Source organism: Elgaria multicarinata, chromosome 11 (assembly GCF_023053635.1).
Source record: "Elgaria multicarinata webbii isolate HBS135686 ecotype San Diego chromosome 11, rElgMul1.1.pri, whole genome shotgun sequence".
Lineage (NCBI taxonomy): Eukaryota > Metazoa > Chordata > Lepidosauria > Squamata > Anguidae > Elgaria > Elgaria multicarinata.
The window spans coordinates 31,087,548-31,209,443 of NC_086181.1; the positions used below are offsets into that span (position 1 = coordinate 31,087,548).

At 45.7% G+C, this 121,896-nt stretch overlaps 3 protein-coding genes across 3 annotated transcripts; 2 read left to right on the forward strand and 1 right to left on the reverse strand.

Annotated features, from left to right (window-relative positions):
* Positions 1 to 15,314: 15,314 nt before the first annotated feature.
* CACNG6 (calcium voltage-gated channel auxiliary subunit gamma 6) lies at positions 15,315 to 42,364 on the forward strand. Its single transcript, XM_063137655.1, has 4 exons — positions 15,315 to 15,809; positions 39,312 to 39,386; positions 41,577 to 41,714; positions 42,062 to 42,364. Exons 1-4 carry the CDS (start codon positions 15,485 to 15,487, stop codon positions 42,295 to 42,297), a joined length of 774 nt encoding a protein of 257 aa, XP_062993725.1. The 5' UTR covers positions 15,315 to 15,484; the 3' UTR covers positions 42,298 to 42,364.
* An 11,246-nt stretch (positions 42,365 to 53,610) lies between these two features.
* On the reverse strand, positions 53,611 to 108,263 carry PRKCG (protein kinase C gamma). The gene is made up of 18 exons (XM_063138410.1): positions 107,598 to 108,263; positions 92,252 to 92,283; positions 83,051 to 83,133; positions 79,051 to 79,162; positions 76,507 to 76,638; positions 72,098 to 72,254; positions 71,838 to 71,972; positions 71,366 to 71,453; positions 71,024 to 71,053; positions 68,425 to 68,562; positions 65,540 to 65,713; positions 64,857 to 64,948; positions 62,805 to 62,867; positions 62,224 to 62,362; positions 60,583 to 60,663; positions 58,976 to 59,083; positions 58,466 to 58,606; positions 53,611 to 57,948 (listed from the first exon to the last, which is right to left on the reverse strand). The coding sequence occupies exons 1-18, from the start codon at positions 107,762 to 107,764 to the stop codon at positions 57,592 to 57,594; spliced, it is 2,229 nt and encodes a 742-aa protein (XP_062994480.1). The 5' UTR covers positions 107,765 to 108,263; the 3' UTR covers positions 53,611 to 57,591.
* A 595-nt stretch (positions 108,264 to 108,858) lies between these two features.
* LOC134406817 (beta-2-glycoprotein 1-like) lies at positions 108,859 to 121,633 on the forward strand. The gene is made up of 8 exons (XM_063138411.1): positions 108,859 to 109,342; positions 114,608 to 114,763; positions 116,447 to 116,632; positions 117,145 to 117,256; positions 117,910 to 117,986; positions 118,431 to 118,610; positions 118,773 to 118,970; positions 119,564 to 121,633. The coding sequence occupies exons 1-8, from the start codon at positions 109,267 to 109,269 to the stop codon at positions 119,626 to 119,628; spliced, it is 1,050 nt and encodes a 349-aa protein (XP_062994481.1). The 5' UTR covers positions 108,859 to 109,266; the 3' UTR covers positions 119,629 to 121,633.
* The last annotated feature ends 263 nt before the right edge of the window (positions 121,634 to 121,896 follow it).

Consider the following 121,896-nt stretch of genomic DNA (forward strand, 5'->3'; position numbering starts at 1 on the left):
TGGCACGATTTACTTGGAGCTAGAGTAGAACCGGAGTAAAAGCTTCACGTAGATATCCCCCCTGGGAAGTACTTGAATTATGGGACAAAATGTAAGAGGAGCTGAAGTAACATCCACAAGCCCATGCCTGAATCCCTTCCCCGTTTTAACCAAATCATGCTCACTTGTAGCCTTAAAAAAAACAAATTGGGAAGAGGGGGGAAGCCACAAGTGGAGTGGGGGCAGAGAGGAAGAAGAAGGAAAAGGAAGAACGTATCACAAAACATATCCATACACAATAATAATTTAAATCACTCTTAATAAAATAAAAAAAGAAAGAGAAGGATTTGAGACTTCTATTCCATATTTAAAACTGCCATGTATGGAAGTCCGCATATATAAATAAGCACCCATACGAGATTAATGTCTGCAAGTGATATGTTCAAATGTGGCAAAAACTGTAAGATCTTCATTCCATTGAATGATATGTGGTGGACGTTTATCCTTCCAAGCTTGAAGTTTAAGTCTCTTTGCAACTGCAAGGGCTCTCAGCATCCACTTTTGTTGACCATCAGTTAATCCCCAAACCACAGAGATGTAATCTAAAAGTGCTATTATCACAGAGTTTTCGAGAACGAAGTTCATACAAGCAATACTTTCAACTGAAAAGCAGCTGCTACAGGCCATGCCCATGTCATATGCTACAATGAGGCACAGTCCTCATCGCCAGCACTTGGAAGAGGTAGCCAGCGTCTTCTTAACAAGTCTCTGTGGTGTCCAAGATATACAAAGCACCATATATATTTTTGCTGAATCAGCCTCAATTTCAAATTTATAGAATTAGTATATATGAAAGCTAAGGCAACTTTCCACTGATTAGACCGTATAGAACATTTCAACTCTATATTCCATTCCTCTCTGTCATTCTGAACATCTACTTTACTACATTCCAAAAGACTCTTATAAACAGCTATTGTAGGTTTAGCATTCTGTAAAGAACCAGTTAATTCCTCCAATAATGAGGGAGATGCTGAAGCACTCATAGCTAATGGCCTTTATATGGACTCTAGTAAATGTTGTAGTTGAATATACTGCCAACCAGCACTAGATGGTAAATGATAACTAATCTGCAATACTGAAAATGGTAAAAAAGAAAGAAAAAGCCTCATCAACAGATCGTATTAAATTATCTAAAGTATAAATTCCATTATCAGCCCAATTATTCTACATAAAAGGCCGTCTTTCTATCTTCCAGACTGCATTCTCCCATAAAGTTAATTTAGCATGGGAATATGAAGGAAGCTGCAGCTAATCAATTATTGCATGCCAAGTCTCTCTTGCTGTTATTCCTCTCCTTTCTTTTTAAAATACCTGGATCCTAATTCCACAGTTGTTACTGGGCACTCACAGATTTTGGGGGGTCCTATTCACAACAACGTCTGCATCTTGCGCGCCTCCCGGCCCTTCTAGCCTTCTTCGCGTGACAAAAAAAGACCCTGGTAAATCCAAATTGTCTTTGAGACAGAACTTGGCGTTATCTCCTGCTGGGTGCAGAAGCAGCACGCTCAAAACGGCCCACTGAACAGGCCATGTGCACATTGTTTACTTCCTCTTTCGAAAGAGGAAGTAGTGAGGGACAAAAGTGCAGGCGGAGAAGTGACGGTAAGGAAACACGATTTCCCCCCATGTGATGATGCTCATAGATGTGAATAACAGTAGTTAAAGGGGGGGGAGGTATCACAAAAAGTATGGGGATGTTACATAATGTAAACAGAGGCTGCCCCTCTGGTCCCCTGGGAATTTGTGCACTTTTGCTATGCTTCTCAAGCACATCCATCCTGCCACCCCATTCCAGAAGACACAAGAAGGGGCCTGCAGGATTAAAACTAAGGGCCATCAAGTCCAGCATCCACTTCCCACCATAATCAACCAGACCCTCCTGGTTAGCCCAAAAGCAGGTTATGAGGCCAACAGACTTATGGACATGGTGAAGAAAAAGGAGAGGAAGATGATACATCTATGCCACATATTTATACCAGTTCTATTCTGGTGTAACTGTCACCAGGGCTCTTCATCGTGTGGCGAGCCTCTGTGGATACAGGAGGCCCTTCTCTTCACACAGTTGCCTTCTATGAGTTGAGGGCAACGAATGCGACAACAGAGGGGACTGGGGCTGAAGAAAGACTGAATAAGGCTAATGTTAGCCTACTTTCCATTACCTTATACTAGGTAAGACCTTTTGTCCATACAGCCCAAGATGGTCTGACTAGTAGTGGCTTCCCAGGGCCTCAGGCAGACAGAGGTCTTTCCCAATGTTTGTGGTCTGATCCTTTTAACTGGAAATTCCAGGGACTGAACCTGGAAACCTCTCCATACAAAGCATGTCCTCTATTAAACTATGTTCCTGAATCATGACTAGGAACATAAGGTTGGATTCAGTATTAGTCATACATAGATCAGGTCCACTGAAAACAATGGGACTTAAGTTAATCATGACTATCTTAAATCCTATGGATTTCAATGGCTCTACTCTGAGGAAATCTGGCTCTAAACCATCGTTTTCCTGAAGGAAGTACAGCTGCACATTTCCAATTTGTCTACAGCACTGGAATATCCTTTGGAACCTGCATACTCATGGTTTCGTGCTTTGGGATTTACCCAAGCGACAGTTTGCAACCATGGTAAAGAATAGATCTGAAAACTGTGTTTGAGTCAACCACAATTTATGAAAATATTCATTATGGACTTTGACGTGGTTCACAACTAACACTAAACCATGAGCTTCTATGAGCCTATGTGAAGCCTTGGTTCACATGCTCTCTCCCTTCCCCCTCTCTTGCACAAATACCTCCCCCTTTAGAACTAATCATGGTGGTGTGATAATGCCGCATTCACATATAACACTAAGCCACAATTTAGCGCTACATGGATGAGTCTCTGCAAGTCCAAGCAAAGCCTCAGGTTCATGTGCTCCCCCCGCTCCTCTTCTAGCACAATCAGGAAGTTAAGGTTAAGTCCTTCTCCTGGCCACAGGAGAGTAAGAAAGGGGAGTCCTCGAGTCTGAGGGTTTGCTCAGGCTTGCAAATATGAACAGGACCATTAACATCACGCCATAGTTACATCCCAAATGGGCCCCTTGTATGTCAAAGTAATAGTAGACTATCCATATGCATTACCACTTTTAAGCTACAATCCTATATCAATTGATCCAGGAGTAAGCCCCATTGAACTCAATGGGACTTACATCTGAGCAGACATGTATAGGATTACACTGTTAGTGAATTGCCCCTCCTGCACTGCCTACTGAGGCCTTAGCTAGACCTAAGGTTTATCCTGGGATCGTCCCGGGGTCATCCCTGTTCATGTAAATGACACACAGGGGATCCCGGGAGCAGGCAGGGACAACCCCGGGATGATCCTGGGATAAACTTTAGGTCTAGCTAAGGCCTAAGAAACATTCACCATCTCCAGTTTAAAAGCCTACCGACAATGCCTCTCCCCAGGCCTTCACTACAGATTAATTTTTCACGTGTGAAGCATCTTCAAGAAAGGCTGTATACATTTCTGTGACTAGAACTATTGGTAGCAGGCAGTGTGGTGTAGCAGTTAGCATGATGAAACAGGACTGAGAAGACCCTGGTCCGAATCACTGCTCAGCCATGAAGCTTGTTGTGTAATGTTGGGCTAGTCATAATCTCTCAGCCTGGTTGTTGGGAAACTATGTACATTCTCCTGAGCTGCTCGCGATGTGTGGGGTAAAAAGGAAATAAAATAAATACTATATAAATATCATGGGTTCGATCTAAATTTAGTTATAGGAGCGGTTTTCCTCTCATGGGTGGCATCACACAATTTCTGGTGGCCATCTGGGTACAGGAGCTCCCCCTCTTCGTGGTGGAAGGCAAATGCAGGTTGCTTACCTGTAACTGTAGTTCTTCGAGTGGTCATCTATGCATTCACACATATGGGCTTTGCGCCTGCGCAGAGACCAGACCGGAACCTACTATAGCTGAGTGGAACGTTTTTGGCGGGAACCCCTCCCCCCACGCTACCGCGCATGTCTATGGGGTTCCCGCCCTTACCTCAGTTTACAGGAGTCCGACATTGTGCCCCCATAAACATGAGTGTAAATAAAGTAAAGTACATTCCACAAAAAAACTGTGTCATTTATAAGTCTCACACCACCAAGTGGGGATGGTGGGTGGGTTGTGTGAATGCATAGATGACCACTCGAAGAACTACAGTTACAGGTAAGCAACCTGCATTTCTTCTTCGTGGTCTCTATGCATCACACATATGGGCGAGTAGCAAGCTGACATACCTTTGGAGGTGGGTTGGTGCATCATCTGAAGATCTCTGAAAGCACTGTCCTCCCAAATGAGCAGTCCTGCCTCGCACGGGTGTCCAAACTGTAGTGCTTGACAAACGTGGATGGAGTGGACCACGTTGCGGCTCTACAGACGTCTGCCAAGGGAACACCTCTGGTGAAGGCCACCGATGTTGAAACAGCTCTGGTGGAATGAGCCGTCACAGGTTTCACTAACTCTAATTTAGAAATAGAGTAGGCCAATTCTATTGTCTCCACTATCCAGCGTGACAACCGCTGGCAAGAGACAGGGAGTCCCTTAGAAGGCTCACCATAACAAATAAACAATTGCTTTGTTTTCCTTAAAGTCTCTGTTCTGTCTTTGTAAAAAGCAAGAGCCCTTCTTACATCGAGAGTGTGCAAGGAAGACTCAAGAGGTGTAGTTGGATTAGGGAAGAAGGCAGGCAAAGTAATATGCTGGGACAGATGAAAAGTAGACACTACCTTAGGTAGGAAGGCTGGATCTGTGCGTAGCACAACCTTATCCTTATGAAAGATAGTGTATGGGACATCTATCCTAAGAGCTCTAAGCTCACTTGCCCGTCTTGCCGATGTAATGGCTACTAGAAAGACAGTCTTTAAAGTAAGTAGCCTAAGGTCTGTCGACGCCATAGGCTCGAAGGGTTTGCGTGTCAGTGCTTGCAGCACAACTGACAGGCTCCATGGAGGTACAATACTTTTCACAGTTGGTATTGTGTTCTTAAGCCCTCTCAAAAATTTCTTAGTTGTTGGGTGGGTAAAGGGTGTAAACCCATCTATGCCTTGGTGAAAAGATGTAATTGCAGCTAGGTGCACTCTGATGGATGTAAGCTTAAGTCCCTGCTGAAAAAGCATCAGTAAATAATTGAGGATAAAGGCTAAGTGGCAAGATTCTGGTGTTTGATCTTGTTCTGAAGCAAAGTTCCGAAATCTTTGCCACTTTGCTGCATAAGTTTTCCTTGTGGAAGGCTTTAGTGCTGCCAATATAATGTGGTCCACAGTCAAAGTTCTAGTTCCAGAGGAGGAGTGGTTGTTATCCTCCATGCAGTCATCTTGAGGGTCGACAGATCTGCGTGTCGAACCCTGCCCTGGTGTCGAGACAGTAGCTTCGGTGTCGACGGGAGCCTGATATAATCCCCTCTCGATAGCCGAAGGGCGTGAGCGAACCACGTCTGTCGAGGCCACCACGGAGTGATGAGGATGCAATTGGAGTTGTCCATCTGGATCTTGGCTATCACCCTTGTCAATAGTGGGAAGGGAGGAAACATGTACAGGAGATTTCCTCTCCAAGTCCTGGTGAAAGCGTCTCCTAAAGATTGCTCTCCTCTTCCTGCCCTGCTGCAATACTTGGCACAAATTGCGTTGTCTTCGGTAGCGAAGACATCGACAACAGGACGGCCCCAGTACCGAAAAAGGCTCTCCCGCACTTCGACATCGATCTCCCACTCGTGGTCGACATGGAAGGACCTGCTGAGAGAGTCCGCAACGACGTTTTCCTTGCCGGCTACATGGATCGCAGTCAGGTAAGTCCTTCTCTTTATGCACCAGTTCCATATTCTGAGTGCAGAACGGTTCAGGGGGTGTGATCTTGTTCCACCCTGTCTGTTGATGTATGCCACCACTGTAGTATTGTCCGTTGCGATCAAGACATTTCGGCCCTCGATCATCTGTGCAAATGCTTTTACTGCATTTTCTACTGCCAGGAGTTCGAGATGGTTGATGTGATGCTCCCTCTGTGATCGAGGCCAACGACCCTGAGAGGTTAAAGAGCTGCAATGGGCTCCCCATCCTTCTAAAGATGCATCCGTCGTGATCGTTACCGAAGGCGCGTCTTGTTGGAATGGAACGCCTTCGAGAAGAGTCGACATCGAGAACCACCATCTCAGGGATGCCCTCACTTGCTTCGGTATCGAAAGGTAAGTCCGTCGAGCATTGTGCCTGAGATCGAAAGTCCTCAAAAACCAGGCCTGCAATACCCTCATTCTGAGTCTTGCAAATTTTATGACTGCCGTAGTAGCTGCCATCAAACCTAAAAGTCTCTGAACTGTCCATGCCGAAACCTTTCGGCGGCTCTCGGCATCGATGGCTAACTGCCGTAAGGTGATCGCCCTGGTTGACGGTAAGTATGCCCTCCCGTCTCGAGAGGATAGGGTTATCCCTATGAAGTCCAATCTCTGCTGTGGAGTCAAAATGGACTTTTCATGGTTGACCCACAGCCCCAACGAGTCCAACAGGTTGAGGGTGGTTAGTATATCGGACTGGAGCGCCTCGCTGCTGTCCGCTACGAGGAGCCAATCGTCCAGGTACGGATACACGTAAATGCCTTTCTGCCTTAGGTGGCCAATCCGAACGGAAGAACGGTGAACTGGTACTGGGACGCACCGATCGAAAACCGAAGGTAAGCTTGATGCGACTTCCTGATGGAAATGTGGAAGTACGCATCCTTCAGATCCACCACTGCGAACCAAACTCCTTTCTGTAGAAGCTGCAGAATTGAAGTAACCGTTGTCATACGGAACTTCCTCGGGGTGATGAACTTGTTCAGTTGTCTTAAGTCCATGATCGGTCGAAGACCTCCATCTTTCTTCGGGACCGTGAAGTAACGAGAGAAAAATCCCTGATTGAGTTCCTCTGCAGGTACGGGAGAGATGGCTCCCTTCGATAGTAAGGTCTGTACCTCGAGCAGCAGAGGAGGGGATGGAGCCGTTACTTTCACGCCGGAAAAAGGAGGGAGGGCATCGAGCTCGATGGCATAGCCCGAGTTGATGATAGTGAGCACCCAGGAGTCTGTTGTAATTGACTCCCATTGATGGTACTGGGGTGCTAAGCGGTTCGCAAAAGGGAGTGGATCTGGAGCTAAGGAGTCAAACCCGCTGTTTCTTGCTGAAGTCGGGTTGCCTCTTGTCTTGTTGGTATCTGCCCTGGTAAGGCCTCTTCCTCTGCAGCTGTTGTTGTTGCTGCCGAGGTTGAGGCTGGTATTGGGGCCGATGCTGTTGCATCGGAGGTCTCCATTTCCTCGAACGGTATTGAGGCTGAGAGGGAAGAGTAAACCCCATCTTCTTGGCTGTTGTTCTAGCCTTGTAGATGGAGTCCAGCGTCTCATCAGTCTTACTGTTAAATAGACCTTCCCCATCAAAAGGCATATTTTCTATCCTGGACTTAGTCTCATTAGTTAAATTTGAAGATCTGAGCCAGGCGTGTCTTCTTAACGATATGGCCCCCATCATTGATTTTGAATGACAGTCCACCTGATGTCGAGCAGTGGACAATTGTTGTCGAGCGATTCCAGTAGCTTCATTCTGAAGAACTCTTGCTACTTCTCTTTTATCCTCTGGGAGGTGATCACACAAGTTACCTATCTTTTCCCAAAGGAAAAGTTGATAACGGGCCATAGTCGCCTCATATGCTGATGCTCTGATACCTAAGGAGGATGAAGAGTAGACTCTTCTACCAGTAATGTCCAGCTTTCTGCCTTCTCTGTCAACCGGAGCAGAATGTGCTTTCTGGGACTGGCCCTGTGCTGACTCAACTACTATTGAGTTCGGCCTAGGGTGCTGAACTAAAAATTGTGCACCGTCCTCTTGGACTTTATACAGAGTTTCCAGGCGTTTCGATGTTGCCTGGGTCGACGTCGACGTCTTCCAAGTTAACTGCGCTGCCTGCTTTAGCGCGTGCGGGAGAGGGATCGCTATCCTCTGGTTCGTGGTAGTCTGGAACACATCGTAGATACGATCTACTACAGCCTCATTAGCTTCCTGGGTCTCTATCCCCAATGCTCTGGACATTCGCAGGATATGGTCCGAGAACCTAACCATGTCGTCTGAGGGGGAGGAAGGGTCTCTATCTTGGACCTCATCCTCCGGTGACGGAAAAGAAGGAGCGGCCGACACACCCGATTCCGAGTCCGAAGGATAATGTTCCTCGGGTGACGATACGGTGATTAATCGTAAATCATCCGTTGATACCGCAGGAATCGCCACAGTCGACGCCGACGGTTGTTGTCGAGGTGTCGATACCGATGATCTTTGAGGCGCTGGTGATGGAGGCAAAGGAAAACGACACACCCTAGTTGTAGGCGGGGGAAGAGCATAGTAATCCTCCCGCGGATACTGTTGTTCCTGAAAATACCTTTGGGGGCGGTATCCCTCCCATTGGTATTCGTCACCCCTCGCCTGAGGATCAGAGTAGCGAGAGGCTGCCTCCCAATCACGGCGTGGTGTTAGCCTTGGAGATGACAACAATGGAAGTTCTCGCGGTCGAGGGGGCTGGTGAGAAGACGCTGCCGACATCGAATCCCTCAGTTCGCCCTCTGAAAGGCTAGGCGGACGAGTCGGTACTGCTGGTAACGAATGTGGTCTCGATACCGAGGGTGGTCTCGACATCGAGGCGGCAGATACCGAGGGCGGTTTCGATACCGAGGCAGTGGGAGCAGCGGGTGGAGTGGATTGACTCCTAACCGGCTCTACTGGAGGAGGCGATGCTAAGGAGGTTCTCTCCGCATCCCTCTTTCTCTTCTTTTTCTTCTTCTTCTCAGTCTCAGAAGAAGGAATTGGAGTTCTGGCTTTTTTAGAGTCCTTTTTAGCCTTTGAACTCAAGAAAGACCGACCAGGCGTGAGGGGTATCTTAGCCCTATGAGCTCTGGTCTGCACTTCAGTGCTTTGGTCTGATGATTTGACCGGTGCGGTCTTAGTAAGTGCCGTCTTATGAGTCACGGACTTATGAGCCGCAGTCTTCTCCATTGTCGGGGCCTCCGCGGCCTTGAGAGCCTTCTCCCAAAGAACCGAGCGGAGTCGGTCTGCTCGATGTTTCCTGGTCTGTTTTGTAAAGGCCATACAATGATGGCAGGTCTCGACAACGTGCCCTTCACCTAAGCACAATATGCAAAGGGAGTGTCCGTCCGATGGAGGGAGCTTAGCCCCGCACTTTACGCACTTTCTAAACGGTGCTTTTAGTGCCATACAGGCCTCAAGCGACGAAGTCGCTGAGGAAAATCTAAACTACAAAAAACTATTTTTTTTTTTTTATATAGGATAGATAAAGGAAAAGAAACGCCGAAGCGAGAAAAAGAAAACAAGAAAGAAGAGAAAGAATTAGAGTAAAGAAGATATTTTTAAGACACAAACGCTAAGAGGTTGGTTCTATGGTCTATGCACGATGGCGGACGACGAAGAACTGGGGTAAGGGCGGGAACCCCATAGACATGCGCGGTAGCGTGGGGGGAGGGGTTCCCGCCAAAAACGTTCCACTCAGCTATAGTAGGTTCCGGTCTGGTCTCTGCGCAGGCGCAAAGCCCATATGTGTGATGCATAGAGACCACGAAGAAGAACCAATCTCCCGTCGACTTCCACCAGGGACTGCCCCTGATGGAAGTCACACAGCGGAACAGCTGTACTGACTCCACTCTGGTTGAAAAAGTCAGGGTAAGTCCCTGACTTTTTCAATCCACAGCTTCGCAGGAAAGCCCCATGATGGCTGCGAAGCTGCGCCTGCATTGTGCAATTGATGCAGCGCAGATCCGCAGCCACTGCGGGGCTTTCCCCGCATATAGACGGCTCCATAGTTAGAGTAGACCCATTGAAATCAATGGGACTTAACAGTCATGACAAAATTGCGGCCTACTGATTTAAAGTGGGACTACTGATTTCAATAACTGTATGTCTAAATCTGGATCCTGCCCCATGATTATTTCCCAAAATATAAACTCCTGTCATTTCTGTTCTTAGATGGCATCAGCTGCCTCAGTAGTTTTGAGGCACAAAGCGTGTGCCAGTTGGCCTAGCTCGTTGCTAGGGCAACAGATGTGGTATAATTTACAGTAAAGCTTCTGACGGCCCCGCACTACAACCCAATTTGGGGTGTAAATAAAGCGCTGCATACCAAAAAGAAGCACTCAATTCATCCACCTTCCTGGCAGCACCGCACGTATGCTTGGCCTGTGTCTTTCTCCCTTCAGATCCTCAACCATCATTCTCACCCACACCCACCCCATCTAGCAACAGCCGTCCTTTCATGCTAACTCAGTGCTTTTCCTCCTTCAACTTGTGCTGAGCACTCAGCTCCTCCCACAGTGGCACCAGATGCTTCAGCCTGCTCATAACTGCATGGATGAGCATCCTAAAATCTCCACTTTGCCCTCTGCAGATTTTACTTAACACCTTCAGGCCTGAATCCTCTTGTCTCAGACTCTTCCCTTATTCCTTGGTGAAGCTGTGATTTTATGAAGAAATCTGCATTCTGAGGGCCTGCAGAAGCAGACCTTGGGCAATCTGGGGACAAGTGCCCAGCGCTGTTGCTAAGAAACCACAAGCCCTGCAGAAAAACAGGAACAATGCCATCCCTCTCGCCAATGCTGAACTTGGGTGCCCTGTGCCAATCAGTTTGTAGCTGAGTATCCACAAACAAAATGGATGTTCCAACACACCTGGGGGAAACCAGAGGCATGGAAAGGAAAGAAATTAAACACAGTCCTTCCAGATAGGACAAATTCCTGTCCCCAACCCGCCACAAACAAAGGCTTAAAAGCTACTGTGCATGTGATGCTGCTCAGTTACTCTTATCTCCTGTTCTGATCATGGCTTTAGTAACAGGATTTCAAAAGTTATTGCACTGGCTGTGTGTACAGGGGAGAAGAGGCAGCAGGAGAGCGGAAGTCGCGCAGGAGGAAAAACAAGAGACAGGGAGGAAAGGTGAACAAGGAGACTAGAGAGGGGGATAGCAGGGCAATGACAGAGTAGAGGAGGAGGAAGGAGCAAATTGGGGGGGGGGGGGGGAGAAAGAAGGAAAGAAAGAAAAGACGTGACTGAGAAAGAAAACACCAGGAACAGAGATGGCAGGAGGGAAATGAGAGGCAGAAAATGTAGAGTTGTGTGGAACACCCTGGGGACACAGGGCAACATTTTCTTGCAGGCTCCATTTGTGTTCTCAGGTTTTGAACAGCAGCCAGTGTGACAGAACAGACACAACACACACTTGAATGCACAGGTTGACAATGCAGTGAGCCTCATTCCACTTCTAGGAATCCAGAAGTTCAATCGTGCTTGCAGCCCACATAAGCAGTGCCCCGTGCCTTGGTACCCTCCCCTGATGTTACTGCAATGCGTTGTACATGGGTCTGCCTTTGACGACAGTCTGGACACTTCACAAAATATTGGAGCAACAGTACTGACTGGAGTTGGGCCTCATGATTGTATTATGCCAGTATTGTACCATCTTCACTGGCTCCAAGTTTGATTCTGGGCTCAGCTCAAAGTGCTGGTTTTAATCCTATAAAGCTCTTCATGGCTTAGTATCTGAAGGACCACCTCTTCCAACCCATGCTCTGCGGTTGCCATCAAAGGCCCTGCTCTGAGCCCACATACTAAGACACGGTAGATGGCTAGTTGTTGTAAGGCGGCCTTTTCAGTGGTAGCACCGCAATCATGGAGTGCCTTCCCCAGAGAGATCCACCTGGTGTCAAGTGGGGGGGGAAAAACCCTCTTGTTCTCTCAGGCCTTTTAACTTGTTGTACACTTTACTGTTCAGTCATATCTTAAAGTTGTGTCTTTGAGCTGTTTTTATCTTTGTGGATATTTTTCTTTTATTTATTTTTAGCATTTGTGCTTTCTACATTTTAGTCTTTACTATTTAAGATTGTGCTTGTGGTTGCTCTTTGTTTTTGATTGTATTTAACTGGATTGGTTTATATGTTATTTTGTATTTATGTATGCTACCCTGAGAGCATTGGCTATAAAGTCACTCACAAGAATAAACTGATGATGTTGATGATGATGATAGTAGGTAGTAGTGGTAGTAGTAGCAGTAGTGGGATCTGTAGCACAACGTTGCAGTGTATACGTATCCCTACCTTCTAAGATGAGCGCTCATATTCAGGGCTCCAGTCAATTTGGAACAAGAACCTGTCGTAACAGTGCTGTCCAGGCCACAAACCAGCCACAAATCAATGCATTTTGTAGCTTTGTAGCAGGCAAGGGAAGTGGTCTGGTGAGTGGGGAAAAGAAAATGTGTCTTTTCCTCTCTCCTTCCTCCCAAAACATCCCTGTATATTGCAGGAAGAACAGTTCTTAACCTCACAACATGTGTTACCCAATGCTAATCCTGCCCCCTCCAAAATATTCTTCCTTCACACACCTTAAGTTTCCACCTCAACATTCCATAATATCCTGGGAACTTAAAAGTCTTTGTCACTAAAAAAAACCCCGTTCCTTTTAGTTTACAAAGTTACATACTTCTGCTTAGGGAGACCCCAGAGCATGTAGAAAGTACTGTCTTATTATTGGGTGGCTCCATTTCACTTCCAGACTGACAGACATTCAACTACCTGAGTTTGCGATTAGAGCGAAATCATCATCATCATGCAAATACATTTTGAAACTATAAAAGTGCCAAGCAAAAAGGAATATGAGGAGTGAAAAACAGCTGTCAGCCATTGGGAACCGCAATCACTTTTCACAAGGTACATATCCCAGTTTCTTAATTCTACTCCTGTAATAAGTATAATCCTATACATATCTACTCAAAAGTAAACCCCAGTGGGATCAATGGGACTTACTCCCAAGTAAGCATTTATAGGATTGCAGCCTAACTCTCCAGGTTAACAAAGACAGCTCCATGTATGGAGTTTACACACACCCTCGACATGTTTTCTGTGTTGTTTATTTATTTATTTCTGTCTTTAATGTTTATTAATGTGCTGTGTCACACTATCAATGTGTGTGGCATCTCACAAAGTACAGAAGGATAGACGCCTGTCGCAAGAAGCTTCCAATCTAAAATTCAGCACATGAAAAACAAGCCAGGGCTAAATTGGGAATAATGTGAGTTTATTCAGTTACATAGAATGTTCCAAATAAAATGATATATTATGTTAACTACACAATGTGGATCCCCCAAAAGTTTTAGTTTACACAAAAGTTACCATGGCCCCAATCTGGATCAGGGCCACAGTGTATAGAGAAGGGAGGTTTAATCCTTCCCTCCCCAGCTGGGCCCCCCTCCAGAAACCCCCCCAAAAAACATGGTAGAGACAATTAAAAAACAACACCCATTGCAGTCAATGGGTGTTGTTGTTTAATCTTGAACTGCTGCCTGCAGGAAGGCAGATGTTCTGGGGGGGAGGTTTCACAGTTTAGGAGGAAACTATTAAACCTCCTCTTCTTTCATACTGCACTCCCAATCCAGATTGGAAAGGGGCATGCTTACTTTTAAGTAAACAAAAAACAGGGAGCTACACACTAGGTATTAATAGAACATGGAGTTATAGTTGGAGACTAAAGGGGCATTCTTCACTGGCCGAACACATGCTTTGCATGCAGAAGCTACTGGGTTCAATTCCCGTCATCTTCAGGTAGAGCTGGAAAAACAGCCTGAAAATCCTGGAGAGTCGCGGTTGCCAGTCAGTGCAGACAATACTAAGCTAGATTGACCAATGACCTGGCTCAGTATGAGGCAGCATTCAACAGGTTTGGGCCAAAGGCTTCCAGTAAAAGGTGTGTTTTGAAGGAAGGAAGCTAGGTAACATCGCACAGATGTTCTTGGAAGCAGTTTCAGGCATGAGGAGCAGCGAAGGAGAAAGAGAGGAGACATTTGAGAGAGCACAGGAGATCACAGGAAAGCAAAAGGTGGTGGAACTGGGAAAGCAAAGGGATGTATCGGGAGTGGAGAGGTAAGAAGAGGTCGCAGTGCTTAGAGGCAGAATGGGAATTCTAATTGATATGAATAATAATAATATTTAGTAGTATACATACATGGGATAGGGGGGAAATTCAACTGCTTCACATTTTAATGTAAACTTACCTAATTTCGCATTTTTGAATCAATATGTGACTCAGTTATCCTTCAAAATTCGCGCTTCTCCAAATTTTGCAATGCAGTTCTCCAATCAAAAAATGCATAAGAAAAGTTTGTCTTAGGAGAAAAAAATATTCATACTGCATTAAATCCAGAAATTACTTACAAAAATATGTATACTAGGCAACATTACATACAAAAAAATGTATGAATTAGGAGAAATGCAAACAAAATGCATACAAAGTTCATGCATTGATTATTATTCTTAAACTTCAGGAGGAACCGAACTTTAGACTGGAAAAATGAGAAACTGAGAGCAACTGAGACAGAGTCATCCATCCCTATACATGACCTTGATAATCCTCTCAACAACCCTATAAGCTTGGCCAGTGTTGTTAATATCCTCATATTGTTAGGAAGAAGGGAACTGAAGCTAACAGACCTTGGTTTGCCTAAAGCTTATGGTTGTTGGATTGCAACTCCCATCATCCTTCACCAGGGCCACATATCCCCCACCCTTGGCCAAAGGTAAATTAACGGCAGAGTCAAGGTTCATGAATATGAATACATAAAAATGGAGTGTTAGCACGGTTGCTTGGAAATAAGTTAAACTATTGCTTTCTATGGGACTGCTAAATATGTGGGCTTAGCGGTATAAACCACTGGCTTGCCCATTGTGCTGGCTTAGGCAACAGGGTGAGAAGGAAGGGATTTGATGCATGTTCACACCTGACAGTAAGAAGCGCTTCTGTCATACCTGTGCTAGATATAAACGTTGGTTTGTCGGGATGAATCCAGAAGGGGCATCATGTGTACTTTGCAACCAACGCAAGTCCCACAGAGTGAAAAATGGCTTCAGCTCTTCCAGGCCCAGCAGGGGGCGCTGTGGGAAGCCGGGGCAAGAGGGCTCCTCATTGCTGCGATGGTGAGGGGGGGGTTCAGTTTCAGACTCTGCATCTTTAAAAACCATCAGACCCGTGCACACGCACACGCACATCCAAACTGTCTGTGCACCCCGCAGCCTTAAAATAACCCTCATTGCCAAGGCAATGGATGAAGGACAGCAACAGGTGCTCCACACATTTGCCAAGGCCGCTGGGAGGGTGGGGGGTGAGGTAGCTGCTGTTCCATCCCCTGCCTCACCCTGACAAGCCGGGGCGTTGGGTGGAGGAGGCAGGGGTGGGGCGAGAGTGGTCGAGCAACTTTTTCGGCAACGCTCACAGTGTGTTGACCTAGATAAGAACCAGGAGAAGCCGTGCGGAGCTCTCGCAGGAGACCAGGCTTTAAGCTTGGAGTGATACGGATAGGGACCGGGCTCCCTCTTTCGCAGGCAAAATAGATCCCTTCAACAAAAAGTGTGCAGGGAAAGGGGCGATGATGTGGCCTAATTTTTTCCTTCAGGATGAGGAGCAGCGCATGGCAACGCGCACGCGGGCGGTGGGCAAACGGCGCAAGATCCTGACGGACGAGCAAGAGGGCAAGATCAAGCTGGCCTTCTTCGTGGCCATCGTGGGGATGACCCTGACAGTGCTGGCCGTGGGCACAGAATTCTGGGTGGAACTCAACACCTACAAGCAGAATGAGTCCGCCATCTGCGAGGCGGCCCACTATGGCCTGTGGAAATTTTGCTACAAGAAACTCTGGATAAATGATGTGGAGGAAGAGAGGGCCACCTGTGGACCCGCAGAGCTGCCTGGAGGTAAACATATATCTTGAACATCCCTGTTCTCCATTCCCTCCCTCCCTTCTTCTCCCTCTCATAAATCCACAAACACACCCTAATAATACTCCCCCAATTCCTCTACAGGTGGCCCCTTTGACTGGCCTGCTAAGTCTCTTCCATTTCCCTCCTTCCCTTCCGACTCCCGTTGCCATTCTCTCCCCGTATCTTGTGCTTTACTTCCAACTTTGCTGCCTTCCAAGTGTTATATCCAGTGTGGGTGGTAGGTCAAGTACTGGATTCTGGTGGGCATGGCCAGAATGGGCAGTGGGTGTGGCTTGTGCTGGTTGTGGGCGTGATCAGGGCCAGGCGGGGCTCAGGTGGGGCAGTGGGCGGGGCTTGGGCTAGGTGTGGGTGTGGCTAGGGCTGGGTGTGGGTGTAGCCCTATACAGATACACACACTCACAGTGTCTTTCCACCATTCGCACCCGCACACACTCGCACACATAGAGCCTCCCGGGATTCATACAAAGACTCACACATTCACAGGGAGGACTGACACACAAGGAGGGTTAAGCCTTCCCAAGTGCTGTATTCCTCCCCCCCAATCACAACTGCTCATTCTTGTTTGGTGGGCTGACGAGAGCACAATATTCATGGGGAAATAGCATGCAGGAAGGGTCATGAACATTGCAGCTTTTGGCAAGCTGTGGGGAGCATGCATTCATGAGGGGCTGAACTCAAGGCTTCCAAGGGCCGCATGTGCTCCGCGGGCTGTGGGGCTGCCCACACGTGCAATAAAGAGTGATGCCCTGATGCCAGCCGCCATGTTTCCATGTGACACAGCAGCTGCACTGTATCTAATGCAGTTTTCTTATGGAATGGTACGTGTGGGGTGATAAGGAAAGAGGTGGCTAGGACCGATTGGTGTGGGTCCCTCCACTCCAATTTAAAAGAGTAACTGTGATCTCTGAAAACTTCAAGCCCTCCATGACCACCCACTTATGCTTATCACCTTGCGCACACACACACCCAACACATCATTCTCATTGTAGCTGTCTCAGTGGAGGCTGATGGCTGTGGAGTCATTGGGGTGGTGCATCCAGTCCAGGTTTCAGTCAGAACTCTAAAGGAGTTAGTTCTCCAGGGTGCTCTGCACTTTGGACAGCTCCTTTAGTGTTCTTCCTGGTTCTGACTGAAACCCAGACTGGATTCACCGCCCTACTGACTTCACAGCCACTAGCCTCCACTGATCTCTCTCTCTCTCTCTCCTTTCCCTCCCACCCCAACTACATATATCGGGCCTTCATAGGACCCACTGTCTCCACCCTGGCATCTCTTTGCAATGTCAGGCTGAGCTCAAGCACTTAACATGTAGAATTGCTGATTCTACATGTTATTAGATTATCTCCTGCTAATGAAGGTTAATCTCCTTGCCTCTGCTAGCATCTCTCCCAGATTCCTGTTCTACAAAGTATGCTGCACTTGAATACAGAATTGTCCTACAGATTAAAGTAGCGGAGTATAATTATGACTAAAAGTATCATGTTCAGTTTGACATGTGGGTGACAAGTCCTGGACTCAAGAGGCCAAGTAGGAGCCCAGTTAATGAGTCTGCCATATTAGCTCTAACAATTTTTTCGCCCCATGTGTAAACTAGCTGGAATGAAAGGGTGCCTCTGAGCTTATGCCGACTGCCTATTCCTCAGCACTGAGTCACTGCCACCAGTCTCCATCCATTGGCGGTTAAGGGGCAGAGCTTCAGGGAAAGGAATGTGGCCCTATGTGGCAGGGAGAGTCACCATCTCAGGGACATTCTAGGGGCCCCTCCAAATTTTGAGTTTCTATTTGGAAAACAACAACAACAACAACAACAACAACAACGGCCCAAATAGACATGATTTTATTAATGCAATCAGTAACTGTGTGGATGCTTTTTGTAAGTAAATTACAGCCACATGAGGCCTCTGGTTCAGGTCAAAACCATAGCATGGAGAGAAGGGGGCTTTAAGCCTTTGTCCCTACCACAGTGTCAATCTGGTTTGGGCCCCTGCACAGGTGCTGTTTACCAAATAAATAAATAAACAATCTCACAATTATTGTGTGATTCACTTCAGATCCGTTTTTGCCTTAGGTTTCTACTTATTTTACTTGTAGAAATATAAAGGAAAGTATACAGGTAGTATATTAGCCATTCACTCATGAAGAAAGAACACAATAAATAACATGAATATGAAGCTGCCTGTATTTATACTCCAGCAGTTCTGCAACGATTCTCCAACCTTGCAGGCCCCAAACTCCCAGGCTCCAAGTCTGCATGGTTTTCAGGCAGGCGCATGAAATGAGGCATCTCCCATTATAGACATTGGCCCAGTTCGCGCAGAAGAACCACCAGGGTGTTGATGTTTTTAAAAAACTGGGTTGTCACGCATGGTAGCACATGGTACCACCATTCACTTCCACTGCAAGTCCTTGGATTGTTTAGCAGGACGTGCAGACCAGGAACTCTGGCTTGCAGGGGAGTAACAATCCAACGTTGTAAGCCTGGGTTGTTGTGACATGCAAACTGGGACTTATCCCATCAATCCACCCACCCATCTTCCATTTCTCTTGGGGGGGGGTGCCACATCACTTTGCCTTTAACTAATTTTTCTTACGGCCAACTCTGACATAGGGACCTTTCTTACTCCTTTCTATACTGCGCAGTGGATGACATGGTCTAGTTCATGGTCTGGTACTCTTAGGTCATTTTAGACTTGGGACTTAATGGTCTCACTTCCCCCCTCTTTAATTGACAATGGGAACTTCTACTTACTTGAGGGATGCAAAACCTCTTTCAGCCCAAGTGCCAAATTCTCCACCGTAGCAGGCCCAAACTTCTTGGCTACAATTCTGCATAATAATAAGGACAAAACCATACTTTGCAATCGACCAGCCATAACAGTCATAAACAAAAAAGAAAAACACCTACCTCATTGACATAGCAATACCTAATGACAAAAATGTTGTAGAGGAAAAGAGAGAAAAATATACAGCACTGGCTAGGGAAGTTAAAGAACTATGGCAACAGGAAAAAGTTACAATTATTCTGTTAATCACATCAGTCGCCAGCATCATATTAAAAATTTTTTACAGAAAACCTCCAGAAACTAGAACTACCAAGAAGCAGTCATACTTAAAACATGTTCAATAGTTAGGAAATTTCTGAATCAGTAAAAGACAGCATGACTTGGCGAAGCCCGTCACGTTCATCTAGAAAAACCGCCACGAGCGAGAAAAGAGAGATAATAATAACAGCATATTTTAGCTTAATGCTCTTACTGCCAGTTAATGTTCTTACTGCTCTTACTGGGCAGTACTAGTGTGAGGGCAAAGCATATTGCTCATTGACTCCTGCTGTCCGTCCTCCAGAAACTGCATGGAAGTTACTTTCCTTCAATGCAACCCAGGACTTTTGGCCCTTCCTTTCTCAAACCCATCACCGCTGAACAACATTCATTTCTTCACCTCAGGCCTCAAGCCCACTTCCTTCCCTCTTCCCCCACATTTTAAAACCGGACTTTTTCTAGCACTGCTTCTTTTCCTCCTGCTCCGCCAACTCAGAGCATTCGCCACCACCTCCACCTGCCACCACTAGGGTTGATCCGAGAGCGTGTTTGACTCGCAAAGCCCAAGGCCTTCCCTCCATCCCCGCCTTTATGTTTTTCTCCCTGTGCACCTGTGCAGTGCAGAGCTATGTGGAAACTGTAGTTCCCCGACTGCCGCAGGTTCCTGGCCAGGTGCAGAAACAAACTGTTTGGCTATTAAAGCTCGAGCTTTGGATTTTTTTTCAGACTTTAAAAAATGTCTGCACGTCTACACTGCTCAAGCTTCAGTTTAAAACAAAAATGAGGGAAATTGGTCTGGTAGATCTCAAGTAATAAACCTTACACTACCATATACTTATATAAGATGGGAAACCCCCACAAAACTAGGTCACCATCGGTCGGTGGTTGGAGGAAAGGGACACAGTCTTCTGGGGAACTCCCAAAGGATTGTGCAGTAAATCCTGCCCTGACAGCATCACTGTCTAATATGTGTGGGACGCTACTATGCAGGACAAGAAACTGCCTAGGTTTGTTTTCTGATGCTATTAATCCCTCCCTCCCTGCCCATTTTTACTGTTGGTCTGGAAACAATTTCTTTAATTGCTCTTCTTTCTTGCTTGGCTGTGTTTGGGCCACTGTGAGAGGTCATTTGCAGGGCTTGAGGTGAGTGAGGCTCACCGTGGCTTTGCACTGGAGCCTGTGAGCTCAGCCCCTGGTTTAAAAACTCTTTTTTTAAAAAAAAAAAAACTTTTGAGATTTTCAAGAATTTATTCGATATGCACCTGATTCCTCACCAACGCACAAACCCATATGGTTGATCATCCTTCAACACCCACGCCCTGCAATAAGCCACCACAATATATAATTCTAGCAAACATCCCAGTGTTGTTTGCTAATCAACTATTGCTTACTCACACATGTTGTTTCATGTAAAATTAAATCCACAGAGAGGAGTAAGTGGAGCCCACAGAGGAAGTCAAAGTCTCTGTGGGCTGGAAAGGGAACCACTGCTAGGTGGATTAGGCCTGCAGGCCAAAGGTTCTCCATATCTGCTTTAAGGGCTCCCAAAATCTGGCACCCGAAGCAGCTGCCTCACCAAGCTCGTCTTGTTGATGGAGGGTGGAGCAGAATCACAGACCTTCAACAATGGACGTCAATGCATCCATCAGTTCTTCCAGCCATTTACATGTGGCTTAAAGAGTGTGCAGGGGGTGGGAAGCAAGATCACCGTGGGAGGCTCACATGTGTTCACTTGTTCTTCTGAACAGATCCTGGTTGCTTATAAGATGGGAAAAGTGTAGGGACTTCTGCACATAATTAAAAACCCAAATATAGAGTCTCTTCAAAAGCACAAACAAATACATGTTAATAAATCAGAGGTGGAGCTTGCGGCCACGATTGTACTTCCTCACTACTTGGGATGAGAATTTTGAAGGATAGCTGAGTTTTGGTCTGTGCATTTGTTTAAAAATGCGGAATTAGGTGTGTTTACATTAAAATGCAAACAGAATTATTTTCTCCCCCATCCCTGCTTACCGCGTTGTATGTTCATTAACCCTGTACGCCAGCATAAGTCCCAGTCACCTCAAGTGCAGGTCTCTCTCTCTCTCTCTCTCTCTGCTATAGCTGCTGACTCTCAGCAGGGGCTCTCTAGCGTTGCCTTGTTGTTTGCTTTAGCAGTGGGGGCCAACTGCTGTGCTCTGAGCTACCAGAGGAGGCTTCGGGTGTGGGGAGTCAGGAGACCTGCCACTTATGAACTGTAAGGTGTGGGGTGTGGAGAAGAGGAAGAGAATGCAGGAGCAACCAGGCAATTAAGCTGTGGTTGGGAGGAGCCCAAGGGGTCAAGAGCATGGTTGGCCGGCTTCAATGGGGCACTGCGCAACCGCTGGAGGGGAAACGGAATGTGCCGGTGAAAGAACAACATGGATCTGCACTGGGCCATTTTGCAGCATCGAATAGCGCAGAGCGTTCTTTCAGGGTTGAGATGAAGATCCATCCCAATCCAAGGACCAAAAATGAGCCCGTCATAATTTACCTGTCTGGCGACTGAGCAATGAGACCACACCTGGATGGCATGAATGGAGAGGAGAGGCCCAAATATGCCTCTGACCAAGTCGCTTGTCTTGGGGAGGAAGGGAGAAGGCCCTCCCCAGCCCAGAAAACGCCCCAAAGGAGCCCCGGCACGGCACGGCAGCCTTTCCTTGAAAGGGCGCTTCTGCTTGAAAAGCAGTGAAGGCCACAGCTTTATGTCACCTGCAAAGCATGCTAAGTACAGGAAAATGGACTAATGTGTTGGGGCCAGCAGGCACGATGTTACTTCTCCCATTTGGTGGACTGAAAAAGGCTCTTGACAGCAGGGAGATATCCCAGCAACGACAGCTAGCTAAATTTGGTTTCAAATTGTTCATTCTGTCTCACTTGAAACTACCAAACACTTGCCAGGTTTGCCAACGCTCTGCAGCAGCCTTAAGAAGACGAGGCCATTGTTGCTGCCTCGTTTGCCAAACGGCCAGCAAGAGATGCAGAGTTATCATCTTGCCCTCCGCTGCTCTGAGCGATGGGACGTTCCGGGCTAGCTTCCTAGTTTCCTTCTGAGGCGAGGGAGAGCGTGCCAGAGTTACACAGCCTCTGTGTCAAAATCTGTTTATTTACAGCTTGAAAAGGAACAGATGGGAAGCAATCAGCATCGCATGCTGTTCTGAGGAGGAATCTCTGGGGGGACTCCTTCCTTACTCCATATAGAAGGGGCCGTAGCCAGTGGGGTGGTGAATCCGTTCCAGGTTTCAGTCAGGATCGGTCACAATTCTGAAAGAGTGATCCAAGGTGCTCCCTGGATAACGCCTTTAGAGTTCTGACTGAAACCCAGAGCAGTTCACCAGACCACTGACACCAGAACCACCAGCCGCCACTGGCTGTAGCTCAGTGGCAGAGCACATGGTTTGCAGGCAGAAGGTCTCAGGTTTGATCCCTGGCATCTCCAGGTAGGGCAGGAAAAACGTGTGCCTGAAACCTCAGAGAGTTGCTGCCAGTCAGTGTTGACAGTACTGGGCTAGACAGACAATGGCCTAACTCAGTATAAAGCAGCTTCCTATGTTACATAAAGCTCGAGGGTACGCATACACATAGCACTACCAACTGCAGGTTTTTGAGGGCCCATAGGGTGACCCTATGAAAAGGAGGACAGGGCTCCTGTATCTTTAACGGTTGTATTGAAAAGGAAATTTCAGCAGGTGTCATTTGTATATATGGAGAACATGGTGAAATTCCCTCTTCATCTCAACAGTTAAAGCTGCAGGTGCCCTGCCCTCTTTTAAACCTGGTCGCTCTAGTGTAGCTCCTACAGCTTTAACTGTTCTGATGAAGAGGGAATTTCACCAGGTTCTCCATATATACAAATGACACCTGCTGAAATTCCCTTTTCTATGCAACTGTTAAAGATGCAGGAGCCCTGTCCTCCTTTTCATAGGGTCACCCTGGGCCAGACACTCTCAATGGGCCTCAGCCCTTAGTGAGTCTACCTTCCCACCACCATTGTCACCAAGTGCTATTGCTCCTTTCCCTCTTGCTCATCATTACTACCACTTGCTTGCTTGAGAGCCAGAGAGCAAGTAAGCAGAGAGCCAGAGAGCAAGTAAGCCGTGGCATCTGCTGCTCCACCTGCTCGCCACCACTGCTGTCTGGGCCAGAGCGAGGAGCAGGTGAACAAAAGAGATGCAATCGTGGCTGGGATGTGGGCTCTGGCAGGTGCCTGCCCACACCTACCCTTGACACCAGCCCTGACACACAGTGCAGGCCCAAGTCCTTTTACCTGCCTGAAGCAAAGCCAGTGACGGCCAATACCCTTGCTGCACCATTCCAACACCAATTCCTTCTTTAATCTATGCCTCCTCATGCCACATAAAGTAGGTTGCACAAGAGGGGAGGGAGACAGAGACAGACACACACACACACAGAGAGAGAGAGAGAGAGAGAGAGAGAGAGAGAGAGCGCTTAGGCTGTTCAGCATTTGCTCCAATCACCCAAGACAGCCATCTTCACATAATTTCCAAAGATGCAGGTATACACCTTTTAAAAATCCCTTCATAGTCATTAGAGTGACCAATTGCAAGGGAAGGAAAGGCTCCTATCCTTTTAATTCAGGGGTAGTGGGATGTTTTGAGCAGAGAGCCACATTTCCTCTTGGGGCTGCATGCCAGAGATGGGCTGCTGCCCCATCAAAAGTGGCTGGGGTTAAAACTAAAAGGGAGCACCCGACACTCTTTCATATGTGTATTCATTCTCACACATGACACACACTTCATTCATGCGCACACATAACACCCCCATCTCCCAAAGCCGCCAACCAGAAAAGCATTGTTTTAAAAGCCTCCATGGGCACGGGGAGCAATTTTTCAATGGCCAGGCAGAGGGGTGATTTTTGAAGTGAGGGGGGGTCACAGTGCACAGGAACAATTTCTTGAAACTCCCTCTTCTCCAATAATTCAGCTCTTAAAGACTTAACGGATGTACTCATTCATATATTTATGCATATCATTCCATGGAGAGAACCACTGAACAGCTAATGGCAGAGCATTTGGGTTGAATTCTGAAAAGTCTTATCATTTTAGACTTATCTGTCTTTGATGTCAGCTATTGAATTTGCATAATTTATTCTTTTTGGAGCATTTGGATGTGTGGCTGGCAGAGTGTTGGGAGCAGGGGGTTAAGTATAGTATTTCTTCAGATATTTGTGGATTCTCTGCTGCACAGCGCTGGTGTCTTTAAATGCAACGGCTCATTCTTTAAATGCCTCTTATTTCGAGTATCGTATAATGCAGTGTAGAAAGGAATTTTATGGTGAGAATGAAACCTCTGGCTATGATTGGCTAAAGTCACAGAAGGGCAAAGCAGGGCTCTGATTTGTCACTGACTGACCTAGTCTGAGCCTATATTGGAGGAGAGCAGACAGGAGTATTTATGACAGAAAGAGTGAAAACGCCGCACCTTGGGAAGCAGAGGATGGGCTGTGGACCAGAAGGAGATGGGGTGAAAGAAAGCTAAGAGAAAGAATGGACAAGGGGGAGTGAAATGTGCATGCCATAGCGAGAAGGTAGAGGTGAGGACGTTCAAATATTGATATCACAAAATCATCCTCTAAATGAATCTCTGACTGTAAGCCTCCAACCCAGGAGTGGACAGATTTCAAGCTTGCATGATCTACTTTGGTTTCTTTTTTTACTCAAACCTTGAGGTCCCCCAACCAGTGTAAGGTGCAAAATAGTGGAGTAGGCAAATAGACAAATGATAAGAGCTAAGGTGCCGCTGAGGATATGTTTAGTCCAGGAATTTGTGATTAGTACTCAAGTCCTTTCATGCATAAACCCACTCCTGGTTCTCCCCAAGTACTCTTTTCCAGCAACGTAATTTGGGGCGAGGGGGAGTTTTTTTTAGTTGTTACTATTGTCAGACACTGGGGAGTCAGAAACCCTTGCTGATCTACAGCAAATCAGTCAGAGATCTACCAGAAGATCCCAATCTATCTTCTGTCCCAGCAGCTGCTCAAGCTCTCCCACGGCCTAAAGCGGGAGAACACATGCAGTGCCACTGCCACATCTCCTCCATCCCCCTCTGCCACTGCTGCTGCTACCTATCCTCTGGTTCACCCTGAGGGCCACAGGGCAGGTGGGCCGTGCTAGAGAGCCACGTCAGCCAGAAAAAGAGGCCGGTGTGATTCTTCAGAGAGTCAGTCAAGCCCAAATACCTGGGTTCTTCCCCAGAGCCAGGCCTTCTAGGAAGGTGTCCTGGAAGATTGCCCGTGATACAAGCAGGCACATCGCTCCCATAGTGCCTGCCTCTGACGAAGGATCCCTTCAGAGACAGATACTTGGGCCTGGCCATCTCTCTGAAGAGCTGCACTGATCGCTTTCTCTGACTGAGAACCCAATTGAGACCAACTGCCTATCCTATGTTTTGCTCCAGGGATCCCCTCAGAGCGAGCCAGAGGGTGCGCATAGGGTGGGCGGCTGCTCCAGAGCGGCCCACCAACCATTCTCCCATTGCAGCATTTGCTACAGCAGTAGTGTGGGACTGGTGGAACTCTCCAGGGCATTCATGGTAGTGCTGCTTTGCTGTAGCGAGGTGGTGGATGGAGAACCTCCTGGCAGTGGGATGGCACACAATTCCTCACTCCTCCTGCTCCACCTGACGCAGAGAATTCACCTGGCCACATGGGAGGACCAGCCCAGTTCTACCAAGCCCTTCTCTAGCCCATGTGAAAAGTGGATACTGTGAAATTATCACTGAGCTACCTTTCGTCTAGATGTGGGGGCTATTTTGTTTGGTTATGCAAGCACACGAGCCCAAATACACCTCCAGGCTTGTGCTCGTCACTGGGCAGTGTACCCATCTGACCCAGGCTGGAGGGGCAACAAGCCAACTTGCAGTGAGCCAGGTTGTTCCCAGAAATCTGGCAGGGGGAGGTGCCAGCAGGAAGGACAAGCCAGAGCAAGAGCCAGTGCCAGTTGGAATGTTGTTTTTATTTTTGAGAATTACAATATAGGCAACCATCGGTATCAGGCCTCAGGTAGCCCAGTCCAGACTCAACAGGAGCAGGAACCAGAGAACAAGGTAAAGCAACAGGCCACAGGTACACAGAAGCAGGTGAACAACTGAGATCCATCCAAAGCCAAGTGGACAGCTATTCAACCAAAGCATCCTCCCCCAAGCTGGCACCCTCCATCTGTGTTGGATTACAACTTCATGCAGAATATCCACGTTGTGCAGAGAAGAGTTCCTGCACAACGGTTGTGTTGCGTGTTGTATGGCAGGCTCCGTGGAGTTTTCTGTTGTGTTGAGTTGACTTTTCCCACTGACTACAGACTTCTCCGGCAAGAGCAGCAAAAGGAGGGAGTGTTGCTCTAGGAAAGCCACTGGGATTGACAGCAATGGTTGATGGGATACCATCAGGAGGACCAAGGGAGGAGAGAGGGTGGAGAAACTGTCAATCAAGCATCACGATGGATTTTACTCCTCCACGGTAGCCAACAGTCACACAACGGTAGAGTTAGAACATGAGTGGAGTTTTCACACTGCGTTGACTAACATGTAGTCTAAACTTAGCCATTCTTAAGTCCAAGGCGATATTTCAATACTGCTTAACCTCACCAAACCCCTGAGAACCCACACTGGAGGAAAGTAAGAAATGATGTTAAAAGTCCAAGTTCTCCCAACCCAGGTGAACCAGTCCCTCTTGAAGCAATTATGAAAAAAAAATCCTATTGCTTTCTGCTGCTGCTTGTGACCCACATTTCACGTCTCCAACTCATGACTCCAATTCATCCCGCATCACTTGTATTTCATGACTGAAATACTGTGTTACGATGAAAGCAAAGGACCAACGAAAAGGACGAGCATTACCTAACTGTATTTTCGTCCAGATTCACTGGCCTTACTAAGCCTCTGACAAAGTAGATCTATCACTATACCATCTTGAAAATGTGCTATATTTCCCTATACTGTGAAGAGACCATTATATAACATAAGGATGTGTCCATTTGATCAAATTTGTTGAAGTCATCAATGTCTCACCTTCTGGATCAAAGTCACCCTCTGTCCTACTGTTTGCCCCATGATTTTCATGTGGGGAAAAAAATCCGTCACTGATCAATGACTGAAATCTTTTCAAACGAACACACAAACTGAAACTATGCTTCAAAATTCGCACTTCTCCAAATTTTGCAATGGAGTTCTCTAATCTAAACAATGCATACAAAAATGTATGTATTACCCAAAAATAATATTAAAATGTATTCTATTAGGAAAATGACTTGAAAAAATGTGTACATTAGGCAAAATGTGTACATTAGGCAAAATGCACAGCTTAGGAGAATTGTGCACAAAATGTATTTAAAAATTCACATGAATTTTGTTTTTTAAAAAATCTCACTCTTCCGGATGAACCTAATTTAAACTTTGAAAAATTCTCAAATTTCAGGGCAAACCAAATTTAAGGTTGAAAAAATTAGAAGCTAAGAGAAATCGAATCAGGCTTATACCTCCATTCCTACTTTGATGTGCGGAATTCAGCAGATGAGAACATTTAAACTCCGTGCTGTGAAAAGTTTCACTGCCTTGGGGTTTTTTGCATATAGAGCTACTGTTACAGGCATAAGAGCTGACCAAACCTTTTCATGCCAATCTTACCGTTAGGCCAAGTGAGATGGCTGCCTCAGACAGTTGATTTTGGGTGTCATGAATGGGCAGTTGCCAAATTATTATTTTGTTTATTACTATTGTATGTTTACTGCTAGTGCCAGGGATTTGGAGAGGGGCTTGTGGGATTTTCTGCTTCAGGTGCCAAAGTAACTTGGCTGGGGCAGGGGGAGAGGTTTAGGGGGTAGCATTTGCAGGTGCACTCCAATTAATGTCAGCCCAACTGGCTGATAGTAGCTGAGCAGAGAAGCATTCTTAGTAGAGTGGCCATGTGTCCTCATTTAGAGAGGACAGCCCTGCATTTGAAGGGCTGTCACAAGACCGTCCTCTATTTGAAGCCATCTTCTATTTGAAGAGCTGTCCTGTGCTATTCCAGCTTGTTCTAGTCCATCAACAGTGAATTCCCCGATGGCAGACTGAACAGGTAGCCACGCTGGTCGCCTGGTCACAGTCTTTCATACTATGGTGAGATGTACTGTAGTTCTATTTAAATTATAATTATTTCTAAATGTGCATCTACACATATAATGTAGCCTATGTGCACATCACTGTCAGCTTTTACCCTCTTCTGTGTAACTAATTTCCTCTTTCTCAGCCCAATTCATGAGTGGCCGCTCAAGTTCTTAGCTATGGACCCATCACTCTGGGTTCAAGTTCGCCTCCTGTGGATAGTGGCATCCTCTAAAACCTCATGCCAGCAGATTTAAACAAGGGTGTGCTTAGAAACTGAGGAATATTCTTCCTGCTGCTTCGCCAGGAACAAAGAATTGTTCCTGCACTGTTTTGACACCCCGGAAGGGTTTTACAATCAACCCTACATTATCCTGAAAGGCCTTTCGCCCTTTTCACTCACGCTGAAAAACCTTTCTGCTCCATTGCCTCATTGGCAGAGTTGCTATTAAAACCACTGCTCCACCCCACAGTTATTGCAGACAAATTGGAGGAGGTTTGGAATGCCAGACAAATGAGAAAGACTGACAGACAGATGGAAGGAGCGGGATACGTTTAGCTCGGAGGAAAGAAGATTAAGCGAAGGCGTGATAAATAGGTTTCAGTTGCTTAAAAGGAATGTGTGAAGGAAGAGGGAGGAGAGACAGCTCCCTCGATCCTGTGAAAAGACGTCTTGTGCTTCAGAAGTAGATAGGTCTGGGCAGAGTTTTACTTCCCCTACCCCAATGATCCAGCACCAGCCCAGCCCTAAAATGAGCCAGGCAGTGGCAGAAGCTTCAGAGCCTCATCATTAAAGACCAGAGAACTGTTATTCAGTGTATTACTGTATTTTTACAATATGTTTGTTTATATTATTATTATTACCCTCATCATCAGCATTATCATTTATTTTAGACCTTCAATGTGCATGGTGCTTTACAGAGTATAATAGGACAAGTCTCTGCCTCAGAGGGTTCGATCCAGCATCTGCCTTCCATGAGAGGAAGGGCTCAGCTTGCAGAAGGTCCTGCCCCTACCTGATTTGGGAGGGGGAATACCCCCTTCTCCCCCACCCACGGTGTAGCATTTTCAGAGCTCTGGAGGGGCTTCTTCTGCCCGTGCTTAAATCTGGATCCAACCCACAGAGTTTATAGTCCACCATGATGTGCATTAATTGTTTGTTTCATAATGCACAATGGTTTGGGAAACGGGTTAGATTCAGACTTAATCCTGCTTAGAGGAGGCCCACTGAAATCAATAGGACTTGAGTTAGTTTACTAACTTAAGTCTCATTGATTTGCATCTAAGTTTACTAACTTAAGTCTCATTGATTTGCATCTAAGTGTGACTAAGTTTAGATCCAACCCAACTGCTTTCCTTTTAAATGTCAATTTGATGGAGAGCAGATAGTGTTCCGAGTCATGGCAACAGCAACATGTAGCTCTGTCTGCATTACTGGCATTATGTATTCTTTGACTGATGTTAAACAATATTTACTGTGCCTTTCTACCAACGTAGCCTTTAAAAACAGTGTTACAAAACAGTAATAAAGCCATAGCGGTTATACAATTAATAACAATAAAATTGCAGAATTCCACAAAAATCCAAGGACTAATAAAACAAACAAACCCTCAAACACCTAATCAAATCAACATTAAAATAAAGCAATCAAATCAAACAATCAAATCCATTTATCGTCTATCTATCTATCTATCCATGCATGCAATAAAATTACTAGCTAATGAAAGCTTCAGCAATTACTCCCAAAAGCTTGGGACAGATAAAGATGATCCCATGCAAATACTGTATATCTTTGCAAGGAGTGCAATAATTGGGGTGCCACTACAGAAAAGGCACTGTCTCCAGTAGCCACCTAAGTTCTGAAAGTGTGGAACGGCGCACGTGGGAGAAGGCAGAAGCTCTGGGAAAACCACAAGCACCACTGCCTGCCTGTAGTCGCTTGTCAAGAGGCTGCATGGAAGCCCTCCCAGACAGTTGGGCCCCAGACTCCTGGTTCAGCCCTAACATGCCTCTGATAGCAATCCATACTCCTGTAATCCATGCTCGTGACTTATGCTCTCATAGGACTGCTGTTATACACTGTATGTAGGGCTTGCCTTGAAAACAACTTGAATTACTTCAGAGCGCAGCTACAGAACTTGAATGGTATAGCCAGATGGAATCATGTCACACAGATGCTTAAAGAGTTACATTGGCTGCCTATTTGCTTCTAAGCCCAATTCAAGGAGCTGTTGCTGACCTTTAAAGTCCCAAATGGCCTGCAACCCAAATACCTGAAGGAGCACCTCTCCCTGTACCAACCTGCCCATGCCTGAAGCTCTTCAGGGGAAGCTCTTCGCTGGGTTCTTTTACCAGGGGAAGTTCATTAGGTAGGAAGAAAGGAGAGGGCCTTCTCAGTGGTGGTGTCCCATCTTTGGAATGACTACTCCATAAAAGTTGGACTGATGCTGACATTACTATCATCCTGGCACCAAGTTAAAACTTATTCATTTACTCTGGCAATTTAAAGTTTTAAGGCTGGCTTATGTTTTGTCTGCTCTGCTGCTTTTATGACTTTATTTTTTCATCATCATGATGTTGTTTTGCTGCTGTCTCTACTCTGAATCTACTCCGAATCTTGTCCTCTACTCTCTACTCCGCATCCCGTTCTCCCTAGCTTCTTGATTCCTCTCCACCATCCTCTCCTGGGTGGAGGGCCTCTGGTCCTCCAGATGTTGTTAAACAATGGTCCTTCATCACTGACCATTGGTCACAATGGTGGGAGTTGGGAGTCCAGCAACATCTGTAGGGCCACAGATTCTGCACTCCGGCATTATAACCCTATTGCCAGCTCTGCAAATGTTCAGATTTTCCCCCCAGTCATCATGCCAAATTCATAACCCCCCTGGCCTTTCTGTGCTCTCCAAAGTGCATACAGATCCCCTGCGCTTGCAGTTCCCGACATTCACTTTGATGGTGGCTCTCAGGGCACTACAAAAGGATGCATACGGAGAACTTCCCCTGGCACTGCAATGAAAGGGAAAGCCCATGAGGGCAGGTGGATGGGTGAGATCTGAACCCCTATTTATTTTAAATTATTTCTACTCCTTTTCAATCTGAATTTTCTCAGCAGCTTTACAATAACATACATTAAAAGTAATGCATTCTGAGAACAAAAGCAACCCAGAGACAGGCTGGGTGGTCTGACGTTGTTTAGGGCTTTGTAGGTCAAGACCGGCACTTTGAACTGTGTCCAGAAACAACCTGGAAGCCTGTGAAGTTCTTGAAATACATTTCATCCTTCTCATTCCAGTTGACCACCTTCTGGCTACATTCTGAACCACTTGTAGAGTCTTCAAAGGCAGCCCTGCATAAAGCACTTTACGGTAATCTAGCCTTGAGGATAACGGTGGCCAAGTTGAAAGTAGGCTCTAAAACTGCATAGATCAAGGTGCTTCGTGAGCCAGCTGAGCTGACCCTTTTTTTTCATATCTGAGACACACAATTGTTTAATACGCATAGTGCTGTATGAGTGCAGAAGTATCCCACAACTTGGCTTCTCCCTGAAAATGACACGCAGATTTCTCAGTAATCACATCACTTCGATTCGCAAATGAGCCACCGTCTTGCCACAGCTCAAGAAACACTACCGTGATCCGGTTCCAATACGGTGCTCACTCGGAACTGAATAAATTGTACCAATCCTGACACACAAAAAGCCCAAAAGAGGGAGCCCAGGGAAGATATCTCAGAGCGTTCAGGGAAGCCTTGGAAATGAAAGAGTGGCAGCTATATTTGGACACATTCCAGTTTAGAAACGAGGCACAAGGTTTTGATAACGGGGGCTGGGGGCGATGACTGAGCCAGGCGTTCGTGGCAGGCAGTGGTCTGTCCATCAGACTGAAATTAGATGCCTGTCTAAAAGAGACAGCATATAGAAGGGCTTGTTTTGAATGGCCCTCTTGGCCTTAATCATAGCTCTTCTTAGACACTCCCATTCTGTATTCAATTCTCGGCACAAGCCAAGCACAACCAAACAGGCAGGCTACGCAATTGCCTAGGCTGTCAGTAAAGGGCACCAGCTGGTTTGGGGGAGCATTCTACTTCTGGTTTGTGGGATGGATGCGCCTTCCCCAGCTAGAGAAACATAACATCTTGAGCCAGCATTGTATCTTTGATATGTAGAGGGACAGACAGACATTTCCAGACAGGCTTGGAAGTTGGATGGCATCTCTATTTCTAGAAATTTAGATGTCAGACCAAAGTGTATCACCATAATAAACTACCATATGATCCAGATGTCCACCCCACCAATCCCTAGCGCGTCAGGAATTGAGGTGAAAGAACTGCACTCTGCACCTGCTCAGCCGGACTTTCGTCCTGAGCCCTGACACTGAAAACGGATTTAGCACTAGTCAGCCTGTGCCCGTCTGTGTTGGTATCACATTTACATTTCTGCCTGGCCTATTATTTTCTAATCTTTCTAATAATTTTCTGATTATCATTATGCCTATAATTGTCTTTCCTTTTTCTTACTTTCTACTGGTATCTTTCAGTTATTGCCACTGCACACAACCTGGTCATTGTTTGTAAGGAAATAGTAGTTCTGAACTTAAACCTGAGTAGTTCTTCTGGACAGGCCTGCCCAGGGTGGGCAGGGGGATTGCCCTGGACCCCCACCCCAACAAGCAATTTCTATATGTGGGTGCATGTGACAGCCCCCCCCTCTGAAAATCCCATTGTCCCAGGCCCAGATTCCTCTGAGTGGCCTTGCTTCTGGACTGAGTTAGTTTATCATCTTCCTTCAGTAGCTTGATCTGCCAACTTGCATAATCTAACAATATTTGTTTTGCCAGCACCATTTTTGGCTTGCACCAGCTCCCTCTTTCTTACTGTGGCACACTAGAATCACGTGAACTGTATTGGTTAAGCTGTGGTGATTGGCAGGTGAATAATACTGCTTTGGACAGCATGTGGAGGGTGGTTACTGGTGACTTCATGTTTCCCTTGGCCTCTTGAGTCTCTTTGCACATGATGCAAGAGCATGAAGGAGAATAAAACAGGCCAAAGAACCTTTTACTGTCCTGTGAGCTCTAATGAAATTTGTGATTATGGTCAAGAGGACCATGGAAACCACAACCTGGATGAAGATGAAGAAAAAGAGGAGGGGGAGGATGTGGTGATACAGTTGAAAGAATATACAAAGAGGAAGAATCTAGGAAGGAATCTAGAAAGCCCGTAAGAAAACAGGATATTATCAAAGCACAGACAGAGAGTTATTCTTCCCAAACAGAAGAAGCTTTATTGCAGATCAATGGGGCTTCGTCTTGTCACCACAGAAAGGATTTAATAGAGGTGATGTTAGCTGGGCTTTGGAATTCACATTTGATATTTGGTGAATGTTTGGATGCAAAACAGTATTCCTTTGGATCTTTCTCTTTTGATGTTGGGAGATATGCTTGGATTCATGGCCTTAACCACTGTTAAAAAATTTATTCAGTCGTTTTAATTTCTATTTACCTCACTCCCATTAACTAAGATGTACAAGCCCACTTGTACGTCTCACCAAATCAGGCAGGTCTAGGTACAAATTAATTACATCTGACAGATGTGGTTTTCAACAACTCTTTGATTCTCAAGTTCAGTAAAATCTAGAGATAGAATAACAAAAACCTTGCAGACGTCTGAGAAATAAATGTACTTTGGTGTAATATCTCAGAAACATAATTATTTGGGAAGCTACTGGTGGTAAAGCTAATCTACATAAGATTAGTAAATGGACAGCAGGGGACAAAACTGCAACATAAAGAGCAGCAGTAAAACCATCAAAGGCCATTAAAACCTTAGGAAAACAAAATTGTTTTTACTTAGAAACTAAAAGCCCTTTGATTCATTGTCAGACTAGCAGATAAGTGGAGGGAATTCCATAAATGAAGCTCTCCTATCAAAAAGGCCCTGCCATCCCTAATAACCATCCACCTTACCTTTGAAGGTAGGGCACCCAGAGCTGGGGTTTTGATGACATCTTAACAACCAAGTAGGTTTGCATGGGAACAGGTCATTAAGAATAAGGCACTTCTGTGATGCTCCTACGAAGCAGCCAGCTTTGTAGTTCATGGGTGTTCTTGGGAATAAGGCTGTAGTGATGGCCGTGAATTTGGGCAGCTTTAAAAAGCGATTAGACAAACCCATGGAAGATAAGGGAAGGGGGAAGGGTGCTGATGCACTTGTCTTCGTAGGCATAAATTCCTGGAGGAGAAGACTATCAATAGCTACTAGCCCTGATGGTTATGTGCTACCTCCAGTATCTGAGACAGTAAGCCTGTGTGCACTAGTTGCTGGGGAAGATGGGTGGGAGGGTGCTGTTGCACCATGTCCTGCTTTGTTGGTCCCTGGTCAACATCTGGTTGGCCACTGTGTGAACAGAATGCTGGACCAGATGGACCCTCGGTCTGATCCAGCATGGTACTTCTTAAGTTCTTATCTGGCTGCCTCCTGTAGGAACAGAATGCTGGACTAGATATATCATTGGTCGAATCCGTCATGGCTCTTTGTATGTTTTTAGGTTAACATTAAAGAACTTACTGTGCGTGCACCTTTAATACAGCTGGGTTTGGGCACTTGGTCTGCTGAACACTGACCACATCTATGCAGAGTCTTGTGTAACATTCCGATCTGGAGAGGAAAGGCGGGGAGAAAAAACATTCAATTCACAATACAGCCAACCATTACAAGTTGGGAAAATTCATAAACCAAACCAGGTAATATATGACTTTCAGCTTCATGGCTACAGGAAAATGACTAGCCCACAAAACCTGTTGCTAGCGAATTGGTCCACAAATATTAAGTTTTGTGCCACACAGACAGCCTTAAAAAGTTGGGGGGGGGAGGGGAGAACCCATTCTCATTCAACCCACCACAACAGAGCAAGTGGCTATTTACTGTGTGACTGGGCCACCACAGACCAACACAATAGGTCAATTTTGGTTTCTCCATTTCCCAGTTTTCTATTCTTAAATTTGGTTCATCCCAAAGTTTGAGAATGTTTCCAGTATTAAATTCGGTTTCTCCCCAAATCTGAGATTTTTTTAAAAAAAGTGTTAGCATAAAACTCCTTACCCATTTTTGTGCACATTTCTAATATATGCATTTATTGTACACAATTTTGCCCAATATACACATTTTACAAGTAATTTTCCTAATGTAATGTGCTTCTGAACATTATTTTAACTAATATACACATATTGTGTGCACATTCCCCATATATACATACTTTGTACAGTTTTTTTTTAATTAGAGAACTCTATCGCAAAATTTAAAGCAGTACACATTTAGGTAGGAAATTAGGTCAGTTCGCATTAAAATGCAAACCAAATAAATTTCTCCCTCCCTCTGCCCTCATCCCATCTACACCTGTGATCCTTCCTGAGGGAATTTTTTGAACAAAAAACACAGGAAAACCATTATAATTTATCACCCTCACATCTTTGGCAATGCCCCTGATGCTGCAGCTGACTTGAATTACCCACAACCACCCCATTGGTCCCATTCAGACAACATGCTATACCATGCTGCTTAACCACAAAACGGTTAACGGAATGCATTAACCTTAATGCATTTCATTAACCATGTTGTGGTTAAGCAGCAAGGGTTAGCGTGTTGTCTGAACAGGGCCATTGTCTCAGCCAGAGCAAGAAGCAGGTTGCAATGGAGAAGAGGAGGAACCACTCCAGTGGGCCCCTTGCTGGGGTGTGGGCCCTCGGGAGTTGCCCAACCATGCCCCCCTTGATACCAGCCTTGATAAGAGAGGCCAGAGAAGAAAGACAATTTGACAGGCAAATCATCCAGAAGAGATGAGGCGAGGACCAGCAATGTCCTCAAAAATCCAGAGATTCTTCTGGGTGCTGTGCCCTGCATGATTGTGAAGGTTTGGTTTTGTTCTTGTCTCCTAGCTCTGTCAAGCCACAGCAGAGCCATGGCAGGGCAAGGTAGCTTCTATGGGGAGGAAAATGGGGCTTGAGATGACATAATGGGAAGGCTGAGAGAGCCAGGCACCCTAAATTCAGCTGTCTCCCATGGTTGTGTCCCTGAGATGCTGGTTTCTTTCTTAGTCTGGCAGGGCTGAGTGACTATGCGGTAACTCAATCGTCAGCTTGGGCACAGCCCGGACAAATGGGATTGGAGCCAATTACTTGGCTAATACTCTTGGCTTATCTCCCTGTAACTAGAGCCGTTCTTGCCTTTTGCTGAGCTAGGCCCAACTTCGAGTAACTAACCACTTCTTCTGCAGGCCCCCACTGAAAGACACGTCTGGGAAGTCTGTACACAGTGGTAACGCTCAGGTTTGCTGGCATGTAAGGTATAAAGCAATCTGCAATGGGGTATCCTTCAGCCTACTTCACCTCACAGGGCTGTTATGAGAAGGGTGGACACTTACATATCATCAAAAAAGAGGAAATACACCACCAAAATACACCATCTGGTGAAATCCCCTCTCCATCACAACAGTTAAAGCTGCAGGAGCCCTGCCCTCTTTTGTATCTGGTCAAGAGGGCAGGGCTTCTGCAGCTTTATGTGTTGTGATGAAGAGGGAATTTCACCAGGGGCTGCAGGCATACAAATGACACCTGCTGCAATTCCTTTTTCTATACAACTGTTAAAGATACAGGAGCCCTGTCCTCCTTTCCATATGGTCACCCTAACTAAAAACATTTTTTAAAAAAAACCCAAAGTAAATCTCACTAGCCAGAAGCCTGACCATCCATACGGTACCTGTATCTTCATGGTTGTGTAAAAGTCTGAATTTTAGCAACTTTTGTCACCCCTGCTGCATGAAAAGGGACACCTGCCAAAACTTGCTTTTAAACTCATTGGAGTCCTGACCTTTATCACACCTTGTAGGGTGGCCATGTGCCTTACTTTGCAGAGAAGCGTCCTGTTTGAAGGCATTTTCTCTTTGAAGGGCTGCTCTGTCCATGTCTGGTTTAAAAATAAAGAACCCTAAGAAGGGAGAGTAGCAGGGGCTCTGAATTTGTCCATCAACAGCATTCAGGCAGCAGACCAAGGAGGACACAGGTCATACGGTCACTCTTCAATACTATGATTAGATGTCTGGTATTTCTATTTAAACGCTAGCAATTAGTCCTAAATTTGCATCTCTCTCTATAAATTAGCATATGCAATTTTTATGCAAATGTGTCTCCTCCCTTTGCCCTCTTTTTCGGTGATGCACAAGCAGCCAGCCAGCCTGGAAAGGTAGCGCATAGACTTGGCTGGGTCTCAGAACTATATGCAATGCTCTGTCGGACCATCACAGCCCCATCTTCCCCCACCGCACACATAACTCCCGTGGGCAGGAATATGATGGGGTGGGCAAGTAGTACTGCTTGTGGAGGCAGCTGCCAATGGGGAGAACCAGTAATCATAAATTATAGCATATTTGAGCACAGTCATCTTTCATATAAATATCTCGCATGCTCCCTCTCTCTCTCTTTCTCTCTCTCTCACACACACAGAGCACTTGCTCCCTACACCCCGGGGCTACCTGGATTTTGTCCAGCTGCAAAGGAGGCAGTAATTGCTAACACATCTATCTCCAGGGACACAATTAAATCCACTCCACCGGGCAACGAAGGAACTCAAAAAGGATGAGCTCTGAGGCCTGAGTTGCAAGGAATCTTTTTTTGCCCCTAACCTTCTGCTTCAATTGCCAAGTCCTAGAAATGGCCTCCCTCCCAAAGTTTTGCAATTCAAACTGGTACAGAGAAACAAGGGCTAATTGCAGAACCTTCGTCTCATCTCCTGGGTTTCTCAACGAAATCTCCATATTACACATACCTTTCTATATCAGAATATAGTATGGGAATTTGGAAAGATTATCAAGTCTCTCTTTATAAGTTAAGACAATCTTTAACAAAAAATTGTGTGGCATTCGTGGAAGCCACATGCCTTTCCTTTCTAAGACAGAAAAGAAAAATGTGGGTGAAGGACAAGTTATTAATTCTTAGGGCTGTTTCACACACTGCGAAATTTGCAAGTGCACTGCAGTTATAATGTGTGTATTCTGTAACAAACATTCCTGCAGGGAGTCAGGGTCTATCACAGCATATATATTTGATTTTTCAAGAAGGTGTCCTCCCAAATAGTGTGGAATTCATCTCTCTCTCTCTCTCTCTCTCTCTCTCTCTCTCTCTCTCTCTCTCACACACACACACACACACACACACACACACACACACACGACAAACATTCAGTTTAGTATAATAATATGAAGTTGTAATACACAAAGATATCTTCTGCATTACATAGAAAACATGAAAACCCAAGTCCTGAAAAGATACAGGGGTCTTTTCCATTGGGTAACAAAACAGGAGGCTTTCATTGGACAGTGAAGAAATGTGAGGGGAAATAGATTTTGGACATCTTTGCTTAATACAGCTCTTGGTTTCTACACATGACCTATACTCCATGTTCCCTTAGCCACATCCCAGCTCATATTGTTTTTGTACCAGTTTTATCAACACAGGTACCAGCAAAGAATCCTGGGAACTGCAATTTGCTGAGGATTCTTGGTTAGCGATCCTTAGCTTCCCATTAGAGAACTACACTTCCCAGGCTTCCTTTGGGCCAGGGAACAAATATTACACTGGTTTAAGCCCAAAAGTCAAGATGTGCCTATAGTGTTTCCCTCTCCTGTCTTCTATGAAGAAATGTGATAATGGGTGAAGCAACCTAGAGGGAGAGAAGGCAAATATTGTAGCCTTTAACTTAATTATTCTAGCTGCTCCAAGAAAATTCCTCAGAGCCATGAGCTTGCAGTCCACACATAACACACATCTTGCTCTGTGATGAACAGCAAAAGAATAGAAACCCAAATTCTTGAAAGACAAAACACTGAAAAATTATTATACGGTTAGAATGAAATATGCCAATTAAAGAAATATTTTTGTAACTCAGGGCCGTCCCTACCATTAGGCAAACTGAGGTGAATGCCTCAGGCAGCAGATGCTGGGAGATGGCAGCAAAGTGTTGGAGGATAGAGCGGAGTGCCACGGGACGTGTCCTCTGCCCTATAACTTATACTGTGCCATCATCAATGTTGAAGAAAGTTTCAACTGCCAGTCCAGTTGGGGTTTGGGCATGGAATGGGACAGGAGTGTGTGCTATCTTATTCTTTGCCTAAGGCAGCAAATTGTCTTAGGCTGACCCTGGTCTAACTGGCATAATTTTGTCTATTACGCATCTCTGATCATCTATTTCCTCAAACAACAGCCTCCCCTCTACCCCACCTCCTGTTCTCCTTTATTTTAATGCACTCTCTTCTTGTTGTTTTCAGAAGCTAACTGTTCTTATTTCAAATTCTTCACTACTGGAGAGAATGCACATATCTTCCAGAGGTCAACTAAAAAAGGTGAGACTCAATAGCTCAAAAGCAGGTAGTCAAGTTGGTTGATGACAAAAAAAATCCAACAGGAACAAAAAGAAAAATCCTATTTATTCATTACATGTGTATCCTGCATTTCTTTGAAAGAGCTCATGGTTCTGGTTCTCATCCCCTTGCCCCACTTTATCCTCACAATAACCCGGTTATGCATGGTAATCTCAGGAGGAAGGACCATTCAGAATTTCGTACCTTGGCTTAATAAACTGAGATACTTGCAAGCCTCTTGACTTCAGATCTGCCTTTGCACGCCATCCTTCCTTTTCAGCATGCTGTGAAAAGCCAAGAAGTCTTCAATTAACCATAGTTTTCCATTGTGCCCAAACCAGTAAACTGTGGTTATCAGGTTCAGAAAAAGCTAGGATCTTGGTTTGAGATCTTGGCTTGGTCCGAACCTAGTAACCAATTTCCAAGCGCAGATATAACAGGAAATTATGGTTAACTTAAGGTTTGTGGGGTGAAACACGGCAGGCCGGGAAGCAAATGGGCTATGCATGCAGGCAGGCATAAGGCTCAATCAAATCTCGCCTACTAAAGCTGCTGAAACTTGAAATTAGTCAATTTGAATCTAGTAGATTCATAAGTCTCAGATGTATAATAACCGCTAAGTTCTATCTAACAGACTAATATTTTCATAATTCAAACGGATTGATTATGACTTCATTTATATTTTCTGCACCTGAGCAAACGAAATGTTCAGTATCCAACCACCGGTACACTTTTTTAAAATAATTTTTATTTGAATTTTATTACACATACAATAATCACGTTACATCAACTTATATGCCTCAATAATAAAATTAAAAAACTAATTAAAATAATATAAAACTATCTCGTGCACCCCACCCCCCGGGACCCTTATTCTCCTTTCCAAAATTGTAATGCAATGGTTTACTCCCTTTCCCTTGTACACCTTTCACCTTTTTAACCCTTTAAATCATGCTTCCCATTTATTTATTGATAAGACCCAAGTTTAAAGCTGCAGACCTGCTACTATCAGCTATAGTGTAGACCTAAGATTTGCAACGTATTGTACAAGCTTTAGAACTTCACAGAATTCCTCCAGTAGGCTGTTCTACAAAACAAAATGAAAATTCAGCGAGAAAAGGGTATTTATAGTAGAGCTGTCCCAATTTAAGAAACTATAGGCAATGAATTGCATGAACTTTAGTCAATGGGTCAATTAATCGGTTAAGTTTGCATAAATTCGAATTTTACAAAAAGCAATAGGTCTGAAGCAAACAGCATTCTTCCTTTGTTTTTAGCTAATAACAATCTGTATCCAAAAAAAAAGCATCATCTTAAAAGAGACATTCCCTTCTGGAGGCAGGGGGAAAGGAGGAGGGATGCCTCTTTTAAGATTTTATTGTTACCTACCATTTTATATGTACTTGTATTCAAAATCATTTCTGGTTTTTCTTTTAAAAAAACTTCTGCCCAATTAATCAGGCCACCATTTTGGTTGATCAAATTTAACCAATTGTGCATTGTAGCACTTTTTTTAAAAGCAAAGGGATCTTGTTCTCTTTTCTGCAGCTTTTTAAAGAAACTTAAGATGGTAATCAAGGAAGTCCCTATGCAGACTCTTTAGGTCAGCTTTCCTCAACATGGCACCCACCTGGGGTGTTTTGAACTACAACCCCTATCATCCCCAACCAGCATGACCATGCTAATTGGGGATGGTGGGAGTTATAGTCCAAACATACCAGGAAGAAGGCTGATTTAGTTAAGCCCCACGTTTGGATCAAAAGATCTTAGTTTACCCAGAGGCATGCCAGGACAGAGAAGCAACCGAGCCCGTGTCCCTTTGAAAATATAAAAATCAGCAGTTATCTGAATCTCTCTCTGGCATTTCTCAGTCTGCAGCCCATTGGGTTCGCCAAGCCTGTCTCCACCTGGCCCACTGCATCTCCTCAACGTCCGTTCTCATCACTATTAAGAGTCCTGCTTTTCCCTGAGGCCCACAGTGGTTGCCCACACTCCAGCCGTGGTCACCTCATGTAGTTATGGATGCTGAATATGAGTGTGTGTGTAACTTTCTAGAGGGTAGAACCTTCCCTGCTGAGCCACGCAGGAAGTAGGACAACAGGGGGGTTGCAAGCGTGCCCCTCCTTTCCTCTGCAATGACTGCTTTTTCTCCCCTGCCTGGTGACACTGTAGAACTGAATATCACGGCAGCCGTTGTGTCCCTTGTCAGCATCACCTTGATGGGCATGGGGTCCCTCTGCATCACAATGGCTCTGAGCAAAGGGATCGAATTCCTCCTGAAACCAGCATCCTGCTTCTTTATCATATCAGGTAAGGGAGCCCTGCAAACATCCTTTGCTTGCTTAGGGGCAGCTTTAGCATCCAGTCAGGCCTGCCCCAGTCCTTCTTGCAGTAGGGTAAACATACCTTTGAACCCTGCTTTCCTTAAAACACAGTTAAGCAAGTTAGGCCACAGCTCTACCTACTGAGAGTAAAAAGGAGCCTCGCAATGCACTTTCTTGTGGTCCAATTAACTCTAAGCAAGTGCCCATCCACAAAGCTTTCCACACTCTTAATTCACAAAAAGTTCGAGGAGGAGGAGTCCCCACTGGGCAGGGGCAGGGAGTAGCCCCGAAGCGTAACTTCCAGCACTGTCTTCTCTTTCTCTCTCCCTCCAGGCATGATGGTGCTGGTGTCTTTGGAGGTTTTCCGACAGTCGGTCCGGTGGCTTATCACCTCCGACGAGACCATCCCACTGGAGTACGAGTATTCGTGGTCTGTGGCTTGTGCAGTGGCTGCCGGGGCTGTCTTGATTTTTGGCGGAGGCTGTTTTATCCTTTTGTCCATCCCGAGTTTGCCCAAAAAGCCCTGGGAATGCTGCATCAAAAGCAGAAACAGCAGCAACACTTCCTAAAATCCATTTGGGAGGGAGAACCAAAGTATCTCTTTCTCTCACTCTGCAACACACACACACACACACACAAACATATACCTCCACCCAATTTAAGGGGATGGAAAGAACCGACCTTCCCCCCTCCTTCACCAACGCCCTCTTTCTCCATCCTCTGGACTCAGTTTTCTTCCATTTTACGACTTGTAAATAGAACCTCTAGTGCTTGTCTTGTTTTAGATTGGGAAGGGAGGGGGAGGGACTGTGAGAAAAGAGCTCTGTTTGTGAATGAGGGGACAGCTGTGTTAATGAACTGAGAAATTACGAGGGGAGGGAGGATAAAGGGCTGTATTTGAAACCTGGTTTTTATAAATGGCTATTTTTAGCTCACTGGAGGGGCTCTGTCTTGGACTCTTTTAAACCAAGCCATACAGACAAGCATTATAGAATCAGTTCCTTTGTTGATGAAGTTCTATACTGAACAAAAATCCAGATTCTTCAGCTGGAATACCAAGCTTCTGAAAGTCCAAGAATATAGTACACAAACATGCACACATGTTCTTAGTTTTTCTTCTTCATACAAGTAGTTAAATGTCCTGTCCCTGACCGGGTCCCAAGACTCTTACGGTGAGGGTGAGGGAAATCCAGAAAGGTTATTAGCCTAGAAGTCCCAGGATATTATGAGAGGATATCACGAAACACAGGATAATTCAAATTAGACCATAAATTTAGAGTATTTGTGCTCAACAAGGTTCCCTAAAATATCACATTATCTGCAAAGGTTCTGAATTTTCATATATTTGGGGGGATACACTGTTTAAAAGCCTTACCACAAACGAACCAACAAGGAATAACTGTCGAGCTGTCTGTTCTATTTTGCATCTAGTGAATTTCTCCAAGTGGGGGGATTATTATATATATTTTTCCCTTAGTACACTCTGTGCCCTGAAAAATTCACATGTTGCCAGGGTTGATGGGAAGAGACGACTGTCAAGTTTTAGCATCAGTGAGCCAGGTGATGAGCTGGATGCAAATCTAAGGGCAAGAAAGCAAGCCTTAAGAGTGGAGCAAGAGTAAGTTTCTGCAGTGGAAAGAGGAAGAATCAATGAGGGGGAGAGCAATCAAGCCAGTATCCCATGGCTAGTGGTAGAAATCTAGCATCAAGAATGTGTGAGTGTACCATGCACCTGTACCTATCTACACCATTAGCTTCTGCTTCAAGCAACCAAAGAACAACTACAACACCCAGCACACATACATCAAACAACAGTTTCTAGTCTTCGGTGACACTGCAAGGAAAGTGATATAAATGGCTTGAAAACAAACCATTCTATCCATGATGTTGTGCAGACATCCATAAAACTGTGGGCAACTACAGCGGCTATGAGCGAGTCATTCACAAACATACCTTTTGCTCACAGCTCCAAATATCCTGAAACCCTTTTGCACCCCTTGTCCATTTCTCCCTTTTCTTGCCTTCTGTCCCAGCCTTTCTTCCATTCTTCTTTTCTTAACATGAACCATCCATCTGATTTCCCTATACCTAGGCCCCATTTGTGTTTTAATATACTCCATTCTTCAGGGTATTTTAAAAAGAACGACAACCCTAACCTCAGTTGCCCTATTAATTGGGACAAGCCTGAATTTTTTTGTAAAAGTTAATTAGATATTTGAAAGGGCATTCTGAAACAGGTGGAATGGGGAAAGTTTGAATGGCAGGAGGCCTTCAAAACATTTATATTAATTGAAGTCCCAGGTATTCCCTCCCAGCCAGCCACCTGTACGTGAAGTTGCTAACCTCAAAGCCATACCATTAAACTTAGAAAGCCCTGTGTGCTAATTCTGATAGCTTCAGGAATTTGCTGTGCCTACACTCTGCGTATGCTTAGAAGCACCCAGCTTTCTATAACTTTTGCCCTGCCAGCCACTCTAGTAATCATGAAGTTAGGGTGACCATATGGAAAGGAGGACAGGGCCCCTGTATCTTTAACAGTTGCATAGAAAAGGGAATTTCAGCAGGTGTCCTTTGTATGCATGTCTCACCTGGTGAAATTTCCTCTTCATCACAACAGTTAAAGCTGCAGGAGCTATACTAGAGTGACCAGGTACAAAAGAGGGCAGGGCACCTGCAGCTTTAACTGTTGCGACGAAGAGGAAATTTCACCAGGTTCTCCATATATACAAATGACACCTGCTGAAATTCCCTTTTCAATACAACTGTTAAAGATACAGGAGCCCTGTCCTCCTTTCCATATGGTCACCCTAATGAAGTAGTTTTTTTTTTTAAATGCTGCTGAAATATTTTCACTGCTGCTTTTGGTTAGGGCTATTTTCAGCCCATTGTCACCAAATAACCTGCGACTGCGTGAAGGATGGTCTACATGAGCTAAGGCAGTGATTTACAACCTTCTTTTTTAAGAACTCTGGGCTTCTTCACAAGCTCACCTGGGGTCCTTTGATGAAATTGGTAATGAAAAACAGCACGTCCATCATATTAGCGATGTTCCTGCACAATTTGCAGCTGCAGGAGAGGATCGGCATGTTCTGAGTGGACTCTCCGTTCACATGGAAACAGCAAGGCCAGGGTGGCAGTATGCACTAACAGTAGGGCTGAATCAAACTGAAAAGGACGATTTCTCAGCTATTTTACCCACCTCGGAGCTGGCTGGGTTTTTTTAGTTTTATTTTTAGGGTGAGGCAAAATAAGGGGAGGGGGACTGAGAGATAATTGAGCGGCTGCCATTTTGTTTTCCCCAGAAAGCCCTTTTGGGAAATTCAAAATGGCTGCCTCCTTGCCACTCACTGGGGGCAGTTGCCATTTTAGTGGAAAGCAGTTGAATTTCTATAGAAAAATGCACACCTCAGAGTGGGCAGATGGTTCTACCAGCTGCTCATTTTATTAAAGAGGTGCAATATTAAATATTCTTCCAGAGAAAGGGCAATGATTGAAGCAGACTTGTTAGAAATATAAAGGCACAGTGTGCAGTGCTGTTTTAAACCTAGACAACCAGGGGTATGTGGGGGAAACACATTTGCACTCCTTTTCTTTAAATATGAATGTCTTCCAAAAACACCACCCGAAAGATGCTTTATTTGAAATCAGACTCAAACGTTTAAAAGAATTCTGGTGCCAGGTTTTGTGAGAGCGTGAGGGGAATCGAGATTAACAATGCAATCCTATGTGTGTCTACTCCAAAGTAAGCCCCACTGAGTTCAAGTAAATGTGCTGAAGAATCAACAAATGATTTGGACAAAAGTTGGGAGAGGGGCTATTTCATGGAACTGGTTCTCTTTGAATTACTGCGTCAACTTCAAGATTTTTGGGGTCAAATCACTGTTTCTCCCCAGCCCTGAGAGCACCTCAGGTTCATCAGGACGCTCTGCCACACCCAGAGGTTCCCTAGTAGAGGCATTATAAATTAATGCTGTAACTCTTTCCCCAAGGTACGGTGTTTAGAAACTATTGGCTAAAAGTATTGTCAGGTGTAATAGCACAAGAGAGGTTCAAAAACACCGAACACTGTTAATTCAGGACAGAGAGGGCGATGCAAAAGCCAGAAAAGAACAGTTCCATTATTAATATTAAAAAAAAAACATGCCAAAAACAATGGCATGCTTGAGAATAATATTTTAGGACTGAAACCCTTTCAAATTATATTATTATTAACCCCCATAATGTCCAGAGCCCATACAGAATAGAACAGAATGGCCCAGAACGCCAACTTTCAAGCAAGCCAAACCAACCAAAGTCACCAGTCACACATGACTGTATAGTAGAGATGCAATGAACCACGAAACTTCTACAAAAAACACATTCTGATCCCTAATAGTCTGCATTCTGGAAAACACCCCAGAATGGGAACTTTCAAGTGACCTAAACCAATAAAATCCTCACATAATTGAATGAGAGAAATGCAATGAGTCACAAGTCTTCCACAGAAACCACATTTTGGTACCTGTTCCAGGCAATAGTCCATATTCCAGAAAATGGCCCAAAATGGCATCTCCCAAGAGAGCCAAATGAGAAATTCACCATTCACGCATAACTGGACAAGGGTAATGTAATAAGCCACAAAACGTCCACAGAAACCCATTCCAGACAATAGCCCACATTCTGGGAAAACAGCCCGAAACAAAAACTTCTAAGTGAGCCGAATCAACCAAACTCACCAGTCACACATGACTACGTTGGAATGACGCAGTAAGTCATAAATAAACACTGCCACTCATTATTTATTTACAGTATTTATATACAGCTCCATATCTAAAATAGATTCCGAAGCTGTGAACATACAAAGTAAGGCGATACAAAGATTAAAAGAGCATATTAAAATCATTTAGTTTAAAACAGAATATTAATAAAAATGGTGGCTGGTCAGTTGAGGAATACTTCCTGGAGAAGAGCTGTTTTCAGGAGGCACCAGAAGCAACACAGTGTTAACGCCTGCCTGATTTCCAGGGGCAGGGAGTTCCAAAGAGAAGAAGCCATTGTTATTAGAATTAAAATTCAGTTTAAATGTATATTTCATTATGGGTCAGAATAGTGAGTAGGGGGCATTAACCCTTTGCCTGCAATTTACATTTCAACTCGATGCCTTTTTGGCAATGTAAATTGGAGGCGTCAATAGGGATGTATGGATTTTGTTCAATCCGTTCCATCTTTTGTTCCGTTGTTTGCTCATTGACAGAATTAGATTTTTTGTGGCTTATTGCATCACTCTTGTCCATTTATATGTGACTGGAGAATTTTGTTTATTTGGCTCAATTTGAAGTTGGGTGTTCCAGGCCATTTCATTCTGTTCCAGATGTGTTCTGTGCTTTATGGGGTTAATCATAATATCGAATTGGTTTCAGTCCTAAAATATTGTTCTCAGGTGTCTCTAATACATACATTGGCATTTTTTAAAAAAATAAAAATAAAAGGGCCATTCTGGACTGTTCCGTTCTGGCTTTTAGACCGTCCCAATTTAAAGTAGAATAAACTATCATTTAAAAAGTCAGGTTCTAAAGGCTCAGATTATCTTCTCCTTAACATGAGATTGATGTCCATGTTACAAACACAGGAAATGCCAAACACTTATTTAAGCCTGACATATCTCTTCCACCCCTACCCCCCCCCCAAAAAAACCCCCACCATCCTTAGGGATCTCCTCTATTTCATTCTTCAGGGCCGAAGTCTAGCACTGAATCTGTGGGGGGAACAAGTGTTTCGGGGTTTTGCGAGGTAAGGAGATGCTGAGGTTGCAGAGGTGGAAGCATTTCAGGGCGCAAGCACTGAAAATGTGTGTGAGTTTCTCCGCCAGTGCAGTGCAAGGAGCAAGAGGGCCAGCTTCCATTCCTCCTTGTCAGCATCTCGGCCCAGGGACAGGGCGTCCCCATGGGAAGCAGCAGGGGCTTCTCCAGCAAGGCACACGGCTCTCTCCTCGGTTATTCTGGTCCTGCCTTCGGCCTCTCCAGTTACACCCTGAGACGTAAACAGGGCAAGGGAGCTTTTTTTGGTCTCAGCAGAGTTTTGCGCAGCAAGGAAGAGGCTAGTCAGGAAAATACAAGCCAGGAGTTCTGCTTCCTAGCAACCTTCAGTAGCTCTCGTCCCAGCACACCCTTTAACCTGCACTCCCTCAAGAAGGGACCTGGCACCTTGCATGACATTCAACAAAAGCACTTTTTCTATGCATACAGAAGCAGTGGTGAGAAATGCTTCACCTGTTGAATTTTTCCTCTTAGTCAGGTGTTCAAGGTACAGAAGCCCAGCTGGGATTTTGTTTGTTCGTTCGTTCATATTTAAGCCGCAACCCTATTCCACCCCTTCCTACCTATTCCTCTCAGCAAACTCAGGAGTCCTGGCTCAAAGAAAAATCGGTTGTATGTGTCTTAAATAACAGAAAAAAGGATTGGCAATTCATGGGGGAGGAGGAGAGAGATTTGTTCTTGTGCATTTAACAGCACTTTTGATCTGCAGGAATCTACAAGTGAAGCATATCAGTACTGGAGATCAGTCCCATCACCTGCTGATGTCTTCAGGTCCAGCATTAAAAGCAAAGAAGACCCAGTAAGGGAACTGATAAGAACCCAGACACATGCACCCATTCACTGTTGGAATCTGTTGTATTGCCCACCCATATTTCATATTTCTCACCCATACTGCCAGCCCTCGGGGGGGCTATTTATGCAGGGCTAGCCACCATATTTTAAACTACATCATAATTCCTCACGAGCCCCTATCTCTCTCTAGCCAGATCACCTCACTGACTGGTTGTTATTAAATAGATCTACGTCTCAGCTAAAAAATCCCTGTGCTTCAGGGAAAAAGCCTGTGTGTGCGGGGGATGCCTCTGTCTGATGTTAGCACATTTGCTAATAGATCTTATGAGGTACTTGGGAGTGGGGGAAACATAAATGTTTTTTAAAAAAATACAGAGCTTTTTCACAATGTTACCTTGAATGCATCCAAGAAGAGCCTTCTCGACCTTATTCAATTATGCTCCTTCCCACCACCCCACTTGTCCTTTTCCCCCACTGAAAATAGGAAATGGCTCCCTTCCAGTCCTCTCTCCTGTAAACTAGCTACTCTCTTGCATCTTCAGTTCTTTTGCAGACAGAGAAAAAAGAGGGCAGAGGGATACCCAGCTGTCTCCGTGTTGATCTAGGAGTGACTGGAATGCGAATGCACAACCACTGCGGATAGTGACGTCACAGACACATAAACACTTCTCTGTGTGTGTGTCCCTCTCTCTCTCTCTCTCTCTCACACACACACACATACTCAGCCTGAACACCTGGAGAGACACAGCACACCAACACAGACGGCAGCCAGATCATAGAGAGATGCCGTATGAAGGGGATGACTGCTATATTTCGACACATATTCAGCATAACTGCAGTGAGAGATATCAGACTGCCGACGTGCAGACTGGCGTAAATGCGCACACAAAATGTTATATGAATTTGCTTTAAGCCACAGACAATCTCCCACAGATGATTACCAACAGAGGAGAAAATACAACAATTTCAATTATGCTACCCGCACTTAACTAAGGAGAATGTGGCCTACAAGAATCAGGATCGACTACTATTGTCATCTTAATGAAGTTTGTTTGCCTTTGTAAACTGTAGCATAACTTGGGATGCAGCCAAACCATCGACATCAGTCCAAACACCAAACCAACGCACATAACATGCACATATTAGCTGGAGTATAGCACAGTAGAAAATGCTAAATGCACACAGCATAACCCTCAATATTCTTCATTGGAAATATTATTATTATTATTATTCACAGTGTTTACTTCCAGGAATAGGGTGACCATATGAGGACAGGGCTCCTGTATCTTTAACAGTTGTATAGAAACGGGAATTTCAGCAGGTGTCATTTGTATGCATGCAGCACCTGGTGAAATTCCTTCTTCATCACAACTGTTTAAAGTTGCAGGAGCCTTGCCCTGTAGGCACTCTAGTATAGCTCCTGCAGCTTTAACTGTTGTGATGAGGAGGGAATTTCACCAGGTGCTGCATGCATACAAATGACACCTGCTGAAATTCCCTTTTCTATATAATTGTTAAAGATACAGGAGCCCTGTCTTCCTTTTCATAAAGTAAACCGATCGCTGAGAGATACATTTTAAAATGTGTTTTTAAGTATTTTGCTGAGGAAAGTTAAGCAACAACTGTGAAATGCAGTACTTTGCTTTGATCATTTTGTTTTGTTACTAAATCCAGTAAAATCCCAACAGTATCCATAACAGAAGACACCTGGGGGGAAGGGAATCAAATGAGAAGGTAAGATTCAAAGCAGGTTGTTTTAGAACTTTCCTCTCTCACTCTAAAGCTGGGGGGGGAGGGGAGGGGAGGGGAGGGCACCAGGTGGTTGTGATAAAAGATATGGTGATCAGATTTTTAAGATGGGGGCAAAACCTGGCCGTTCCACTAACCACTGAGAAGAGCAGGGGAAAGGCGCTCTCACCTCACCAATCTTTCCAATTGTAGCTCACTCCCATTGGAGTCTATAAGAACAACACTCATTTCTTGCTTCTCCTCAGCTCTATCCCTGCAGGCTCCTTATCACAATGAGAGCTCCATCAGAGGAGCGTTTTATTGCATGCTTGTTGCTGGGCACTCACGGATTTTCGCGGGTCCCTCTCATGACATCATCTGCCTCCCGTGCGCCTCCCGCTCCTTCTAGCTTTCTTCCCGCAACAAAAAAACAGCCTACAAAGTCTGACTGGTTTTTAAAGACGGAAGTTGCTGCTATCCCCTGCTGAGTGCAGGAGAAGCAGCACAGTCAAAACGGCCCACTGAATGGGCCATGCGCATGTTGTTTACTTCCTCTCTCGAAAGAGGAAGTCATGAGGGACAAATGTGCGGGCGGAGAAGCGATGGTAAGGAAACGCTGTTTTCCCCTGTGTGATGATGCTCAGGGTTTCTAGTGTATATGTACACTCCATATGGTAGGCTGACCATATGAAAAGGAATACAGCGTTCTCCTGTATCTTTAACAGTTGTATAGAAACAGGAATTTCAGCAGGTGTCAGTTGTATGCATGCAGCACCTGGTGAAATTCCTTCTTCCATCACAACAGTTAAAGCTGCAGGAACCCTGTCCATCCTATTTTGTATCTGGTCATTCTAGTATAGCTCCTGCAGCTTTAACTGTTGGAATGAAGAAGGGATTTCACCAGGCGCTGCATGCATACAAATGACACCTGCTGAAATTCCCTTTTCTATGCAACTGTTAACAGAAGCCCTGTCCTCCTTTCCATATGGTCACCTTACATACAGGAAAGGAAGATGAACTGCTCTAGCAATGCCAGTTCTAGGTTTTTGAGGGCTGTTCAGCAAGACACCATCATTAAGACTATTTTTTCTCACCACCATTGTCACCAGCTACTATTGCTCCTTGTGGTGTTTGCTTGAGAGGCAGAGAGCCAATGAGGAAGCAGGCCGTGGCATCCGCTGCTCCTCCCTCTCACCACCACCATTGTCTGGGCCAGAGCAAGAGGCAGTGAACAAGCAGGTTGCAAGGGTGAAGAGGAGGAACAAGTCCGGGGGCTCTTATTAATGGGCCGCTGCCTTGGTGTGGGCCCTCAACAGGTGACTGACCATGCCTAACCTTGACGCCAGCCCAGTGCACTAGGAATCCAAAGTACCCAAGAGATTTGCCAGCAAACGGGTTTATATCCATCCCTACATCTCTATTCTTCAAATCTGTGTCTAGTTTTCCCCACTGCACATGAGACCAGATTGTAGCCCCCCCCTCAAAAAAAAGTATTTTACAGAAGCATATATTTAATGAGAAGAGTTGCCCCCACACCCTGCTCCAGCTATGGTTGTGTCTGGGTTTATTCTGCAACTACAACTGTTCCTGGAACTAGGAGGAAACTTCACCTGCGTAATTTCTGCCTGTCACACAGTTATTATTAAAAGCAGGGGAGCCTTGCTGGGGGGAGGGAGAGAAGGTGGCTTGTTGGAGGGGGTGAGAGAGATGGTTTAAAGAAAACCAACAACCACCAGATAGTCTTGTGGCTCCCTCTGGCGCCCATTGCCTTTAATTACATCTGAAACAAATAGGTTTGAAAGAGATGCATCAAACCCTCAATTGGTTTTCTGAAACCTCAATTGGGGATTTATTTTTATTTGTAGTGGCATTCTGTTTTCCAGTGAAATCGTACTCTTAACAATAGCAGGTTTCTGAAGAAGCTATGGCAAAACAGGAGTAAATCCGGATTCCTGTAACCTTACCTCAGTTTTCCAGTTTCAATTCAGCATTTCATTGCTACAAATATAAGCAACTGGTGCCAAATGTCTCAATTCTGCTTGTAAGCATTGGTGCAACTAGTAATTCTCACTCCTGATTTGTGACTTCCTTGTTGGTTATTTATACTCTGTGCGGTTGTGTGTCTTTCAGCATCTAAGTCAGTTGGTTACTTGCAACTGCTGCCTTTGTTTGTGTTTTCCCAATACTTCCACCTTTTTCCTTACTGCATAAAACCCATTAAGTAAAAGAAAGATGGAATTGTTGCAAAGTACCTTCTGGTTCACAGGGCTGGAGCCATTGACTTTTCTTCAGGGGTGCTTCCAGACAAAGGACTCCTAGCACTAATACTCAAAAGACGTACGTAATAGGAAAACATGGGAGGGTTACAAGTGGAAGATGATGTCTCAGCCTCCCATAAAATTCCATGAATAAGGCAGTGCATTGCCCAGTTAAAGTCTTGTCTGGAATAGGGTGACCAACTGTCAGGATTTCCCTGGATTTGTCCTGGTTTTTGTTCTTTCCATGGTGTCAGGGGGGATTTTCTATAATTTTCAATAATGTCCTGGAATGACACACCTTCCTCTTTAAGGCTGCCATTAGCAGGGCAGGAGGGAATGACATGCTTTCTTGAGGCACGTCATTCCCCCACCCTGAGCTCCAATTGAGGTCTTAAAGGGGAAAGTGGGTCATTCGTGGACATTATAGAAAAGGCCCCAATTGGAGTGGATGGTGGTGGTGCAGAATGAAATCCTTTCCCCTCCTCCACTCCAATCGGGTTCTTTAAGGTGGCGGGGGAATAACGTACTTTCTGCAGGACTCAGAAAGCTGCTTCCCCACACACACACTAGGTGTCCTCTTTTTTGGTTTCCCAAATATGGTCACCCTAGTCTGGAAGCACCCCAGAGAAAGAGATTCAATGGAGCTAGAAAGTATATGTGTCTGCAAGAAGGGAAAAGCCCAGGACTTCAATATCGAAAGTCACTAGATACAACAAAAAACAAACTATTCATGTTTTCCATTTGGCTCTTATTTCTTTATCACGCTCATAGGGCCTTTTGGGGTCTCCCCCATTCCTATTTTCAACCATCCCCCACCTCTGTTCTAATCATCTGGATTCCCCGTGGTCTCCCCAAAACGTCTTGCTCTTAGGCTACTGTCCTCCATCAGACACAGTAGTCCAAGTGAACTCTTGTGTACGAGTTTAAGGCTGCAGTCCTCTACTCACGGGGGCTTACTTCTGAATAGTCATGTATAAGAGATGTGCTGCAAGACCACAAATCTGAGCTTGTTTACCCAGAAGCAGTGGTGCAATCAGCAAAATGAGTTAAAGGTCTCCCAAACGTAGCAGGTCTGGCACAGCACATTTTGAAGAAAGTGAAGTAGTATACATTAGCATCTTAAAGATGGAGTCTCATAAAGGTCTGAAAACTGCCTAATTCTAACACTGTTTGGAAATAAGTCTCTCTGAGTTCCATGGGACCTACTGCTGGCAATGGAACCCCAAATGCCATGATGAGCTACGACACAAAGTCCAGAGCCCTACAAACTTAGTCACAGACAAAAAGACAAGGCACGTTGTGGATTGGATAAATATCTTTTATATTGAAATGCATAGGTGAGTCCATTAGTCTATGGTACTGGCTACAGGGAACCACAAGCCAAAGGGGAGAAGGTGTGAAGGGATGTCTGGTTATTCCCAAGCTGGGGATCTGCGAAAAGATTGAGGCAGGAAACTGGCGGAAGACTGATGTGCTGGAAGGATCAGGAAAACCAGAAGGAAATGAGCTGTGGGAATGTTTGGGACAGGAGAATGTCCTGGCACCCTCCTGGTCTTGCTAACCATCTTGCTCCCCTTTCAGGAGCTCTGGATTCCATCATCTTCTGCTCCAACCAGAGGTTACCTTAGGTAGGTAAAAAGGTGCAGCTTGGAGCCCATGCTTGCTCTAGGCCCCAACTTGGCCTAAGTTGCTGGTGGGCTGCATGGCCCTGGCAGCACTACACACCTAGCATCCATGCCCCTAGCTTTGCAGCCCTAAGTCTGGCCTGTCAAACTCTTTTATTACAGCCTTGCTATGTCACTTCATCAACCCTCAGTATTTACAGCTTATCAGAGAGGGACACACCAAGGCTAAAGAGAGTGTAGCCCGCTGGCATGGCGACATGTAGGCCCTGGCTGAAAGCTTCTCCAAAACTGAATTTGTCTCTCAGTCTGAAAGAAATTCAACAACTCTGGTGTAGAGTGGTAAAGCCATAAAGCCTTTCTACACAAGACTTTTATTGTGCACTCATGATTGTTCACTCACAGTAGTTTGTGGGTCCTTTACACGACATCATCATTCTCCAGGGTCTCTTCCACTCTTTGCAACCATTATCGCGGGTGTGTGTTTTTTCCTAATGGGGAAAGTCTGCTATTTTTTTAGAAAATAAACCCCATGTAATTGCACAACTCCACTAAACCAAAGCGCCATCTAGTGGTTGTATAAAGAAACATACAGAAAAGCAGAGAAAGAAACCCCCGGGGGGGAAAAGGACATGTAAAGGAGCCAATCTTAATTCCACAAAGAATCAGGAAGCAGAAGCCCCCGGGGTAAAGGTGTGGGTTAAAACCCTCATGTAAAAATATCCTTAATCCTGCCTGCAAAAATTTAAAGGTGAGAGGAGACAGGTGAAGAAGAACTGGTACTGACCCAGGCACCCTAGGATCTGGTGTCTTATATGTGAGAGGAGAATGTCATTTAAATTTTTCACTTAGTTTGCCAACATATCCTGCCAGCAGAATAATACTTCCTCTTCTGCCACCTGCCAACCAAGGCCCAGGTTTCATTACTTTTTAGCATAGGAAAGTTGCCCAAGTACATTTTATACATGCCAGTTTGGCATAGTCCAATTGACATTGCATTTTGAGTGTGCCCTATCATGGAAATAGCTAGAATTGTCACATCAGGACAAACTATTAGTTTTCTATAGGTTTCCATCATGTGGTAAATGAACACCAGTCTTTTACTGCATAATGAAATATTCACCACACAAAATGGACAGGGTGCCTTTTCCGCATCAAAAAGTACAATGAAAATCATGTCTTAGCATACAGACCGCAATTGGTTAAGAACAGCTCTGGAGACTTTGGAGATGAGGTGAAGGTGCTGTTTTCAGTTTACTGCACCTGTTTTAAAGCCGGAAAGAGACTGCCAGGTGTAACTTGGGAGAACAGATGCAGCCAGTGAGGTGTCCATTTAGCAGGATGGCAATGTGGGAACAGGTGTATAAATAAATAAATATATGTATACTATTCATATAATAGTCCATGCACCGGAGAGAAGAAAAAGTTTGCATTTGGACATGCTGTGTTATGGAAGAAGGAAAATATTTTCTCCTCAGAGTCTAGCGCCACCTCCGTCGCTGTCATCACTTCCTTCCAAAGTTTGATTTCCAACCGCTCAGTGGGTGATAAGGGCAGCCGTGTTAGAGAAAGCAAGGCAAAGGTGTCAGTGAGGGGGGACTGAGCCAACAGGACTCAAAAGGGCGAGGACTGTACCCCAGAGAGTGAGGCATCATGGGTGGTAGGGGTACGGCTGGTGAGGATTTCACCACTTTTGTGTGGAAGCAGACACCCTCACTAGGCATGAGGTATAAGTAATTAGGGTTTGAGGTTTGGGTAGATATATCAAGTTTAGGATTACATCGTCACACTGTAGCAGATGGGGGTCAGAAAAGCACCGTGGAGGTGAAGTTTAGGGTTAGGGTCTAAGGGTGGGATGAGGAATGGTAAGAGAAAGGGTTTCAGGAAATTATTTGAACAACCAACTAGTGAGTGGAGGGGGAAGGTGTTGTTTCCTGACACTTGCTTAATTTTAAAAAATTACTTCAGGGGAATGCAAACCCAAGATCACTTCACGCTGATAAGTTCTCCCTTAACATTTTAAGCCTGTTAAAAACAAACAAAAGGCTATCTGTTTGTATAATCAAGACAAATAGCAATGAAAGGGTGGATTCCTCTCCCTGCCCCCCACCCCACCCTGCCCCATCTTTCAGGGCAGATCTACTACTGATCACATAACTGTCCTATGGCTGTTTCTCTAAGTCCAGGGCTTTCTGGTTTAATGATGGCCATGGCCTTCCCTCATATCCTTTACAAAAAACGTACACCCCCCCCCCCGTGCCAACTCCAGGTTTCTGAAGGCCCTTGGGCCAGGCAGCCTCAATGGGGCCTCTCCTTCAGTGAGTCTGCATTCACGTCGCCATGGTCACCATCGGCTCTTGCTCCTCATCTTCTTTCTCATCATTGTTACTACTTGCTTTCTTGACAGGCAGAGAGCCAGTGAGCAAGTAGGCCGTGGCATCTGCTGCTGCTCCACCTCAGTTGCGTGGTCCAGAGCAAGACGGAGGTGAACAAGCAGATTGCCATGGTGAAGAGGAGGAGCAAGTCCATGGCATTCTTATCGATGAGCCCGTGCTGTGGTGCGGGCCCTCGGCGGGGCCCCTAACCATCCCTACCTTCGATGCCAGCCCTGCTGTGCCATATTCAAAAGGGATTCAGGGGACGAAATCACATTCGTAGGGGATGAATACAGGTTGAGTTCAGTGGTTCTGTGACTGCTTTGCATTGAGATTTAAATTTCCACCACACAGCTTCATTTTATCGCCTCATTACTCAGCCCAATTTCCAGAGCTTTGGGGCCATGTGGTAAACCTGGAACTAGGGAAGAGGCCAGGGCCTAGGTGGCTCCTAGGCAAATTTCAGCCACGATACTCATCATTTCTCACAAATGTAAACTGCTTAGGGATTTTAATATTTAAGCAGTATGGAAGTCTTGTCAATAAAATTAATAAATAAAGTAAGTACAGCTCTGTCTATTGCCCCTTACCCATTTAAAGTTGTTTGTTTTTTAAGAAGAAAATATGCATGTTATGAAATTAGCCCAAAGAAATCCCCAAATTAAGCTAAATCAGGGTAATTTCTGAACATGTGAAGGTTATCCAGGACACCAGTTATGGGGCAGGAAGAGAGGTGGAGATAAGAGTTCACTAGCCCCTCCCTTTCAAAACCTGAACTCAGCCAAATCATGACCTCCTCCTAGCTTTCTTAATACAGTAGCTAAAGGTACCCCCACAAAAGGTGGAAAGGCCAGGGGGTCCTGGACCCTTGTAATTCGAGTACTGAAGTTATCACTACCCCTGTTTTCACAATTCTTAACAGTAATGCCTGGGGCAGTTTGTGAGAACACAACTTCAGTTAAACTTCAGGATGCTCAAAAAAGTTAACCATGACTTAGGAAGGAGTGCTGTTTCATCAGGGCTTTTTAAAACTCTCTGTCACTATAGATATAGATACAAATATAGTCCATGTCTGTGTGCCTTCATTCTTAACCTCACCACTTTGGTTGTACCTAATAGAGGAAGTAAGAGAGGGAAGCAACACGCCAGAGGAGGCAATTCACAATGTCTTCAGGGATCATATGGTCAGGGTTAGGGCTGGGTTTCGAGCTGGAGTCATGCTCTCAGGAGCGGAGTTCTACGGGCAAGGCTTGACTTAGGGATGTTAGGGTCAAAGGTCATCAGGGTTCATTCTCACACTAAGGAGGTTGGGGAAGGGAGCATCCCAGTTGGGGAAAGGGGCAGGCCGGTTGGGGAGAGGGGCAGCCTGGTTGGGGAGAGGGGCAGCCCGGCTGGGGAGAGAGGCAGCCCGGCTGGGGAGAGAGGCAGCCCGGCTGGGGAGAGGGGCAGCCCGGTTGGGGAGAGGGGCAGCCCGGTTGGGGAAAGGCTTCCCCGTCGCAATGTGGATGGATGCACGAATTCAGGGTTGATGTAGGTGAACCCCTGGAATTCGCTCTGGTCAATGCTTGCCAGGACCAGCTGGTCTGGGGGCGTCAGCGCTGGTGGTGCCCGTGTGAAAAACTTGTCAAAGTTTTCGCCGCTTCGGCCGCACTGGAGTAGGGAGGAGAAGAGAAAAGGAAAAGGGGGAAAGGAGGGAACAAGGAAAATGAAAAGAGAAAGGGGAGGAGAGTTATATCTCGATCTGTTTCTTTAAGGCAACATCCTATCTTTTGTTTGTTATATTTCACTTGGTAAGGCTTCAAACCATTAAGATACAGGATGACATTTCTGAAATTAAAAGCCAAGCTCGAATTTTCAATTTTCAAACTCTTAACTTTTTGAGTTTTGTTTAACGTATCTTTTACTCTCGAGAACAAAAATGGAAGTCAGAAAACTTGAAAAGCTATGAAATTTTAAATTTCAGAAATCCAAATTTAAAATGTTGAAAAGTCTCATTATTTCATTTATACTGTGTGCATGAACTGAATTAAGGGAGTCTGTAATCTCCATACAGAACAGGTATGTATGACAATAGGTGTATGCCTGCCTGCGTGTGCTGGTACATGTGTGCACATCAGGTGGTGTGAGTCTGCATCGTAGGTTCATTCAGAGACCAAAGGCTACTCACTGGCCTGGGGATGAAAGGCGGAGGGATTTCCAGCTGCTCCAGTCTCTCCCATTCCATCCAGCGGAAAAAGCCATGCTCCCGAATGTCCCGTTCCCCTTCTGGCCCTGATCCCAGGCGCTTCAGGGGATGTTTGGTCAAGAACTAGGAGGAGAAAGAGAGTTTTGAGAGGTGCAGACTCCAATCCAAGACTGCCTATGTCAGAGTAAAACAAGACTCGAACTCAAGAAACCTGTGTTCCCAAATAGACATTGGCCAAGGGGTGGTCATGTGGAGGCTGAGGGATGCCCACAAGGGAAGAGAGGGAGAAATCCTCCAGGGCAAATGTTCCCTCCGGCCACGTTTGCCCTAAACTGGGTTTCACAGCAGAGCTTGAAAAAGTCCATTAAGAATTTCAGGGGACAATCAACTCATTCTTCCCTGCAAGGAAGCCCATCCTTCAGCACGGCCTCAGAAAAGGTGATATGGAGCCTTCACCCCTCCAGAAAGCGCCAGTTCCGATCCAAGACTCACCCCCTTGCAGATGGAGACAGCCTCTCGTGAGAGCGATTTAGGATAGGACACCGTGTGCTCCATGATTGACTGGAAGAGTTCGTCTTCGTCCTCTCCATCAAATGGTGGCTGTGGGCCAGGCGAACAGGGAGAATGAGCAAGAGGCATTTCCTTCGTTTCAGAAAGCACATCATGGGTGGAATCATGAGATACAATTTTCACATTTTACAAGCTCAGTGCATGCACAGGACCAGCTCAGCCTTCCCCAATCTGATGACCTCCAGAGCTTTTAGACTACAACTCCCAGCATTGCTGACCATTGGCTGGGGTGGGTGGGAGTTGAATTCCAAAACATCTGGAGGTTGGGGAAGTCTGACCTAGGTACTGTGAACAACTTCACAGAAGAGGTGGAAACAGTGATAAAGTACGGATGAACTGTTTGCTGTTTTCACACCTCCTAGTGTTGTGCAAGGGAGGAGTTGTACACCTTCCAGATAGGTTGCACAACTGTACATGGATGCACAAAGAATATACAAGTAGTCTTGCTCTAACTCACCTACATTTCACATCCTCTTCCAGGCATCACATGAATGACCTTTCTTTCTAATGGGCAATGCAAACCGAATAAAGTGACACTGAATCCAATGGGATTTTCTGCGTAGCATTGACATTTTAGCCTAATCTCTTTCTAATTGAGCTCTGGCATCCACCTCCAACGTAGAACTTCCTCTACCCTGAGATCCACTAGGATCCATCTTCCCTAGAATTCCAGATCCCTCTTATTAGATCCACGAGTCCTGGAATTCAATAAGGTCATCAGGATTTCATCACAGACATGGGGAGCAACCTACTCCCAAGATCCAGCTACCTAAGTGGTCAATTCTGTAGGAAAAGTTCACAGGCGTCACCATACACATATCCACAAAGGCGTGCACACCCCTCTCCAGGATCAACCTATTTCTAAGATCCCTCCTCCAAGGGAATTGTTCTCTGATGAAAATCCTTTCAGGGTAGCTTTCTGTTAAGATGCACAAACATGAGTCTCCCCCTAGGATTTAGCCATCATTGAGATTGATTCCACCAAGATCACTGTTTCCCTGCCTCCCTTCAGGCCCCGCTGCCAGAACCAGGAGCAACTTATTTATTTATTATTTATTTATTTAATTAATTTATATACCGCCCCATAGCCGAAGCTCTCTGGGCGGTTTATAAAAGTTAAAAACAGTGAACATGAAAAAGTATACAAAATTTAAAACCATCAAAAACATAAAAGCAACAGTATAAAAACAACGGTATCCATTTAAAAACAACTACATATGAGGAGAGGTATACTGTAACAGGGTACTATAATATCCTTCTATTTCCAATATATATATATATATATATATATATATATATATATATATATATTCCAGCATCTGTGCAATATGATATGAGAAACTGTTAGCCAATTGCCACACAGCATCTTTGAGAATGACATTTATCCCAATCATTGCAAAGAACAACCTTTTAAGAATGGGATGTGACTGGGATGTGTTCTTAGGATGTTGTTGTAACTTCCTCCCTTACCACCAAGATATACCCTGAACTGGATAGATGGTGAAAAGGCTCCATCCGAGAACACTTACCTGCCCAGCTAACATTTCATACAGAAGGACCCCAAACGACCACCAGTCCACAGATTTCCCATACGGCTGATAGGCAATAATCTAAGGCCAGAAGGAATGGGAGATTAGATCACTTGAGACCTTTTAATCCCACTTTTTTGAGCCAACGAGCTCCAACGAAGCACCTTACAAAAACAAGCCATTAAAAATGTCACAGACAATACAAGTTGCAGTCAATAGAACAAATTCAAACAATAAAAAAATGAGAAGCCTAGCGGAAGCACTAACATAATTTAATTGATTCCAAAAGCCCTCTGAAATAAAATGGTCCTCACCCGATGTCTGGGAGCTGGTAGAATAAGAGCAAGATGAGGCTCTCTGGAGAGCAACTTCCACATCTTCCTCAGTGCTGTAGCCACAAAGATCCTGTTCCATGTTGGCACCCTTCATGCTTCCATCAGAGGGTGACATGGAGGAGAGCCTCAGCTCCTGACCAAAGTGTGTGGTGGGTGTGTGGGTGTGGGGGTGTGGGGGTGTTTAGACAGCCCAAAGTGGATGGGGCCACCCTGACAACTGCTACGCAGCCCCCCGGACATGCTTTCTCAGACCCCATTCTACCCCACCCCCTTCTGAGCCACTTTCACTCCACCCCCTTGCCTTTCTTAACTGGGAGAGCCACTCTCGGCAGTCAAGAGCTAGTGACCCAGTTCGCATGATCTGTGGTTTAACCTATGGGCTGTTGTAGGGTTATTTGAGGGCTGTTTAACTCTCTCACAAGCCACGTTGCCCCGGTTCAGACAATATGATCAGCTGTGCAGTGATTATACAAATTATGCCTGGCATGGCGCTAGTGTGTGCCATCGCTCACAAAAAGCCACAGTGCCTTGTTTAAGCAACAGTGGCTTGTTTCAATCATGTCACCCAGCCTCCTCTTTCTTCTGCAAGGAGGTCAGGGGGGTGGGGAGATTTAAGGAATGGAGAGGGGCCTCACCGGAGGCCTTCATGTGCTGGATGGGGAGGCCTGGCAGGCCAAATTTGTCCTGTGGTCCAGAGGTTCCCCATCCTTGATTTAGGTCTTTTTAACTCAACAGTGGCACCTTGAATTGGGAACCAAAACCTACTGGGAGCGAACACAGTTGTTTTAGAATTGGAGTGCTATGTGCATTGCGACTTGCCCTTGTTAACAGACCTGAAACTGCATTCTGGAACAGTGTGGTGGATTTTTCAACAGCAGCCCCACACAGACAATGGCGCAGCTAGGGCTGGACCCTGGGGCCAAAGCTAGGGTGGCCCTACGGAAAGGAGGACAGGGCTCCTCTATCTTGAATAGTTGCATAAAAAAGGGAATTTCAGCAGGTGCCATTTGTATACATGCAGTGTCTGATGAAATCCCCTCCTCATCACAACAGCTAAAGCTGCAAGAGCCCTGCCCTCTTTTGTATCTGGTCATTCAGGGCAGGGCTTCTGCACACCTAGTTTGGACTGGAGCATAGAGTGTAGGAATTTGAAACCAGCACTCTGGAGTGTTTAGAGGGCAGTAACTTAACTTATAAGATTCAATGGGGGAATTTAGATTACAGCAGAAGGAACTTGATCTTTCTTTGGAAGGAGCCTGTGGTCAATTGTGGGATCAAGGACCTAAGACTTAGGAGGGTTCTGTACCTCTGGAGCAATGTAGTCAGGTGTTCCACAAAAGGTCCGGGTTGTGATGCCAGGAAAAATGTTTTCTTTACACATCCCAAAATCTGTGATCTTAATGTGACCGTCGGCATCCAACATTACGTTATCCAGTTTCAAGTCCCTAGGAAGGAAAGACAAAGCCAGCTGTTGGAAGGCTGTCCTGCCAGCAGAGGGCGCCAGATGACATCTAGGATGACGTGGTTCAAGAGCGCAATCCTGATCTGCCTATTAAATCCTTGATAATCGGAAGTGGGGAAATGTGCTAAAGAGAGGGTTACATGGGGGAGGGGGAGGAGAACGGAGCTGGAGCCCTGCGTACTCGGGGAAAGAGTGGGATTTTGCAGAGCTGTTATCAGGAACCCTGCATTTCCTAATCTGTTTTGGGAGGGTGTATATATGGGACAGCAATCATAGGGCATGTCTACGCCAGCCATTTATCCCGGGATCGTCCCGGGATTATCCCTGTGCATGCAAATGACACACAGGGAATCCCGAGAGCAGGCGGGACGATCCCTCCATTTTCATGGGATAATCCTTAGGTGTAGAAAGGGCCATAGACTCACCTGTAAATAATTCCCTTGTTATGCAAAAAGAACAGGCCGATCGCAATTTCTGCAGCATAAAACCTATCATAGAAAAGATTAGAGAGAAAGGGCGGGGGGGGGCAGGAGGGAGAGAGTATTAGCAAATATCTCATTAGTAGAATCGTCAGAGGAGTCTTGGTGGCACCTCTGATGGCCACTTTTCGTATTACATTCAAAAGCTACAGGCAGGCACATTCTCTAGCCAAGCCATTCTGGTTTTGGGCAGCTACTTCACACATGACTTTTCCCCACGCCAAGAAGAAATTGTAATGTGTGAAATCGTAATGTGTGCACAATAAAGAGAGTGTTTTTTATTCTAGGTACAACTGATAGGAAGCCACCGGGTAGAATGACTTCCTGTTGCATGTACTAGGATTTTAAAAAATCCCACATCTTTCACACATGACCTGGGACATGGGTTGGCTGACAATAATTACTAGTACCCAGGCATCAGTACTCAGGTATTAATAATACACAACAGTTGAAGTATTAATTCTTGTTAATCTAAAGGTTTATTGTTGTTTATATAGCACCATCACTGTGCACAGCATTGACAAGAAGTCAGGTCTCTGTCCCGAAGTAGCTTACAATCTAAAATTTGGCACAAGGGAAGTAATAGGGAAGAAATGAGGAACAGTTTTTCTCCTGAGGGCCAGGTTCCCTTGGGGAGTAATCAGTTACAGCAACTGGACACTTGTTGATTTCACATTGTCACTCAGTAACACAACTTTACTGGAGTATAATAACTTCCTATGAAATTATTATACTTCATTCAGCAGCTGAATGAAGCAATAGAATCCCGAAGTGGTAGATTGGAAAGTACCATTTCGGTCTGCAGTGAGGGAATCACATGTTTGAATGCTCCAGAGTGTAAAACTCCCTGCAAGAAGAAAATAAGTGCATCAGGGAGAAAGGTTTTAGCCCAGCTTGCTCCCTGCTGAACTAGATTCCACTTGCAGGGAGTATTGCTGCTGTTGTTGTTTTTTCATTGGGGCGTATTTAAAAATGTGATCCCACTCCACACACCTCTGCCTGCAATCTGAGCTTGTACAGTGCCGAAGTATAGAAGTCCACTGCCTCAGAACTCAATTACCTCCACTCCACTGCAATTGTGGACTAGTTCTCCATCACATGTCTGACTCTTCTAAAAGGACACTAGGATGGATCTAGGCGCAGGCATCATGCATGTGTATTTCATGCAGAGAGCAAGTGAGTAAAAGATTTAGATTTAGGAAATGACACAGGGGGTGGAAACACTAAGCACCTCCCCACTCCCGTACCATCTCCCTGATCAACCTAGCACCCACCCACCCCCCACACCTCCTACCAGCATTTGGTTTAATAAAAAATAAGTTTGGACACTACCAATTGTTTATAGTGTGGCCCTTAAGCACTGTAAGCTTTGGAAGTCCTCAGGTTAAGCATCCTCAATGGAGCCCCTTAACCCAAAAGAGGTGGGATGTGCAAATTAAGAAATTGTCCAGAACGCCTCTATCTTCTCAGGTGCCCAATTGCAAAGTAAAAACAGTAGTGCTATTTGGAACAGTGGGCCTGTCGTCAGTTTTGGGGTATTATTTATTAGGTGCCTTTCTCTTTAAAAAAAAGACCCAGTGGACTTACAATGAAATTATTAAAACATACAAAATCTAAAAAGGAAAACATCGTAAGACAACTGAAAGTCCAGCATATGCCTCCAAATGTCTCGACCTGGTGCCAAAAAGATGACAAGGTTGGTGCCAGGCGGGCCTCTCTGGGGAGAATGTTCCGCAGTCAGGGGGCCACCAGAGAAAAGGCCCTCTCCCTTGTGCCATCCTCTGAACCTCCTTCAGGGGAGGGACTCTGAGCAAATGGCTGGACCTTACCACCCTCTAGAGCCAGCCCTGATCTTAAGGTTTGTCTTGATAAGGCAAACAGTTCTCAAAAGTGACGATCCTTGGGCTGGAGTGACTATTTCTACAGGCAAAGAGAGAGAGAGAGAGAGAGAGAGAGAGAGAGAGAGAGAGAGGTCCATTTCCAAAGAGACTCACGTACATAGCATGTGGTTCCTTGAATTTCCCAACCTGCTGGATATGATACATCAGGTCTCCTCCGTTGACATACTCCATAACAAAATAGAGCCGATCCTTGAATGAAAAGACCAGGATATACCCATTACCAACCCAGACTGACAAAATAAAGTCTAGATAACGTAGGATGTTTCCTGCCCTCTCCGCTCTGGCATCCTGGGTATGTAGCAGGACTGCACATCTAGTTAATTAACCAGTTAATACATTTTTATTGGCTAAAAACATGACCCAATTAAATGGACAGCAAGTTTTAATTTTACTTAATCATCATTTTGAATAGAACTACTTATGAAACTTGCAGGTAGTAAGCCAAGTTAGAAAAGGGTTTTCCTTCTCTGAATGCCTCTTGTAAAATGATGCTTTACTGTGATGTATGTGGGCATCATTAAAAAACAAAAAAAGTATGTTCCTTGCTCCCTTTAGAGCTATTGTTTTTTCATGTGCACAAATGTAGGTGGACATTTAAATAATCTGCCCACAAAAAAAAAAATGATTGTGTACAATTCAATGCATGTTTAGACAGAAAAAAAGTCCTGCAACTCACAGCATTCCCCAGCCAGAATGTCTAAACATGCTTTGAATTGCACCCTAAATGGCTAAGATTTCTTTAATTGAGTGGCAGCCCCAACAGGGAGCCACAGGGATTACCGCGGTTTGGAAGGTGGAGTGCAGTTGGGTTAGGAAATGTGGACGCTCCCCCATGGCCAAGACCCGCTTTTCTACCATGGTGCATTCAACATCATCATCTTGAATGATCACATCTTTCTTGAGGATCTTGATGGCAAACAGTTCGTCAGTTCCACGGCGCTCTGCCAACATCACCTGTAGGGAGAGAATCCCAAAGTCTTGGTTCTTGTCCGCTCCTACCCCCCAAAAAAACCAAGGACCCTGGCTGCTCTCCCTCCCTGCAATCATTTAGATCAGCTTTACCCAAGCTGAGTCCCTGCAGTTTTCTGGGATGGCAACTCCCACTAGTCTGAGCCAGCCTGGCCAATGGGATGGTGGAAATTGTAGTCCAAAATGTCTGGAGGGACCCAGTTTGGGGAAAGCTGCCTTAGACAAAATTCCATTCCCAGGCAGGAGACAGACAATCATTCTTGAGTGAGATAAAAGATACTGATTCCCTATGGTGTACCCACTCCTCTCTTTTGCCCTATTCTCATCTTTAGCCAAAAGGTTTTTGCAGGTTTTCTGAAAAACAGATGAACAGAGACAAAAGTAGGATCAGCAACTGGCGCAAAATCAAAATACCAGCACCACCACTAGCCACGAAATTAACTGACCTATTTATTGGCAGGCAATGAATTTTGCTGGGGGCCATTCTGAGGATTTTCAGGGAGGAGAATAGTGCCAAAAGGTTCATGAGAGCCAGGGGGTTACCACCACTGGTGACGCCAGGGCTGGCCAAAGACCATTTGTTGCCTGAGATGAAGGACCAGATGGCCACCTGCCCATTCCAGGTACAGAAGCTGGCAGCTGAATCTTACCTCCACACTGGCGATGGGACAGTGTCCCCCAGCATAGCAGAGGGAGGTTAATTTGGGAACAGGGTGGGGGGAAGGGCACAGGACATGTTGTGTGGCATACACACCTCTGTCCTCCAACAGAGAGGAAAGGCTGGGAAGTCCCGGAGGAACAGCTGGGAAGCTGCCATCACTGACCCCCCTCCCAACACGTGCTGTCTGAGTCAGTCACTTCACTCTACCTAATGGTAGAGACGGCCCGTGGTGGGCTGTAGCAGGGAGCTCTCTTTTTTTGTGGGTTTTGCTTGTTTGTTTTTCCTTTAACTTCCTTTATCCATTTCTAAAGTTCCATCGCCGCAGGCAGCTGGTGGAACTCCTCCTGGCCAGCTGCCATGTTCTTCTTGGTTGGTTGGTTGGTTTTTTGTCTATTTAGTAAGGAAATTATATCCTGCCTTTTCTGCGGCTTCTTTGTTAACTCACTCAAGGTGGCTCACAATACGAAATTCAACATAACCAATCATTAAAACACCAAGAACCAAACCACTTGAAACAGAGACAGGGATAGAAGATAAAATGTCATCAAAATGCCGGGGAGAAATAAAATATAAACAGCTGGACAGGCCAAGTGCCTGTCATGGGGTGGCAGGAGATCATCAGGGGGGGAGCAGGGCTTCCAGGGTTGTTGCTGGGCTCTTAAAAGATTCAGGACTTCGGTCCACAGGACACAAATCTGCATAAAATCTGCATCTACTAATTTATATTAAATATATGCATGTTTTAGCAATAATAACTAGGATTTAAATTTCACAGCAGGCAAACCTAGCCAATCAATTTCATTCCAAATAATTCCAAATAAAATAAATTCTGCAATTAATCTGCATGTTGACCCAAGGAAAGGCATATTTCTAAGCTTAACTGTTATGCAAGGAGATGTTGCAGCATGTGGGAAGCGGAGAGTTAAGCATTTCTTCACCAGCTATTACTGATCCTTGAAAACTGCCCTGGGGAGAAACCTTCCATTGACACCAGTGGACACTCTGGGCTCTGTGGAATAAATCTGGGACCCTAGGAAATAGATTCAGGGCTGGGACCCTATGGGCCCAGGTGTAGCAATTTCCCTGCTAGGCCTCCCTAAAAAGGGAGTTTCACATCCTCAGTGTAGCCACAGAGAAGGCTCTCTCTCGTGTCCCACCCAATCATACTTCTGATATTGGGACATGGATAGGGTGACCATATGAAAAGGAGGACAGGGCTCCTGTATCTTTAACATTTGTATAGAAGAGGGAATTTCAGCAGGTGTCATTTGTATTCATGCAGCACCTCATGAGGTTCCCTCTTCATCACAACAGTTAAAGCTGCAGGAGCCCTGCCCTCTTGATCAGATACAAAAGAGGGCAGGGCTCCTGCAACTTTAACTGTTGTGATGAAGAAGGGATTTCACCAGGTTCCCCATATATACAAATGACACCTGCTGAAATTCCCTTTTCAATACAACTGTTGAAGATGCAGGAGCCCTACCCTCCTTTTCATATGGTCACCCTAGACATGGAGAAGAGCTTCTCCAATGCATCTTCCCTCAGAATCCCCCAGACACAGTGATGTACTGGGGCATTCTGGGTAGAAAATAGCAGCCGCACTATTGTACACCACACATTGAGGCCCGTGCGGCTTTAAGCCATTGAAGTAGATCCACTTCTTCCATCATCTAGATAAGCTTCCTGGTTTTTTTCCATGGGGCCGGAGACAGATAATAGTGTAGGTGTGCATTTCAGCACTGGAGAAGGGGGGAGTGTACACTCCCCAAAGATCGAGTGAGGGAAAGAAAAAGAGCTTTTTGAAATAGTGGGGCAGTATTGCATGGTGAGGGGGAGGGCATACGGGGGCAAGTCCATTTACACATGTTTTTCTTGGCGGTAAATGATTTTTTGCACAGATGTGCTTTTCTCACCCCACCTCTTTAAATGGAAATGCAACCCAGACTGTGCAGCACACTGCTGCCCTGGTGCATGCATCCATACAGCGCCTTCCTCTGTACACACTCATGCTCAAGTTTCCTAACTGCAGGCCCACCTTGCCAAAACTGCCTTTGCCCAGCACCATGAGAAAGTTGAAGTCGGAGATGTGGAAGCGGTTGGTGCCAAAGAATCCGCCCCGCTTGGGGTCCGTGGGGCTCGGAGACGGCGATGGGATGGGGCCGTGACGGACCTTCTGCAGGGCACATGGTGGTAAAGGAGGAGGAGGAGAGAAAACACAGACTCAGAGAGAGGTGAGCGCCTCCTGCTTGCTCAGAGTAAGAGGCATGAGAACCGGTGCGCTCAATTCTGCAATATCTGTGCCACAGAGACTCATTGGCCCTGTTTCAACAGCCTGCCCTGGATGTTCACCCCCTTAACGATTTTGTTGAAACGGGACCTGGTGAGGTGCAGAAATCTCCTTAACGAACACATGCTCTGTACTTGTACTCAAATTCCCAGAGGTTAGGGAAGAGTCTGGGAGATTTGTGCATGAGCAGTAAGGTCATTTCATTTTGGTGCATGTGCAGTTCCAAATGAACATTTTAAAGTCGGAGTTGTGGGCAGTTGGTGAAGAGGCGGAGCCCAGAGGTACACAATGAGGAGAGGAGGTGCTGTGGTGGCTCAACAGTAAACCATTTGCTTTGCACGCAGGAAGTCCCAGCTTTAACGCCCAGGACCTCCGGTTAATAAGATCTCAGAGCAGGGAAAGACCTCTGAGATTTTGGAAAGCCGCCGCCAGTCAGAATGAGAAATCCTGACAGAGGGCCAGTTGAGAGGATTATGTGGCTGATCTAAACATGAAAACTACAAGACAATGTTGGAGGGCTCCACCCCAAACATACAGCCACAGCTCCTTCTATGAACAAGCGTCCAACTGATGAAGACTCTTCGAAACAGGAATTGTACCGGACACCTGTATTATTTAGACGCCTAGAACTATTTAGACGCCTAGAAATGTGAATGCTTATTTAGACAGTGTGAAAGTGTGGGGGGATACATTCTGTACCTTTACTACAAAAATATTTCCCCCATATGCTGTTTTGTAACATGTTATTGTGACTTTAGTGCTGACACACTGGACACTGTTATTGTTATTGTTTTCTTTATTTTCTATATAGTGGAATCTTCTGCACCGTTGGATTTCTTTGGAGGGGTTTAAGGCGGTGTATCGGCAAGGAGAAAGTGTTTTGTATACTTTTTACAAACTGTATATGTAAGAATTCTGTATATATCACCCACATTCGTAATAGATTGCGTCTATCTTATATTTCACGAGTGAGTCTTTGTGGTTGAATGCTCAGCACCCCAATTGTGTTTCTGATTTAGTGTAAGGCAGCTTTCTATCTTCAAGGAATCACCCTACACGGGAAGCCCAGTCTCGCTGCAGAGGTCCCCAGTGTTTTGTCTTTCCTTTTCTAAACTTTTCGCCCCACAAGTACTTCGTGGCCAGATCCAGAAAATCCAGATCAGGCCCGATCCTCTTCGCGCCGCTCCGCCGGTCCCCCGCTCCACTCCGCGGAGCGAGATCCGGCTTCACCACCATCGCTACATGGACGGTGCCGTCGCTGCCGTCGCCAAGTAAGCCACCGCCCCACCCCCTTACCTGTGTCCATCGTCGCAGGCTTCAATTGAGGCCCTGGATTGAATCCAGAAGAGGCCTTAGCCTTCACTTCTGGCTTCAATCGGGGCCTCACTTGAAGCCCGCGACGGACACAGGTAAGCCTCCCTCCTCCCTGTCCCCTTACCTGGCTCCGCTGCTGTTGCCGCATGGATGGCGGCGGTGGCGGCACCAGGTAGGCCAAAAAAAAACCCCGCCCCCTTCCCTGCGTCCGTCGCAGGCTTCAATTGAGGCCCCGGTTGAAGCCAGAAGTTCCGGCTTCAACCAGGGCCTCAATTGAAGCCCGCGACGGACGCAGGTAAGCCTCCTTCCTCCCTGCCCCCTTACCTGGCTCCATCGCCATCACCACAGGGACTGCAGCGGCGGTGCCAGATGAGTCCCCCTCCCCCCCACTTACCTGCATCCAGAACTCTGGATTGGGGCGACCCTCTTCGCCTCGATCCACAGCCCCCCCCCCAACTCTCTTTGCCTCCACCTTTTCCGGAGGCGAATCAGGCCGCCTCGCTCCTGCTTCTCTGAACTAAAGAGAAGCGGAGCACAGCCCTACTTATTACCTTCCACTCACCTCCTTCCAAAGAATGTGGGAGCAGATTCCAGACAGACAAAAAGATACGGTTCTTTGGCATACAATGCAAAATTAGCCAGTGGGGTTCAATCGGCAGCTAAAATGGTGCCCAAAGAGGATGGAGGGTATGCGCGCCTACAGCTATGAGCCACGCTAGCTGGAAGTAGAACATCCATGCTCAAGGGCCACTATGCCTCTGGTTGCCAGGCACTGAAGGCAAGCAAGAGAGGATGTGCCATCTTCACTGTGTCCCACTCGTCAGCAGCCTGGGAACAGCTGGCACCGGCCAGTCACTGTTGCATTCAATGGACATTTCACTGACCGAGTGTGGGGCTGTTTCTCCCCTCTAACATGCTAGAAATCAGCTCCGAAACTGACTGAAGCTCTTACAGGCAGCAAAAGGGAAGCCTCCTCCACCCCACCTCATTGCACCCAGGAAAGGTTGGGAGAAAATAAAGAAATGGTGGGTACCTCGTAGAGCTCCAGAGGGAAGTTGCAAGCCTAAAAGGCAAAAGGATCAAGACTTAGGCAGTTGCACAAGTAACCTCTGTCCCGTCCCATCTCCTGGTTGGAAATTCCCTCTCAGGTTAATTGCCAGCCATCCAGCCAGACCACCCACTCGCTTCAAGTCCTCAGAGAAAAAGTGGCCCACAGGTATTCCCCCGCCCCCGCCAACCCTGCTCCTGTTGTGATAGCAGCGCCCCCTAGCTGCGAGGTGGTGCGTGTACGCTTTGTGGTCGGGCTGGGCATGGCACGTAGTGGGTTGACCGGGGGAGTGCCAATCCAAGCAGCCCCCGGGAGCCCCAAGGTTACCTCAAATTTCTGCAACAGCCCACAGTTTTCTGCATCAGCCACAGGGACACTATAATATTCGCCCTCCTCCTGATTGAGCAATTTGTACCTGGGACAGCAACGCAGACAGGGACACCGGGCAGGGAGAAGACGGCGGGGGCGGGGGGTGGGGGTGAACGAGAGGAGGGAGGGAGCAATCGGGGAGATGGATGGCAGAGAGGAAAATAGAAGGAAACAGGAACGGAAGAGTAAAATGAGTGGACGAAAGTAAAAATGAGGGAGATTTGATGTGTCAGATTAGATAGATAGATTAGATTAGATAATGGAGCCATTCAGGCAAACAGATAAAAACCCAAAAAGACGCCAAGACGGACAGGAAAAGAGAGAGAAAATGAGCCATAGGTGGTCCCCTGAGCTGCCCCATCAATCTCTTCCATCTTTGTTTCTGCCTCCCTGCCGCCGCGATCCCCCTGCCCCCCAGATTTCCCCTTACCAGCCTTCCACAGGGCCCTTAAAAAGCTCAGAGACCCCGAAGGACATGGCTCCCATGAAATCATTACGGGTGGTCCGGTCCCAGTCCCACACCTCAATGGAGAGACGTCGCTCCATGTCACCTGGCTGCAGGGTGCTGGTGGGGTAGAGAGAGGAGAAGGCCAGGGTCAAAAAGCACGCACAAATAAATAAGACCAATAAACAAGACCCTCAGGCCTTTAGCAACCAGGTTCCTCATCACACACACACTCAAGGACTTACAAAATGAAGGTTTCATTCCACACAGGGTTGAGGGTGGATCTAACTGTCCGGGTCTTTTGCTTTGTTAGATTCTTAGGGTCAGGGATCAGCTTGAGTTTCACATAGGGATCCGAGAGACCGTTGGGATCCATCGGGATCAAGTTAAGTGCTTCACCAACTGACAAAGAAAGGGAGGCAGGGAGGGAGGCAGGGAGAAAGACACACAGATATTAGCTTCCAGCAGAGTAAGTACCGGGGGAGAGCGGGAGTGGGCGGGAAGACAGACCTCCTGCGTTCTCTAGTGGGTGGAGGGAGGAGGTTCTCCTGGCGCCTCTCCCAGGCCACCTGCTGCGAGCCAAGAAAGTTGCTGTGGCAGCAATTGCTTCCACCCTCGTATGTAGGGGGGAACGTGAAAGGGATCGTAGAGGGGTGGGCGAGGAAATCCCCTTCTGTCAAGAGAATGGCTGTGATGGCTTTCTTCTCACCACCTACATGCCGGGTTCCAGGGCGGAGAAGAGAAAGGGAACGAGAAGCTGTGCAGGGGAAGGTGTGAAGAGCAGAGGCAGGGGATGTCAAGTTCTAGGGCTCGGAATAGAACCCAGGCGTCCTGGCACCCGGCCTCCACTAATGCAATCAATCCCACTCTTCACCCCAGCCAGATTGAGGCCTCCTGTTTCCTGGTTGTTTGCCTTCTGCCTCAATTTCACAGGACTTTCTTCTCTCCTGGAGAGCCTAAGTCAGCTTCCCAAGCTCCAGCCTCATCATCTGGGTTGGCGAGGAGGAGGAGGAGAAGGAGAAGGAGAAGGAGAAGGAGAAGGAGAAGGAGAAGGAGAAGAAGAAGAAGAAGAAGAAGAAGAAGAAGAAGAAGAAGAAGAAGAAGAAGAAGAAGAAATTGAATCCAGACTTAATCCTGTTTAGAGTAAACACACTGTAATCAATGAGACAAGTTCATCATGACTAACACTTTCCATAGATTTCAATATGTCTGATATAAGTATGATCCAGTCTGGATCAAACCTGTTGTTGTTCTTGTCATTATTTTGAGGTAAATATCAAGGGGGAAATGGAGAAAACGTATAGAGAAAGGATTGTGGGAAGAAATATGGCTGAGGCTATCTCTCTCATACACACACACGCACGCACACACATTCTGCACAGAGGTGGATCTTGTACTGGAACCAAACTAACCCTAACCCCCCCCCATGAGCTATATGAATCAAGGACATTTTGCATAAATTATGCAAATTGAGCAATGATGCACGTCTTTCCATCCTTTACTCTGTCTCTGTCTCTGCTTGCCATGGGGAGAGGGGGGGAAAGCTATGTGGGGCTTTCAGGACTGGTGTCAGACCACTGGAGGTTTCCTGGAGGCGCACACTTTGCTACCCAGGTTCTGTGATTTCACCTGCCATTATCCCAGGACTGTATGCAAAGTGGGGCCGCCGCCATGCCCAGAGCCCTGGCTTGCACCAGCTCAGAATTTCTCAAAGAACAGGATGTTTCATATGTGGCATGGTGGTTTTCCTGTAAAGAATGAGGGCTTGTTTTCTGAATAGGGGGGGCGGGGGGAAAGCAGTTAAAAAAAGTGGTAGTGCCCCCAAACAACTAAAGGTGCAATTGAATGCTTTTCGACTCAGAAGTAAGTCCCAGTGGCTTTCATGAGACTTATTCACAGCAGATAAGCATGCATAGGACAGCAGATTAAAATACACATAGAGTCTTGGAGGGTGTCTTCACAGTGCCGAGTCAGCGCTGCCTTCCCCCAAAACCCCATGGTTCCCCTTACCCGGGGTGGTGTTGGGTAATCCCAATGCCAAGGACGGAGCGTGGGGTTTCCAGTGATCATCCGGGTACCAGAGCTGCCGCCCCGCCCTCTTCCTGGTTTCCGGTGGCCAATTGCCGGTCGCCTTCCACCAGGAATACCCCCTGGATCGGCCCCAGAGTGAGGTCAGATGGCGAAAGAGCCGTACTGACCTCACTCCCACCAAAAAAGTTGGGGTAACTCCCTGAATTTTTCAAAGCGCAGTTTTACAGGAAAGCCCTGCTGTGGCTGCGAATCTACGACTGCGTCACGTAACTGACGTACTGATGCAGTGCCGTTTCGCAGCCCATGTGGGGCTTTGGCCAGGTACAGACAGCCCCTTGGGCTTGATGACGGAGGTCTAGAAAGTTTCTCTTGGCTCTGAGGAAATCCCTGGCTTTCCATTCAGTTCTTTGAAGCCCCCACCCCAAAGAAACGCGGTTGCCTTCAGCAGAGAGGAAGGCTGACTATGGTCCTGCATTAGTCACATTCTGAAAGCTGCAGATACAAGCTTTCGTGGCTTGCAACCTTTTTCTAGCTGGCTAGAACATGTAAAGAAGGTGCTGTACGAAACAGACCTTAAGCCTGATCGAGCATTCTTATGAAAGTACGCGGACAACGCCTGCTGCGAACTGAAGGCATCAAGGAAGGGGTTGAATGGAGCATCTGAGAAAGCCATCTGGACTTCAACAGCCTTGGTAATATTTCCTCCTCATTACTAGCAGAAGCATAATAAATTATACGTAGAGAAAGCCAGAGAGAGAAAGAGAGAAAATGGAGAAAGAAAACTGGATTCTGGAAGGTATGGTTAGCCACGGTTCTGTGTGTGCCACTTTTCAACAATCACATCTTCATGAGGCTAACTCTATGTGAGGCACAAGGGGAAGAACAGCTTTGAGAGGAAGGAATTTGGCACAGAGACGCAGCAGGGGAGGGGGCTGCCCAGGCTTTTCTTACCTCTGCTCTTTCCCTGTTCACACTTTGCCCTTCCAGGTTTCTCAGATGGATGAGCAGCAGATTCAGGACAGATGGGGAGGGAGCACTTCACACATTGACCCGGTTTGCACAATCGAAATAAGCCACGGTGGCTTATTCAAACGTGGTGCATGCTGGGCCCATCCAGGGGGCAATTTCCATAATCACCACCACCCAGGCACAGTTTGTCATCATCTGAACCTGGGCATCACGGCTTGTTGGAGGGGGAAACAACCCTCCAATAACCCATGGGCTGTTGTAGGCTTATTGGAGGGTTGTTTCCCCTTCCAACAAGCCACGCTGCCCAGGTTCGGACAACACGGCAAGCCACACCCAGGCAGTGATCATGGAAATCGTGCCCCACACGCACCACGATTTAAATCAGACACCGTGGCTTATTTTGATGGTGCGAAGTGCCTCATCATGTAAGGACATTAGCTTAGACCGCTTTAAAAGGGAGCATAGGAAGCTGTCTGATACAGATTGGTCCATATAACCCAGTATTGTCAACACTGACTGGCAGCCTCAGCTCCCCAGGGTTTCAGGCAGGGGTTTCCCCAGCCCTACCTGGATTAAACCTGAGACTTCATGCCTGCAAAGGATGTGTTTTACCACTGAGCTACGGCCCTGATGAAGCCAATCGGAGGAGGAGGAGGAGGAGGAGGAGGAGGAGGAGGAGGAAGAGGACAGGGCTATCAACCAATTACAGTTTCATGGAATCACCATGTTCAGAGGCAGTCTACCCCTGAATGCCTGTGGCTCTAGAGGGAGGGGACAGAAATGAAGGGGAGGGGGACAGCAGGGGAGAACTATTGCCTGGAAGCATCTAGTTGGCCACTGTGGGACACTGAACGCTGGACTAGAGAGACCTCCAGTCTAACCCAGCAAGGCTCTTCTTAAGTTTCCGCATCACTGCCATTGCCAAATGTGTGTCTGCCTTCACAAATACACATTTTGAATATGCAGAGGCGTGATTTAGAAGAGAGAACCGGTTGATGGAGAAAGAATTAAGCAGTCCCTCCTGCCATCGCATCTCCTCTCCAGAACCCAACCACCCAAACTTGCTTGGGCATTGGGGGCCATCTTTTGTGTGTTTGTGTTTCAAGTGTTGCTACTCCAAACCTTCTTGCAGAATTAAAGCATCCTGAATGTCTCGGTTTTAAAATATAAAAATAAAAAAGTTTATACTGCTAGTATACAATTGTGAGAAGCTTTGGACATTGGCTCCATCAGTAGAGAAGAACTGAGCAAGATTTACGCTGGCTAGAAAGCAGAGTCTCAAATGCTCTGATCTGCCCATCACATCTAGTTTGGCTCTTAAATGTAAGACACAATGAACAGCAGCATAAAAGCAACAGAAGTGTTTTTCTCTTAGCTCACCAAAGGCCCAGGCAAAAAGAACCATCGTTATTTGCCTTCTAAAAGACAGAAGAGATGGACCCAAACTTTTCCCCCCTGTAGAGTGCATTCCACAACTGGGGCGCCACCCAGAAAAGGCCCTATTCCTGGTTGCCACCCAACTAAGCTCCAACATGAGAGTTCCCAGAGGAGGGCATTCAACAAAGATAGTAACAAATGGGCAATTTCAGATGGAAACCAGTGATCCTGTGCCAATTCTTCCCCCAACCCCCATCACTACCAGTCAAGGTCTTACCAGTCACGCGAATCTCATCACTCCCAAGTGTCTCAATGTGGAGTTGCACGCGTCCCCGGCGTTCTGTGTGATCCACACCACACAGACTGGGCACACAATGGACACAGCGTTTGTGCACATTCATCTCACAGCCTGCAGGGGGCAACAGAAGTGGGCAAGTTGGCTGGGACTAGATAACCATAAAGAGCAACACTGCTCCCTATAGGCCCATGACAGGTTGAGGTTCAGCACATGAGACTGAAATCCCACATCCTTACTAGGGCTTTCTTCTTCAAGTTTCTTTGTGGTTTTACGATAGATTCCTTTAGATGGTGGACATGTGATTTGAATTGAAAACTTCCTTTCTTAGCAATGCTCTATATGTTCAATGAAATGATGCCACCTAGTGGCTGCATTATAGCACAACACCAACATTACACACTGTTGATTTGCCTCATTAACTTTTAGTTGGGCTTGTCTCCAATCTTTTTAGAAGCAGGATAAAGCTCAAAAAGTGCAGGAGACGATCTGGAGGTTTACAGCATCATGCAAAGTACCTGCAAACTTCTGTGACTGCCAATCACGAGCTTGCAAGAAAAGCCTCGTGTAGAAATGCTCATGGTCAATTAATTGGTTGGATTATCTAATAGAAAAAATAATAATTTAAAAAGGCAGAGAATCGGGCTGCCACCCTGTCGCAGACATCTTAGTTAATCATATGAATTTGAGTTGATTGAGCAATTTTTTCAGTTTATTTAAAAATCAATTTATTTAAAAATATATTTGTTTACTTTTTCTATGTATCTGACTCCATGCCTAACTATATATGTCTCTTGAGAAAGCATTCAAAAATGTTATCCCCCACTTGCAGTCTGCAGTTAGTCTATTCTACCACCTCAGGATTTTACTAATGTATTCTGCTGCATATGTGGAACCAGCCTAAGTCACAACTAATTTAACTAGATTAAGGCAATAGTAATATACTGTATAATACTGTCCTATCAGGCCGTTTTGTAAGACTAATTGGTTTTTGCAGAGGACTTCTCCCATATGCTCAAGAATATGCATAGACACAACCTCAGCCTTTGTTGCACAACCCTGCAAAGTAGTGTAATATTATTATTACTCTCACACTGCAGCTGTAGAGCTGAGGTTTAGGGATAGCAATTTACCTAAGCACACCCAGTAGATCCATGCTAGATCTAAGATTTGAACTGTGGATTTCCTGTTCATAGCTAGTGCCCTTAACCTCCAGGTGACAACAGCCCTCTGATGAAAGAGGCCTTTGTTCTGGAGAGTCCATGTTAGAAAGTCTTTAAAGCAGGAAGCCCAATTGCCCGGAGGGGTGGGAATCACCGGGGGGGGGGCATCTGACCCTCCAGGATGCCACGGATATCCATGCTCCCTTTCCCCCAATTTTTGTGAATTTTTTTGCCCCATTCTAAAAGGTTGAACCCCTCTCCTGAGGCATATTTTAGGGTGACCATATGAAACAGAGGACAGGGCTCCTGTATCTTTAACAGTTGTGTTGAAAAGCAGGTGTCATTTGTATGCATGCAGCACCTGGGGAAATTCCCTCTACGTCGCAACAGTTAAAGCTGTTAGTGACTAGATACAAAAGAGAGCAGGGCTCCTGCAGCTTTGTGATGAAGAGGGAATTTCACCAAGTGCTGCATGCATACAAATGACCTCTGCTGAAATTCCCTTTTCAATACAACTGTTAAAGATACAGGAGCCCCCAGTCCTCCTTTCCATGTGGTCACCCTAGCTTATTTACTGGCAGTAAGAGCTTTCAACTAAAACAGTGGTTCCCAAAGTGGGCAGTACCGCCCCCTTGGGGGCAGTGGGATTGCATAGGGGGGCGTTAAGAGGCAAGGGGGCAGCAGGGGGGCGCTAAGAGGCAAAGGGGTGGCAGGGGGGCACTCAAGGTGGTCTTTTCCGAGAAGCGCCTCTCCAGAAGGTCTTAAAACCCAGGGACATTTTTATGGGAGAAGGTAGTTTGGTCCCAAGCCATATAGGGGAAGACTCCACACATGTATTAATACCATTTAAGAAGAGTCCTTTTAACGGTGAATTGAAATGTTTCAAAAGCACCAAAATGCTAATGAAGAGACATACCCTGCTTGGTGTGCCCCGCCACGCTGGCTGCAAAACAGAGGCGTTCACTCTCTTTTCCCTCCCTCCCTCAGCAAGCCTGGGGCAGATGCTTCGAATTTTGAATAAATATTCAATTAATTGTTACTGTTTTGAATTTTATCATTATTATCTTCCTTCGTGGGTCATTGAAAACGGCTATTCTGTATAATGATTTTTATAGTGTAGGTTAGGGGGCACTGGGCATGAGTTTGTGGAACCAAGGGGGCGGTGACCTGAAAATGTTTGGGAACCACTGATCTAAAATATGCTTAAATTGTGGCTCCACCCCTTTTTCCTACGGTCAGGCCCACCACTGGAATGCAGTCCTCAGGCTGGAAGAGGTTCAGCACCCTGGCTTTAATGTCCCCTGGGGTTGTTTTTGCTGCAATGAGCCATACAACTTTGGGGAAGGGGGGAGTGGTGACTCACAGGTGCATTTCATCCCCTGGTGCACCAGCCCATAGAGGAGCGAGCCGCAGTGATCACAGAAGGTTGGGCTGCTGTAGCTGTGAGATTTGAATTTATGCTTGTTCCGGGGATCCTGTAAAAGGGGAAATTCAGAGAAAGCACATCATCAGTGAAGGTGAGACCCTACACCACCAGGGTTAGGCAACCAGGTGCCCTCCAGATGTTTTGGACTACAACACACATAATTCCTGACCATTGGCCATCTTGGCTGCAGTTTAAGGGACTTGTAGTCCAAAACAACTGGAGGACATTAGTTTATTTTCCTCTGCCCAACACATTCTCTGTCATGCAGCAGCCACGTGGGCCCTGCCCCATTTCCATTCCAAACGTCACGTAAACCCCTGCGTTATACTTTTGTTAGAGGAATCTCAGCACCCTCCCTCTCTTTTTGAGTAGTGGGATGTAAGAACGCACAGACGTCAAGAAGACTATGAAAGGCAAAGGCCTGGTTTTGCAAGTGAATTTCTAGCTTGCCCACAAGTAAAAGGGGCCTGTCTGTGGAGTGTAAACAAATGTGAATACCCATGGAAAGGGGGTGCAGAGCATACACTTCCAGGCTGCTAGGAACGGGCTTTAGTGTGGCAGATTTTCGTGAAGTTTGTTCTTGTGACTGTTTGTGTTACATGATTATGGCTGAAACTGTGTTAGTCTCTGATATGGATGTTCTGTTTTATGGTGCGTTTATGCAGTTATTTATTTATTCATTTATTTATTACATTTTTATACCGCCCAATAGCCAAAGCTCTCTGGGCGGTTCACAAAAATTAAAACCATGATAAAACAACCAACAGTTATTGACTGGTGTTTTAAACTGTGGTTTTGAGAAATCACGTTGCCTTACCAGGGCTTTGCTTCCTGCTTCTCTTGCACCTCTCCTCTTGGTGCTCATTGCCTTGAATAGGACAGCACCCTCTAGAGGTTGTGTCATGGCACAACTTTGGCTGCACACAATAGGAAATCCCGTGATATTTCAGAAGAATTGGGATATCCAGGGGGATTTTTAGAACAGAATAACCAGGGGAACGCATGGGAGAAGTGCAGGAGATTGTCAAAAGGACCTGCAAAGTTCCGAGTGCGCCTTATTTCACTCGTGTGAAGAGCCCCCATATGTCTTTTAAACTGAATTTAAATTTGGCTATCGGGCGACTGATTATTGAAATAGATAAACAAACAAACGTCAACACTGCCAGGTTTGGACGGATGAAGCTGCCTTATACACAGCCAGTCAATTGGTCCATCTAGCCCAGTACTGGCATGAAGGTTTGGAACTGGTCTGAGACAAAGCTTTACCCCCCACCCACCCTGCCCAAAAGACCAAGTGCAAAGTTTGGGAGGTCTCCTAGACTCAGCGCTAACTGTGGGAGCTCAGGGGATGGGGGTTATCAAGAGGGCTTGTTACCAGGTTAGGCTAGTGCACCAACTGCAACCCTGTCTGGGGAGGATGAAGCCTGCCTCAGTTTTCCACACACTGGTGACATCCAGGCTGGACTCCTGTAATGCTATCTATGTGGGGCTGCCTTTAAAGAAGGTTCAGAAACTTCAACTGGTGCTACATTTGAGTATTGGTGGTGGCTAGACAGTCAGAGCTTGTGACTGGTTGCTGGTGCATTTCCAGGACCAATCTAAAGGCACTGGCTTTTAAAGCCCTACATTGTTGGGACCAAATAACTTGAAAGATTACCTTCACCCATATCAGCTAGCCCACACTTTTATATCGGCATACAAGGCCCTATTTATGTGCCAGCCTGCGAGAATGGTTAGGTTGGTGGACACAAGGGAGGGGGCCTTTTCAGCAAGAACCCCACACTTGCAGGACTCAGTTCCAGTGGAGGTATGTCAAGCCACATTTTTGCAGGCTTTTCAATGGGGGCCTAAAACTTTTAGGGTGGCCATTTGAAAAGGAGGACTGGGGGCTCCTGCATCTTTAACAGTTGTACAGAAAAGGGAATTTCAGCAGGTGTCCTTTGTATGCATGCAGCACCTGGGGAAATTCCCTCTTCATCACAACAGTTAAAGTTGCAGGAGCCCTGCCCTCTTGACCAGATACAAAAGAGGGCAGGGCTTCTGCAGCTTTAACTGTTGTGATGGAAGATGGGAATTTCACCAGGTGCTACGTGTGTACAAATGACACCTGCTGAAATTCCCTTTTCTATGCAACTGTTAAAGATGCAGGAGCCCTGTCCTCCTTTTCATATGGTCACCCTACCTAAAACGTCATTTGCTTACTATTGCTTTTGCTTAAATAAAGCTTTTATCGGCCTGCACTGTATAGGATGTGGTTTAGTTCTAATTATTTGCAGGCAGAGGCCTTTCCCAGCACCTGCTGCCTGAGGACGGAATTACACATTGCACTAAACGCAGCAATGTGAGTTGTGTGTATCATTCTTTTACTCTAAATACATGCGATGTGGCAGACCAATCAGAATTGGGACCATGGTGTATGGAAGGGTTAACCCATCTCACACCCCACACACCAAAAGCTGCTATTAGGAGGGAAGCTCCTATTGGTGCCAACTTCCAATGGGAGCTTCCTCTCCAAAGCTAATAGTAGCTTTGGGGGGGACGGACATTTTTTGGTTGGGACTCAACACAGGAGGAAAAGATTCACTCCCTGATCCTGATCAAGCCCCCATGCAACTGCTATTTATCTATTTTTAAAGGTACATGCCATTTACAGTGACACATTTTGCATTTGGTGTAATTTGGTCCTAAATTCTTTTAACTGGAGATGCTAGGGATTAAACCCGGGTCCTCATACATAGTGGGGTGTTCACACAACATGCTAACGTACACTCAAGCAGTTGAATATGGGTTATTTTGAACAATGAGCTGTTTGTTGAACCATGGCTTAGCGTGTTTTCTGAACGCAGCATGTTTTCCATAGGGTGGGTTATTGTGTTGTCTGAACGCAACCAGTGTGGCTTGTTAACCATGCAGTGTGGCTTGTTAAACACCCTGAACAACCCAGCAACAAACCATGGGTTCTCAAGGTGGCTTGCTCAAGAAAATAAGCCACACTGCATGGTGAACATGCCACCCTGACTGCGTTCAGACAACATGCTAACCCACGCTTCAACAAACAACTCATGATACAAAACAACCCACACTCAGCCACGGAATGCAGGTTAACATGTTTTATGAACAGCCCCAGTAACTATGGCCCTGTTCAGAAGACACCTTAAGTTAAACCATGGCTTTAAGCATGTTGCCTTATTCACCATGGTTAAAGTCATGGTTTAATGTATCTTCTGAACAGGGCCACTGTGAACTGCCAGTGAGTTATGGCTTATGAGCATCCATGGAGATCTACGAGTTTACATTTCCATGAATACATTTACAGATGTGCACACACAAAAATAACTAATTCCATTTGCATAGCTGCATAAAAACATACTCAACATCAGGAGCACAAATGAGGCAGCAGCAATATGAAATTCCACATAAAAACAACTATAATGGGCTACAGTGTGTTTGCATGCAAAGAGATTTTACAAAGAGGCTACCTTTAAAGTTATGCGCAACAGCCTGCACAACAATTGACAGGTACATCTTCCCAGAATGAAACATGTGGCAGTGCACATGAAATGGACATGTGTGTCACAAGCCTCCGTGCCTGACATTGCATGGCACATGCCTCTGCCTCTGAGGGAGGGCACATCCGGAGACGGCTGTGTAAATGTGTGCACGCACGGTTGTGCCCGCAGCTCAAGGAGCGAGGCAGATGAGGCAACACCCTCCCATCTTTCCCTGTGCCTTTCCTAGGATTGCAGGCCAAGGACAAAAGAAATGGGCCAGTGCATGAAGTTATCCACTCCCTCTGTCAGCAGTATAAATAGCAAGGAAATGGGAACGCTCACCTGGAGTGGCAGAGAGGCCTCAAGTCCTGTTTTCTGAGCCCTGCCCACAATACTTTGCCCACTAGAACTACACACGCCGCTCAGAGAACCCAAGAATCACTTACGTCTGTCTGGGGCCCTTTCCCAGCTCCTGGACATTCGAAAGTGACAAATTCGTGACATCTCTTGTGTAAGACAAAGCTGCACACTGAGACAAGGGGAGGGGAAAGAAAAAGGTTGGGGAGGGGGCAAATATGGCAAAATCAGGGGGATGGGGGGAAGGGAATGAAAAAACAGACAAGAAAGGAAATAGTCATTATTCTTTACTGAAGGGAATCCTGTGTCAGGACCATGCTTGTCCAAGAAAGCACTGACAGCACAAAACATGAACTTATGAAGTTAGCTTACACCAGCCTTCCCCAACCTGGTCCCTTCCAGATGTGCGGGACTGCAATTCCCAGCATTCCCTAGCCAACACGGTGTTGGGAGTCACAGTCCCACATATCTGGAGGGCAGCAGATTGGGGGAGGCTGCCTTACGCTAAATTACTTCATCTAGCCCTGTACAGTCTGCATACAAATATAGAAAGCTGTCTTATGTTGACCTGGTTTGCATGATCAAAACAGCCCACCGTGGGTTGTTTAAGCCACAGTGGGCTGCAGTGCAAGTCAGCACGTCCCAGGAGGGATTTGCATATTCAGTGTTGCTTAACCCTCCCATAACTTATGGTCCCCAGGTTCACACAACACAACGAACCATGGCCTGGCGCTGAATATTCAAAATGGCTGCCAGCCTGTGCCGGCACATGCCACAGCCCACAGTGGGCTGTTCAATCGTGTGAACAGGCCCATTTAGTCAGACCATTGATCCAGCTAGCCCAAGGTTGTTGACGTTGACTGGCAGCAGCAATCTGAGGTTTCAGGCACACATTTCTCCTGCCTTGTCTGTGGATGCTGGGGTAGGGTGACCATATGAAAAGGAGGACATGGCTCTTGTATCTTTAACAGTTGTATTCCCAAGGGAATTTCAGCCGGCGTCATTTGTATGCATGCAGCACCTGATGAAATTCCCTCCTCATCAGAACAGTTAAAGCTGCAGGAGTATAGCCAGAGTGACCAGTTACAAAAGAGGACAGGGCTCCTGCAGCCTTAACTGTTGTGCTAAGGAGGGAATTTCACCAGGTGCTGCATGCATACAAAATAACACCTGCTGAAATTCCCTTTTCTGTTCAACTGTTAAAGATACAGGAGCCCTGTCCTCCTTTTCATGTGGTCACCCTATGCTGGAGATTAAAACCTGGAACCTTTTGAATGAAAAATATGGCCCCTTCCTGGCAGCGGCGCTCCAAAATCCCTTTCCTAGCCCTGCCACAACTTATTTCTTAAAAATAAGCATGCCTGGTCACACAGCAAGACCGATTTGTCACAGGCGATGGAAATAGCAGAAGATTTGCAGATGGGACTGGAGGAAGGTTCCAAGGCATAACTCACCACCAACGCTCCAAAACGTCTACACCAGTCTAACAGGCTCCTGTTTGGTACTGAATCAGCTCTTGCTATCTGGCAAAGAGCAATGGATCAAGTTTTGCAAGGCATCCCAAGAACACAGTGCTAGCTGTATATATTATATAACGGGTGAAACTTAGGAAGAAGATCTGAAAATCTTGCCGACGGTACTGAACCATTTAGAAGAGTCTGGGTCATGTGCCAACTCTGAATTTTGTTTGTTCCTGCCGAAAGTTGTTTTGTGTGTGTGTGTGTGCGCGCGCGCAAGTATTAGTAAATATCTTACCGATATGTGACAACTAATCTTGAGTGTATACCCTGGGGTCTTCCACAAAACCCAACCAGCTGGAACTTGTGCAGTGAGCTTTCTGGAGAAAGGAGCGCCTGGGTGTTAAATCTGTGAGTGCAGGTGAAAGGGTGAGGGTGTGACTTTGCTCTCCACCCCCTTCCCCTCACTCTTTCTCCTGCCTTCTGCATCTTCAGGCCTGAGATTTGGAAGATGGGTCTCCATGGCAACAGGCGGGGGACGAATCCACAAGTACCCAGCACAGCGGGGGAGGGGGATTGGACAGAGTCAGAGGAGGGGGGGCAGGGAAGACATTTGCTCAGGCACATACATGAAAAGAACCCAGGAGTCCTGGCTCTCAGCCTCATCTAAACATTTCCACCCCTTTCTCCTCCCACCAGCAGCCTTTTTCTGAGGCATCCCACTATCACTTACTAGGCTACAATTCCAACATCCTTATCACAGCAATGCATTTATTAGGCCAGCCAGAAGATCACCAAAAATGTGCAAGGTTTCGAAACCTCCAGATCTCTTCATCAGCAAGTTGCTATTAAAAAAGCAGGTTCAAGGGGAGGGGTTAGGGGAGGGCGGGTAAAGGTGATTTCATGGTTTACTCATATTGACCACATGTTCAAACCACCTCCCACCCACCCCCGCAAAAACAAAAACAACAATTCTTTTCATGAATTTTTAGTTGGCCTAATAAAGGTATTACAGCAACATGGATTTTAGAATTTTTCTAAGTCAACACAATTACTTTTGCCCTTTTGTGAATCTTAAAATATACCATATTTACAGCAAGACACTAAGATAAAGGACGAGGATTTTACACCACCAGAAACTGGATTTCATTCACCCCTTCCAACCACTTTAATTGTCTTCTATTCCCAAGAATAACATCTAAAATTACCTCCTGCTTTGTTACTATGTCTAATTTCTGTCTGTGATCCACCATATGGTTCGACTAGGATGGAAAGCACTCCTGAGCATATCTGGACTTCATATTTCCCTAAATTGTGGACTCACCTCTTCTTCCCAGCATAAAAAGGGGTAGCAGAGCCCTCCTATATCACATAACTTGCCAATTTCTCCCACACTATACCTGGGACTAACTTGTCTGGATTTACAGATCTAGCCGCTTTTCCCTCTCCCCATTCCCCTCACCACACACCTTTTTTTTAACATCTTGCATGAAGAAGAGACCTGTGTATCTTGAAAGCTTGCAGTTGTTTGTTTGTTTTTTTAAAAAAAGTGCAAGCTTTTTTTGGTGGGTAATCTTTTAGTTTGGTGGGGTATTAGAGCAACATGTATTTTGGCCTAATAAGGGTATTACAGCAACATGGATTTTGGACTTTTTCTTATAGTCAACACAGCTATCTTTGCTTTTTCCAAAAGTGGCCAATCTTTAAACTGGCAGATGTAGCTGGGTAAATTTAACATTCGATCCACACCAATGAGCAGCAGATCATGTTTATCTCCGTCTCCAAAAGCTTCAGCTGCTATTTCCTATCAGTATTTAAGGTGCCCCACAAGGCTATGTTGACTTTTGCTGCTATTTCCGGCATATCAAGCTGCTGCACAAGCCACAAGCCCAGGCCGGATCCATTACTTTATAGCCAGTTGGCAACCCAATCCCTGATCCACCGCTCTTGCTCAGCCAGTTTTGTAAATGCCTCTGGGTTCCCATGGCAACAGGTTTCCTAAGCCATGGGAACCATGAAGCCATTACCCTGTGTGTGTGTGTGTGTGTGTGCGCGTGTGTGTGAAGTCCAGCATGCAGACAAATATAATGCATGGGCGGAGACAGGGGGGGGTGCAGAAGCTTAGACCTACAATTCCTAGGGGGTATGATGGGCTGGGCTGCCCGGTAGGCTACAGTGACTCATGCTGGGAACCAGCCCTCCCAAATTCTGTAAGAGAAAATGGCGGGGGTGGGTGGGGGGCTCTGATGAATTAAGAGGACAAAATGGATGTGGGAAGGAGGGTGCTTGGGTCCTCACAGCTGGGTTGAGCGGAGCACAGTTGGAACGGTAGAATATGATACAGGACAACAGCCATTGATTGGCAGGTGTTGATGGAACTGGCAAGTGAGGAAGGGGGGCTGGTTAGCAATCACCGTGGCAGCCGTAGGGTGGTTTCTTAGCAACCAGCAGGTCTGGACACAGGGAGCTGAGGATGTGTTTTGCAGAATGCCATACAAGTGGGGGGAGGCAAGGAGGCAGGCAGGCAAGGGGACATCCCTGGCCTACAAGCCGTCCGTCCGTTGATGGGGAGTGTTGCCCGAATCTAGGTAACGCATTGTGGAAATAAGTGGAGCAGAGGAACCCTAAAAGACCAAACTGGCTATGTGAAGGGGTCTTGTCTGTACGTCTCCAGCGCACAAGCGCTGACTTGCCAGTGGGAATCTTCTTCGTGGTTGCCGCAACTGGCGAAGGAGGGAATTCCACCCGGGCATATACGCGCCAGAGAAAACGCACGCAGGACCTGAGCGTACGTTCACGAGAGAATTCTTGCACGCACTTCACGTGCATGGAGGCTGGACACACATGAAACAGAGAGAGTTGTTTGTATACACACAAGTGAGGGGATATGTTCAAGAGAGATGTCGGGGGGGTTGGGGGGGCACGGAGAAGGCAAACATCTCACAATGGTGAGTGAATTAGCGGGTCTGTGCATGGAATAACAGGTGCTTTTGAAATCCCCCCTGGTGTGCATTAGAGTGCATTAATGAGAGCTATTTCTTTCAAGGAGCCTCTGATTTTTCATGGGGGACCGGCTGGGGCATGGGCAGGTACTACAGACCCCACCCCACCCCAGCATTTCTACAACTAAAAATCATTCCCCAAGCTGCTTCACCCAACCCCCATTGGGGGAAAGACCTAGGCCTAATCTACACCTGCCATTTCTCCCAGGGTGGTCACGAGGTTGTCCCTTCGCCCCTCAAATGATCCCGGGGTGAACCTGGGACGAGCACTCAGTTCTTCCAGGATAGCTGGGACTGCTTTTTTCCCACCGTCTCGGGACCATCCCAAGTCCCGTGGGCGGTGTGGCTCTCCCTCCCGGGGTCCTCCCTCTTCCCCACGAGTAGCGGGGCTCAGGAAACAGGCACGGAGTTGTGCGGGGGGAGTCCGTGGGCATCAGAGGTGATGAGTTGAACATTTTCGCCATCTGTCTGATGGCGCTCTGCGTCTTCCTGCGCCAAGTTTGTCGTGGTTTGTTTTAAATGTCACCTTCATGCAGGATCATGCCTGCACAATTGCGCAAATGTCTCTCTTTTTTTAAAAAAAAGGTGCCCCGGAACATCCCTCTTTACTTCCAGGGCAACTCGCTGGCATGTGGCCCCTGAGGGACGATCCCAAAAGTGGGAAACTCCATGATCGCCCCTCCCCACTCCCCAAAGGGCTGCAGGTGTAAATGAGCCCATAGATATCTGTATCCTTCCCCTTATGGCAGGCGTGAGGAATGTGTGGGTGTCCAGATGTTGGCGGATAGCAACTTCCACCAGCCCTAGCCAGAATATCCAATGGCAAAGAAAGATGGAAGTTGTAGTCCAGCAACATCTAGAGGGTTATATGATCGCCATCCCCTCTGCCCCCGCCCCACGGGATGAAAAGCAGCTTGTGAGTGATTTTTTAGCACACACACAAAGAGGAAAGATTAAAGGTTTCAGGAGGCCGTCTCCTCCTCCGATCTTTCATGGAAGATTTCAGCTCCCACAAGTGCTGGAGAGCCAATGTGGCGTTGTGGTTAGAAGCCTGCATTCAGCTCCCCACTCAGCTATGAAGCCCATTCAGCGATTGTTAACCAATCATTCTGTCTCAGCATAGTCTACCTCACAGAGTAAAGATGGAAGGGAACCAGGTCTGCTGCCCTGAACTCCTTGTACAAAGGGCAAAAATAAATAAATATGTAAATACATGCTTTGGTACAAAAAAAACCAGAGTTGGAGGGGAACTATATAAACAACTCAAATTTCTTGTGCGGGTTGACTCTAGTAATTAGGGCTACTTCCAAGGTGACAAATTCCTACACATAAATCAGTTTTCACATAGGAAAGTGTATATACAACACTGCATGATCCTAGAATCATATTGCTGGAAGGGACATTGGGGGCCCAGAAGTGGAGGCTGACAGCTCTCTGATGTTACTGGGGCAGCAAACCCACTTGGGGTTTCAGTCAGAACTCTAAAGGAGTTACCCAAGGTGCTTTGCTGAAACCTGGAGTTCTGACTGAAGCCTGAAGCTGATTCACCCCATCACTGACATCAGAACCACCAGCCCCCACAGGTATCATCTAGTCCAGCCTTTCTCAACCTGGGGCGCTCCAGATGTGTTGGACTACAACTCCCAGAATGCCCCAGCCAGCTCTGCTGGCTGGGGCATTCTGGGAGATGCAGTCCAACACATCTGGAGTGCCCCAGGTTGAGAACCACTGATCTAGTCCAATCCCCTACTTAATGCAAGTATCTTACAACTACAGATCCCTGACAGACAGTTCTCAAATACCCCTAGCAAAGGAGAGGCTGCCCCATCCCAAGACACTGCATTCTGCTATTGAACAGTTCTTGCTAAGAGGATGTTTCTCCGAACATGTAGCTGAAATCGGCTGCCCTGCAATTTCCAACCACTGGTTCTTGCCCTGCCCTCTTGAGCCACAGAGAACACGTCTTCTCCATCTTCTACCTGTCCGCCCTATAGATATTTGAAAACAGCTGTAGGGTCAGACTAGTTCTTGTGAACACACATCGATGAGACGGAAGTTGCCATGGTTCCCAAGAGTTTTCTTCTCCCTGCCCAGGCAAAGCATTGACAGATCTCTTATTCCCGTTTTGGAATGACTGCAGCCTCCTAGGGAAGAATACGGCCAGGCCTCTCCTTGTCTTCTGAGGCTTGGCAAGACAGCCTCTCTGAGCTATCCCTAGGGGAGAGCCTTGCCCCTGGAATCTGTTCCTGCCCCCCACCCAGATTTCACTCTCTCGCACGCTGCCTGATATTCTTATTACATGCATACAGCTCTATCCCTCGGGCCCTCATTGACTGGGACTGATTTTTCAGCTTCTGGTGACCCAGCATATAATTTATACGTAAGCCTATGTGCCTATGCTGCCTCCCGTTGATACCTGTTGACAGCAGAGCGGCCCAAGACACTTTGCTGCCTGAGGTGAAGAACAAGATGGCGCCCCCTCCCATTCCGTGCACACAAGCTGACCGGACTGTCAGATGATTCTGTCTTCAACACTGATTATGAGGCAGGATCCTCCACTGCGCTTAAAGGCAGCAGGTTAACTTAGGGGCCATGGAGCAGGCTGCACGGCACACAGGTCTCTCCTACAATATCTTGCCACCACCTCCCAGCATCTGCTGCCTGAGGCAACTGCTTCACTCTGCCTAATGGCAGGGCTGGCCCTGGTTGACAGTGTTGGATCTGCTTCTACTTCTGCTCACCGCTGGATGTCTCAAATCGGGCAAAGGCTACCCTTGCTCCAATTGCTGAGATCTGATCCAGCAGCAGCACATCTGAGAGCAGGAGAAAAAGCTGTCGAGACTGGAGAGGCAGACAACAAATCTGTGTTGGCAGTGAAGTTCAGTGGGGGAAAGGTGCATGTTGCTATACCGGATCAGGCATGTCAGCCAAGGGGATCAAGGCACAGGTCCTGTTCTCAGCTTGGCAGCTAGAGACACACCACCCAGGGCCAATTCACATATTGACGTTTTCACCCACAATGCATCGGGAGTGGTAGCTCCTGGAAAGCCTCAAAATAGGGCACAAAGCAACCGGATGTCACCGTGGAACATCTTGTTCTGGAGACCAGACACCATCCTCTCTAGGCCCAGGTCCATGCCAATTATTTCTCTTTGGAAGGGGTTTCAGATTCCCGTCAGCTTCTCTGTTAAATCATATGAAGTGTGTTAAGTGCAAAGTTTACTGGTGGGGTGGGAGGAAGGCAGGGGTGTGTGTTCTGCCACATTAGATAGTTATTTTGTGTAGCAATGGTGGAAGAAAACAGCCCCTTTAAAATGAACAAAATGTGAAGAGTAAACACACATCAGCAAACAAACAGTGGACATGTACCAGGGAGCCACAGCTAATCAAACGTGGCAGATAGGTAGGGATATCCTAGGTTTGAGGATGTGATTTGTGGCTAACGTTATGAGTGTGCGGCAGGGGGTGGGGGTGGGATTGTCATTTCACACACATAGACACAAGTCCGCATGTGTTTGTGTTCCACACTAGTGTGCATGTGTGTACTGGGCAGTGGAGGCTGGTGGCTCCGATTTCGGTGGGGCTGTTAATTCTTTCTAGAGTTTAGTCAGAACAAGCCAGAACTCTAAAGGAGCTGTCTAAGGTGCTGATCCCACTTGGGGGTTAAGTTTCAGCACCTTGGACAGCTCCTTTGGAATTCTGGTTGGTTCTGAGTGAAACCCAGAATGGAATCACAGCCCCACCAAAATTGGAGACACCAGCCTCCACCGGTATTGGGACATGCTCCAACTTTAACTTCTCTTTTCTTCTATTATCTCTCTATATATACATACACACAGAGAGAGATATTAGCAAGTAAGCAGGTGCCAACATGAAGGTAAATTTGGACTGAAGTGTCAAGTAGCATAAGAGACGGAAGTGTACATAAAATACAAGAAGAATGAAAGAGAGATTTCACAGCCCTAAAATAGATGAAGGAATCTAGTTCAACGAAACAATAAGACCTGGCTCAGGGGCTGTGTCTTTGTGAACTGCCTGATTAAAAAGGGAATTAGGGAAATCAGAAGCAACCCAGCCCCCGCCCTGCCATCCAGCCTCCTTCCCTGATAAGAATCTAAGAGTCCTGAATCCCAGCTCCTACGTCCCCTAACATGTCCTGCTGTGAATCACGAGCAGCTACTGTTCTCCCAAAGAACCAGGGCATGCTGGCTCTTATTATGTTTTCATCCCACCTTTCCCCCAAGGAGGTCAGAGTGGCTTACACGCTTCTTCTCCCACACGCCTTCATCCTCACAACAACCCTGTGAGCTAGGTTAGGCTGAGAGATGCTGACCAGTCTAAGGTCAGCCAGTGACCCATGTGGTTGAGAGGGAATTAGAACCCGAGTCTCCCAGCTCCCAGTCCAACACTCTAACCCAGGCTTCCCCAACCTGATGCCCTCCAGATGTGATGGGACTACAATTCCCATCATCCCCAGGCAGCATAGGTCTTAGCCCCAACCCCTCTAGTGTTCTACTTCCCTCAAAATTCCTTTTCCCCAGTCTTCCTCTTCTCCCAAAAGAGGTTCTGTGCCTTTACAGAGTACCTCTGAGCATATGAAGAGTGTGCTCCTTCCCTGAGCATTGGCTTGCTACGGAGGATCCCCACTGCTATCCGAGCTCAAAGGGAAAGGGGCGTGACTTCAGCCCCCACAACCTCTCTTTTATAAAATCGTCATTCCTTCCCCTCTGTGATTCTGATGCGTTGCGTGATTGTGCGTTCACAACATGTGGCACTCGAAGTGTGAAAAGAAAGCCAACCAAATGGGGGAAAGTCAGAAGAAAGTACTTACCTAAGCATTGCAGCCCCTGCTTTCCAATCCCCCTGCATGGAAGAAACAAAAATAAGAAAAGAAACAGGTTGTTAGCTTACATGAAGCGTAGGATGTGCCAGTTGAAAGAGCACTGAGCTAGCAAATTTCTTAAATGTGGCCTTAGCAAACACATTCATGTGCCAACGGTGCGGGGGGTAGAGGGAATAAAACAGATTTCCTAGAATCTCTGGGAAAGGAGTCATGTCTAGTGGTTATAATGCCTGGAAGGTACGTGGGTTTCAGAAATGCTAAGTCCTCTTGGAAGTGAGAGAAACCAGTTGTACAAGACAATGCCTATTAGTTCTGGATAAATTAATCTGGAATAAGGATTGTCCCCTAGTTTAATTCTCACAATAACCACTAACATGGATTAGAATCCCCATAAGAAGGTGGGTGGAAACGGGACAGAATCTACCATTTTATTACATTGACTGCGATTATGGCTGGGTAATTAACAATGCAATCCTATGAATACTCCCAGGTAAGTAACATCAAAGATTTGGGCATGGGCAGGAGGGATAAGACTATCAGTGACTACTAGTCATGATAGCTATATATTACCTCTACTATTGGAGACAGTATACCTCTGTATGTCAGTTGCTCAGGGACAGAAGCAGAAGGGTGCTATTGCACTCCTAGGGTGACCCTATGAAAAGGAGGACAGGGCTCCTGTATCTTTAACAGTTGCATAGAAAAGGGAATTTCAGCAGGTGTCATTTGTATATATGGAGAACCTGGTGAAATTCCCTCTTCATCACAGCAGTTAAAGTGCAGGAGCTATGCTAGAGTGACCAGATTTAAAAGAGGGCAGGGCACCTGCAGCTTTAACTGTTGTGATGAAGAGGGAATTTCACCAGGTTCTCCATATATACAAATGACACCTGCTGAAATTCTCTTTTCAGTACAACTATTAAAGAGCCCTGTCCTCCTTTCCATATGGTCACCCTACATAGGCCTTCGGTGTGATCCAGTAAGGCTCTTCTTACAGACAGCCAGGATTCCTGGATTCCAAATTAAATATGTGTCAGCTAGTTATATTCAACCCCCCTCCCCTCGCCATCATCGCCATCAAACTGACAGCCAGTTTCTAAATGTTCCGCCAGGCCCTAACAGATGCTGGAAAAATTGCTGAAACTTCTTTCATCATGCAGAGGAGGGAAGAGATATCTCACATATTTCCCTTTGCAGTAATCAGAATCCTGATTGTGATGCTCTCTTCCCTTAAGGTTCAGCACTTGGATTTAATTAAAAATGCACGGAAGGAATAAACTAGCTAAGCAGGTTATGACAGGAGCAATGCAGAACACTGAAGGGAGAGAAAAACACCGAAGCCAGAAGAGTGAGCCACAAATGCCTCCTCTCGGCCATGTACAAATGAATTCATATTGTGCCGTGTGATGGATTTGTATGCTGGAATGGGAGAGGGGGTTGCCATCTTGGCCTCAGGCAGCGAAATGTCTTCGGCCAGCCCTACTCAACAGCATTTTGCACACGTGGGTCCTCCTTGTAAGAAGCAGCTATGGGGACCCCAAAATCATATTTGCCCCAGGACCCACAAATCCTCCAGGTGGTCCTGGGTGGTTTTTGTTTTGTTTTTTGCCAATCAGGACGAAAGAAACTCCAGGTATTCTCCATGAGGCCCATGCCCTTTATGGCTACACTACCCTGCACACATTCTAACAGAAAAAACAAATTCTAGTACCATAGTGGAGTATGCCTTCAGTTTCTCACAAAAACTGAAGTGGGAAACTCATTCTTAACCCTCACTGACTGTAGATAAAAAAACACTGGTTTAAATCAGTTTTTCAGCAATTACTCCACAAGAAGAGATCCTGAGTTTATATGCCTGAGGGGCGTTCTCATCTCAGGCCTGAGTGGGTGAATACAACCAGAAAACTCGACCCAGAGAATCTGTGGAGATATTTTAAGAAAATGGGGGTGGAGGAGGAAAAATAGGGCTTGAAACGTGTTTTGGGAGGGGGGGGAGACCCCGAAGCATTAATCCCACCTTCTCTTGGAAGGAAGACTGGTTAGGTTTGAATTCTCTGTTTCTGACTGGTATTTATATCTCCATATCTTTCCCCTAGAGACTCCAGCCCATGGCTTTGAATTTCCTCATCCCTTTGTGATCCTGGGTTGGATCGAAGCTGCGCTGCAGTTTTACGGCTTTTAAAATGTGAGGACAAAGATGGGGCAGGAGGTGGCCCGGAAGGATGCTGAGATATAACCCAGAATTGTAGACCCTGAATTCTGTGCAAAGAATAAAGGAGGCAGAAGCAGGGCCTGCCCCTCAGCTAGGGCTGCCAACGTCTTTGTTCCTGTCTCTGCCTTTCACAGCTAGTTGCCTCATGACTGATGAACATTTGGCAGCAGCTGCTTTTCCTACCATGGGGAAACAATGAAGGGGAAACCCCAAGATCATTTAATGGGCGTCAACAAGGCTGAGAAGCTTAAAACAGGACTTTCTTTGCATTTCCTCATTCTCTACTTGGTTTAAAGGGCGCTCCTAGCCGAGGCTTTTAATGGGCCATCACTCTGCCTCATTCGTGGAATTTTATAGGGGGTCCAGATGATGACGTTTTCCATTCAGAAGCCTCCCATGTTTTCACACCACTTTTATGGCTGAAAATCCATTAAGAAGAAAAAGACGGGTGAGCTGCACAGTGCCTTCTTAGAGCTGAGATCCTTCTGTCTGGAAGCACCCAAAGGTGGAGATGGAGCCTGAATAAGGACAACCCCAAATCATATATCCATATGATGGGGAGACAGTCCTCTACAATCTCCTATAAACTGCTGACTAGTTCAAGAACCCTTGTCTGTGTGCCACACACTCTCAAACAGATTACCCTCATCCCTCACATTAAAATCTCTAGGATCAGGCAGCAGCTCATAGTAAAGAGTTACCCAAGTGTGCGGATAGACACACGATTTGCAGTGAACCACTGGTAATTTCAGAGTGCATCCTTTATTATAATTGCTATTTTAATGTGAGGGATGAAGAATATCCAGTTAATAAGTGCAGAGGGGTTTTGTTGTTGGTTTGTTCTTTTACAGCAGCTCATAGGGATTAGTCACCCTGTTGTGAGGACATGATTTGAGGTAGTCCATAGCTTATTTCAGGGTGCATACATATTTAAAACCCTGATCTGCATATCAGCATTTATCTGCACCATTAAGTCAAAATTAGAGAGCTGGGAACTGCAAATAATGAGCCAGGAACCAACCTTAGCCTTGTACTCATCATGCCGTTATGCGGGTGTCTACACACCCCGGGGTGGATGCATGGTGGCGTGGCATCAATTAGGTGACGCAGCAGCCACTGCGCAGCCACCCTGGGGCTTCCCCTCAAAGCTGTGATGCAAAAACTTTGGAGACTTCCCCCACTTTTTTGTCCAGAGCACGGCAAGGACGGCGGATCCACTGTCGGCAGCCACTCCGGGGTCACAGCAGAGGCATGGCTGGGCAGATGGCGAGCCCTGATCAGTCGCCGTCCACCCATGTAGAGGCCTAACTGAAAATGTGGACTTTTGCTGCTGTGTGGAGATTAGCTGGTGCTCCCCTGCAGAAACAAAAGCGTGGAGCTTCAGTTACTGTGGGGCAGCAACCCACTGCCGTAAAGACAGCTCAGATCCTCACCCATCGGGGAAGGACAGAGAAAGGATGGATTTATGTATTTGCGTCCTCCCACGATAACTGGACTGTTCTTTGCAGGGGGCAGGTGTGTGAGAGTGCAAGTGCGCTTTTTTAATCATACCAAATCTGCACATAGCCAGATGTTTGCCCCACATAGTCACATCTAATTTTGCTGGGGTGTGCAGAATCTTGGAAAGCGATGCCAAAATAAACAGGCATGTGTGTGTATGTGTGCGTGTGTGTGTGTGTGATTCACACTGGCCTCACCTGCGCTTTTAACAGCAGCTTTCTCTCTAGGAGCATTGCTAAGCATTTAAAAGATGCAGGGCCCAATCGTTTCATTGGCACCCTGTGGAAGTGTTTCCCCCCACCCTAAGTTTCATTGCCATGTGGAGGGGGGATTATGGGAGCACAGTGCATAAGGAGAGGAAAGTTAACACTTGCATGGTAATTAGTTGGGGGGAAACTTAGGGCTCGAGGAAATAAATCCAGATCCCTGGTACATAGATTTGGGGCCAGAGCCTCCATTAGGGTGACCATATGAAAAGGAGGACAGGGCGCCTGTATCTTTAACAGTTGCATAGAAAAGGGAATGTCAGCAGGTGTCATCTTTATATATGGAGAACCTGGTGAAATTCCTTCTTCATCACAACAGTTAAAGTGCAGGAGCTATACTAGAGTGACCAGATTTAAAAGAGGGCAGGGCACCTGCAACTTTAACTGTTGTGATGAAGAGGAAATTTCACCTGGTTCCCCATATATACAAATGACACCTGCTGAAATTCTCTTTTCAATACAACTGTTAAAGATACAGGAGCCCTGTCCTCCTTTTCCTATGGTCACCCTAGCCTCCATAGGCCCAGGGCTAGCAGGCCTTGAACAGTTTCACTTGCTTGTGTGGTTGTCTGCATATCAAACTGCTATTAAAAGTACAACAGGAGGTGAAGTTTTGTTTTTATTATTATTATTATTATGGTGGTGGTGGTGGTGGTGGCCACCACAATCTTTAACCTGTTCACCTGATTTAAGTCCTGTTGATTTCAATGGAACTTACTGCCACACACAGGATTTAAAAAATAATAATCATGATCTTTTATAAAGGTGGACAGGGATGGCCAAGACGGTGGCTTGAATAGAAACATTTTGTCCAAAGTACCAATGCTAGGGTTACGAGGCATCACAATAAAATTAATATGTGTTTTGCATTGCTGGATTAACCACAGGGCAAAGGAGGCTATAGCCCCCCGGTTCAACATCTGAGAGGGCCCACTAGCTCGTCCAAATCCACAGCTTTCAAATACAAAAAGAGCAAGTTTCTAGCCCTTGTAGAACTCAAGATATGAGGAACAGAAGTTAACGTGACCCCAGAATTAGCCCTTTTGCACATATTCAAAGATACCAATGAACTTTTACTAAAAAAAGAAGAAGACTTTAATAGGATTTTTGCTAATAGCAGCCAAATTATTCACAGCCAGATGCTGGAAGAACACAACTGGATTGACGATACAAAAATGGTACAATAAATATAGTATGGGAACTTGCATTATCAGAAAAACTAACACAAAAAAATGAGAGTGTCAAGGGGACAGAAAAAAAGGGAAACTTTCACTGCTGATTGGTGGGACTTCATTACATACACAAATCAAGATGATGCGACAATACAAGTCCCAGCTACCTTTCAAAATTTGTGGTTTCAATGGGGGGGGAAAGTATATTGATAGCAAATTGAACTTACCTGTATGAGCTCAAAATTATTATTTTTGTTTTGTATATTTCTGTATCTTCCTCGCTGAAGTTGAAGAACATCATAAAAAGAAATGTATTATATCATGTATGGTTTGGTATATTTACCCATGAAGTTGTGTTAAAATTGTTTGTAAAATTGTTTTAATATTGAAAATCAATTAAAAAAAGACTTTTTTTAAAAAAAAAAGAACTCAAAATATGAGGCAAAACGTTCAGCCACGTTGCCATCGTTTTGTGAGAAATGTGTCTGCTACCCCCCCTTTCAGTGTGTTTTATTCTAAAGAGTGAATGATCAACAGAGTTGCCATTTATCTACAGAAGAGACTTCCTAGTTCATTTTGAATGCCTATTTATTTATTTATTTATTTGTCCGAGGAAGATGTGTGAGAGTAACACAAGGAGTGCGAAGTGGGGATCTTTCTGACTGAGCATTTTGCTGGCTCAGCTACTGGGCATGGCAGAAATCTCTTCCTGCCCAATCAGCTATTCTTCTCTAGACCTGCTACCTTTCCCTCCCGTTACAGCAGGAAAACAGCAACACACCAGGCTGGTTTATGGGATCAAGCAGTCAGTCCACTGTTGCTTATTCAATAAGGAAACATTTCTCCTCAGGCAGCAAAATGTGACATTTGGCTGTTGTGTCTAAATGAGGCCGTGTGACAGAGAGAGGGCGTGGGATTTTTCTGTGTCTGTGTGTTGTACGCTCTAAAAGAGGATGTGTGTATTTGTATTTGAATTCTCTGCCATGGAAGATATATTAGACTTTTACTTCCAGGTGATTTCCACTCAAATATGTAGTAAAAAGTAGTTTTGTGTTATTACTGTACATTGTTGACTGTGAGTGTGCGTGCACGTTCAAATGTCGTGGGTGAGTTCAGAATTGGTGGCACAGTAGGGAGCCCACTACCTTGATCTGATGTTTTGTGATCTGCAGTAAAAAGCCGACAGAGCACAAACTGTTAAAAAGATATGGTAGCAATTATTTAAAATGTTCTTGGCTTTCAGCCCAATATGCCGGCTTGCCTGTTTGCTTCCTCACTGCAAACCACTACATTTTCTTACGTTGTGGCAGTTATGTAGAAGGCTACTTGAATGGCATCTCAATTAGAACTCAGTTCGTTCTAAACTCAATTACTTCTACGCTCCCATGCATCTGTATTCAAAGGGAAAGCGTTACTGAAAGTAGAATGACACATGTACCATTCCAGCAATGCCTACTCCTGCCTAGCAACATTTCTTATCTTCCCGTAGTCCTGCTTGTTCAAGAACAGCTGCACTGGAGCTCAGAAGGAGTAATGTTTTGATCCAGGGTTCAGCCACCTTTTGCTCTGGAAAAAGGCCTCCTGTTTCAAGCCGCTCCCAATGGTCACTTGAAATTGGACTGCAGACCTTTGGTTTAAAGGCCAAACTGCATATTAACATGAGCAATCTGTGACTGCATCTTCCAGCATTTTTGCTATCACTTCAATGCACCTACAAGGTAATCTTAATTATGATTGAAGCTGTGGCCCCATGGGGGAAGGAGTGTTTAGCCTTCCAACCCACCCACCACTATACACACACAAACTAGGCCAGTTCACACGATCAAAACAGCTCTCTGTGGGTTGTTTAACCAAGGATCCCCAACCATTTTGGACCCGTGGGCACATTTGGGAATTTGAGGAACTGCTTAGGGCACCACCACAAAACGCCTAATCAGTGGGTCGCTCCTTTGGTGTCTACCTGACATGACTATGGTTCTTAGGATGTGCCTTATACAGCAAAATATTTTGTTTCATGTCTATCGGACACCACAACGACCCTTTAATAAGGGATTGTCTAATTTGGCTAATTGCTGGTGGTGCAGTAAATATAAGCTTGTTTTAAGCATGTTTTGGCAATGTCCAGTAGTTCCTTTTAGGGGGTGAGGAGGTTATTACAAAGATAAATGTTGTACTGGAATAGTGTTTGATATTCACTGATGTAGATGCTCTTTTAAATTATTTTCCTGCTTCATGGAAATTAACAAATGATCAGCATAAATGGATTCTCCTTGCCTTTTTGACAACTAAAAGGCTGATATTACAACACTGGAAGGATAAACACTCATCTCCTATAATGTAATGGACCTTTCAATACTTTCAGTATTTGAATAGGTGGGATATAAAAGCCACCTTCAAATGGATACGTATTTGGATATTTGCTCTGCTTTTGTTTAAGCCTATGTATAATTGCTAGAAGTGGCCACTCTTTGGCTCTGGCTCTTCCACCAGGCCTGTGGGAACATTTCCCAGATTTGCTTCTCCACCTGCACCTTAAGTTCAACAGGTGAATCCCTGCAGCATATTTCATCTAGTAAGACCTGCCAAAGAGCACACAGCAGGACTGTATCAGTGAATCGCAACTTCCATGTAGATCTCCCACCTTTCCAAGCAAGATTGGACCAGGCCCTTTTCTGTATGCCTTTTGCCATTAATTGAAACAGTTCCTGTTTTCTCCAGCCTTTATCAGCTTTCTCTTTACTCAATGTTTACTCAAAGTTAGCCCCCTGAATACAATGGGCTTTACTTCCAAGTACGTGTTCATAAGTCTGCAACTTTAGTCTTATGAGGTGTTGTTTCTTCTCTTAAGTTTTAATGAGGTTTTACTGTCTTCATTACACCGTGCTTTTGACATTATAAATATAAATGTAGTTTTTGTGTGTATTATACACCACTTTAAGCACTCGATCTGGGCTACGAAGGTGACTCTGAGATTTATAAAGAAGTAAAGAATAAAATAAATATGGGGCTGAGACCTGATGTCTATGTACATTGATGGTGCTATATAAATAAATAATAATAATAATAATAATAATAATAATAATAATAATAATAATAATAATAATAATAATAATAATATGTGGTGAGCCCCAACCGTCACATCTCCAGTTGGGAATGGAAATGTTTGTATGTTAGTTATTATAAAGACTTCTATGCCCTGTGCTATGTGAGTCATGAACAAAGATGAGGGGTTTAGCATATTTTGGCTCTGCCTGACACTAACTCCCAACACTGTGGGGGTGCTGGTGTCAAAGATCCAAGTTTTGCCACAGCTGCCTTTTCTTCTAACTTCAGACAGAGTCTGATGCCTCTTCGGCCTAATCTACACCAAGCAGGATATTCCACTATGAAATATAAAAGACAGGAGCCACACTACTGCTTTATAGCAGTGTTGAAGTGCACTGACAACTGTTGGGGCCCATGGACACATACCATATACCGCTTTCATAGCGCTATATCCTCCTTAGTGTGGTTCTTGCCTTTTATATACTGCTTCCATAGTGCAATATCCTGCTTGGTGTAGATGAGGCCCTCCATCAGCCTTTCTCCCTATCATTTTATTTTTATTTTATTTATTTATTACATTTTTATACCGCCCAATAGCCGAAGCTCTCTGGGCGGTTCACAAAATATCATATCGGATCAGCCCTTGGAAAGGAACCTTCTTGTTGTTTGTTTAACTGTAGAGTGCCATTAATGTACAGGGAAGTGCCTACAGAGTCACATAAGCAACAATCATAATAAAGGTCCCTGCAGCAAGGATCTTACAAATCCAAACTCTGACGGTAGGGAGGAGAGCAGAAGGGAGCCAAGGAACAGGCAAGGATAACAAAGCAGGAAATATGTGCAAATGCAGTAATACAGAATTAGGGCCCGACTGGATATGATGCAGGAGCTCTGTGGATAGGGGCTTCCGGGTGTTGTCTAGGTATTAATGGCAGCTGTGTGGAGGGGAAGCTTCTGTGCTGCAATCTGGATTGCAGCACAGAAGCAGGGCTAACCCTTTCCCTCATGCCATTTTCCCAGTTAAAATTGCCCTCGTTGCGAAGCTGCTATTTGCCCTGCAGAGCAAAGCATAACAGTCCTGTTCGGAAGACACCTTAAACCATGCTGGTTAAGCAGCAGGATTTAAGGTGTCTTGTGCGAAGCGTTTTGCTAAAACCTGTTCACTCACTAGCCACAGTCAGACCGCATGGCTTAAAAGTGTTGTGTGTGACAGAACGGCTTGTGGTTTGTGCTAACCCCAGAGAACCGCAGCTTGTCATCTGAACAGGCCCACAGATACCCATATGACACCTGTACGTTTTGTTCCATGGGACAGAAAGTGACGGAAGTGGTTTTAAAATGGCACACAAAGACAGCATTACACCCTTGCACTGGTTGTCTGACCTGTGAAAAATTGCAAAAATTGATGCTTGCCCGCCCCCCCCCCCCGCCCCCCGCATAATGTTTTTCACCCAGAAGGTAGGGTGAATACAGGCTTCTGTATCTTTTTCCTTGAGGTGCAAAAAGCAGCTGGGTGGAGCTGAGTGAGAAAACAGCTGGAAAGGATTAAGCTGCACCCATTCCCTTCCCCATTCTCTCTCTCTCACTCACTCCCGGGCAAGATCTACACTACTGCTTTAAAACAGTTTATAACAGCAGTGACCACTGTTGGGGCCCAGGACACACCCCAGATACAGTTTTCAAACCATTTCCAAAGTGTCATATCCTGCTTGGTGTAGATCTGCCCGCCGTCCCCCCACACAGCATCCCTCTACTGAAACTTATAGCCTCTCCAAGGCTGCTTTTAGTTAAAAGAAAGAGAGATAGAGAAAGAGAGAGACAGAGAGAAGATACACTCGGCTGCATGTAACATGTAGCTTGCTCCTCCTTTGGGAGTAGGACCCACTGAATACATAAGATCAGACTGCAAGTATTTCAGCAGAATGACCTGTCCAATTCCATGTCAGAGCTATCACTGTCCAGCACCACTCTCTTTCTACTATCCATGGATAAGGGTATAGGACCCTCCTCCTGCTAGCAACTGCTGCCCTGTTGTTTTAAGGTTAAACAGTGTGTGCCAGTGTGCAATAGTGATTGGCAGTGATTGAATTATGGGGGAAAGTTGGTGGCTCTAATGAAATACACACACACACACACACACACACACACACACACACACACACACACACCATTTTAACCAAATCATGGTCCCTCTCCTCCCCATGAGTTTTGGACTTAGGTTTAGGAAGCCCTGAGTTCAAATACCAATGTTCACCCCTTTGAGCATTGTCAAAGAAGGGTAGAAACTGACTCTAATAACTTTCTGCTGTCATATTTCAAGCTCCACCCATATGTAGGAGAACATATCCCCACTCCTTTTGATAATGAACTGAGCTGATGAGAGCCAACAGGATTGTAGCCAAATCAGGGCCACTGAGAAACAAGGAGGTGGTATCAGCATGCTTGGGTAAATCCCAAGAGTTACAGAAATATAAAAACAAAACAAAAATGTTTAGGAAAAACAACCCAAGGAGTGCAGAAACAAACAAACAAACAAACCCCAAACAGCCCAATGTGGATTGAATGTGTTCAGTGGCCACAAAGTGTCTGTTGGAGGGGTGGGAGTGAAATGGAAAACTGAATGTAATGGAGTATCCTGAAAGAGGTTATGGATGGCAGGAACACTGAACGTAAACACTCCACCCTGCAACGTTTTGACTTTGTCCTGCTTTCCCTTTGCCCATTATATCTCTTCCCCAAAGGTGAAGCAGTGGGGAGAGACAGGAGGAGATAGGGAGGAAGCCTGAGCTTCAGCTCTGATAGGCTCACAGCATAATGGGTTTTTTCCCTCTTTGGGGAAAAGATGGGGGAACAGGGTGCACAGCTTCAGTCATATCTATCAGCTTTTCCCAAATGGATGCCCTCCAGATGTGTTGGACTACAGTTTCCATAATCCCCCAGTCAGCATAGCTGTGTTGTGGGAGTTGCAGTCCAACGGATCTGGAGGCCACCGGAATGAGGAAGGCAGATGTATATGCAGCACAAGAGAAGAGAAGGAAGCTGGGACTGCTTCGCTTGACTAGTCCCAGGATCAATCTGCTCCAACATTCCTCTTCCAACAGCAACCCGGCAGGTGCCTTTGGGAAGCTCACAGGTAGGGCGCAATACGGCGACGTTTGTCCCCAGCACCGTGGATTCAGAGGTAAGCTGCCTCCGTACATTGAGACCGTTCTCATGCTTAAGAGCCATTGACAGTCCCGTCTTCCCCCATAAGAGTTGAAGCTTATTTTAACACTGACAACGGGACAGTGTCTCCCACTATCCCCGGAAGGCAGTAGGCCAGTCTTCCCCAACCTGGCGCCCTCCAGGTGTGTTGGGCTGCAACCCTCAGAACCCCCCAGCTAGCTGGCTGGGGGGTTCTGGGAGTTGTAGTCCAACACAACTGGAGGGTGCCAGGTTGCAGAAGGTGGCACTAGGCTAGCTTAGAGAACGTCTGCATGATGCCGCACACAGCTCTGTCCTCCCAATGCCTCACTGCCTTCCCGGCATTGGCTGCCTGAGGCTGCCACCCACCTCACTCTGCCTAATGACAGGGCTGGCCCTGGTAGTGCCTATGTAGCTAAAGCCCAGCAAGGGGGTGGTCAAAGAGGGTTCTACTGTGTTAAAGCCTGGGTTATATTCCAGCTGGCTTCAGGACTGTCTGTGTTCTGGTCATTTGTTTACATGTCCAGATTCTGGGATTCCACAATGTTCCTGGACCTTTGATTCCTTAGTCTGCTTAGCCTTTTTTGAATTTGTTTTGATTGTTTGTTTCTGTTCTATGCCAGAAGCATTTTGCAAAGAACAAGAATACAGGTCCCCGCTTTAAGGGGGGGACGACCAAGAGAGGGAGGGTGGGAGGGAAGGAGATGGTAGCAGCATGAAGAAGGCTAGAATTTGAGTTACGTGTACTGTGGCAGGGGTAGAAGACCCGTGGCCCTCTAGATGGTGTTGTACTCCACATCCCATCTGCCACAGCCAGCATGGTCAATGGGAGCTGTAGTCTAATAACATCTGGAGAACCTCTGGGTCCTCACCACTGTACTAAGGGCTTCATTTCAGTAGGGGATGAGGGTCGAGGGGTCATGCCACAGACATCATAGAAAATGTGGGGTTTGAAGTGAGATTTGGCGTGAGTGAGAGAGGCAGCATCAGGTGTTGTGGGAGGCCTTCCAGACATAAGGTGCAGCAAGGGGGAAAGGCAGGGTTATTTGAGAGTGCAGGAAATCTTTGAGTAGGACAGCGATGGAGGAGCAGAGATGATCACACAGGCAGGGATGTATCGAAGTATGAGAGCAGAGTGATAAAGGAGGGGCTTAACAACTAGACATTCTTATATCTGGCATTTCACTGGGAAACCTTTTCCTCCTTCAGCTCCATCCCATTTCCTTATGTTCTCCACTCAAGTGCAGAGGTTCGCTCCTCATCCGTTCCCAGCTACTCAACTCATCTGCAGCCTTGAAAACTGTTTTTATATGATCCTCACAGCTGCAGGTTTCTCACCTGCTCATTGCTGATATTTTTATTGGATTGTTCATATTTCAAGATCTCTGCCCATAATATGCAGAAGATATATTATGCGCAGAATTTTCCACTCGGTGGCGTTTTTTTTAGATGGCAGAGCTGTGTGTCAGAACAAATTTCTGTCATTTCTGCTGCTTCAGGAATGCAGTTGAGAAAAATATGCTTGAGAACAGGAGCTTCTGGAGGCAGCAAAGAGGAACCCCAAGCATGCTTTCCAAAAGAGAGGGAGAAAGAGGCAGGAGAGAGATATAATAATGGTACATTGTTCTTTAAAAGTATAAGACATGGTGTTGGTGTTGTTTACATCACACCCACTGTTCTGAGATCTGAAATTCCCATGTAGGAATGTAAATGGCTCAAAGGATTGTTAGGCAGTAGGCTCCATATTTAATATTTACAATACTTCTTTTTTAAAAAAATGACAAGATATCCATGGTTGTACTGTGATTTCAACAAATTCCCTTGGTATTCTATATTTTTCCCCCACCAATGCTTTTAATGGAGGAAATGTCCATCATTTGACAGGTTACAAACGTAGCAACCTTATGACAATCGCGTACCTCTTGGCCCCAGCACTACACATGATGGGACCTAGACGCTCTGAAAGCTCTGCCGTGGGTGCACGGTGGTGCTGCGTCAGTTATATGACGCAGCAGGCACCTCGCAGTCATTGCGGGGCTTTCCCGCAAAGCTATGAGTTTAAAAAGTTGGGGACTTTCCCCAACTTTTTCTCTGGAGAGAGGTGAATATGGCGCATCTGGCATCTAACCTTGCTTCGGCATCACAGCGGAGGTGTTTCTGGGTGGATGGTGACCCCTAATTAGTTGGCATCTGCCCGGGTAGAGGGCAGGAGGTGGGTGCGCGAGCTGAATGGATGCCAGAAAGCCTGCACCCTCCCTCTGCATCGGGATTAACCGCCACCACCCCACAGCAGAGAAAGCATGGGGGCTCCCTAAACACAACAGCAACTGGGCACCATCAAGACAGCCCCATAAATTACAGATAACCAGAAACAATACACCTTGAACAGAAAGGCGTGATCAGGGATATCTCTTTAGAGGATCTAAGAGTTTGTAGGTAGTGCAGTGACTATTCTAGGGTCATGGTTACATGCCCTGAACACTTCCCTGCAAAATTCCAAAATATGGGTTAGGACTATGGATTTTGGAGATGATAGCTATATCATTTCATGGATATTTCCAATGTAGTATTTGACATCCTGAGAATCACGTCTTTCATTTTAAAAAGCAAGTTCCTGGTCCTGATTGTTATGGGTAACAAAATCTCCATGCCGTCCTCTCTCTTCTGTTCACCTTCATCCTTGTCCCCAAACCCCCATAATAATTCCCACATGAATCACAGGAAGATGAATTATCCAGAACTAGGCATCTTACCCAAATATACTTAATCTGCATAATATATTCGGATATACTTGGTCTCTGACTGCATAATTTCATTTTCTGGAAGCAGAAATTTGATTGAAGGCAGTGGTTGGGGGAGACACAGAATACACATATTTCAGTCTATGGGGCTCTAAGATGAAATCAAAGGTTCTGTGGGGTCAAAAAGAACTATATAGGGCCATAGACTGTGGGAGAGAAACAGGACCAGAGCATATAATAAGATCTAGGAGACTATAGGGAGTTTATTGAGTCAAAAGAGTGGGGCTAAGAGGCTGCTGTATGGATGGAACTATGAGATTATAGGTTGAGGAATACAGCACCCAAGAGACAGGGCTAGGAAGATAAAAGGTGATAGATTGGGGCAGGAGGGTTATGAGTTACACCTTTAGGACTATGGGAATAGTCCTTATGGAGGATAGTACTGAGCTTGGGTGCTTCCAGATGAGACTTTAACCCTACCACATTCACGGAATTTTACAGGAGTTCTTCTAGTCATTATCTTACATTTGTAACCCTCCCATGTTTTCCCACTGCTTGTTCTATCTTGTCTTTCCCACCACTAGAAATCTGTTAAGGAAGGAGAGATGGAATAACTGCGCAATGTCCTTTGTTTTGTAGCTCTAGAAGCCATCTGTCTGGAAGCCCCCATAGAGGGACCACTGCTCAGCTCAGCATGGGCTATGAGTAACACACCTGGGCCAAGATTACCCAAATTCTCCAACAAGGGACAGTGAATTATATGACTCGCCCACATTTTGCATACATCTGCATCATTTATTTCATTTTGCAATTATTATAGGCAAAAAAGCAAAGAAATATCCAGGACACCAAAGCCTCATCCCTTGACCACTAGAAATGCTACTGAGCTTCACTCTAATTTCAGAGATTTCACCAAGTATGGCCCAAGATTTTCTTCCCAGCCATAAAGAGGACTAGAAACTTAAAAAAATTAAAAATGAACACTGAGATGCTCAATTCTGTCCCTGCTACCAATTTCTGGACGCCTTCTACACCTGGCCAGAATCACAGCACATAGACAGCCTGGAGTAAAAAAGTAGCTTTTTGTGGGGAAGAGGGATAGGAGAGAAGCAAGGACCTACGAACGGCGATAAGGGGGTAATCCGGTCAACCCCAAAGGGCTGTGGGGAGACAGAGCAAATAATAAGGCAGGCTGCAGGGGTAGGTTGCTCTCACCAGATGAAGTCCGTGCAGTGGCTGCAGAAGGTGGGCTGCTTGAAGAAGCGGGCGGTGAACTTGTGGCTCTTGACCTCATGGATGACCTTCTGGCGTAGCGCCCCCTTGCGGCAGAAAAGCGGCTTGGTTAAGCATTCGGTCTCGGTGGGGGAGCTCAGCAGTGCCATGGTGCCCCCTGGGGGAAGCCCCAGTGCCCTGACCCACAAACGCAAGGGTGCTCAGGAGGGAGGGAGGGAGGGAAGAAGCAATTAAAAGATGGACCCAGCGAAGGGAGCCGGAGCTGGAGAAATCGGTGGGTGAAGGGTGGGGAGAGGGTTAGGCGGATGGAGGGATGCCTGGATGACAGATCAGGCAATGGGTTTAGGGGATGGAAGGAAAGCAGAGAAGTGATGGGAGAAGGAAGGACTAGAAGGACTGGGGTGGGGGGACGGAAAGATACCGGGAGGTGGAAGGTGAAGGAAAGCGGAGGAGGTGTGAATGGAGAGATGGACGAGAAAAAGGTGAGTGGAATAAAAAGAAAGGAAAGAAAGGAAAGAGGAAGATGCGGAGAATGGGGAAACAGCAGCTGGAGAGGGAGGTGAACGGCTCAGGAACAGCTCCACGGGGTGAGAGAGAGAGAGAAACAAACAGGTTGAGGATTTGGGCTGTGTCTGTTTCTCGCTCGCGGAGATTTGGATGGGGGAGGCTGAGGCGGGGGGGGGGGGGCGGAGGAGAGGAGGAGGAGTCAGAGTTTAAAGAGGAATCGTTGGAAACAAGCATGATGAGAAGCCGAGAGCGAGGAGGACGCTCTTCCTTGCTCTAACCCTTTTGACTTCACACTGCCCGCGCAGAGAACCCAGGCGTCCTGGTCCCCATCCCTACCCGCTTCCTATTAGATAGGTTTCTCCCTTCCCAAAGCAACCTCGTTCCTGATGAAGAGGAAGAAAAATCAACAGTGATTGGGGAAAGCAGCGTGGGGAGTGGGAGAGAAACGGAAATATTTAGAGGGTCTCTTGAATGGGACGCTGACAGGTATCTTTAGGGAGAGTCAAAACAGGGAGCCAGAATGGAAAAGCAGAGAAATCCAGAGTGGGCAAGGTGAGGGTGTTCGTGGGTTACTGTAGAGTTGTTTTCTAGGCAGTCCCCACTGGGAGGAATGGGGTTAGAACAAGGATGGGGCGAGGGTGTTGTAAAGAGATTAATGGAGGGCCAGGACTCCTGGGTTCATCGTCATATCCTGGCCCACTGATGGTAGCTTGTTCTCTTATTTGCAAGTTCCAAGTTCTCTGTGACAATTCTTGTGGAAGGCAACCTGCCCTTTGGCAAGGTCCTGTCCAGGCCTTGTTAATGAATGACTTTTGGACACACAGGATGAGAGGGATTTCCAAAGGGTGGTCAAAGCCCAGTTATAAGGCTGCCCCAGCCCACGAGACAGAATCTAGGAGTCTCAGCTGCCAGCCCTCCAGATTTTCCCTATCAATCCCAATTTCTTTCCCAAGGAACCCAGGAACCTTGGGTCTTCACTCACACACACACAGTCGCCGCTCACACTTCCTCCACAGAATACAGGAGTGCTGACCCTGCTCCCCAACTTTCTGTGAATCAACTTCTCCCCCAGAGAACCCAGGAGTCCTGCCCAGACAAGTCTGGGTATAACCAAGGAACTCAAGTTGTGTGCACTCCGAACGTCATGGCCAGGTTTTCCTCGCTACTGCTGCTGGTGGTTCTTCCTTTTCTGTTCACAGAAGACTCTGGAGAAGTAAAAGGTGAGTCTCTCAATACCCGCCCGCCCCTTTTCAGTCTTTCCACCTGACTTTTCACACACACACCCTTCCCCATATTTCTTGTTTTTAATTATTTGCCTCTTCACAAGCTGCTATATCAGAAACACTGCAAATTGCCTCATATGCACCATTTATCCATCTAGTCCTGACTGTCAGCAGCTCTCTGGGGTCAGAAGGAGCTGTTTTTCCCTTGCCCATCATTGGTGCCCAATCTTTTTAACTGGGGAATGCCAAGGATTGAACCTGGGGCCTTCTGCAGGCTGAGCATGTGCTCTGCTACCAATCTATGGTCCGTTGCCACATATTGTGGGTACATTGTGTGTTTACTACCATCCATTCCCAGTTCAAGCTACCATCCATAACAATCCACGCTGCCAGCTATTAGGGACGGCTCTTATGCACAAACAATCCAAGCTTAGGGCAGCAATATTTTTAGTTATCTTCCATGAAATAGTGTATCCCAGCATCCGCTATGAAGTTGTGCACACTCCTGGAGCACTGGTTTCTGGTGGTGTTGCCTAGTGATTTGGGGGCAGCCCCATCTGCTGCATTCTCTCAAACAGGACACAGCAGATAATAATAGGCTAAAAAAAACCACCCCCACCATAAGATGAATAAATTGGAAGGGGGATTTATTATTTGTTCATTTATACCACCTTTGTGTACTTTACCTAATATGGTTTGTATGAAAGACTCAAGGTGCCAGGACTGTTTTTTTCTGAACTCTTCCTGCATTTGGACTGAATCACAGAATAAAAACAGCCCCGAATATAAGGCAGCACAGGTTTATGGGGTTATGTATCCTGAAAAGTCTATTGGTTTTCAACACACCCTTTAGGATGTCACATTTCTCAGATCTGTTCTATGTCCAAGCTTCTGTCCATGGACACACACTTTTTAAATGTTTCTACCTAATATGCCCACCCCACAACATAGATACATCGATCTAACCTTAACACTCAGGATATATAACCACAAACCCTTACTTCACAGCCACCAAGTCACTATTCAACCCATTTCACAGACAGAAAATTGAGGCTGAGCCCAAGACTACCCAGAGAGACCCTAGAGTTGGGATAAGCTGTGATATATATCAGTCATCTCACCCAGTCCCAAACTCTAGCCACTAGGTAAGATTGCCAGACAGTGCTTCTCCTTTCCATTGTTTTCCTAACTTCCACCTGCATGCCTTGTAATGATTCCCCGCACATTCTTTCTCTCCATCCATTCAGAGGTAAAATATCTAAAATGGCGGGGGGGTATCAATGCTTAAGCCTAATTTATCTCTGCCTATCGTGCTATATATGAAATCAATGCATTCAACCACCTTGATGCAGATTCATGGTGCTTTCCCAAATCATCCTTTTTAATAGCACCATATAGGCACAGTTGTTACTGCTGAAGGTTAATTGGTTTGAGAAAGATCCAGATAGCTTTTTTTAAGGTAGCACTTCTATTTCAGGGATTTCACATTTTCCCTGTGATCAAATTATACACACACACACACACACACACACACACACCACCACCACCACCACCACCACCACACACACACACACTGGGAAAATAGGATCCCCTGTTCCTCCCCCAATAGCCAGCTAGCATGTCTGGAATTAAGTGTGCTATGTGAAATAATGTGATTGTGGAATGAATATAGCACTATTGTAATTTATTTGTGGGTTTTTACAAAGCAAGCAATGCAACTGAGGCTCATTTTGCAGACCATCAAGGCAGGTGTTTTGATTGCTATATATCTAGTTTAATGTTTGCGCAAATAAAGCATCTTTTTATGGACTGCATGACTCACAGACAGAGGAATAAGAGATGCTTAATGATTGTCAAGTTTTAATTATTTGTGTGGTTATTTGATATTATGTCTTTCATTTTATTTTGTGTGTTTATTATATTTATTCCCAAAGCAGCTTACCATTAAAATCCATACAAAGGCGCAATATAATTAGGGCCATTGCCTTTGAATGTATTACTACCCACTTGAAGCTTTTGAGTCATGCAGACTAAAACACTGAAATAAACAATAAATAAACAAATGTATATGTGGGAACAAACAGGTAGGCACAACTTCTTGCAGATCTAGCTGAAAGTAGAATACCAAGAATATTTTCTCCTCCTGGTGTTCATTGGAAGTACCACAACCCTTCCTTTCTCATTCAAGTTTAGAATGGAATAAAAGGATTGTTTGCTAAAGAGAAAACTTCCCACAAGGCTCCTTTAAAAAAACAGACCCTTTTTTCTTAAACCCACGGCTTTCCGTACAGAAAATAATTAAGGTGCAATAAATATTGAGCTCTCTTAAAATGGGTGTTACTTCTCATTAACAACCAACCAACCAACTACTGTTGTCATACTCACAATTAAGATTGTAGGCATAATGCATTAGCGCAGGGGTGGTGAACCTCAAGCCTAGGAGCGAAAATGGCCCTCCTGGGATTCCAATCTGGCCCCCAAAGAAGCACGCCCCCAGAGCTCAGTGGTAGAAGCAAATGATTTGCATGCCGAAGGTCTCAGGTTCAAGCAGAGCAGGAAAAACTCCTGCCTGAAATCCAGAAGAGCCGCTGCCAGCCAATGTTGACAATACTAGGCTAGAAAGAGGAAGTATTGTGGGACAGAAGTGGGGGTTGGGGGACTTGACAGTAAGGAAAAGCGATTTTCACCCTGTCTGATGACACTCTCAGTATAAGATACCTTCCTATGTCCGCTACATCACACTGGCCATTGATTGGTTGGCTCCTATTTGGATATGTCCTGAAAGTACAAAGTTGTAATCTTGTGTATGTGGCGTTAGGTGATTGGACACCAGCTGGTTAAAAAAACTTTGGCAAAGACTACAGAGGCCTTTGTAAAACAATGACAGAGAGCTCTGGGTTCTCTGGAAAGGACAGGAAAAACTGGGAGACACACTCTTAAAGCTTGGGTACAAATGGAGTACAAGCATTAATCAGCACCCCCAAACCATACCTTAAAATGAGGAATGCCAAATTTCCTTATATTAAAAAAATTAAATGAAACAATACATGGAGATGGGAGTTGTCTCAAAAAGAGCTGGGAACATCGGAAATTCCCCCATCCACCCTGCCCAATAGGGCTATGTTAATCCCATGTAAGAAGGATGTTCAGTATTAACTTAAACAAATTGAAACCTGTGAAAAAATGCAGTGAGTATCGGGCTATTAAAAAAAACAACTAGGTAGAGTGAAGTTTGAAGAGAAAGTGAGGTATAAAGCATTGAATTAAACTATTGCATGTTTCAATTTGTATGTAAATTAATAATAAAGTGAGGGCTGCCACCTAATCATTATTTTTCAAGATATATGTTTTGTATATGTGTTTTATTAGATGTAGTGTTAGGGTGACCAACCATATGAAAAGGAGGACAGGGCTCCTGTATCTTTAACAGTTGTATTGAAAAGGGAATTTCAGCAGGTGTCATTTGTATATATGGAGAACCTGGTGAAATTCCTTTTTCATCACAACAGTTAAAGCTGCAGGTGCCCTGCCCTCTTTTAAATCTGGTCACTCTAGCATAGCTCCTGCACTTTAACTGTTGTGATGAAGAGGGAATTTCACAAGGTTCTCCATATATACAAATGACACCTGCTGAAATAACTTTTTCTATGCAAGATACAGGAGCCCTGTCCTCCTTTTCATATGGTCACCCTATGTAGTGTATCATATTATTAGTAAAGTGTGTGATGTTTTGTAATGTTTGCTTTTTTCTTTGCTCTATTAACAATAATAAAATTGTTAAAACCCATATATATATATATATATATATATATATATATATATATAAAGAATTTCTATAATATTGTGCCAGTACTTTGTAGGTGTAACCCCATGCATGCTTAGTCATTAAAAAAACCCACCTCCTATAACTCCCAGCATTCCCTAGCCAGCTTGAAAAAATATGTAGATTTTTTTTTCTGTCTAAAGTTGCATAGGATTTGATGAATGATTCCCCTGCCCCCAGCTGTCCAATCTGCAATGACCTGGTTCGCACATGACAGCAATTCCTGGTTGTTTAACCCAGAAATTACTGATATCTAGCAGGAGTGAGGGAACGAGTGCCACCCTTGCGCTCGTTGTTTCTGCTTTCACTTAACAATAATAACCCAGGAACACCCCTTTTCTGGGTTGTTATCACAATGTCAGAACTGGAAAGTCTGGGTTGATTAGGGGTTAAACAACCCAGAATTAATCCAACAGCAAACCACAGGCTTTCCTGAGTTGTTAATTGAAAGTGGAACCAATGTGCGTGTGGTAGGCAGCACACTCACTAGCTGCTATTTGGCCCATGGGTTGACATTATGTGCAAAATGGGCCATTGTTTTGCTAGTATGCCATTTTTCCCCATTTCTGCATATTTCCACTACTGCTACCTGACTTACCAATGTGTGCCCAGCCCTTTCTGATAGTGATAGTTGAAGGGGCAGAGAAAACCCTAGTGCATTCCATACCTTCAGGGGCTTCCCTCATCCTGTGGGATGGGAGGTGGTAGAGAGGACCATAGCTCAGTGACAGAAAGTCCCAGGTTCAATCCTTGACATCTTCAGGTAGAGCTGGAAAAGCTCTACCTAAACCAGTAACTCCATTTTTGTTTGCTGCATTCCAGCTCAGGTTCAACAGATACATTCAAATAATAGTTCACGTCCTGTTACAATTTGGGGGAAATAAAGGCTTGATTTGGTTTTCGGTTCAGACTGAGGTTCAGTTTGACATCTTTCTTGTGTAGGCAGACCTAAATGAACAGGCCCACATGGCAGGAATCAGAGTCATTGTAAGGGTAATGAGGCGCAGCTTAAAAATTAGGTTCAGCTGAGGGACATTTGAGAAGCCCGCTAGGAGGAAATGAGCCAAGACACTGATATTCTCTCAATCACTACTGGAAAGAGAGAGACGGAAGACCAGGCCTACTGTGAGGCAGACCTCTCAAGCAGCAGATTTTGGAATAACATTAAAGAACAGCCCATTGTCAGTTAGTTGAGTGTGTGTGTATATATTTAGATTTATGCAATTTAGATTTTCTCTCAAAACATTTTTGGCCATCTTGCCAAGGAGGGGGAAAGGATTCCTGCTTTGCCTACATTTCCCCACCACAACAGCAGACTTACGGTAACTCTTAAATACTGTGGTAATGTATACAGCAGCATCAACCCCACTTCCAGATCTCATTCATCCTCATGTCCCCTTTTTTTTTTAGAGTCCACTCATACTTTCTTCTTTCTCCAGCCAGGAGTGTGACTGATTCCAAATGTCCACATCGGAGGAAGAACATTGCAGTGCTGACAGGACACACGTGTCAGAAGAGCTGCAAACGCCAAGGCTGCTCTAAAAACAGGATGTGCATATGTGATGGGAAATGTGGACTGAGCTGCATTCCTCAAGGTGAGTATAACAAATACTGACTGTAGGCTTCCCTCAACATAACCACCTACTCCCCATTGAGACACCATACACACATTCACTGAGAATCCAGGTGTTTATATTCCTCCTATATTTTCCCACCTAACTTTGCCCTAATTAAATAGCTATCTTCTAGCGAATCCAGGCTAATGGGTTGCCAAGAATCCATCTTTTATCCTAGTCCAGGGACCCTAAGAATTCTGACTCCCAGATCCCACACTTCATCCATATAGTCTTCATCCCCTATTCCATAAGAACATAGGATTTGTAATTTCCAGGTTTTTCTCTCCCCTTTCTATCCTCCAGTGACTTCCACTCACAGGTAAGCCAGTTTACCTGGTCACAGCCTCTTGCCTTTTCCTGCTCTAATCTTCATTTGTTTCCTGGCTCCCAGAACTCCAAACACTTTCTGATCCACATTCACTTCCCAGATAACCCATAAGACCTGGGGTGCTTCCAGATGGAGGGCTCCTAGCACAAACACTCTAAAGGCACTGGGCAGCAATTCTGTCAGTTCTAAATTAACAGATTTCTTCTGATAAGAAAAAATAGGGACAGAGTGGCAGGAAAACACGAGAGCTACAAATTAGTTGTAAGCTCTCATTCCCTACTCACAGTTGTTTTACAGATTCTTTAGACAACGTTATGACCCTCCAGTTTAACTTCTGTTTGTAAACATGTTTGTTTTTTTAGAGCAGGGGTATTATCCCGGATGGTGGGGGAGAAAGAGCAATTTCCTCTTGTGTATTTACAGTATTCTGCTGTATCACAGAGCCACCTAGAGGTTATGTAGTGGAAAAGCAGGAAACTGAAAGTAGATGTAGCCGATTAACAGCCTTGTGTAGAAAAAGCCATGGAATGAGGCAGTGTGATTGCACAATAAAAGATATATATGGAAGACCCACTGGTTTCTATTCCTCCTAGTACTGTTCTAACTCCTAGCCTTCCCATTATTCCTTTTCCAGAGAAACTCTGGCCTCAAGATTCCTTTTATTCCTGCTTTGTCCCCATTTCAGAAAATCCAGGATCCTTCATTGTCCCTTCCCGTTGTTTTAATCCAACAGCCCCACAAGAGCAAGATTCCTTGGTTTCATCCCTTGTTTCATACCGTAGACTAGGCATGTAGAACCTCAGGCCCGGGGGCCAAATTCTGCCCTCCAGTGTACTCCAGAAGGGCCATGCTCCCTGGCCCGGGCCCCATCTCCTTCTCCCACCCATCAATTGTTTGGTTGTTTCCCAGCTTTTGAACAATTTCCCCCATTCGAAAAGACTGAAATGTCTCTCCTAAGGCTTCCTTACACACAGTAAGGGCCTTAAGCTCAAATATGCTAGAGGGGTTAGGTGGTGATGGTTGTAGTTTGGCTGGCTCCACCCCTTGCCTTCAACCCCACCCACCACTGGAATGTGGCCCCCAAGAGCTTCTCCAAAATCAACCCTTGGACTAAAAGAGGTCCTGCATTTGTGCACTAGACACCCTCTTCCCTCAGAAAGAATCCGGTTCCCAGTTCCTCTTCCAATATGCAGCCTACTAGATACCATGAATCAGGACCTCAACTCTGCCTCCCAACCCCTTATGCTGCAACCTCCCATCTCCTTGCCCTCCATGCCCACAAAATCAAGGAATCTTGTTATCCACCACTATTTTTCTTCCTGTGTTCATTCAAGGCTTGAGTTGTCCATGGCCAGTGATGATTGACAATGCTGAGACACACCTGGCCCAGGAATCCTACATGTTTGGGGACTTCATGGAGGTGATGTGCATGCCTGGATTTAGAATGGCTGATGGTCAGGAAGTGGCAATGAGTCGCTGCCAAGGAGATAGGAAGTGGAGCTTCACGGCACCCTGTGAAGGTAATCAACTATTTCCTCCCAGGACTATCAACAATTACCCAGAGCAGCGGTTCTCAACCTGTGGGTCGGGACCCCTTTGGGGGTCGAATGACCCTTTCACAGGGGTCGCCTAAGACCATCGGAAAACACATATTTCCGATGGTCTTAGGAAACTGTATTGACTGAACTATGTCATGTATCATCTTTTGTATTATTAAAGCTATTGTTATGTATTATTTTCATTAGCAAACCATCCCATGACAATGGATCGTGTAGAGAAGAACGAAAATAATTTTATGGTTGGGGTCACCACAACATGAGGAACTGTATTAAAGGGTCACGGCATTAGGAAGGTTGAGAACCACTGACCCTGAGGGACCCATCTCATAATCACCTCTTGCCTAAAACCTTCAATCAGTCTAAAACAATCACTGACACCCAACCTCTCCACCAAATGACCAATGAACACCCAACATTTGATCCACTGGACTTAACAAATACTTGCTGTATATTTTGTTTCCCCCCTCCCCCAGGTGTTCTTAATACCTCAACCCTCTGCAAACCTCCACCAGGGATTGAAAATGGGTTCCATGATGATGGGCCCTACAACACAGGGAGGGAAGTGCGTTATTGGTGTGACTACGGGTGAGTCAATTACTGCATCCTCAGTTCCTTCACTGGAGGCTACTCCGAAGTCCTGATCAACATGCACACATGCCCTAATATCCCATATCGGGACTCAGGTGGTGTGACAAATCCAGCACTCCCTGCTCCTTTTTACAATATGTCCCTGACCAAAAATATGCCCCGGCCTACCCAGACATGACCAGGCATCTGTAGGTACAAATAGACAGTATCCAATGCAACACTATCACTGTGCAAGCGTATGCAACCTCTAGCATAACAACCTGTTTGCACGACAGTTTTTGTTGGGAAACCCATAGTGCCAACTAGTGCCAGCTAATGCAATTCGCATTGTCCTAGAGGTTGCTTACACTAGCACAAGATAATGTATATTAGCAGTCCTGCCACACAGACACTGCCCAATATCTTCATTACCATGTCTACAGGGATTTCCTCTTCCCTTTACCCACCCCCATGACTCATCCCTTTACAAGGTACATGCAGGAATCCCTGGAGGGGACATGATCAGGTCATCTCAGGCTACTGATTGGTCCCTTTGAATTCCCAAACTTTCTATGGGAGTTTCAGTCCTCCTGGAATGCCATAGGTGGAAAGTGTGAGATATTAACGAGCCTTCCCTCCCATAACATTGTCTTTCCCCCCCTACCTCATAGATATCATCTAGAGGGGGCTGACTCCCTCTTATGCCAAGAAAATGAGGAATGGTCACACGCAGCCCCAACCTGCCACCGTAAGTAGTCATGGGGAGGGGGAAACAGAGCTTCCTTCTAGCCCTTGACTGGAGTCAGGTAGAAGTGTTCTGTTCCCTTATAATTCAAGTACATAGATTGTACCAGACATAATTAAGGGATGACCAGGAACTTCATTAATGGGTAAATTATGAGCAAAGGCCAAATGCCTGCCCACATGTCTCTTTTAGTCCATCCATCTGTGCATCAATGGAGTGACATATCCATCCATTCTTCCTTCTATCCATTAATCCATCCGTGCCTGCCCAGCCAATAATGGATCCCTCACCCTTCTACATACCATTCCATCTACCTACATGCACATTTCATCCATCCATTCAACCCATCCATTCACCATTAATCTGTCCATCCACAGATCCTTTCCATCTGTCCTCATGCTCATCGATTCACCTGCTCATCTAGAATTTCCCTTTTTCTCTCCCTAGCTGTTAACTGCTCCCAGCCCCCGCAAATTGCTCAGGCAATCCTGGTTGCTGTGCACCAGTCTGTATACCCAGTGGGAACGGTCATCTATTACTTGTGCAAAAAGGACTTCTACTTAGATGGCTCCAACAGAGTCGTCTGCCTGGAGAATGGAAGCTGGTCCGAACTACCCTACTGCAGAGGTACCTTCCTTTTAATGCCCCCCCAGCCTTTTTGCATACTAATATTTTACCAACCTAACCATTCAATCCCACACCCACACTCCCTTTCTCTTTGCCATTCCACATGGTAAAGAAGAACCAACAGGTCCATATGTCCCATTTAACAGGCCTTGTTTCTTCCAGCCCGTTGTCCTATCCCTGCCAAGAGGAGTCGGATGATCTACCAAGGGCGCAGGCTCTGGGTGTATGAAATCCCAGATCAACTGGTCCATCATGGAGAAACTGTCACATTTTTCTGCCGAGGTCAGAACGGGACATGTCATTTTAAGGCTGAGAGTCAATGTTTCGATGGTGTGTTGAAGATGCCCGATTGCTATGAAGGTGAGACCAAAAAGCCATCAACAGCAAGACAATACTGAGGTTTAATTTGGTGTGGTCGAGGGAGGACATTATCTGGAACTTTATTATGAATACAATGGTTTTCATGGTCTTGGAAGGACATGTCTCCTCCAGCCCTCTCTCCCAGGATATGTCCCAGAACATTAAAATCACAACTGGTGCAGTACACACCTCATCCCGGTTAGTGTTCCCAATTTAGGGCTCTGCTTCCAAATTTTCTCAGGGAGACGTCCAGTATGTCGTTAGAATGAAACTGAAACTCATAAGATACAGAAGCTCCCATTCTTATAACAGCAAGTGTGCAATCGGTACATAAAGAGGAAGAAAAGTACACTTGTGCAAATAATTGCAGTTTTAGAACTGTTGGTTTATGATCAAAGAATATGAGATGGAAAATGCATAAAATCTTAGGCTTCCTCTGTTAGGTATTGTATTAGCTTCACAGAGGACTTGCACCATCTCCTGTCCAAGGGATTGGGAGTAGCTTGTGCATATAGGATTGGAAGGTTCCATTTTATTATATTCCCACTCACTTTTCAAACAACTTTGCTGATCATTCCTCTTTCTACTTACAGAGCCTACCAATGTGCAATACATTATGTTCTCACAAAGAATTGTGTCTGAAATACCAGCTTGTTGAGCACCCTACAAACCATCCATTCTCCAATAAGATGCCTCCTTTTCCTGGCTCAACCATCATCTTGGAGGTGCAGAAAAGACAGATGGAAAAAGAAAGGATCAATACAAGCAAACAGAAACCAACTACATTTAAAACAGAAAGCAGTCCTGGGAATTTGGATACTATGAACACCCTGATAGCTAACAGCTAGATATTTTAATTTTATTTATTTTCTACATCTGTTGCTCCCTGGATGAGTACAAGAGATCCTTTTCAGGCCATCTAAACCCATCATTCAATTTCCCCTTTGCCTTTTGTTTGTTTTACATATGGCTGGATTGGCAAGTCAACTCTAAAATGGTGATTCCACTGGAGGGCTTTTTAAAATATGAAGGCAGCTTCATTCAAAGTCCACAACATGTAATAACACTTACTGGTTATATAGTGCATGTCAAGTATCTAGTGTACTTCACATACATTAACTGCAGTAATCTTGACAGTAGCCCAAGAAGGACAGATCTGTATTATTACTTATCCAGTGTAGACAGTGGAAGTACTGAGCTAACTTACCTGTTAAATGTTCATAGTGGATGTGTGGTGGAAGCAAGTAACTTTCAACCATGAACTTAGACTTCATACTTTTAGGAATTGTGCTACACCAGCTCTCTTTACACATATGCAATATTTCTCCTGGACAAAAGGGATTGTACCTGAGAAAATGAAAAGCAAAAAAAGAAAGAGTTTAAGGTTCCATTCCTATGCATTCTTATTTAGGAATAAACCAAACTGAACTCAATGAGTATTACTTCTTAGCAATCATGCATAGGATTGACTTGTACTGCAGGCAAATAATTGAACATGACCTCAGTTCGGTGATGCTACAGAAAACAAGCTGGAGCCAACATTATTGTCCCAGTCTCCGAGTCCTTATGGTGATAGTATGTGTATATATTACTAAGAGAATGGAAGCTTTATGAAAATAAGGCAGTGGAGAAATTAGCCTGAGATGAGAACCAGTTTAAAGCAAATACTCCTGCACACTCATGTGCATTGATTTGTATATAATAAACTGCAGTTGTTATACTAAAGTGTGTTCTTCTGCTTGCTATATAACTAAGAGAAGGAAAACTAGGCCCCTGAGGGACACTGGCAATGATATTATTTCTTTGTTCATTATATTTATATGCCTTTTCTCCAGTGAGATCAAGGGGATGTGCATGATTTATTTTCTCCCCGCATTCCCATATTTTATCCCCAGAACAACCCTCCGAGAAGTAGGCTGAGAGGTAGTGATTCATCAAAGATTTTATGATTACCACTCTTTCTGTCAGGGCTCCTTTGCTTGTAACAACCACATGACAGGAAGTGATTTACCAGGTAAAGTTTTCCCACAAATGAAAATAGGAGCATGCTTGTTAACCTCCTTATTCTCATGCTAAATAGCACTTTGTGAGTCCCCTCCACTATTACACATCTGTTAAATGCTCTTTGGTGCCTGCTATACACACATTCCTTTACTGTGCAATAAAAACAAAGAGGCTGGGCACTCCTTTTGGTTAAAGAACTACTCAGAAGGCATAATTATCTTACAATCTGTTGCCAATGTACCTCAGCATCTGCCGCTGGGAAATAGCAGGCAGACTGTGCACTGCATGATGCCTTCCCCAACCTGGCACCCCCTGATGTGTTGCACTACAATTGCCATCATCCCCAGCCAGCTCTTAGTGTTTAAGGGACTTCCTGTCTCACTATAAACCTGCCCAGTTATTAAGATCTGCAGGAGAGGCCTTCTTGAAGACACATTTATTAGGCACATGTGAAAGGGCCTTCTCTTCCCAAACTGTGGAATGCACCCCCCTCAGGAACCACGATTGGCCTACACTCTCTTGGCTTTTAGAAAGGGTGTGAAGGCACAACTTTTTAATTCAGTCTTTTAAGAGATGTAGCCATTTCTACGTTTTACTGTTTTTAATGTTCTTGTTATTTTTAATTGTGTTCAGGTTTTATTACTTAAATTCTGCTGTACATGACCTTGATGGCTCTTTAGCCATCAAAGTGATATATAAATGTCAATCACAACTAAAAAAATACAATATGTGCAGGTATTTACATACTGGAGAAAAGATACATTCATTTAACCCTAACAATTCACATTGTCAAAGTTTCATGAAGGCATTGGCCCGCTTCTTCCCTGGAAAATATAAGGGCAGTGATTTACCATGGATATGGACCAGAAAGTAGTGATTGTCCCTGGTAAATAGGGACAGTTTGTGTGCATGGCTTCCTCCA

Bases quoted from the DNA above. Each gene is read 5' to 3' on its own strand.
- CACNG6 (XM_063137655.1), top strand. From the start codon at position 15,485: ATGATGTGGCCTAATTTTTTCCTTCAGGATGAGGAGCAGCGCATGGCA. The intron at 15,810-39,311 runs GTAAACATATAT...TGTTGTTTTCAG, and splicing joins ACCCGCAGAGCTGCCTGGAG to AAGCTAACTGTTCTTATTTC. The intron at 39,387-41,576 runs GTGAGACTCAAT...GTGACACTGTAG, and splicing joins CCAGAGGTCAACTAAAAAAG to AACTGAATATCACGGCAGCC.
- PRKCG (XM_063138410.1), bottom strand. From the start codon at position 107,764: ATGGCACTGCTGAGCTCCCCCACCGAGACCGAATGCTTAACCAAGCCG. The intron at 79,163-83,050 runs GTAAGTGATTCT...CCCCTTTTACAG, and splicing joins GGAAAGGGCCCCAGACAGAC to GATCCCCGGAACAAGCATAA. The intron at 62,868-64,856 runs GTACGTGAGTCT...TTTCTATGATAG, and splicing joins TTCAAGGAACCACATGCTAT to GTTTTATGCTGCAGAAATTG.
- LOC134406817 (XM_063138411.1), top strand. From the start codon at position 109,267: ATGGCCAGGTTTTCCTCGCTACTGCTGCTGGTGGTTCTTCCTTTTCTG. The intron at 109,343-114,607 runs GTGAGTCTCTCA...TTCTTTCTCCAG, and splicing joins AGACTCTGGAGAAGTAAAAG to CCAGGAGTGTGACTGATTCC. The intron at 118,971-119,563 runs GTGAGACCAAAA...TTCTACTTACAG, and splicing joins GATGCCCGATTGCTATGAAG to AGCCTACCAATGTGCAATAC.